This window comes from Grampus griseus (assembly GCF_964374135.1).
Source record: "Grampus griseus genome assembly, chromosome: 4".
Classification (NCBI taxonomy): Eukaryota; Metazoa; Chordata; class Mammalia; order Artiodactyla; family Delphinidae; genus Grampus; species Grampus griseus.
The window spans coordinates 74,527,821-74,669,700 of NC_138997.1; the positions used below are offsets into that span (position 1 = coordinate 74,527,821).

General features: G+C 37.3%; 2 protein-coding genes across 6 annotated transcripts in view; one reads left to right on the top strand and one right to left on the bottom strand.

The window, feature by feature from the left end:
* The window catches only part of GABRB1 (gamma-aminobutyric acid type A receptor subunit beta1), a gene marked incomplete at its 3' end in the record, with an annotated part of 381,708 nt that extends 378,781 nt beyond the window's left edge, over window positions 1-2,927 (bottom strand). The window contains exons 1-3 of the mRNA XM_082652923.1: window positions 2,787-2,927; window positions 2,532-2,623; window positions 2,020-2,087 (exon numbers count right to left, since the gene is read on the bottom strand). Coding sequence (XP_082509049.1) covers window positions 2,020-2,087; window positions 2,532-2,623; window positions 2,787-2,866 — 240 coding nt within the window. The 5' untranslated portion in view covers window positions 2,867-2,927. The remainder of the gene's footprint in view (window positions 1-2,019; window positions 2,088-2,531; window positions 2,624-2,786) is intronic.
* Window positions 2,928-37,445: 34,518 nt separating this feature from the next.
* Window positions 37,446-101,388, top strand: GABRA4 (gamma-aminobutyric acid type A receptor subunit alpha4; the record flags this gene model as incomplete). 5 transcript variants are annotated; one of them, XM_082653675.1, is made up of 9 exons in its annotated part: window positions 37,446-37,474; window positions 37,965-38,083; window positions 52,677-52,744; window positions 53,708-53,928; window positions 54,101-54,183; window positions 56,840-56,983; window positions 58,643-58,795; window positions 66,205-66,464; window positions 100,855-101,388. In XM_082653675.1, 9 exons carry the CDS (start codon window positions 37,446-37,448, stop codon window positions 101,386-101,388), a joined length of 1,611 nt encoding a protein of 536 aa, XP_082509801.1. The 5 variants fall into 5 exon arrangements, with proteins under 5 accessions (XP_082509801.1, XP_082509802.1, XP_082509800.1 ...); XM_082653674.1 differs by having other exon boundaries at window positions 37,457-37,542; XM_082653676.1 differs by lacking the exon at window positions 58,643-58,795.
* Window positions 101,389-141,880: the final 40,492 nt, after the last annotated feature.

A 141,880-nucleotide genomic window follows, 5' to 3' on the forward strand; every position in this document is an offset into this window, starting at 1 on the left:
ATAGGTTATATTATTCCATCATCAAGAGCTATTTCCAGTGGTACAGCAACTAAATTAATAATTTTTTTTTCTGAGCTTCTGTATGAATTCAGTTGAACAACTGATTATACAGAGCTTTTTTGTTACGGTGGTTGTTTTAGTTAAACAGCAACTTCCCTATTCGATTCAGTTTTGGTTTTGTCTTTGGTTTTAAACTGAAAAGTTGTTTGTAAATATAGTCAACAGAATTATACATTTTAAAAATTCTGAAAAGCGTAGTACTCTAAAAGCAGACCACTGGCAAAGGCACTGTTTGCCTTTTGAGTCTTCTGAATCTTCTCCTATTTTATAAATTATCTGTGTGGGTACTTACAAGGTGCCAAAATAAATGACTGAAAAGGAAATTATTATCATCATTTATCTACATGATACAAACAACTTAAACTAATTCATTGCCTAATTTATCCAGTCGCAATGGCGTGGATTGGGTATGATTTGTATATGTGCCCATGTTATTACATTCCCCAGTGTTTGTCAATAGTTCATCTTGGGTGCTTTGTGGTAGTGACATGTATGTGACAGAATATTATAAATGAGTCTATTAAAAATCTTTTCCAAGTCAGAGAATATTCATTGTGCATTGATATTTCAAAATTGTTTTTCTAATACAGCCATCAGAGATATTAATTTAAAATAATATTTAAAATAAGCTATTTAAAGCAGGGGAAAGTGCAACTTTAAAATACAGAAATGTAATAGTCACACTTTTTATTCTAATCCCACTCAATATATTTTAAATATACGTATTTTTCCCTGACATACCTTAAAAAAAAAAGAAAGAAAAATTCTTAAGCCTTAGCGTGTTAAAATAAAATGACTCACTAATAATGAAATGAAATGACAATTCAATAGCCTTTACAAATATAGAGTGATAAAACCCCCAGAGGCTTTAGTCTTTAAATTATTCAGCATGTCTAAATTTCTGCTGCCACAATATTTTTTTTCGCAAGTGGAATAAAAATGGCATTTTGCTCAGGTAGATCTAGCTGTTCCCTGGGTGGTTGGTTCTAGAAAAGCGACAGGCTTTTCCCCCTGCCTTACAAGAAGCAACAGTTGGAAACTCTAACTAGAAAACTGCTACCCCACAGTGGTTGGAAAGCGCCAACAGAGATAGTGACAGCTATGATTTCAATCCATTTTGCAACAGCTTCAGAAAGGCAGGAGGAAAAATGAAATAAAAGAATGTTAACTCTTAGCAATGAAAAGATTGCGCTATGCTCCCTATGTTGCTATCGCTCTCTCCTCCCCCCTCCCTTTTCTAGTCTCTTTGATCATCAGGCTTTTTCGGCATGCTTGGGTTTATAAGGCAAAGCAAAGCAATAACTCCATCCATTCGGTTTGAACTTAAACTCGCAAGATGCAGCAAGACAAATTCATCAACCCTCACGTGGGAACAATACAAGCCTCTCCCCAGAATCTGGCTTGAGCACTTTGACACCGTTGTCTCAGCCTGTTGCTCCTGCCACTCGGTGTGCTAGAGCCTGGAAAGAGGGAGGGAACACTATGAAACCTCATCTGTGTGCTTGGGTGCTTTGTGGCGGGCCGTGGGTGGGTCCGCTTCACCGGCTGCCGGGACCGTGCCTGCGGAGTAGGCGGCCGCGGACCACCGTGCGGGGACCCTCTCGTGCAGGCCGCCCGGCCACCGGCAGGTGGTGCCCTACGCCTCTCAACACCGAAGGAAACCCAGCGAAAGTACCGCTGACTCCGCCCCACCGGCTCTGCCGGCGCCACAGTCACCGTCCTTCCCCAAATAGTGCGGAGCACGTTTCCTCCGGAACACCGCAGTAGCCCGTGTGTGTGTGTGTCGAAAATACAAACCAGGGCCAGCAGGGTGTGTGTGTGCCAGAGTGGGGAGCGGGCGCGGAGCGGGATCCATGGGCCGGGGCGAGGTGACCGCCAACGAAACGCAGAGGGCACGGGGACCGGTCCGTTTCGCATCTGCGTAAGCCCGGCTGCCGGGCCAGTAGCGAGGCCACTCACCATGTTCACTTCGGAGACCATGTCTATGCTGGCGACATCGATCCTCATCCCGACGTCCACGGGGGGCCCTACCGGGGAGGTGGGACACATTACGGGCATAATCTCAGAGTGGCCACAGGCTGGGGAGGGTCGGGGGGCTTCCCTGCGCTATCTACATTCTGAATGGGCTCCGCTACCCCCAGCCCTCCACCCCCTTGCCGGGGACAGCCTGGGAAAACAGGTGTGGGCACACGAATGATGCAGTGACTATGCAGAGGGTGTGTCGGGCCGGGGGAAGGTCGGCTCTGCCTGGGGTTCATCCACCTGCGACTGGGGCTCCGGCGTGGTGTGTGTGTGTGTGTGTGTGTGTGTGTGTGTGTGTGTGGCCAGAGCGTAGGGCGTAAGGTACGCTTACCAAAATGACATGTTTCTTCTTCTTCTTTTTTTTTTTTTTTTTTTTTTTGACATTTGTCTTTGACAAGAAAGGAGAACTAGATATGGGTTACAGGTTGAAAAAAAAGATGAAACATTACCTCCAAAGTCCGGCCGCAAGCGAATGTCATAACCTTTGAGCAATCTATCCACTGTCTCTTTCACGTATGACATGTTGCTGGGCTCATTGGCGCTGAAGGGAAGAAGTAGGGACCGGATTCAGAATGAGCACAAACTGCGAGCAGACATAAAAATAGACAGGCACACCTACCCCCCAAATAACGAGCTACATGATCCAGCAAGCATGTAAAAAGAAAAACACCAAGAAAAAAAGACATTCAACAACAGCAGCTCACCTGTGTGCACAACAGACCATGGCAATCATCACAGGGAAAGAGAGAAGCCCCAAACTCTCTCGGTTTTGTACTGTCCACATTACTAACTCTGATTAAAGAATTGTCTTTTCTGCGAAGATTCAAGGAATGCAACTTAGTCGGCGGCCGGGCAGTAATTCCCGAATGGACCTGCGCATGCGCAGAGGGTGCTCACTACCAAAAGACACCTTGTGCCTTGCAAACAATATTCCTAGTGGAACAGGCAACAGATTTCAATCCCTTTAAAGTTCCTGTTTGTGGTGCTCCGCGTCCTCCGTGTAGTAAAAGATACCCTGCTGTTTCCTTGCTCGTGCTTGTGTATACGGATCTTTCTTTGTGCACTGGAGGTTTCTACGTTCATTTCCTTTCTGCCTTCCACCTAATTTTTTTACTCAGTTTCCAGGGATATGGCTTAGGCTGCCTGTGATTGGCATATTTCGTTGACAGTCACGGTGGTCTTAGAACCGGGAGTCTAGAGGCGAGGCGGTTCTCTCTGGTTGCCTGTGTGTGTGTGTGTGTGTGTGTGTGTGTGTGTGTGTGAGAGAGAGAGAGAGAGAGAGAGAGAGAGAGAGAGAGAGAGAGAGAGAGAGAGATGGGTGAGGGGCAAAGTGAGTGGAGAGGGAGAGCCACAGAAGAAGGAAACTCAGGATGTATTTGAAGAGTCCAGGAATCAGGTCCGCTTGAGAGGAGTCTTAGCACGTCTGGCTTACTGCCGTCCTTCTCTATGGGAGGAGGAAGAGAAGAGGGTCGACTTTTGTGCTCGCTCCCCCGCTCTCCCACTTTTCTTCCCTCCGCCTTTCTTGTCTCACCAAGCGAGAGAGGTGGGGTGAAAGCAAGCCAGAGGCAGCATCTCGGGCAGGCAATCCTTTTCCTAGAGCCATTCGCCTCAAGTCCCACTTTTCTTCTAGGTTCTAGTGAGGAAAACCTCTTTTTTTAATTGCCAGCGTGTTAGCATGTATTAATAACCCAAAACAGGACCCTGAAACACCCAAGCCTCTGTTTGCTATTAGATTGGGGTTCTGTAGGAGAAAGAGTTGTTTGAATTAAATTAAATTCAGTCAATGCAATTCGATAGAAGCCATTGAGCACATGTGAGGTGGGAGGCCCTTTGCCAGGGGGTTGTTCATCTCTTTAATAGTATATATTAACTCTTGTCTATGTTCTGGGTATTTTGGGACTCAGAGATGACTTAAAAAGGGTTCCTGACCTAGAGAAATTCACAGACTGATAGGGGGGATGGACATAAACATAAGTAAATTCAATATTTCTCTATATAGTTTATATAGTGGCAGGTTGTTACTTCTACCGGAGAGAGGCAGATATGGTTTCTGGAGGAGAAAGGTTTTTGCCAGAGCAGGGAGGGAGGGGAACTCCAGAAGGAGGGAACAGCATGTGCCAAATGACTTGAAAGAGACTGACAAACTATGAGACTTCAAAGCCTATGGTCTGCTTAGATAGCTGAACCCTGAAATACTTGAGCAGAATATAAAAGGAGGGAGGTAGTGACGGAGGGTGGTGAGTGTGCAAAGGGAAGCTGAGGCCAGACTACAAGGAAAGTTACATACTCCACTATGCAAATTTAAGCTTCTGGGAATCACTGACAGTTTTAAGTAGGGTCAGGGTCAGATTTAGGTTTTAAAATGCTCTGATAGAATAATCATGATAAAAAGGATTAACATTCATCAGCTGTGGACTATTTGCTGGTTATCATGCACATTACATAGATGATCTCATTTAAACCTTGTAGCAATCCAAATATGGTAGATATTATTATGATTATTTATTATTATTATTTTATAGATGATGATACTGAGAACAAATCAAGGTAATGTAATTCATTTAATACCAAACAGCTAATAAATGGTGGAATCAACATTTCAACCCAGAATCTATCAACCTATCTGCTCTATGCTATTAAGCATAGACCCCAAGAGGAGGAACCAGAGAGAGTGAAAAGAACAAGGAAGAAGAAGGGATATCACAATACCCTAAGCAAAAGGAACTAAAGTCAGATAATGTATAGCATAGAGAGGAGGTGATAGACTAGTGCAAGATTTCAGAAATGTAATGGAGACATAAAATAGTTGGAAATATCAGGACTTGGAGACTTTTGAAAGGTCCCTAAAGAATTGTACATATGTTTACACATGTGTAGACCTTGACATTCTACATATACATCAATTTCATTTTCTCATTTGAGCCTCATGACAACCTTAAACACTATGGCCATTTCTTCTGGGACCGATGTTAATCATGTTTCTTAATTTTTTTTTATGTTTTCTAGGTGGTCATAAACCCCAATAATTCATTTTTAATAACTACCAGGACTTTATTTAGCAGTGTTTGCCAAAGGGTCAAGATTTTATTCTAGAATTAAGGAAGACTATTGGTGACTTTGCATACTTGAATTCTAATGTTTAGCATGCCCCAGTTGGGATCAGTTTCACTGAATTTCGCATTTAAATTATGCCTTCCACTTATATAGAAGGATACTACAAGAAGTCATAAAATACTCATGATCACATCTGTTATTGGGATACTATTGAGGATGGAGCCCACTGTACCACTCAGTATCATATGTGTGAAGACCTCTGGGAGAAAATTTTTCCCAGACCCTAGTACTCTGAAAAGTGTTTTGTTTCCTGAATCCTAAAATTCACTCACTTCCCTGTTTGCTTTGGTCACTGGGAATCTTAGAATTATTGGTACAATTCAGCTTTAATCATTATGTAAGATCTTAATGACCTGCATATTGATATATTATATTTCTCCCTGATGCCTTAGAATTCTAAATTTAATTTTCCTTTGTCACTAATTGAAAAACAGATATGTTGCACAAATATATATAGTGTGTAAGCTGCCTTGAATAATTTTCAGGACCAAATGGGAAAGAATAAATTCAAAATAATACCGAGAAATAACTAAAAAAATTTTTTAAATTTTAAACATCACAGATCCAGAAATAGTGCAGGATTTGCTATGGCTTGAAAAAGCCAACACTTATTTCCTCTTATGAAGTTCCACTTATGAAGTTGCTTGTTTTATCCCCAAACCAATCCTCTTAAATAAGACCTTCACCCCTTCAAGAATCAATTCAATTTCCTTTTTTTTTTTTCTGTGAAAGCTGCTCCTGAGAGCCATTGGTCATCCTATTATCCTCTCCTGCTAACTCTTACTGAAACAAAAAATTATCATCCAGCTAGGATGGAAGTGTCTCAAGATCAAGAAACGTTACAAATGTTACGAATATTCTTAGTGAATATGCTTACTGATAAGAATTTAGAGTAAGCAGCTTGGAATTGCTACTTTGAATTGGGATCAAACTTGAAAATGCTGGTTTCACTTAGTCTCGCTTGTTTATTTATTCTCGTAAATACTGAGTCCAGACAAATTATGTACAGGCTAAAGCTGGTTTTGATAAGCTGTATCAGAAATACTGTGTAGCTTTAATGTAGATGGCACACTTTAAGGGGAGGATTAATAGAAATTTTGTTAAAAATTATATAATAAACATTTTTATTTATTGTTTAAGAATATAACTAAAGTTTACCTTCATTCAGTCTTGCTTCAATCAAATTTATTGAGCATCTATTTTGTGCTCAACAAGTATGAGACTCTGCAGTCATAATTAATCTATTATTACCTGTCCTACAGTTGGCTTAAAATCTTATGTGAATGGATATATCAGGCTGGATATATGTGGAATGAAGGTGATAGTAATTGTTTAGAAATACTACAAAGCAGCTTCCTTCCCATGAGTGAGGATGAAATAAATGCCCACCCTAGCTATCTTCCATTCCCCAGAAATTGACTTCGGTATACAAAAATTAAGTATGTAATAAAATTAATGTTTCAAATTAGTGGATAAATGATAGTCTTTCCAATAAATATTAGCAAAATTATATCTTTGGAAAATAATAAATAGAAGAACTTTCTAACACTTTTGAGTTAAAGACTTAAAGGTACAAAATTAAACCATAGTCTTCCCTGGGTGGCGCAGTGGTTGAGAGTCCGCCTGCCGATGCAGGGGACGCGGGTTCATGCCCCGGTCCGGGAAGATCCCACATGCCGCGGAGCGGCTGGGCCCGTGAGCCATGGCCGCTGGGCCTGCGCGTCCGGAGCCTGTGCTCCGCGACGGGAGAGGCCACAGCAGTGAGAGGCCCGCGTACAGCACAAAAAAAAAAAAAAAATTAAACCATAAAAATAAAAGATAGGTACCTATAATCTAATCATTCAGCATTTAATAAATGATTATTGAACATCTTTTCTCTTGGATGTATGCTTACAAAAGGAGAAAAATTAAGAGAAAATGTTGATAGAGGTGAATATATAATTTTAAAGTTATTTTTAAAACATATACTTGAAAAGTAAAGTAATTAATCATAATACTTGAGGTACTTCCATTAAAGTAGGAATAATTAACACTATAATAGAGGTATGATATTGCAATGAGACAATAAACTTTTTTAAAAAAATAGAAAAGGAAAAAGTTAAACTTTCCCTATTTCCACATGGTGAGTTTGTCTAGAGAGAAAATCCGATAAAGTCTCCAAATGTATAAGAATATAGTAAGAGAGTTAAACTAACCTTCTGACATCAAAATCAAATAACGTTTAAATACACGTTAGTAGTATTTTCATACACAGCAGTTACCAAAAAAAAAAAAAAACCCATAATAGGAAAACGTATTCTATTACAGTAATAAAAAAAATTCTAATGTATCTAGGAATAACTGAAAAAAGTGTAAGAACTTTATAGAGAATCTGTATAACATTATTGAAGGACATAAAATAAGACTTAGATAAGTGAAAAATGTGTGGCTGGGAAGATTCAATATGATAAAGCCATCCAAAAAAAAAAAAGACAATAAAATCTGCAAGAAAAAAAGAGGGAGTATATGGGGGCACTTGTCTTTGAGATATCAAGACTTATTGAGCTATTGAAATTGAAAGAGTTTGTGTTTAGTTTGGGATTCATGTAGAGATAGTAAAAAACAAAATAGCACAACCAAATAAAGAGCATAAAAATATTCCTCTATTTTAGGAAAACTGGGAAAGAATGAGCTATTCAATAAATGCTATGGTGACAATTTATTGTCTATAAAAGGGAAAAAAGTAGGTTTTTACCTAATTTCATGCATGAAAATGTATTACAGGTGGATACATAATTCAAACATAAATCAAAACTTCAAAACTTTAGGAAACCTGTATAGGAAATATATTTATGATTTTGGTGTAGAGAAAGATTTAAAGATAAACGAAAGTATAAACTATGAAGGGAAAAGTTAATAGCGATAATCACATAAAAATGTAACCTTTAAATCAAAGACCCTATTAATATAGTGAAAAGTCAAGTCACACACTGAAAGAAGGTGTTTTCAGCAAATTTAACTGCCTAAAGATTAGTATGAAGAATTTATCAAAAAGGAAAAATCTCCCACAAGTAAATAAAAGAGAAAGAAAATAAAGACAAATAGCCACTCTAAATGAGGAATTGCAAATTGAAACAATGATATGCCATTTCAAAAGTATCAGATATGAACAATTTAAGAATGTCAAATATTGGTTAAAGATGCTCATATACTTTCAGGAGGCATATAAATGGATCTGAATACTTTGTAAAGCAATCTGTGCATATCTGATAAAGTCAAAGACACACATGCCATTTGACCCAGAATTTCTACCACTAGGAACACACCATAAAGATATGCTCGTGCAGTCTAAGAATGCTGATCGCAGCGTTGCTTTTAATAGTGTAAAACTGGCAACGACCTAAATATTTATTTATCGGTTGGGAATAAATAAATAAGCTATAGTTAACATAATGGAATGCAACACTCAAAATATATAAATATCTATATGCTTTTACACAGATAAATCTCAATATAAAACATTATGCAAAAACAAAACAATAAAAAGAGCTAGTATGGAATGAAATGAGTGTGATAACATTAAGTAAAGTTTAAAATATTTAAGTGCAAAAATCAGCATATATATTATTTTATGTGTATAGATATAGATTTGAGATAGGTAGATAATAGATAGATAGAAAAATAGACAGAGTTCTATTGTAAAAATAGACAACAATGATAGGAAGGGTACTAGGTTTTAGGATATAAAACATACTTCAACTGAATCTATAATACTTTATCCAAGAAAAAAAACATGATATGTTTTGATTAATTGGTGTTATTATTCTACTCTCTCTACATTTCTAGGTATTTGAAATATTTTATAAAAGCTAATTAAAACTAATAAATGACAAACTTGGAAGATATATTTATAATTTATATTTTTTAAAATATTGATACACATCAATAAGAGAAATAAATAAACCTAATAAGTAAATGTGCAAATGATTGTAACAGGCATCTCACAAAAGAAAGTTTCCAAAAGTTATATTAAAAATTTTCAACCTCAGTAGTAATCAAATTAATACAATATTTTAAAAAATATGAAGTACCAGTTTTATTCACTAGTTTGTTATTTTAAAAGGATTTAACCTCAAGCATCATGAATGCTGTAGAGAAATATAATTTCATACACTTTGGAGGCAGGATAAATTACCACAATCTATCTTAAGGATAGTTTGTAATACTAACAGTCATACAATATGCAATTTTCTGAATCTGTGGAATTTGTATTCTGTTTAATTGATCAGGGTTTCTGATTTAACCTAATATTATATATATATATATATATATATATATAGTATCTTATATGAATGATATATGATATATGTATCATATATAATATATAAACTTAGTTATATATATATCACATTCAATTATATATAATAATTAATAATATATGTATACACTGTGAAATGCTTACCACAACCAAATTAACATATCCATCACCTCACATAGTTACTTTTGTGTGTATGTGTGTAAATTCCTCTAAATGAGGAATTGCAAATTAAAACAATGATATGCCATTTCAAACGTATCAGATATGAACAATTTAAGAATGTCAACTATTGGTTAGAGATGCTCATACACTTTCAGGAGGCATGTAAATGGATCTGAATACTTTGTAAAGCACTGAAGATCACTTAAGAACACTTAAGATCTACTCTCTTAGCAGATTTCAAATATACAATACAATAATTATTAACTATAATCACCATGATATACGTTAGATTCCCAGATCTTGCTCATCTTACAACTGGTGAAAGGGTACAAACTTTCATTCACTATATATTTTTATTACAATCACTATTAGTAAGGTTTGAATTTTGGTAAGGTAGCCACACTATTTTTGAAATACATATCCTTTGTTATGCTTTCACACTTTATTTTGTAGATTAAGTACTGTATTAATTTATTAAGAGTATAAAACCTGTGTAACTTTGTTATTACAGTAACTCTACTAATTAACTTTAGTATTTTTATCTGTGCTAATGGAAATAGTTTCATTTCATTTTTTTTGCATATGTATTTATTCTCTAAAAGTTTATTATTTTCTTATAAAAAGGTCTTCTGTTTCAGGCTATATTAATAGCCAGTTATTTAACAGACCTTTAGCTGATAATATGAAAAATGTCTTTTTTTTTACTTTGTATTTTTCACCCTTCTTATTCATACATATATCATAATGTGGACTTCTGAGATTAAAATTGATATCATGTAATACAGCCAGGTACATTTTTATCTCTTTTTCATTTTACTTTTAATCATCATGCTATAACAATTTTAAAATTATTTTATCGAAAATAAATTCATATTTTATTCTTTTCTTATATTTATACTTCTTTTTAATTTCTTCTCAAATTACTATTTTCAATATTTCTACTATTTCCAATATTTCTTCTATTTCCAATATTTTGAGTGACTACAAGGGTATTCTCTTCTTGTTTTAAACAGAATTCCTCCCAAATAAATATTAGATTTCTTGTTTAAAAATATACAGTCTGGGGCTTCCCTGGTGGCGCAGTGGTTGAGAGTCCGCCTGCCGATGGAGTGGACGCGGGTTCGTGCCCCGGTCCGGGAAGATCCCACATGCCGCGGAGCGGCTGGGCCCGTGAGTCATGGCTGCTGAGCCTGCGCGTCCGGAGCCTGTGCTCCGCAACGGGAGAGGCCACAGCAGTGAGAGGCCCGCGTACCGCAAAAAAAGAAAGAAAGAAAGAAAAAATATACAATCTTACTAATAAAGTTGTTCCAAGTTATTGCTTTTATTAAAAATACTAATTTTATATGTTTTAGTAAGAAGAGTTAACATTTCTATAGGCTTATTACTTACCAATCCTATTTTAAACACTTGACATTTTTAGTGTTTATAATACCTTATAAGGTAGTGATACTATAATTAGTTCTGTTTTACAGATGAAGTCACTGAGACACAGAAAGTTCATTAATACATCCAAGATCAAACAATGAAATGTTAAAGACAGAATTCAAATTTATGTAGTCTAAAGACAATCTATACTCTTTACCAGTACACTATTAATTATAAAAAAAATTACCACTATAAAATACTTTTTTAACCTCTATTGATATAATTACATGATTTTTGCAAATTCTCATATGTAATTAAGTGCATTTAGGGTTTATCCTACGACATGAGTGATTTACATTTTTAGAACAAGCCAGAATTAGAGATATTTTTTTCTTTAAGCACAACAGACCTATGCTCCCCAAGTGGAATGTTGTAAAGAGTCACTCTAAAAACTGGAAGTGCTTGGCATGTTGTGACATCTGGCTGACCAATGTGGACCTCTGGGTAGAAGAAAATCAAACAGAATGACTATTCAGGTTGCTACCAAGGAGATACTGCTTTAGACAGTCATTTAAAATGTTGCCATTCATAACTCTGTTAATATGTAGAGATTCTGTTGTTATTTTTTTAGTAGGAACTATTTATACTTTTCATCTTACTTATTTCATAGACTAAATTTTTAGTACCTGGAATTAACTGAAGGACAAAAGCCAGGCTATTACCCAGGTGAACAGTTTTCTATCTAAACATATAGCCTTAGGGCTCATTCATTTACTCAAAAATATTTTTAGAATTATAAAACAAGGGCTTCCCTGGTGGCGCAGTGGTTAAGAATCCGCCTGCCAATGCAGGGGACATGGGTTCGATTCCTGGTCCAGGAAGATCCCACATGCTGCAGATCAACTAAGCCCGTGCACCACAACTACTGAACCTGCGCTCTAGAGCCCGCGAGCCACAACTACTGAGCCTGTACGCCACAGCTACTGAAGCCCCCATGCCTACAGCCGGTGATCTGCAACAAGAGAAGCCACCACAATGAGAAGCTTGCGCACCGCAATGAAGAGCAACCCCTGCTCGCTGCAACTAGAGAAAGCCCATGGGCAGCAACGAAGACCCAACATAGCCAAAAATAAATAAAATTTAAAAAAATTATAAAACAATAAAAGATAAAAACTAACAAGGTAAACAAGACTTCCCATGTGAATTACTATAAATGAGAAAAGAGCATTCCATACTACCCTGTAGTGTTAGAGAATTGAAACTTTCTGCTAGACCTTGAATTCACTGAGTTAAGCGCATGGGAGAAGTTGGGGCAGGTGGAAAACACAAGCAAAGGCTTCAGGTTACACAGTTTATGGCAATAAAGGAACTGGTGGTATTTCGGGGAGAACTGAACATTGTGGTGAGATGAGTGGAGTAACGGGAGGAAGAATGAAGGGAGGAAGGGGAGGAAGAACAGGAATGAGACCAGAAAAGGAAAGGAGATATGGTTGGGAAATAAAACTGTATTTTTCTGCCCCATATTAAATACACTCACCATTACTAAATGGAGATCAAAACATTACTAACATATTTTTATTTTGTTGTTATCAAAATTCTTCCAATTATTTTAAGAGGAATTTGAAGGAAAATTGGGAAAACCTAGACATTTGGACTGATCTTAGAATGATACAGAGACAGTGTAATTTGTTAATTAAAGAATTAATCATTTTCTGAGTGAAGAAGCCAAATTTACAAAACCACTCTCCCTCTTGGAGATAAAATCTAAATCATCCAACATTTTAAGCAACAAAATGTTTTCTTCAGTCAAAAGTCACTTGTACTCTCTGCTAAAGCTGAATAAATATGGGGTGGAGTATCTGGAAGTTGCAGGGCTCCTTCACTTCCTATAATCAGAAATGTATTAACCATAGACATGGAATGGTTCTAATGTGGGTTTAAGAAATGAAATACTATTTAATATGGACCCTCACATATAACTGTGGCTAGATAATCAAAGGTCAGCCAATCTTTAAGGAAAGCAACGTCATGAAGTAAAAGGAATAAATTCCACAAGCAGAAAACTAAATCCTAATGGAAAGTAAAACTACTTTAAAGCAAATATAATAGCTTGAAAAAGATTTAAGTATAGACAGAATACCCAATAAAATGAATAAACTGTTAGGCAAAAACAAAGGTCCATAATAACAACAAAAATAAAAAACTGGGGCTCTAGGCATTTGAAATGTAATTGCAAATTTTAAAAGAAAATTTGATAGACGAATGACACAACTGAAGATTTTATTAGTGAGTCAGATAATAGAATCAAGTAATTATCAAGATTGCATTGCAAAAAGACAAAGAGTCACTGAAAAGAGATTCAGAAGTTACATAAGGAAAGAACAGAGGAAAAGAAGAACAAATAGTAAAAGAAATAACAATGTCCCAGAAGTGACAAAAGTTACTAGTTTTATAATTGAACAAGCTCATTAAATGTTAAACAGCATTAATCAGTATATTCTTGTATATTTTCAGAGCATCTTGGATAAATTCAAGATTGTCTTAAGAAAAACCATATTATTTTCATGGAAAAGAAAATAATTTGTCATTCTTATCAGCATATTTAGTACCAGAAATTCTTTATTTAACAAGAGAAAAACAAAGTTTATTAACCTGTACATCTGAAATTATTATCAACAAATTTAGTACCAGAAATCAATGAAGCAATGTTTTTAAAATTCTGAGTGAAAATGATTTTCAAGTGCTAATTCTGTACTCTCACAAACTAGCATTCAGTTGTGTTGACAATATAAAGCCATTTTTAGACATAAAAGGACTGAGAAAAGTTTGCCCCCTACAGATCCTTTTGGCAAGCATTACCTAAGGAATACTACAGCAAAACAAAACATCAATACAAAAAAGAGGAAATTAAGACAAAATTAAGTGATATGCAAATAAACCAATAAACTAAGTTATTCCTTAATTTTTCAGTTAAATGCAGTGAAATTGAAAGCAATTGTTAAGCAATTATTCTGAAGCTATAGGCAAAAAGTACAGAAATTAAACATTTATGAGTTAGAGGAGGTGCCATGACGTTGACTGGTTGTGATGAAATAAGAAGGAACAGATATTTTGAATAAGCCATACTTCTTTTAAAAATTATGAATTGGGCTTCCCGTGTGGTGCAGTGGTTGGGAGTCCGCCTGCCGGTGCAGGGGACACGGGTTTGTGCCCCGGTTGGGGGGCATCCCGCATACAGCGGAGCGGCTGGGCCCGTGAGTCATGGCCGCTGGGCCTGCGCGTCCGGAGCCTGTGCTGCACGGCGGGAGAGGCCGCGGCAGTGGGACGCCCGCGAACCGCAAAAAAAAAAAAAAAAAAATTATGAATTAAAAGAAGCTACAATTTATTTAATGCTTACTACATGTCTATCACTGCTGTAAGTCTTTTATTAAGTCATTTATACCTAACATCTTTAAACTCTGGCGACATTGTCTTCATTTCAGATTTCTTTAAAGGAAGAACAGATGCGAAAAGCAACTTGCTGTTGGTCACACAGCTTAGGTATGACAGAGCCAGGGTTCAAGCTCACAAAGTCAAAATCTAAAGCCAGTATTATCAACTACTATGCTACAGTGCTTCTGATGGAGAAAAGGTGGAGCATAGACAGTGAAATATCCAAAAGTTGGTGAACAGATATTGAAGAATTTCCCCAGAAGACAAGCAGTAACTAAGGTAGTAGTTGAGTAATAATGAGGGTAGGACACCTGAGATAAGACCGCATATGATTGAAGATCTACGCACCTGCAGAGAAGCTAAAAATACAACCATACTGTGGGCTGCCATGAATGCCTTCCACTTCCAAGTTCATCATGATATCTGCTATCACTAGTGGTTTCAGCATTTCCTGTATGCCCACATGACCCAGTATTGTGGCTGGGATTTCTGTGTTCAACACTATGATATCCATTCTTACAATAAAGCCACTCAATCAAAGCTCTATGAGGAAAAGAAGCTTTTTCTTTAATTCACCAATGCATATCCCTTAACTAGAATTTTGTCTGACACAAAATATGTATACAATAAATATTTGCTGAATGACTGGATAAATAAATTCAACAATATTTATCTAATGTCTAATATGATCCAAGTACTATCCTAAATACTGAGTATACAGCTCTGAACAAAACAGATAAAAATACACCCTTGCCATCATGGAGTTTATATTCTGGTGAGGGAAATGGACCATAAGCAAATATGTAAAGTACACTGTATATTTAGACAGTTACAGGAGAAAAAAATTGTAAACCAGGGAATGAAAACCTGAGAAGGGATGTGTTTGCTGAAATGTTAGAAATGGTCGGCAGGCAGACTGCATTGAAAAGATGACATTTGAGTAAAGAGCTACAGATAGAGACAGAGTGAGCCATGTAGATCTAGTGAGGACAATCCTTTCCAACAGAGAACAGAAAGTGTAAAGATCCTGAAGTGGAAGCGTGTCTGGTGTGTTTCAGGAGGCCAGTGTTGCTAGAGCACAGTGAGAGGCAGGAAAAGCAACCGGAGGTGGGTTAGTTACAGGATATATTCTGAGTAAGATGGAAAGCCTGTGGAAGAATATGATGTGGGGAATAACACAGTCCGACTTGCTTTTTAACAAAATCACTCTAGCTACTCTGGAATACAGGCTTCTGGAGAGTAGGGGGGGAAGGAGTTATATCACTAATCCAGGTGAAAAAATTATGATAGGGGTGGTGGTGATGAGAAGTGGTTATATTCTAGATACATTTTGAAGCTAGAGTTAACAGAACTTGCTGACTGGATATGGTGTGTGAGGGAAAGAGAGGAATTAAGGATGACTCCAAAGTCTCTGAGCTGAGCGGATAGAAGAGTTCTCATTGTCCGAGACAGGGACTGTGTTGAAGGACAGTTTGGGAATGGGGGTTTGTGTCCTAAGTCAGTTTGGGACAGGCTAACTTTCATCTATTTGGATGACTTCATGTCAAGGAAGAAGTCTTGGCTGGATGTGTAAAGTTGAAAGCCATCAACATGTAGACAATATTTGTTACGGACTTAATTGTGTGCTCCCCCAACATTTTTATGTTGTGGCCCTACCCTCAATGGGACTGTATTTGGAGATAGGCCCAGTACTTTAAAGAGTAAATCAACGTTAAATGAGTTTATAAAAGTGGGGCCCTAACCTAATAGGACTGGTGTCCTTATAAGAAGAGGAGGAGACACCAGGAGTTCACACACAAAGGCCAGGTGAGGACACAGCAAGGAGTCAGCCATCTGCAAGCCAAGGAGAGGGGCTTCAGGAGAAACTAAACTTGCAAACACCTTGATCTGGAACTTCCAGGTCCATAACCATGAAAAAATAAATTTCTGTTGTTTAAGTCACCCAGTCTGTGATATTTTGTTACGGCAATCTTAGCAAACTAAGATGACATTTAATGCCGTGGATTGCATAATTTCACCAACATTGTGAAAATGTTGAAGAAAAGGAAGAAATTCAAGGTCCCCTGGGGCTTTTCAATCTTTTGAGTTTGAGGTAGATGGAAAGGAACTAGAAAAAGAAACTAAGAAGCAACAGCAGGTAGGAAGAAAACCAGAAGAATTTGGTGTCTTGAGAGCCAAGATAGGAAAGTATGTCAAGGAAAAAGAAATGATTAACAGTATCAGTTACTGCTAACCAACATGAGGCCACAACCAATCTTTCATTAGTCAGATGAGAAATGCATTTTTTTCCCCAAAATTAGTGAATTTTGAGGTCTGTTTCAAATTAGTTTGATTCAATCTAATTAATATTTTAAAGCTAAACCAATATCAGAATGGAAAGTCTTAAAATTTTCTTTTCAGAGAAAATAAATTTTCCTTTTTAAAAGTTAGTGATGTATATAAATTTTATAAATTGACAGTAAAGAGCCAAAAGATGAAGAAAATTCATATTCTAAAATTGTAAATATCCAGTATTAGCACATTATCTTGTTGTGGCATTTGTTTCATTGCTAAAAACTAGAAACAATAAAAATTCAATAATTGGGCTTCCCTGGTGGCACAGTGGTTGAGAGTCCGCCTGCCGATGCAGGGAACACGGGTTCGTGCCCCGGTCTGGGAGGATCCCACATACCGCGGAGCGGCTGGGCCCGTTAGCTGTGGCCGCTGGGCCTGCGCATCCGGAGCCTGTGCTCCGCAACGAGAGAGGCCACAACAGTGAGAGGCCCGCGTACGGCAAAAAAAAAAAAAAAAAAGAAAAAATTCAATAATTGATTACATGAAAAGTGGTTCTTTGTTAAAGAGGAAAAGGCAACTTATATTTATAACAGGAAAAATAAAGGTATGGGTAAAAAATAGGGAAAGTGGTAAGAGATTCCATTTTGAAGAAGTCAATAATTAAAATCTGAACTTAACAACAAATTAATTATTTCAGTTCTGAGAGAGAATAAGTAGTTATTCCAACCTTATTTTAACCTCTCATTAGCAATCTATGATGAATATACACAGGGCCCTAAAGCAGTGTTAATATAGCAGCGTGCAAACGTTTGATTTAGAGTTTAGTCAGGTGCTATGCATGAAATAATCACAAAGGTATTAAGTCATCAAGAAGTTAAGTATCTTGCCAATATTCCACAGAGTTAATAGCCAAAGAGAAGTCAGTGTGTATGTGTGTGCACGTGTGTGTGTCTGTGTAAGGAATACATTATTAGATTTTAAAGTTTTTTATTTTTGCTATTTATAGATACTCTTTCCTATTTTATTTATTCATATTCCTTTTTGCTTCCAGTTGTTTCTTATTTATTTCTTTGTATTTAGCCCTTATGTGGTTTCCTACAGTGGTTTTCAAAGTACAATTCTCCTAAAAGGCTATCTCATATTTCCTCAATATTTCCCTGAATTAATACTGTATGCAGTATTCACTTAAGAAAATGTTCATTTTTTATTTTCCCAAGAGTTTGAGTAAATGCATGAATAATGCAACCATCAGCAAAGCATCATACTTATGAAAGTATTATGGAAGGTGTGCATAATATTAAGTAGTTGCCAGAGTCATGAAACTTTTCTCTGACAGTTATGTCATATTTAGAGCATGATGTCAAACACTCCTTTAGACTCGTTGGATGCTAACACCAGCAGGGAGTTTAACAATCCGACCCAAAACTCTGTTTTTAAGATGAGAAATAGTAAGATATATAGCAACTATATGATATGCAGAAGGCATCTAGTAACTTACAGACCTAGAATTCCATTCCAGGTCATTTAACTCCAATCATCACTCTTTCCAAACATCTCATTATCCTTTCTTCAGTTAAAAAATAGTACTAATTTTGGTGCTACTCAAACTGCTTTTAAAACAGTCTATGCTGTTTACTAAGAATTAAATTTTCTAATAATAGCAAGTTGGATATTTTAGCACCTAGTTTAAAAACTGATTCTACTCTCACATCATATCGACCAAGGAACATCATTTTGTTCATTAAATTGTCTGCATAATAGAAATTTTGTCACCTAGGGGATGGTAAAGAACATTTCTGGATTTGATTTTCCTTTTTTTAAGAAAATTGTTAAGCAATTTTATAATTCACTATGTGTCATTATGTCATTTTAACAATCAATTCAAATGATCATGGTTTTCCAAAAATTGCTATTAAGTCATTATTAAAAGAGCTTGAACATTTGTAATGATGTAGAAAAAATAATAGAGATAATAGGCTTGGCTTTTCACTCAATACCCAATAATATGAATTTTTATAGGGCAAAATATGAAGCATTTTAAAAGAATCTTGGCTTTTTCAGCCTGGTTCATATTTTATGGAAGGCAACATGCTACATTCGGGGACATAGGGAATCACGACCCTATCTTTTGCCTATATTATTTATATTGTTTTTTCCTTCATTGAACTCCTCCTCCATTACCATGTACTTGATATTTAATTAATGATGAACAGTTCCCATTTTCTGTATAAACAGCAGCAAGACTTTTACATGCTGGATTCTATCACTGCAGTGCTTTTCTGCCCATCTCATCCTGGAGAATAGCAAGATGTAATTCTCCCTAGTACTCCTCCAGCTGCTGTAGTATTTGGTTAAAACCTCTATTTGAATATTTTTGCCATAGCTCTATAGTTAGCTGGATATATTTTTTCCCTGCTAGGTTGTGTCCTCTAGGAAAAATATTGTGATAGTATATAGCAAGAAATCCTGGTATTGATACATTGTAGGAGATCAAAAATATGTCAAATAAATGAAGAATGGAATGAATAAAAAAGATAAGAAAGGGCCATAAGAATGAATAGAAAAATCTTAATGAATTGTCTTGTTAATCAGAGAGAGTAAACATATTGCAAAACTAACCGATGCCTATTCCTGGCTTGTATAGTACACTGATAAACAGCAGACAAATCTCCACAAATTAAAGCAGACAATTAATGGCAGCACTTTCTAACTAATGCTCTGAAACCGTTTGTTGTTGTTTTTCGTAACTCAGGAGTGACTGTGACATGTCCCAAGCAATACAATGTCAAGAAGAATGTTATGGGTTACTTTTTGGCCAAGATGATTAAATATCTAGTGTGCTTTCCTTTCTTTTCCTCTTCCTCCCGCTTCAAAGAGGCTAGAAAAACAGAAGTCTAAGATAGAGGAGCCACAGGATGGAAGAGGCTCAGATCCCTGAGTCAGTACCTGGAGGAAATCTACTCAGAATTTAAATGAGTAAACAACATTGGACCTTACATGAGGGAGGAGTAAACTTTTAGCTTATTATGCTGTGTATTGTTTGTTATAGAAGCTAGGGTTAATTACCATGACAATGTATAAAAATGAGTAATCTCAAAAACATAATGTTAGTATAAAAAGCGAATTGCAGGGGCTTCCCTGGTGGCGCAGTGGTTGAGAGTCCGCCTGCCGATGCAGGGGACACGGGTTTGTGCTCCGGTCTGGGAAGATCCCACATGCCGCGGAGCGGCTGGGCCCGTGAGCCATGGCCGCTGGGCCTGTGCGTCCGAAGCCTGTGCTCTGCCACAGGAGAGGCCGCAACAGTGAGAGGTCCGCATACCGCAAAAAAAAAAAAAAAAAAGCAAATTGCATACTATATATATAAAAATATTAAAAGCATGATACATAATGTTATTTTGTATACATATGCAATAGTAATACACAAGTATGCATGGAAAGAGAACTACATTTAAGATGGAAGAACAGTTGTAGTGGCGTACTGAGGAAGTTTCAACTGTTTCTGTAATGTTTTGATTTTATCAAACAAGATCTGAATCAATTTTGACAAAATGTTAGAATTTAATAGAGCTGAATGCGAAGCGGTGGATGTTTGTTATATGATTTTTTGATGATTTTTTCCCTGTATTTTGAAATATCCAAAAATCAACTTTTAATGATTGGGAGGAGTTCAGAGAGAAGTCTATAAATCATGAAGAGTTGGGGAGAAAATTTGTACATATTCATCAAGCATATAAGATGTAAACACAAATCATAAAACTTGAAAAACAGGATGTCTTTTCTCTTAATGGAGAAATATATTTTACTTAGAAAGTATAAACGTATGAGCTGTCCCAGAGTTGGAACAGTTTAAAGATACAAAGTGAAGCAGGGATTAGTCCAATTCAGAAATCCCAGCACAAGTTGGAACATACTCACCACAGAGAAGAGGTATGCATGCCCCAAACAGATCTCCCTGGGAACAGCCTGGCCCTGGCGTCTGGGACATCTCTGCTTTCCAGTCAAGCATGATCATTTGGCCCCATCTACGACCTACTCTCACCATTCCTGCACCTAGTTTTTAGCCCCAGGCAAGCTGCACACAATGCAGATGTCCTTGGCTCAGCCCCACATCCGTCTTGCTGCCAGTTTTCTTAGTATTTGCTGCCCAGGCAGTTCACAGCTGGGCTGAGTGCCTAATGCAGCCCCCTCAGTCCAGGGCAGGACCACAGTTGCAGGCTTGGTGTGTGTCTGCACAAACAAGCAAGAAAAGAGGACCTCGATCACATCTCTGGGTTTATTCCTGCAGCAGCAATGGATAAAGCTGTGTTGGTTCACAAACTGGCCCCCCTACAAGGAGGGCAAGGAGAGGCTCAAGAAAAAGGCAGAGTGCTCCAGATTGGTAGGTGGCAGTGCTAATAAGCAAGGGAACTTACATGCGAGGCTCGTCTTGGGTGCTGCAAGATGAGTAGATCTCTGCACATGACCCCCAGAATCTTAAAACTTTATACAGAGGTCTTAACAGGGTTCAGTCACGTATTCCATCCAAATGGTCTCAACAACCCCTTACTCTCTCAAGCCTATGTCACTGAAACAGCTCCCAGTGTGCCCACAGAGGGCAGAATGTACATTTCAAGGACACGGAAGGGGGGAGAAGCCCGGGTCAACTAGCAGTCCTGTCCTCTCCATGACCTCCTCCAACAAACTGGAAAGTCTTTGAAGTTTGCCCAAGCCTCCTGCATCTTCTTTTGGAAGCTTTCCCCACTCTTATATTTCCTTTCATTTTTTTAAGTGCCTCAGCCACCTTTGAACTCCATTCACCACTGAAACTGCAAATTGTCTAAAGCCCTCATTTTCACTTTGACTAAAACTTATTCACACCAATATGTTAACTCCCTAATGTTTTAACACTTTTAAACTTTTGACCTCTAGCTGTAGAAAGACTTTCTCTCCATCAGTGGCAATGAGTTAAAAAAAAAGGTGTCAGTTTCAAAAATTGAATATGTTAGTTATTAATATAAAAATTGAATATGTTAGTTATTAATTAGCTGACACTTTGTTAGTGCTCACTGTTCCAGGCACTCTTTGAAATGTTTTAACGTGTATTAACACATAGTTAATCCTTGTTAGCAATTCTATAAAATGGCACTGTCGTTATCCTTATCTTGCAAATGATGAGTACAGAAGCCCAGAGTAGTGAAGCAACGTTCCCAAGGTCAAACAGTTAAGCAATGGGGGAGCCAGGATTAGAAAAGATCAGATATTAATATTCCAGCTTTGGGCAAGAAGAAACAGGAACTTTGCTACATAAAAATATAACATGGTGATGCATGATAATTTCACCACAATAAATGGTGTGAGGGAAATAAGTCAATATTTCAATTGATTAGTTAACTTATACTAACAAAATACTTTCTTCATTGCTTATCATATTTCCTTCATTAGTATGCAAAACAATGATTGCTGTGTAATCATTAAAGGAACACTGGAGCAGGAGACAGGGAATTGATCTAGATAATTTTAGAAGTTCTTTCTGCTCTAATAGTCTGTGAAAGGGTCCTGTTAGTTTTTTGGCTATGTTTTATTATAGTTTGTTGCTCTGATAACATAATCAGCTGATCACATCATACACATTTAAAAAAAAAGAAAGCCTTTGCCCCTAATGTCTACTGTTCAGTGTCTTAGTTTTGAGCCCTATTATTCAGCTGATTGTGAGCTGACTCATGAGTCTAGATACCTGTTGAACAGTCATTCCACTTCAGACAGGGACTCCAGTGCTGATTCAGCTCTGGAAATGTTAGTGTGTATTCAGATGAGAGGCATCTGGGGTCCAGTGGAAAGGGCTAAGAATAGCCCACTTGGCAGCAGTGAGGTGGCAAAGCTTAGAAGACACTGGGAAGTGGAAATAGGCTTGGGACAGAGATGGAAAGAAAAACCCAGATAGCAGGAGGAGGACATGAACATCAGGAAGTGTAAACAACAAATTGGTCTCAGTGAAGACTAATAACAAGCATCGTAGTGAAACCTAACATCAAGAAGAGTGTGTTCACACAAACGATCAGGGCACGTCCTTGTGAGGCTGAAAGAGAAGCAGCATCAAATGTCCAAGTTGACATGCTGAGAGTTGTACCGGGGAAATCTATAAATAGGGGAACTCCAGCCCAGGAATCTGGAAATTATGCATGGGAGGATTCTACTCCCTGGACAAGGAGAATAAGAACAGGACTCAAGTTCAAGTCTACGCTACTAGTGAGAGATTGAGGCTCAGAGAATAAGGCAGAACTTGGGAGTAAGTTCAGAATCATATAAACTGCGTGGTAAGTTGAAGCCTGGTCCCAGAGTGTTCTGATGGAGTTCCTTACACGAACCTTGCCTCAGATATTCTTTCAAAGGAGAGATTTTCAACCTCATCAGTACTTTCAGACCTAAGCACTCCTTTTTCTTCTAGTTCCTCATGTGAGAGCCCAGCAAGAGTTTATTTTTGTTGCAGCCATTATGTCAGAGGAAGGAATGTGAACCTGATGCTTGCAAGGTTTATGGAAGAGAAATGCCAATGCACTTCCTGCTACATTGCCTTACTACTTATGAAAGGGAGGTTGAGACAGAGTGTACCACTCATTGAGAAAGCTTCCTTGAGTATGCACCAAATCTCAGACTAAAAATTTGGAACCGAACAGCCACATTTATCCAGAGGTAAGCAGAAGCCTGGTTAAAGTGTCAGCAGTAGCAGCCACATAATTCTTGGTTTATCTGCAAGGGCTTGGGTAGCCCATCCAAATGTCTTGTTTTGAGAGCTACTAGGCAAATTATTTTTTAAAAAAGCTTTTAAAGGACACACATCTATTTTTTTAAAAATATACTGAATTTGGATGAAACCTACAGTATCTTAACAGCTTCGGTTTTACTTTCTTTCTGGTCCATCCTGGAGACCACTCATCCTCTCTTATATCAACCTGTCTCTGTCAACACATGATGTTTTTAATTCACTTGTTCTTATCCAGAAGAGCAACCCTGAAACCCTCTAACTTAAATCACCTCAACTAATTAACTTCCATTTCTACAGTCAAATTACAGAGCACAATTAGTGACAAGCCATAATTATGTGGATTGGTATGCTTACTGACATGGCCTCTGACATAATCTGGACCATCGGGGCCACTCATTTTATATGTCTCTTGTTAATCTTAGTAGATGGTGTTGATTAATAGTGTTGAGTACATTAGCTTTAGGTGTTATTCCTTAAAATTATATAAATAAACCGTAGAGTAAGTACATTATATTAATGGTATTTTTTAAAGTCTAGCTATAAGGAAAAATATTTTATTTTTTCCCAAATGATAGTCCATATCAGAAGTTTAAAAGTTTCCATTCTTTTTGTTCTAACATAAGCTTTCCATTCTTTTTGTTCTAACATAAGCTTTCTTAACATAAGCACCTCTTTGTACAATCTCATCTACTCACATGGCTTTATTTACCACTTAAAATCTCCAACGTATATTTTAGGTTCAGAACACTGTTCTGAACTTAAGTGATGATTGGATCCCCTTGGATGTCTTGTAGTTGTTATCTCCAGTTTCCTGCCCTCCCACCTCCCGTGTTCTGTATTAAGCAGCACACCCCAGCATTAACCAAGACAAGAATCTGGGAGTCATTTCTTGTCACCAACAAATGCTAACAGTGCCTATCCTGCCACCTAATATTTCTCTAATCTTTCCACTTATTTCCAGCCTCAATTCCCATTCCACTGTTCTAGTTCAGAAAACAAGCCTCATCTATAATATTGCAAGCACCCCCTAATTGGCCTCCTTGCCTCTAGAGCTTCCTTGCTCCACACCATTCTTCACCCAGGCTAACTCTCCTCACCTCCCATCACCATAGTCACAACCAGAATGACCTTTTCAAAATGCAAATTTGATTATATCAATCCTGAGATAAATTCCTTTAATGCTTTCCCAGTGCTGTTAGGATATGAATACCTTAGGACAGCTTAAGTCTTCCCATGACCTGGATCCTGCCCATCTCTCTGGCTTCTTGTTCCATCTCCCTCAATTTTTCTCCTTTCTCTAGAAGGAGTTTCTTGTTATCTATTCGTTATTAACTTCTAGCGTAACTTCACAACGGTCAAAGAGTACAGTTGGTATGATTTCAGTCCCTTGACATTTGTTTTGATTTGCTTTAAACCCCAGCATGTGGTCACTTGGGGCAATGTCCCATGTCATTTGAAAAGAATACATACTTTGCAGTTGTTAGGTGGAGCAGTTTATAAGGTCCAGTTTGTTAACTGTGCTGTTAAAATCATCTAGATGTTTACTACGTATGTTGTCTGTTTGTGCCATTATTTTTCAAGAGAAGTATGTTAAAAACTCCCACTATAATTGGATCTTAGTTTTGTCAATCCTATAGTGTTTTTTAAGGCTATAAATTGAAGTGCAAACAAATTCAGAATTATTATATCATTCTGGTGTATATACGTCTTTTTCAATATGAAGCATCCACCTTTTTCTCTAATGATCCTTGGAGATTGTTTCCTTTATCTGATACTATGACATGTGAAAATATGGGGGTATACTTTACCTAAAAATTATTTGTGTTCTTTTTAAAAAAATTTTTTTTAATTAATTAATTTTATTTATTTATTTTTGGCTGTGTTGGGTCTTCATTGCCGTGCACAGGCCTTCTCTAGCTGCGGTGAGCAGGGGCTACTCTTCATTGTGGTGCACGGGCTTCTCATTGCACTGTCTCCTCTTGTTGCAGAGCACAGGCTATAGGCATGCGGACTTCAGTAGTTGTGGCGTGTGGGCTCAGTAGTTGTGGCTCGCGGGCTCTAGAGCGCAGGCTCAGTAGTTGTGGCACACGGGCTTAGTTGCTCCACGGCATGTGGGATCTTCCTGGACCAGGGCTCAAACCCACGTCCCCTGCACTGGCAGGTGGATTCTTAACCGCTGCGCCACCAGGGGAGCCCTGTGTTCTTACTTTTAAAGTTAGTCTTTTTTAAGTGACATACACTTAAGCTTTATTTTTGCTATTCAGTCTGGCAACCTTTGTCTTTTAATTGCAATATTTACTTTTAAATTTAATGTAAATATTGGAATATTGGGTTTAAATCCATCATCTTACTACCTTTTCTATTTGTCCCACCTATTCTATGTTTCTGCTTGGATTCACATATTGCAATATTTTGTGTTACAAGCAAAGTCAAATATGTTGAAAACAGCATGTTAATTATAGAACCTTATGCAAAACACAGATATAATACTTTTCAATGCTTAGCCTTTACAATGCCTTATTTTAGAAGCAGTTTGCCTACAGGACACATTCTTTATCATAATTAAAGTCATTGTAATCAAAACCAAGTGAAGCAATTTGATTTTGGAGTGATTTTGTATTCACGATGTAAGACAAAGTATAGAGGTGGTAGATGTACCAGACCCATAAAAGTACAGAGTTCTATCTTTATGATTATTACAAGGTAATTTTTATACATTTTTACTGCAACCTTTGTGGGGTTATACACTCTGGAATAATGAAATAAATTATACTATGTTAAATATCTTTTCCAAGAGCCAGACTCTTTCAGTATAATATAATGAGGGGGCTGTTTGTGAGGGTTAGCAAGCCTTATGAAATTTCTGGAAGCCAATCCTAACCCAAAATCAAAATGTATTGTCATTATTTGATATGGAAGGGAATAGCAATAACACACCTTTTATTATAATTTTGTTGTAAACAACTCAGTTGAAAGGATTCCATTTCAAAGAAAAATAGTTTGATTGTAGCAAGCAAGGAGAAAACAAAAAGAAATCATTGCTTCTTCATTAGATGACTTGAAAAAACGTATCAACATTTCCCCAAATCAGATACTTAAAAGTTTCAAATAAATTTTTTAAAAAAGAGCAAGAAGAAAGGAAAGAAGAGAATCTTTATACTCTTATAAAGGGCTAAAATGCTGAGAGTTGGCTGTAAATAAGTTGAGTAGAGGGCAAATTAAATGAAGACATTGCTTAACTGAGCTCCATATGCTGCAGCTCGCCTACCTTAAGATTTAGGTAAGGAGATTTGATAGGCATCTCAGAGTCATTGGTTCCTAATTTTAGAGAATTTGCAGAGGGAGAAGCAATGTTCTCTGTGACAGAAAAAAAAAAAAGGCATTTTTAGTCCTTGTATCTTCAGAAAGCCTTTTAAAAAGCTGACTGTAAGTTAAGATAGATCACTGATAGTCTCTACTTTATGAGTACTGAATGTTTGCACTGCTTCACTGCTTTCACTTGAATTCCTCTTTCTTTTAGTATCAAAGGGTTCCTTTCCAGAGACTGTGCTCAAATCACATTGGCTATGTTTTCAGCATTCACCAGATTCAAAATTTTACTGGATAGTTATTCTTCACCAAGAACCACTTTTTTTTTTTTCTTTTAATCAGTTGGGGAGAGTTTCTGGCTGTGGGACATTAACCTCTGGAACCAAGAAGCCAGGTGGTGTTTGGCCTCAGCCCAGGACTGCCCTTGGCTTGGACTAGCCAAGGGACTGGCTCTACCTGCTTCCTGGCCTCTCAGCATCCAATATTTATATTTATGCCTTAGCAGAAATTACAAATAACTACATGCCAGACTCCGTGGGAAATGCAAAATTATGGAAACTATAAATGTTAAGCCTGAAAATGCCAAAACCTTTTTTTCCCTGAAGTATAATTTCTAAAGCTGAAAAAAACTGGATGATATGGCATCAAATACATATTCACAGAAGAAAACTAGTTCTGGATTTTAAGCAGCATATCTTATTAAACACACATTCCAGGGCTTCCCTGGTGGCGCAGTGGTTGGGAGTCCGCCTGCCAATGCAGGGGACGCGGGTTCGTGCCCCGGTCCGGGAAGATCCCACATGCCGCGGAGCGGCTGCGCCCGTGAGCCATGGCTGCTGAGCCTGCGCGTCCGGAGCCTGTGCTCCGCAACGGGAGAGGCCACAACAGTGAGAGGCAAAAAAAAAAAACAAAAACAAACACATTCCAAGAGACTGTGTCATCTATTTTTATAGTGGTATCACATGGTTTTGATTAAAAAACAAGGTATGCTTGGAGCATCTCAAAAACCTCCTACTCAGCCCTAAATTATATACCCCTAAATAGTCAAAGATGCCAGAAATTATGAGCTCATTGTGCTCATAATCTTGACATGCATACCTTACTATTTTCTTAGGGTAAATTCCCAGAACTGTTGGCACAAAATCAAGCACTTTAAAAAATTTAAATATACAGTTGACCCTTGAACAACGGGATTGGGTGGAGAGGTTTAGGGGCATGGACTCCCCCCACGCAGTGGAAAATTTATTTATCACTTTATAGTCAGCCCTCGTATATGACAGTTCCATAACTGCAGGTTCAACCAAAGGCGGATCTTGTAGTACTACAGAACGTATTTACTGAAAAAAACCCTGCATATAAGTGGATCTGTTCAGTTCACACTATGTTGTTCAAGGTTCAACTGAATTATCATATTGTCCTATAACATAATTAATGTTTTCCTAAATTGCCTATAAGTATGTGTAGTCTAGGTCATGGGCCAAGTACAGAATTCAGATCCCTAAAGGGGCATTTAATTTTTAAAGTCCAGTTCTCTAGAACTAAGAATTCTCCTAACAGAAGTCAGGGATTAAACCAGTAGAATAAAAAACTCACTGATGAGTGTCAGATGATAGGGGTTCAAATACTTATTCTAGTAGTTATTAGTTGTAGAAACTTGGGAAAGTCAAATATTCTCTCTGAGCCTCAGTCTCATACTTAAAATTTTGTGGCACAACTAGGTGATTTTCTGGTTCTAGTTTGGCTTTGTGATTCCGTGATGAAAGTGGGAAATTTAAAATGTCAACGTGGGCATTTACAGTCTCCAAAATCTCCCTCTGTCCTTGTTGCAACTGTCTGGTAAGCCTGAAATGTGAGAGGTTTCCATTGGTTTAAATTTGCTAAAGAACAATGAACTTCTTGGACTCATTCCTTACATAAATACATATTAAATGCTCAGAACTTGGGTCTTACAATGATAAGTAGGGTACCATCCCCTCTCTTGAGAAACTCAAGCAGTCATGAATAAACACCATTATGCAAATGATTAGCAGATGAGCAACAGTCTGTAGGGATGGATAAGTGAATCTTCAGCTAGGATGGCACAGGTAGACTTCGCAAGTTAGGTGGCATTTAAGTTAAAATTTTAAAGATATATAAGTATTTACCAGGCAGATAAAATGGAAAAGGGTATTTCTTTGGCAAATGGCATGTGAAGATACATGGATGACCAAAATATTTAGTAAATCTGGAAAAATAATTCCATCTAATTTATCACTAAAAGAAAAAAAATTGCATTGTCTTTTTCTGTTGCAAAACAAATATGTGATTTGGAGATCTTATGCTACTCATAAATCATATTTGTCAAACGTTCAACTTTTGTCCATTGTAGATTGTTTCCAATAAATAACTTTTTATGGTATATTTTTTTTATTGTAAGGAAAGTTCCAAATCCTTCTTTGGCCTTTATCCTCGTGGATTTTTAATACTTATCAATAACACTGAGGTTCTCCCTATTCTTAAGTACTATATTCAGTTCCTCTTTCTTTCTTTTAAAATTATGGTTAATGCCACTCCATGCAGTAGCCACCAGATGGTAATGAAGAGCAGTGTAGCTTCGTAGTCTTCTGAGGACCAAATATATTACCACTGTGTCATGTTATGTGTTCCTGTGCTTGTTTGGAAAATTTAGTTCCAAATGCTGTGTTGGTTTGATGGTCAGCCAGTATATACCTGTGATACTTCGATTATTTACTTTGTGTGAACCTGATTTGTGTGTTAGATTCCGTATTGAGGATTTAAAAAAATACTGAAAAAGACATACAACTACCTGACATTATGTTTTTCTTCAAAAGTTTTTGTTATTTAAACAATTTGAAAAGGCAAAATATTTGTGTCTATAATGATTAGTGAAAATAAATACATCTTTAGGCTAATTTAATTTTTCTTCTGGTTAGGAATATATTTGAAGTAGGAGTCTCTTCATATCACAAGTAAAAAAATGATAAAAATAATGCGAATAGATACAATAAAATTGCATAAAATACACAATGTATTCCACACCTTTACTACCTGGGCTTATTTAATTGCCAAATATTTTCACTACATACTGTTTTTCTTAAAGTTTGCAAAGCAAATAGAGATATTTCTTCAAAGGCTTAAGCCCTTTTCTCCTTAAAGAAAGTTAAAAAGCGTTTTATTTGAATAATTGTACTGTACATATCTTTTTTTGCTAGTGTTATATATTCTCCGAAATTTCTATAATGAACATATATTATTTGGCTGATTAAAAAATCAAAACACAACATTGTAAATCAACTATACTCCAATAAAAATTTTTTAAAAATCAAAAAGACAAAATTAAAATATAGTGATCCATTTAGAACCTCAATTATGGCTCATGTATGTTTAACATTTATACATGCTCACATATCATAAGTGAGTCCTTACCTGTGTCACAAAAAGCTGCCTATCCTAAGAACAACAATGGCAATAAGTTATTACAAGATAACATTCAGGATTCTATAATAATTTCATACCACTTATTTGGGGAAGGATTTAATTGCATTTGAAAGGTAAGAAAATAATTGCTTGTTGAATGGACACAGCATTAATTTTTTCTCATACCCAAAAGATTCAATAAACATTTAGTCTTATATCCCCATACCACTTGTGTCAGATTAGGACTCTGCAGATAAACAGAACCAATAGGGATTGAGAGAGAGAGAGAGAGAGAGAGAGAGAAAGAGATTTTAAGAAATTGGCTCACACAATAATGGAGGCTGGCAAATTCAAAATCTATAGAATAGGTTGGCAAGCTGGCAACCCAGGGAAGAGTTACAGGTTAAATCTGAAGTTCTGCTGGTAGAATTCCCTCTTCCTCTGGGTAGGTCAGTCTTTTTCCTTAAGGCCTTCAACTGATTGGATGAGGCCCACCCACATTAGGGAACGTAATCTTTACTTAAAGACTTCTGATTTAAATGTTAACTTCATCTAACAAGTACTTTAACAGAAACATATAGAATAATTTTTGACCACATATCTAGATACCATAGCCAAGCCAGTTAACACATAAAATTAACATTCACACCACTCCTACAAAATGCTATTCAATTTTTCTATGAAATATTTCAGGCACAGAGAAAAGTATATGTGATAACTAGCCTTCAAAGATAGCCACCCAATGAACCATGCCTCCCATGTGTATCCTCTTTTTATGGATGTGGTTTGGTCCTATAATTTGATTTGACCAATAGAATGCAATAGTGGTGACACTCTAACTTCTAAGGCTTGGTCTTAAGAAGTTTTGCAGCTAAGTCTGACTATCCTGAGACCAACCTGTTGTGAGGAAATCCAAGCTAACTAAGTAAGGAGGCAAAAGACAGAGATTGAGAGAGATCTAGTCAACCCTCCAACTGTTCCAGATATCCTAGCTGTTGTGTCAGTCACGTGAAGCATTAAGCTATCTTCATAGACAGCTTGGTCAAACCTTCAGAGAACCACAGTCCCAGTTGCCATCTAACTGCAACAGGGTGAGGCACCTCCACGGAGAACCACCAGATGAGCCTGGTCAAACCATGAACACTGAGAGATCATCATAAATTGTTGTTTCAAGACAGCGAGTTTTGTAATGGTTTATTATACAGCAATAGATGGTCAGAACAATACCAAAAAGTAATATAATGAAGACTCAAGTCCTTACAACCAGATTTATCAATATTTAACATTTTGCCGAATTTGCCCCATTAGATAAATAATTGAAGTAGCCAATGTTCCTCTTCCTATTCTATTCCTTTCTTCAGATAGTCATTATCTCTAATTTGGTGTTTATTTTTTCATGCAGGTTTATCACTACGTGTATACCCATAAATAATGTAAAACATTATTTTTCATGTTTTAAATGTATAAATGATAATTTATTGAAGGTATTATTCTGCCACTTGTTTATTTTGCTTACATTATATTCTTGGCATATATCTATATTGATATATACCTGATTTCCTTAATTTTAATTGCTTTATAGTGCTTCATTTACACCACAGTATAATGTATCCATTTCTCTGTTAAAGGATATTTAATCTGTGGCTATTTCCCCACTATTACAAACAATATACTATTGTGTAGGTCCCTTGTTGTGAATATGTATGAGAGCTTCTATGGGCTATAAAAGAGGCATGGGATGGCCTCATCATAGGTTATGATCATGTTCAACTTATGTACACGTATTGTCAAACAGCTTTCCAAATTGGTTGTAATCCCGTATTACTCTTGAAACAAGACAATGCAGACAGAGAAAGACAGATACTGTATGATCTCATTTATATGTAGAATTTAAAAATTGAACTCATAGAAACAGAGTAGATTGGTGGTTGTCAGGGGCTGGGGGTGAGGGAAATGGGGAGGTGTTGATCAAAGGGATTTCAAACTTTCCATTAAAAGAAGAATAATTTTTAAGGATCTAAAGTATAGCATGAAGACTATAATTAACAGTACCATACTGTACACATGAAATTTGCTGAGAGTAGTTCTTAAATGCTCTCACCACACACACACACACACACACACACACACACACACACACACACGCAAGGTAACTCTGTGAGGTGACGGATGTGTTAACTAACATTATTGTGGTAATCATTTTACAATATACACATATATCAAAATAAAACAACGAAAATAAATTTTATCAAGTGGTTCTTCAAGGAAATGGAATAAAATCTTGACCCTTCCATTTTCTGGTCATGTAACCACGAGAAAATTATTTAACATTTTTAAGTCTCAGTTTCCTTATCTATAAAATGAGCGAAATAATACCTAACTGTAAACATATTTTTCTGAAGATTTAAATGAGATTAACTATTAATAAAGGATAATTGCTATTATTATAATAAAGATTATTATTATCATCATTATTACTATTGACATAAAAATCACATATGTCTCTGTGGCTTAATGAATTAAAAAAATCATTACGTGCACATTACTTTCATTTTGTTTACTATATATAGTTGAAGGCAGATCACCACTGTTATGTGCTGAATTGTGTTCCCGCCAAATTCATACATTGAAGTCTTAGTCCCAATGCCTCAGAATGTGACTCTACTTGGAAATAGACATTTTAAAAAGGTAATTCAGTTAGAATGAGGTCTTTAGGGTGGACCTGAAAGGTAATTCAGTTAAAATGAGGTCTTTAGGGTGGACCTTGTAAGGTCTGGTGTCCTTACAAGAAGAGGAAATTTGGACTCAGATGCACATGCATACAGAGAAAAGTCCATGTGACACAGTGAGAAGACGACCACCAATAAGCTGCAGAGAGAGGCCTCAGAAGAAAAAACCAAGCTGACATCTAGATCTCAGACTTCTAGCCTCCAGAATTGAGAGAAAGTTAACTTCTGTTAATTTAGTTAAAAAAAAAAAAGAAAAGAAAAATAATTAAGACAATATACTTATCATACGATAGGCACTTGGCAGCAAGTGTAACGATGTGTTTAATTTTGAGCCCTATTGGTTATGCATAAATTGACCTTGCTAATCATTACTATTAGATGCTGAAAAAAAAACTATCACTCAGTATTTTTTTTCAGAAACTTTGAAAATACACACATGTACATGAATGCAATAAAGGGAATCTTCCTTCTAATACTTAGTACTTTGTATAAAGTTTATAGAATATTCACACAAAAAACAATCTTGGCTTTTTGGAGTCTGGTATAAAATAGTACCTCTGTAATTACTCTGAGAACTTGCTCCAGAATTCAAGGTCTAACAAATAAAAGAATGCTTCATGCATCATTAGTTATTTGCAAATAAGCCTAAAAGTATTTATTAAATTCATTACTTGGATTCCAAGCCCTTAAAATATATTCTTTCTACTTATTATAAACTATTGGACTTTCAAATGATGCAAAAGCTGATATTGGAGAGCTAGTATTTCGTATTATAGTTTAAATTAATGTGGGATCTTGGAGACTCTTAAGTGTGGATCTACTTTCTTCAATGTCCAACTTGGTCATGGACAATCACAAAAATATTCAATTAATAATTTATAATATTTACTATAATAGCTGACTTTCCAATTTCATGTATAGAAATTATTTGGATAAGATACACATATTGCTTAAATATTATTTTCTTTCAAGTAATCACATTGGAACAACTAAATCTGCATTAACTATATGGCCAAGAAAAATAAACACTTATTCTGAAAGTAGTAATCAATTATGAAATACTTATTCAAATAGATTCTGTTAAGGTACCCCAGCTTATGTCATTTTTAGTGTAGTAACCATTAAAACAATAGACACAGTATTGGGATGTCTTAATAATAGAGATAAAAATCTACAACTAGACAATAATAACAGATTAGCAAACAGGTAAATTTTCGTAGAAGTGTTGTTTTAATACAAATGAGGAAAGGCATGATTAGAGAGCATCAAATCAATTCTTCTCACCTATCCTAAATATATAGGACAGACAAATGCATTAATGCAAAGATAATCAATAGCTTCTATAGTCTCAGAATTGAACTATTTCAACTAGATGTATATCCACAAGCCTTCAGAATTTAAAGCAGTAATTCACATCATTACCCTCTTCCAATAGTTAAAATTGGTTCAATCTTTTACCAAAAATAATTATAGAAAGAGAAACAGGTTGAACTCTTACAAATTATTCATTTTATTACCACCCCAAATTTTTGTGTACCAATCTAGTTGCCATTTAATAAATTGATAAAAGTCAGGCTGAGTACTTTCAAAGGAGACTCAAGATCTACATAATACTCTATAGAAACTGGCAATGGATAACTTTATCAAATGGGATAGAGATGTTTGTCACATATTAGTTACAAATGTTTGTTTGCCTGTTCTATTATATATGTCATCTTTTACATTAAAACATTAGTCCATACTATGGGTGTTCATAGCCTCTGAGAATCTGATAACAGTTTTGAAGAGTCACACAGAAAAAATGCACATGCTTACATGAATACAAAGTTTTGTATTAATTTTCAGGACATTTCATAGGCATTGTGGACGAAGTGTCCATCCTAAGACTTTAGCAGTAAGGTGATCTGTATTACTTGCATCCCACCATATCAAATGTAGACCTTCATGATACATTTATAATATGTTGCTGACTTAACATAATAATGTTTGGGGGTACTGCACTTGAATATAGCAATCAAAGACTTATGTCAATTTTAAAGAAGGAAGTTATAGGTACAATTTTAATACCTTCATACTTCTACACAGCTATATACAGGAAAAGTTCACTCACAATCTAGGCCATAATGGATAGGAGTTTATATGGAAAATAACAGAATATTTAATGATATTTGTAGGTGAAAGTAAATTGTAATTTTTTTGAATACTGGATTTATTTTAAAACTCATAGAGACAAGACATATATATATGTGTGTATATATATATATTTTAAAGATTTTAGACAGTAAAACCCAACATACAACTTTAATAATACAAAGGTAGCATAAATGAAAGGCTATGTTATAAAATAAAATGAGATATAAATGTCTCTACTGTTATCTTCAGCTGATCTTAAGTACTATATACCAGTTAAAAAATATATAATTGGAAATAGCTATATAAAAGGAGGAACCTTCTTTTTATCCCTTTGAAGGTTTTAGTTTCACATACTTAAAATTGGAATTTTAAAGATAATTTGTTTTTAACTATGTGGAACTTTTTTTCCTAAGGCCATTGTTTTCTATTCTATATATATATATATTTAAGTGGAATTGTAAGGAAAAGTAGAAAATAGTGAATTAGGTTTTAGAAAGTATAGGAAAGCACTAAGATTGGAGAAATAATATAGTACGATATAATAATACTATAATGTATTAGCAGCTTTTATGTGGATAATCTGAGGAGACAAATGCTTTCACGGCATATTTGGGGAATACACTAGTATTTCCATTTTTCCTCCAAGAGAGTGAGCTTGAATTTCATCTAAATTAATTAAGATGGATCTGGAAACAAGCAATTCATTAATTCGTTTAATTGTTCATTCAATAAATATTTATTGTCCTTGTACTAGGTGCCATGCACTGTAATAAGAGAAGAAATAAACTCAGATAAACAAAAATCACCCAGCCCAGGCCCTCAAGGAGATTAGTCTTTAAGAGAAGAATGATACAGATAGAATTAGGATGAAGTATAATAAATGCCATGAAGGAAGCAATATACAATATCATGAGAGTACATACCTCTGGGTATTATGCACTTTTGGCAATCAGAAAAGGCTTCCTCTTTGCAAGAAAAACTTTAACCAGGAGATTGAAACAAACAAACAAAAATAAACAAACAAAACCCCCATACTCCCTTCGTTTGATTGTTTCCATATCAAATCAGTCCACCAGTCATCAAACTTTGAACAAACGGTCCAAGTCCTAAACAGAACATAATTATTGGTAGTGACTGGTTCCAGGGACCTAACTTTACAGAAATTACTTAGGTCATTGATCCATCATATAAACATTTCCATATGCATCACTATTAAGGTGAAAGACACCTTTTCCCCTTGGAACCAATAATTAACATTTCTGAAAGTTCTATTGGAAGTGCTTATCTGTGTTCAATAAAACACTAAAGTTATGGTGCTTAGTGTTCCTTTGCAAGTCATTAGTGAACTGTGAGGCTTCCCTTCTATTTTAATCTCTCTCTCTCTCCGTCTCCCCAGCCATCCTTTCCCCCTCCCTGAAGCATTCTGGAAGTCGAGTCAGCTCTGTTGTGAAAGAAAAAGAGCGTCAGCTGTCTCAAGAAGTGAAAGTAATTTTGACCAGATGTCCCTTTTCTCCACCTCTTTTCTGCCCTCCAGAAAAAGGATGGAGCAACAAAAAAGAGGGCCTGTGCGTGCCAGGCCGCTACGGGTATCATAAAGGAATTTGGTATCTTTGCAGCACCAGCTTGGCAAAGGAGCTGACTACAGAATGAGGCTCAAGTCCACTTCCTAACAGTTTGGCGAGAGTCTGCCCAGTGAGTTGCAACCCCTTTTACCAGGAAGAATCTTCTTTCCTTGGCGACCCCCAACACCTGAAGGGGAGAGTCCCAGAGGTTGTGTCCGTCCAGATTTGATCCCCTCTCCCTATCCTGGTCTCCCACTCCCCAGGCCCTGCCATGTCGCCCTTTCTCCACCTCCAGCCTTGAAAATGGGTACAAACAGGTCCTCAAACAACCTAAAGAGAGAGGCGCTTCAGGGGTTCAATCCACATCCCAGCGGGAGGGAGAAGTGGAGGCTAAGCTTTGCTGTGGGCGGGGACACACCCGTGGTGGGGCGTTGCGAGCGCGAGGAGGGGCGGAAGCCCCTGGTTCTGCTCCCCGGGGTTAAAGGTCGGAAAGTACTTGGCTCAGCCGTTCCGTGCCCGCGCCCCAGGGTTAACCCCGGCAGGTTCGGGGTGCGGGCACGAAAGGGTGTGAAGGAGATACACAGCTCTCCATACACTGGAGAGCTCGGCAAGGAAAGGAGGGGGCGAGGCAAGGCAGGAACCGCCTCCCCGGCCCGCGTGCACACACGCGCCCACCGCGGCTGGGGCTGGCTGAGCGCAGGCGAGTGTGAGCGCGGGCGAGTGTGAGCGCGAGTGTGCGCACAACCGCGGAGAGCCTCTGCCCTCGCCTCGCACCCTGCTCAGGGCATCTGGAGAGCCTGGAAACCTGAACAGGCTTAAAGTATGGCATGTTGCAAAGATGGTTTCTGCCAAGAAGGTACCCGCGATCGCGACGTCCTTCGGGGCCAGTTTCGCCCTCCTGCACTTCCTGTGCCTGGCGGCTTGGTGAGTTCCCCGAGGTACTGAGGGCCTGGGGAAGGTGGAGAAGGAGCCAGCTCTGGGTCCCCTCTGGCTGCCAGCCTCCCCCACCCCCCCCCACCCCCCGCAAGGGCGAATTAGACCCTCTGGTCTCCGCTGTAAGGTCAGCGGCCCGGAGCCGGGCTTTGCTCTGACCACGTAGACGCCGAGAGCAGAAGGGGCGCGGGGTGCAAGAAGAGTGTGGATATTGGGGTCCGTGTGCGCGGGGTGCGCCTTTCCTGACCATTTCTTTCTGTCCCCCATCCCTCCGCCCTGCCTCCTTTAGTTTGGGGCAAGAGACTCTTTTCCTAGAAGATAAATCTGTTTCCACCTGTTCGCTGATCAATTCTTAAAATAACCCCATCCGCCCCTGTTTTTTTTTGTGTGTGTGTGTGTGTGTGCGTTTGCAGTTTAAACGAATCCCCAGGACAGAACCAAAAGGAGGAGAAATTATGCCCGGAAAATTTTACCCGCATCCTGGACAGTTTACTCGATGGTTATGACAACAGGCTGCGTCCTGGATTTGGGGGTATGAACGATTTCAAACGCGCACGTGTGTCCTGTGTGTCTCTCTCTGCGTCTGTCTGTCTGTCTGTGAGAATATCATGAGGTATGCGTCGCGTGCAAAAATGAAAAATCTCTCAATCTCTCTCAATCTCTCCCTCCCTCCCTCTTTCCCTTTCCCTCTCCCTCCCAATGTCTCTTTTCTCTCTCTCTCCCCTCTTTTGATGAGTCCTCTGACCAGAAACCCGCCCCCACCCGTACTTTCCCATCTCCCTGCCCCCTCAGAAGCTTGGCCTCTCCGGAACACCAATTACCTTCCGGGACCTGACTGCCGGGTGGGCGAGGTTGAAGGGGAAGTGTCCAAAATGGGAACTCGAGGCTCAGCTGCCCTGGTGCGCTGTGCCCCGAGAATGTACGCCCCCCTAACCTGGTCACTGCTCAGAGCAGGTTGCACTTGACACAGCTGATACGAAGTTCCCTGTCCTCCCACGTGGAATCAGTCCCTCTGCCAAAACCTCGACCCTGTTCTGCCTAGGACAGCAATCAGGGGCACAAGATGCCTGCTCTCCTAGAGAACCCAGTCCTTTCCTATTCTTTTCTACCTTGGGATGAAAGTTTACTTTATTTGCAGAGGTGGCATTTACTACCCTCCTAAGACTTTGGAGTCGGGTATTTCTGCTTTATTTCTTCCTTCAGTAAATGTGTATAAAGGGTCTAATAGAGGCACATCCATTAACAGCACTGTTGTTCTTTTCCATATTCATAGTCCCTTTGCTTATGTAATGAGAATATGTGGCAAGCATTGTGCTAGGCACCAGGTTCACAGAAATCTCAAGATATTATTCTTAACCTCAAACACGTCTCAGTCAAGTTCAGAGAGAGAACATGTGTCTTCACCCAAAGTCTTGGCCCATGGCTTCTGACCACCAAGTTCCTGTTCTTTCCAGTACTCTGAGCTAGTTACCCTCTTGGGAAATGAGTTGAATAAGACATAGGCTCTATCTTAAAGGATATAGATACTTTACTGTTTAACCCTCACAGCAGCCCCAAGAGAAAGCTATTACTATTCCTATTTTACAGAGGAAGAAATTGAGGCGTGGAAAGATAAGCGACTGGTCCAAGTTCACAGTTAATAAGTGGCGTGGGCAGGATGTGAACCCAGATCAGGTTGTGTATTTAAAAGACAAACCCATGAAGACTGGGATGCTATCAGATATTCTGTGATGAGTATCATAATATTAGAAGCACTGAAGCATTTCATTTAAGCTTCCTATGGAGGGTGTTTAAGAGATAAGAAGATGGGGAGTGTAGAAGGTAAAAGGAAGCAGCATGTTCCTGGGAAAGAGGACAGAATTAGACATTATTTCCAAGTTGTTTGGTCCCAGCCTAGAAGGAATTGTTGGAAATAAAAGAGAAGTGGATAGATTAGAGCTGGATGAGTCTTTAGAGTCTGTCTAGTCTTGTTCTCCTCGTTTAACAAAGGAGAACACTGAAGATTCAAACGAGAAAGTGATTTATACAGGAAACATAGCATATTAATGATAGGCTGGAATCCGGTCTTCTGGAATCAGGAGCCATTTTTTTCCTGGATTTTATTGAGAAGGTTACAGGCAGCCATTGAAGGTTTTAATTCAAGTTTTGCATGTTGACAGTGATAAAGATGGATGAGAAGGATGAAAGATTCTCTTGGTTCTTTTCACGTTGCCTCTCCAGGGGTAGGCTGCTCAGCACCGCATTTGGCTTCATGCAAATCTGAAAAGAGGCTTCCTTACAGAAGTGAATCATTTGTCAATGCACGATCTTTCATAAGTGACTAGGAAATTATCACTTTAGATTAAAAATAATTTTGTAGAGAAGGTTTCAGATGATGTGATGCCATTTAAGGCTATATTATATCAATAAAAGACGATTTATCTGCCCATAAAGTTTAAGCTTGACATTTCAAGTAAAGAAAAAAATGATGGAAGTATGCAATCACATGTAGTTTAAATATTCATTAGTGGATTGATGTCCCTGAACCTAAATTAAAGTGAAAAGTTATTGAAATCATATGGCTTTATTATTTAATGTTGAAAATTAAAATCATATCTATGCCGTTGGTTATAATGCAAGTTATAATTCAAAAAGAAGAAGGGATCCATTGGAGTTGCATCTTTTTTACCAACTACCCTCTCCCATGATAATATATAGACAATAAAATGAATGAAATCAACCTATATAAGACATTGCTGGATTTTGGTTAGCTGCAGTACTGCTAAAATGTTTCAAGGGCAATATTAGTCATCTTATTTGTCTCTGCCAAGTGATCTTCATTGCCCACCTGGAGATCCTTTTATAGCTTTATGGGAAGGGGTTGAATTCACGTTACTTTAAGTGTTAGCAGTTGATTAATTATTAATAGCTTACCATGTAGCACAATTTTGGGGGTTGTTGCTCATAAATATTTGTGGTAAATGTAATTCATTTTTTAGAAGTGGGTCATTCTCTGTAAATACGTAGTATGCCAAATGTGACAGAGGAATAGTAATTCTCACCTGCAGAAAATGTGTAATCTGTTTACAAGATGTTATAAATGAGCACCACTGAAAATAATAAGAAAAATCATTGGTAGCAGAGACTCTTGGATGCCACAGGTATGATCCCTTCTTTGACATTTTATACTTTGTGGAAAGTTTGGCATTTTATAAATGAAATGAAAACAATTCAGATTTTGACCAGTGTGCTATAAATACAGATTTATTCCCTGGTTCCTTTAATCCTACTTCTGCTCTCTGTAAAGCATTTACTTTATATCTGTTTATACAACTTAGCAGTGTTCCATATAAAATAAAGCTAAAAGCAAAGATCTGAATTGAAATTGGAAGGTTTGTGATTGCTCAGTAGGCCAGGCAAGGGTTGAAATAGATTTGGAAATGAAATTATGTATTTTTAACTCAGCAGCACAGATTGCAATGGGGAAGTAAAAGGAACTGAAATGGTTCTTGCTTTTCATCCCTCCAAGATCTCCTTTCCCTTGTCTCCCACATTCTCCATTAGAGAAGGAAAGGGGAAAGGTGAGAAGGGAAGGAAGGAGGCAGAGTGAGAGAAACTAGATTGGGACATCTGAAGGGGTAGAGTTCTTCCAGCCGTTGACAAATCAGTCTGCTACCATCCAGAAGTAGCTTGCACCTGCTTAGAAGCAGCACACAGTAAACCATTCCACAAAGGAGCTAGAAAATCATCCCCTTGGCTCGTATCCACTTTCAACACTGTTACACACCGTCTTAAAAATGCATAGCTAAGGTACTAACCACCAGAAAATAGCTTAGGAAGCCAGCCCTTACCCACTTCCATTTATTGAAGGATTATACAACCTTTGGTGCCTGTCAGTCTTCTGAGGCAAATGATCTGGAATAATAAATGCTTCCAGATACATATAAACAGAGATGATTGCCTTAGATCATCTTCTACAATCTCTCTGAAATGGCAGTGGGGCACTAGGGTCAGTTTTGCAAGGTTGTTCTCCAACACAGTAGGACTTCAGATGAGTAGGGTTTTCTACAATTTTGAAAACATTTTCACATACAGTGTCTAATAAGATTATCACAACAAGGCAAAAAGATAAGCAGGGCAGGCATCATCCTTCTGTCAGAGAGGAGGCTGAGAAAAGTTGCAATGAATTACCCAATAACCCTGTAATTGACAAGTAATTGACAAGCAATTGACAAGGCCAGAACTCACTTCTCACTCTTTAAACCCTTAGGCAGCTGGTCTTCTGCTACAATCACAGGCAGCTGGTCTTCTGCTACAACCACTTGTAAGAGTTTTTTGCACCCTTCTGTTGAAAAAGAGTCAAATTTTCATTAACAGACCGTCTTGTTACTAAGTAGGTCATTAAAATAAGCAAAACTACATTTCCCCCAGAGGAGTGAAATGAGAACTTTTATTTTAAAGCTCTAATAACATTTTAAAATGGAAAAGCAAACACTGGGGGAGTGTATACACTTAGGTAAATTTGGAAGAATTTTCCCACAGAAATAAAAACTTCTTTGCAGTGTTTTCAGATGATCTATATCTCAACCTAAAAATTAAGTTGATGTGCCATGTGCTAGCTTTATTAATTGAACGTTGACAGAGAATATATTTTTTAAAGTATATAGATGAAATGAACACTTGAAATGCCCAGGGCAACAACTTCATTCTCTTCTGACTTGTCACATTCATTCATTCATTCATTCATTTGTTGAACTAATAGATAGTGAGAGACTGTTATGTGCCACGAACAATGTTAAGTTGTGAAGATATAATTCTGAATCAGATACAGGCTAAGCAGTGTAGAGAGATAAAAATAACAAGGACACAAACAATAAAGTAAATAAAGACAATGCTATGGAACAATCCAATAGTATGCTAGAATAAATCGGGTGAGAGATCTATTTCAGATACAGTGGACAGGGAAGTCTTTTAAGCTAAGACCTAAAGGTGACAGACATGGAAAGAGTAAGCAAAAGTTGTTCTCAGGCAGCAAAAAAGCAAGTGCCAAGATCCTAGGGTAGATAATAAATTAGTGAGATTTAGACAGTGAAGGGTGTCCAGTGTGCCTGGAATCGAAAAGCAAGAGGAAGAATCTCACGGGACTAGCTTGGAGTTGTTAGCAGAGGCCAGATCATACAAAACCTTTGGTAAAGGAGTTTCCTTTTATGAACCTGGACATCACTGGAGATTTTTAGGTGGAGGGAATGACATGGTATGACTTAGATTGTAACATGATCCCTCTGGCTGCCACATAAGAAAAAGAAAGGCTTAGATATAAAAGTTGGAACAATATTAGAAGCAAGGAGACCAATGAAAAAACTTTTTTCCTTGGTTCTTTCCATTAAGTTAATGGTAGCTTGGAATAAGACGGTAGATGTAGCAAAGATGAATATAAACGGATAAAAGTGAGATATATTTTGAAGGTATAATTCAGCAAAGAATTGGTGATAGATTCCATATAGGTGGTAAAGGAAAGAGAGAAATCAAAAATGACTCGTGGATTTTTTTAAGAAAATGGACAGAGAATAGTGTCATTTGAATTGGAGAGGATTGGAGGAGGAACAGTAATGGGAGGGAGGGTGAAATCAAGACATCCCTGGATATGTTAATCTTAGGATACATGTGTGGCATCCTAGTGATTGTACTTGTCTGGATATCAGAGGAGAGTTTTGTCTGGGATCATCAGTATGTAATGCTGTGAGAATAGATGTCTAGAGAAGAGTATAGAGAGAGCAGAGAAAAGAGCCCACAGCCAAGCCTCAAGGAACATTGACAACTGAAATAAGGGCAGAAAACGTAGAGTTGTCAAAGGAGAATGAAAAGGAGTAGGCTGTGACATATGTGGGCACTAGGAGAGTGTGAGTTACAGTCAAGAGAATGGAATATCTTAGGAAGGAGGTATGAGACACCTCTCAAGTTCTTCTAAGATATTAAGTAAGATAAGAACTGGCCACACGGAGATATTTCATTTTATTCACTTTCATCAAAAATTCATTGATCATATAATATACACCAGGCACTGTTCTAGGATGGCACTGGGGATTCACTGGTGGACAAAGGAGACGCTGTTTTCTGCCCTCCTGAGCTGATACTCTAGTGAAAGAGACAGAAAAGGAGAACAGAAATAAGCCAAATATAGAGTATGTCAGATGTTGATAACTCCTATCGAGTAATACAAAGCTGGGGAGGAGGTTGCAATTTTAACTAGAGTAGTTAGGAGGGAGAGACTTGAATGAAGTGATATTTGGTTTTTTTTAAATTTATTTATTTATTTTTGGCTGCTTTGGGTTTTCGTTGGGGCGTGCAGGGTTTCTCTAGTTGCAGGGGCTAGTAGCAGGGGCTACTCTGTTGTGGTGCGTGGGCTTCTCATTGCAGTGGCTTCTCTTGTTGTGGAGCACAGGCTCTAGGTGCGTGGGCTTCAGTAGTTGTGGCACGCGGGCTTAGTGGTTGTGGTTTGTGGGCTCTAGAGTGCAGGCTCAGCAGTTGTGGCGCACGGGCCTAGTTGCTCTGTGGCATGTGGGCTCTTCCTGGACCAGGGCTCAAACCTGTGTACCCTTCATTGGCAGGCGGATTCTTAACCAGGGAAGTCCCTGAAGTGATATTTGAACTATGATTCAAAGTAGGTAAGAGCATAAGCTGCATTTGGGTGGGGTCTTCTGGTTAGAAGTAACTCTATGTGCAGACATGGTAAGCATGGAATTGTCACTGCAGTGAAGGTAACAGGGCTGAGGAGTAAGAAGGGGTCAGTGTGATAGAAGGATGAGGTAGTATAAAGCTTTGCAGGCTGGTGAGAACTTTGCTTTTACTCTGAATCATATCAGAAGTGAATGGAGGGATTCCATTAGGGGCGAGACCTGAACTGGTTAATTTTCAAAGGCTCACCCTTGGTTGCTGGATTGGGAACAGTGAGTCAGGGTCAAGGGCAACTGCAGAAAGGATTTTAGGATCAACCAGGCAAAAGATGATGGACATTTTGACCAAGTTGGTGGCAGAGAAGTTTGTAAAATTGTAAGAAATGGTTGGCTTCTGGCTATTTTTCAAAGTTCTAGTCTACTGGTGACAGCTAGAATATGGGATGTGAGAAAAAGGGAGGTGTCAGGTGTCACTCCAGAATTTGGGACTTGAACATCTAGAAAAATGGAGCTGCCAAGACTGTGGCAGAAGCAGCTTAGGGATGTGGCTGAGCAATTTGTATGTGAATATGTTACGTTTGAGCTGCTCATTAGATGTAAAGTGAAGATAGGCTTGAAATTCAGGGATACTGGGTATGTCAATAATGTATGGTATTTCAAGCCATAAAACTAAAGAGATCACCAAGGAATTAATGGTGATAGGGAAAAGGTACAAATACTGAGCTCCGAAGTCCCCAGTGTTAAGAGGTGGGGAAAGAGGTGGAGGAATCTCTGTCCCAGGAAGACTGAAAAGTAGTGACCTTTGAGGTAGGAGGAAAACCTCAAAGAGAATGTACATACCAGATGTTAAATAAAGAAAGAAAACAGTATTTCAGTGTGGAGCACTGACTGGTCGATTATGTCTAATGCTTCTGGCAGACAAAGAAAGATAAGAACATAAAATGGACCACCAGATTTAGCAATATCTACATTTTCAGTGAGTTTGACAAGGGTAGCTTTGGTGGCATGATGAAGATGAAAGTCTGATTGTGTGGGTTCCAGAAAGAATGGGAGCAGTTTCTTTCTAGACATTCGTACAGTGGAGCAGAGAAATGGGCTGGTAAATGGAAGGAGAAAGTAGCATCAAGAGAGCTTTTTTAAAAATGAGAGAAATAAGAATTTTTTAAAAGTTTGTGGGAAAAGTGCTGTAGATAGGGAAAAACTGGTGATATTGACAAAAGGAATTTTAGTGGATCCTGAGCGTGAAAGCTAGATTATAATAGATGATGGAGTGAATAGAAAGGGGAGAATTCCAGGCACTAGGCATAGGTATTTTTCTCCCCCAGAAGTTTAAATACGAAAGAGAAGAGAAAGAGGGAAGGTTGCCTTTTTTAAAGCTGTTTTTGTACCACTGGAAATAGACAAGTAGAGAATAATATTAGGGTGGAGGGAGGGGATAACTGAAAGAAAGATGCCTGTGTGACAAGAAGAGACTGTAGAATCCAGAACACAAATTTACTTTCTTATGCTCTTAGTTTAAGAAAAAAAAGATGTACTGGTGCTAATATATATTTACAGGTTCTTTAGGGCAAGAATATGCAAAATGCATTTGTTGTTTCCTAAAATAAGCACTAAAAATCTAGATATAGGTTATCCATAACTTAGTGAACATTTAGATGATATTTCACTGGGATGTTAGCTTTCTTTTAGATGAAAAAAATACATCAACTTGCATTTCGTATATCATTAAACAAATGGCTGCTTTATTGTCTAGGCCTTTTTTATGTATTTATTTTTAAAAAGCTTCTGCACAGAACTGGATTCTGAATTAATAATCCATGGTTCATGACACACTCCCATGATTGGTTCCCATATCTGTGGACCTTCTTTTTATCTATCCATCTATTCATTTATTTACTCTAATAAAATAGAACCCACTTAAATAATTAAACCTTGACAACTTATTCTGCTATATGGTCTCCCTCATCCTATTTGCCTGTCTTCCCCACTCAAAGTAACCACCATTCTGAGTCCTTTTTAAATTATTGCATAGCATGGGACTTCCCTGGAGGTCCAGTGGTTAAGACTTCGCCGTCCAATGCAGGGGGTGCGGGTTCGATCCCTGGTTGGGGAGCTAAGATCCCACATGCCTCATGGCCAAAAAACCAAAACATAAAACAGAAGCAATATTGTAACAAATTCAATGAAGACTTTAAAAATGGTCCACATCAAAAAAAAACTTAAAAAAAAATAAATTATTGCATAGCTTTATTTGAATATCATTTTAGCTCAACTTTACTCTTTAATAAATTGAAATTTTAAAAATGTAATTGTTTTGAACATGCTATTTACAATCTTTGGATGCTTTTCTCACTTAATTGTGTATTCCTAAGACTCCTTCTTATTGTTGTGTATTGCTATAGATCATTCATTTTGACTGCTGTGTGATACACTCATTGCACAGGAACCAGCTGATTCATCTGCTCTGTTGGCAATAGGCATTTTGCTTGTTTCCAGGATTGTGTTGCTGTGAATATTCTGGCCCAAATTTCCTGCTGTAAATGTGCAAGAGTTTCTTTTGCATATATATCCAAGAATGGATTTTTCTGGATCTTAGTGTAAGTGGGAGTTCAACTTGATGAGATAATGCCAAACTGTTTTCTGTGGTAGTTTTACAAATTCAAACTCCCATTTACAGTGAATATGAGATTCAGGATCCACAAACCCTTGAACACTTTGGAAAAGAATATCATACATATATATATATGTGTGTGTATATATAATATATGTGTATATATATACACACATATATATATGTATATATAAATATATATGTATATATATATACTTGAAATGGTATTTTAATGTGAAATGATTTGTATTTTTCGGATTTCTAATGTGGTTGAACATCTTTTCAAATCTTTGTTGCCTACAAGAATTTTCCTTCTGTGAATTGCATTTTCATCTTTTGCTCACATTTTATTGTCGTTTTTAGTACTTTATTTATTCATTTATTTGATGCCTTTAATATTTAAAAAGTAGAGCTGGATTGATAGGATCATACCATAAAGGAAGCACTAATCTTTAAGGTCATCTAAATAAAGCTCTATAGTTATTTGCTTTCTCAACAATATCAATAGACATCTGTTCCTTGTTTAATATGCAGGAACGCTAGTTTTTCTATATTTTGTAAGTGACAAAGAGCATTAGAGCCTTATTTAAATATTTCACTAAGATTCCTTGCTGTTGTTGTACCTTTTAAGTACTTTAAGTCTCTTGATTTGGGAAGACACATTAATAGTGTTTTGTAAGATGTAGCTGGATGCATGGATTTAGGTGGCTGAAAACCCAGAAATCTTTCCTCAAGCACGTGGCTGGGGAGGCAATGTGGTGAGCAGGGAATGAGTCGTTTCAGCATCTGCAGAACTGTTTAAGTCTCTTTCCTGGGTGTGATAGCAAATTGGATCCTATTACTGGAGAAGAAATTAAAAAGTGATATTTTTGTCCAGGTCTCTACAGCTGAAGTAAACAGTGGGAAATTTTCTGAAATGTTAATTGCCTTCCCACTTTTCAAGCAAATAATAAAGTTATTAGATTCATTAATAAGATGGGAGTATTCCTCTGAATTTGATCCTGGTGGTGTAGGCTCCTTCTTTCAAAGACTGTTGAAGATCACTTTGCCTTAGGAACTGTCCACTATATTTGGGGGATTAAAAACTATTTCCCTATTAGCAAAGTAGTAAGGCTTTAAAATAAAAGATGTCTTTTATGTTACACAAATGCATAGAAAATTATGAGAAGTCCTTCCAAGCTGAAAATTATCTGGTTTCTATGTAATTATGCTCTTAGGAGGGTTGATTTGAACATCCTAAACAGCAGTGTTAGAGGAAGCGTCTCTAAGAATTATTCTTAATTGCATAGCGACCGTGATTCATTGAAAACTGATTTATTGGAAACCTATTACATGTAAGGCCTGGGATTTGTTCAGGGAAAGGATATAAATATAAATAAAACACGAATTCTACTTTAATCAGGAAATATTTTTAGCTTAACTGATGTAACAAATGAATTCCAGTACTTTTTCCTTTGGGGAGATTTTAAAATCACTGCTGGAATGATATTAGGAACACAATCAAATACATAGTTTTCACTACCTAGTATGTGTAAAGCACTATACTCGTTTGGGATTTCCAAGAGGATTAAGATTGGTCTTTGCTGTTAAGGAGAGAAAGACTCAAGCAGGCCATAATAATAAGAGCAATGCATAGGAAGAGCTGCAGTAGTAACGTAGTTCAGAAACTACTCATGAAACAAAATGGGAGAGGTAGGTATGGCATGGTATGTACTAGATAGAAAATTATATGTAAGTCATTAATGGTTGATTTATTATTTAATGATATAATTAGCATCGTTAAATCTAGAACATACTTTGTAGATCAATCCAGGGGCTTATAATTCTGGCTCTGGAATATAATATTTAACCTCTGTGAGCTCAGTTTCCATGTCCATAAAATTCTCATGAAATATCATCCCTGGAGGGTGTTGTGAGGATTGAATGAAATAGCATATAGGAAGAGCCTAGTATCCTGCTTGGCACATAGTAGGCCTTAAATAAATAGTAATAGTATCTCTGCTTATTGTTCTTTGGGAAGAACCCCATTTCTTGAGAGCAGGGCCACACATACATGCCCCTTGATCTGTCCACTCTCCATCCCGACTGCCACATCCTTAGTCCAGGACACCGTCATCTCTCACCTGGCCTGGTACAGCAGCCTCTTAGAAAAGCCTTCTTCTACTCTTGCCTCCCTATAATTCGCTGTCCATACAACTGCCAGAGTGATTCAGATCATATATTTAGATCATATATTTTCCTTACATCACACCTTTGATGGTCTCCCAATGATTACGGGATACAAGTCAAACTTCTTACCACAGCCTATAAACAGAGGCAGAGCTGGACTGCATATCAGAGGGAGAACACTTGGGGAAAGAACACAGGACAGATGATTAACCTCTGGGTTCATTTGCTTCAGCTGCCGTAACAAAGCACCACAGACTGGGTGGATTAAATAACAGCAAGTTTATTTTTTCACAATTCCGGAGGCTAGAAGTCCAAGATCAAGATGTCAGCAGGGTTGGTTTCTTCTAAGCCCTCTCTTCTCGGTTTGTAGATGGCCATCTTCCCTCTGTGTCTTCACATGGTTTTTCTTCTGTATGTTTCTGTGTCCTAATCTCCTCTTCATATAAGGGCACCAGTCTTATTACATTAGGGCCCATCCTAGTGACCTCATTTTAAGTTTATTCCCCTTGTAAGGACCCTATCTGAAAATATGATCTCATTCTGATGTACTAGGTGCTACTTCAACATATGAGTTTAGGAGGAACAAAATTCAGCCCTTAACAACCTCTCTCATGAAGATTTATACAAGTTTAAAACAGTGACAATAACATATATGATAAATATGTTGCTTAAAACATACCACTTTCAGAATATGGCCAGAGAAGTAGGTCCGAGCCTTTCGCCTTGAAGTTCTCACCTGAAATGCATTCTCTCAGCTCTTCCAAAGTCTCGTGGTCATCATCCAGATCTCAGTTTAAAAGTCACTGCTTGGAAGATTGGCTAAATAATCTAGAGTGGCTTTCCCAGACTCTCACTCTGTTACTGGCCTCTTTTGTTTCTCTTATGAATGACAGCATTCTTCCATTTACTTCATTTCTTTATTATTTATACTTTCACTCCCCCAGTAGCATGTTAACTCCCTGAGGCAAGGAACTTGAGAGTCTGGTTTACCATTGTATCACCAGGGCCTAGCATGGAACCTGGCATACAGCAGGTGGTCACTCAATAAATGTTGACTGAATGGGTGTCCGAATGAAATTTCTCTACCAATTATACGTTTTTAGGATCTCATTCAATCTCAGAGACCTTTGTGATCTTATAAAGCAAATACTAAATAATGTCACAAATACCAAGCAGTTTTCAAGAATCATTGAAAAAGTAGTATGTTATGTAAGAATTTGAAAAGATTCATTATTATCATGGAATCATTATAACCTTAAGGATTAGCATAAACCCACACACCTTAAAATAAATGTATAAGGAAAAATATGATTGGCCTAAATCCTCCCTCTCCTACCCTTCCCCCACTTCACTAGAACACCTATGGTATTAATATTTTACAGGACATGGTTTGGTAAATAAATACTGTTCTAGAAAACAGATAAATGCTTTCTGTGAACTGAAGTGAACAGCATCACCTAGGAACTTGTTAGAAATGCGAATTGTCAGGCCCCACCTTAGACCTCATCTAACAGCAAGTCTGGGGTGGAGTCCAGCAATCTGTACTTTAACAAACCTACCAGGTGATTCTGATCCAGTTAAAGTTTAAGAACCAGTATCCTAAATTGATCTTCAAAGTAACTGGATTTCTCAAGATTCTCATCAAACAGTCCTGTTGTCAGGACCTACTCAACCTTATTTGTTCTGAGTAACTTCTCTCTCCTTGTCCTGACTTGCACTGAAGTAGTGTTTTTAACACTTTAGCAGTTGTCCTTAAGAAACAAGCAGAGTGATTTTTCCCACTTTTGAATCTTTTTGAATGAAATCTCCATCTACTAGGGTTCAACACACATTACTTGCTTCCTGGATTACCTAGCTCTTCCTGAAACACTTTGGCTTTACTATCATATTTTTGTTGTTGTTTTCAATTTCTCATTCAAATAAAAATTCACTTAACTTCTCACACTTATTCTCTCTGTTTTCCAAAGGTGTTATTTTTTAAAAATGAAAACTCATGGCAGATCAGCCTGATCTCTACTTTTTCTCTCACTATACTTCCAAAGGATATATTTTTCGTAGGATACTTATTCAAAAAACGAATTTTCTTTCTCCTTCAAACTATTTTTCTTTCTGTGGTTCAATCTTCACCATATAGAGGGAGAGATATTCTCATTTGTTTTATGAGGGTAACTTTAGACCTAGGGCATTAAGCTATCCCAATTGTTCTTTGTCTTTTTTGGCGTTAAGTCCGATTGCCCAACCATTATTCAAGGGAAATAGTCCATCTTGATAGCAGATGTTATTCTTTCCAGTATGGAATAGGTAGCCCCTGGACATACAGTGTTGTAAACCATCATTTAAGAAATCAGGGCTTCCCTGGTGGTGCAGTGCTTGAGAGTCTGCCTGCCGATGCAGGGGACACGGGTTCGTGCCCTGGTCCGGGAAGATCCCACGTGCCGCGGAGCGGCTGGGCCCGTGAGCCATGGCCGCTGAGCCTGCATGTCCGAAGCCTGTGCTCCGCAACGAGAGAGGCCACAACAGTGAGAGGCCCGCGTACTGCAAAAAAAAAAAAAAAAAAAATGATGTTCAAGATTGCAACAATTTTAAATTTTTACTAGTAATTAAAATTGATATGTATAATAACAATTGCTATCATTATTGAGCACATTATGTTCTGGAGACTGGCACAGGTGATTTACATGTATTATTTCAGTTAATAGTCATTAAAACCTTTACCTCTGATGATATGTGACTTGACCAAGATCATACAATTAGAAAGTGTTAGAGCCAAAATTGAACTCCAGAATTTCTGATTTTAAGCATCGTGCTAAACCCAGATTGCAGCAACTTTCCTTTGTCTAAAATCTGTGTCAGCCCATTGTCATGATGCTCCCACGTTTCCCTTCTGCCAGACACACCCATATACCTGTTCCTGAACCAGTTTTATTTAGACGTAGGAAAGAATCTCAGTAGTGGCCATTATTGGAAGAAAAGAGAAACTAATACCTGTTAAGTACTTTCATGAGAGAGTAACTGTGTTCAGGGTCTCATAGGAGCAGTTTCATTTGATCTCCGTCAACAGTCTTGCCTGATAGCTATGGTTGCTGCTGTTGAGGAGTTAAGTAACTTGCCCCAAATCACACAACAAGTAGGTGGTAGAGCATAAATAGGTCTAACTTTTAGGAGAGCTTGACTTTGGTCCTAATTACCAGTGGATGGTTTACCTATCAAAGGTGACAGGACTCATGTTCGTGTTTAAGTTTTTACCAATATCCTTAACTTGCCAAAGATGCATTCCTTACAGCCATTATGGTTTTTCTCCTCCTCAATCTTGTGGTTAAGTTCCCTCTTTTTAACAGCTCACTTCTTTACTAAAGGCCAATCAGATGATGGACTAAAAAAAAAATCACAAAGGCTAAAAGCTTTTGTTCCCTGCACTGCCTGTTGTAGCAGTGCCCAGGGGTGATGTATCTTGAAGAAATAAGGTTCCTGGTAAGTAATTGGGGTTTCTTTTTGACCGTAAGTAAACATTGCTTTCTGGTTTTGTTGTTCTTTTGTCTTCGTTTTTTGTAGAGCTGCATTGTCTCATTGAAAATTTAAGATGCTCATGAAAACATGATATATAACCTGTCTTTACTTTTTAATTATCAAACCCACCTTGCCTATAAGATTGGTAATTATTTTTTCACACTTATTTACTTCATACTTACTAGGTCCTGTTACAGAAGTGAAAACTGACATATATGTCACTAGTTTTGGACCTGTTTCTGATGTTGAAATGGTAGGTATTTGGGAAATTAAATGTACCTTTTGAGGTTGAAAAAAACATGCAGAAAAGAGGGCAATTAGCATTTATTTTGTAATCGATCACACAGAGCTAGAAAGTCAAAGAACAGCCTAAAAAGTTTACAAAAGTAAGACGTGGAACTTGCATTTCAGCTCTAACATTTGAGTATTTTTTGGTTTGGAATTACTCTCAACACAGAAAAGAACGTTCTATTACTAGTCCTCATAGTACAACCTGTATGTAATATTTTTTTCCCTTAGAAAATTATTGAAGAGGAGAAAATTAGAGAGTGTAATTAGTTTTGGTATGAAACTATATTGTAATCCTAACTGCATTTAGAATTCCTTGTTGGCCCAATTGCTCACTACCCCTCCCCCCACTTCCATCTCTCAGGCATAAAGAGCTTAGACTATCAAGCACTGGTCAAGATAAATTTGTCCATTCAGTTCTGTTCTCTAATATTAAAGATTTTCAGTTTCTAGGTCAAAGAAACTACTTTACTTTTCTCCTTGACTCTAGGCAAATGTTAATAAATTCTGTGGTCATAAAATTTCTCTTACATATTTTACTTTGCCTTAAAGAGATCCCTACAATTTTATGATGAATTATGCAGTGATATTTGTTACACATTAATTTTGCCACTTGATTTACAACAAAGTACAACCGTAATTACCTGGTGCTGGTGGTTTTATTAAATTATAGTAATTATTCTTGAATGATTAATATGTATGATTATCTAACAAATGTAGAAGATTAAGGTATAAAGATGGACATAACATGCTTTAATTGCTGACACTCTTTTTTGCTCCACTGATTTTTAAAAAAAATGTTGCTCCTATTTGTTTTTATTTGGGGTAGTCTTTTTGGAGTGGGAAAGAGGCTAGAATTTAATACATTTTTCTGCATATTTATGTGTAGTCATCTGTGATTGAATATGTCACAAACTAATTTCCCTAGGAATACACAATGGATGTGTTCTTCAGACAGACATGGATTGACAAAAGACTAAAATATGATGGCCCCATTGAAATTCTGAGATTGAACAATATGATGGTAACAAAAGTATGGACTCCTGATACTTTCTTCAGGAATGGAAAGAAATCTGTCTCACATAATATGACAGCTCCAAATAAGCTTTTTAGAATTATGAGAAATGGCACTATTTTATACACAATGAGGTAGTCATTTTTCTTTTTTGCTTTTTATCGTTTTAACTCTCTTTTTTCCTTTCTTCCCTTCCTTCCTTCCTGTCTTTCTTTTTTTCCTTCCTTCCTGCTTTCTCATTGAGGGATCTTTAAATTACTTTTAAAGAAAGTGTTGATTTTGTTTAATTGCCTTTTTCCATCATAGACTCACCATAAGTGCAGAGTGTCCCATGAGATTGGTGGATTTCCCCATGGATGGTCATGCATGCCCTTTGAAATTTGGGAGTTGTAAGTTACAATAAAAATGTTGTTAGAATTTATGATTATCTCACGCAAGCTGATATTTTTATATGTGCATGATTTTCCATAGTCCAACAGTTAAATCACTGTCCCTGACAACAACTGTCCAAGGTTTGACTTACAGGAGACTGCTTATTATCTAATATATTTAAATAAAGAAGTAAAAACAACCCCTTTTCCCCCAAAAAGCAAAAACATATTTCTACTTACCTAGCCTACCTAGATAGCCTAGGTAGATTGACTCATAATTAATAGGTTGGTGATCCGTGGTGAAATTTAGGGGCCTCTGAACTCCGTGTGATGGTGGTGTAACATAGAAAGTATAAATGATCTTTTTGTTTTTGTAATTTAATAGTTTCTGTTACAAGCAGAATCCTTTATGGCAGACTTGAAAAAAGCAGAAGAAGGTTCGGGGCTTCCTGACATGACATAGGTTAGAATAGCATAAGCAGCACTGTTAGTATAGAAGCGGTCGAAGCATGACCAAAACAGAGTAGGAGGTGTGGTCTGATATGTAGACAGAGCAAGACAGTATAGTGCCTTACAGACCACATTAAGGAGTGTGGATATTATTCTAAGTGCTTTAGAACACCTTTGGAAGGATTTACTAAGGGGTGTGGCACTCTTTGATTGACATTTCACAATTTCATTTCAGCTTTTCTACCTAGAAAGGATTGTAGAGTTGCTAGAGAGAAGCAGAGAAGAGTTGGAGGCTGTATGTGTTAATATTGATACAAAGATGGTGGTGGCTTAGACTAGGATGGTACCAGAGGAGATGTGAGACAGATGGATTTGGGATATTTTGTGGACATGAAGGCAAGAGGATAAAATGAATGGGTAGGACAGAATATGGAATTCCTTTCCCCCAAGCTGCCTTCTCAGAGATGGCAGCAAAATGTGATCGTCTCTTCTAACGTCTGCCTCAAATTTTTGACTCAATCAGAATCTACCAAAAATAGATGCTGACTTTTACTATTGCTTCACATTCTTAGTCTCACTGATTGTGAAACTGTTGCCTGCTGTTATCATTGCTCATTGCTTAACTTAATGAGACTCGGCAGTCACCATTCTTTTTATACCCCCAGTAATCACAATATTCCGTTGGCCTAACTTGAATCTAGAGAGGGTCCTTTGCTCCCTGACCAGTGATTTAATGAGAGAAGATAAAAACAGAAAAAAATACGTGGACAGAAAGGTCGATCTTACTGGGGCCAGAATTTAAAACTATTTGTGCTATAATTTAAATTTCACCCAAGATAGCTCTAATCTAGGGAAAGTCCTTTCCCACCCACCCACCCGCCCCCCGCCCCCAGATCTCATGGAACACTCTTCAGAGTGACTTAAACATAGTTGGTCCTCCATCAGGGTTTGTATAAAATAAAGAAATTATTCCTTGGAAGCTGATGATTTGGGGTTGAGAACTGAAAAGAGAGGCCCATCATACTTATCAAATAAAGATACTTAATTACTTTGGAAGGAGAAAAATAACATTTAACTATGTTTACAATTCATAGGCATGAGAAAAAACAGGGGGAAAAATGGTTATAAGATAGCCAAGAGTAGGATACCTGATTTAAAATATCATGCAGGATCATAGCATTCTGGGACTTTAACTGTATGATTAGGCATAAATATACTTCAGAAGATAAACCTTGACACACAGTTGTGTAGTGCTAAATGACAACACAAGCCTTATAGTTTGTTTAGCAAAGTCGCTTATAAAGATAGTCTCCCTAGGTATCAATTCCTTTTGTAGAATTAAACACTTTCACTGAGGACCTACTGTGCTCTAGGGCTTTTAGGAAGGTTTGCAGAGGGTAGCATACAATTCATCTTTGTTCTTCTGAACTCATTTGTGTGTGAGCCAAGCTATCTGTTCTGGGTAGACTGGTAAGCAAGCAGCTGGTCTCCATTTGTACTGAACACCAAATAATAGAAAATGGGCTTGAATTGCCGCTGGGAGGGATTTGTTGAAGATAGAAGGGAAAATGTTCTGATTGTGAGAGTTTAAAGGTAGTGCAACTGGTTGTGTAAGTACATTCCCTGGAGAGCTTTATAAACAGCATAGCCAGTTGTTACCACAGAGTGGTTCCCAAAAAGCATGGGTATTGCCCAGAGGCAGAGTCTGGAATAGGTGACCCCTGGAGAGCTCTCCCAACAGTAGGATTTGCTCTTTTTGTTTTTGTTGTTGTATTATTATACGCAGCATCTGGTACATTTCTAATTGACAGAGCTGCATTAGGATGGAAGAAGTCGATATTGGTCAAATACTGGCAGTGAGTTAGAAAGGGAGCAGCAGTTGGACAGTACTTTTGGGGGGTTTATTATTTCTGCTTTTCAACTGTTTATCCTATTAGTATGGAAACATACCAAGTGCACTGATGCATACATAGCATTTTAGTTGCCTTAGTTGTAGTCTCCCCTCCAAACCTTTGGCATAAAAATAAGAAATATGCCCAGTTGCAAGGCTGTTTATTTAATCTCTACAGTCTTCTCAATCTTAAACGTGTTTGAATAAATCATAATGATTCTTTTTTTCATTTATTACATCTTTCCTGAACATGTGTAATATTCTTAATCGTTGACCATCAATGCTGATGGAAAAGGAGCTCTGAATCTAACCACATTCTGTGCTCTCATCCAGATGCCTATCCGAAGAGTGAGATGATTTATACGTGGACAAAAGGTCCTGAGAAATCAGTAGAAGTTCCAAAGGAATCTTCCAGCTTAGTTCAGTATGACTTGATTGGGCAAACTGTATCAAGTGAAACTATCAAATCCATCACGGGTGAGATATTTAACAATTTGAGTCAATATGCTACCTAGCATTGGCAATGGAGTTTTGTCCTAGCTTCTTCATTGAAATATCTCGTGTTTTCAGGGGACAACTAAAAGTTTCCAGAAATAGAGTTGATGCATAAATCACAGTTCAGACTTTATTTGTATTTAAATCTTGTTTTAGTTTAAAATAAATTCTGAGTTGGTGACATGTGAGAAGTGAGCTGGTTTTCTTATTCAGAAATAAAAGCCAATAATCAAATATATCAAAACTGTTTTCAACAGAATTCTGAGGCGGAAATCTGACCATTGATTTTTTTTTTTTTTTTTTTTGCGGTACGCGGGCCTCTCACTGTTGTGGCCTCTCCCATTGCGGAGCACAGGCTCCGGACGCGCAGGCTCGGCGGCCATGGCTCACGGGCCTAGCCGCTCCGCGGCATGTGGGATCTTCCCAGACCGGGGCACGAACCCGCGTCCCCTGCATCGGCAGGCGGACTCTCAACCACTGCGCCACCAGGGAAGCCCTGACCATTGATTTTTGAGCACTGGATTTCCCTGTTTTTGGTGATTTCCCCAAATCTTTTTTTTAAAAATCTCGCCCAATTTTTGTGGTGCTATGCTACCCTCTTTTCAAAAGTAAAAGCAAAATATAAAGCTTAATTATAAAATATATTAAGGGTGTATATTAAAGCTGTCACATGAGTAGATGGATGATTATTATTGATGATTCTTGGTCTGTACTTGCTTTGGGGATGTGAATGGTAAGAAACATAGGATTTAGTTTTTGTTATATTCAATGGGGAAAAGCTAATTATTGCTTGTTCTAAAACTATTCCTTACATACACATATCACCAGGAAAAACTATTTTTTTTAAGACATTTCTTTTCCAGCCTGTAAGTGAGATTAAAAATACATTTTGGGAGGATTTGAGGCTTCTGAATCTTGGGCTTCACAGTCTGAGAATAAAGCTACTGCTTCCTAAGTAACTTTCTCAATACGTTACTTTCAGATGTAACATTAAAAATATTATCAAGAGCTACCAGAAATCTTATGGTATATTTACTTATTAGCTTTTTTAGGTTTTTGTCTAAATGCCAATAAAACATGCCTGAACTCAGGGATGTTACGTATGGCTGTATGTTATATGTGTTTCTTTGTATTTTTCTTCACATATGCCACATTTAGAAATAAAGCCCTTTCCTAAAACTAAGACAGTAAGGTAACCTTTCCCTAAGCATATATGTGTATATAATGTATGCCTTTGTATTCCAATTCTTTCTAAAATTAAGCTTTATATTTTCATGTGTATTTCATTTTTTTCTAGTGATTTTCCATAAAGGTTAGGTCTAAATTCTGCTCTAGAAAATGCTGAAAATGAAGGCTAATCGCTTTAAAATAGAAAGCACTGCAAGAATTTTTATAAAGTTATAGCCCAACTTATTAAATTGCTTAATTACTACATGCAACAGAAATATTTTTCTGTGTAATGACGTGCAGTATCATTCCCGCCCTAGTTGGGAGCTACATATTTCTCAGTGCTTGTGTTGTTACACAATCCGATACTTTCTTTGCCTAGAATACTGTTTGTTAGTCTGAAATATGATGATAAAGCCATTGAATAATTGCCCGCAGAGCCTATAACGTATTTTCCTCATGTTTCATTCGCAGGTGAATATATCGTTATGACGGTTTACTTTCACCTCAGACGGAAGATGGGTTATTTTATGATTCAGACGTACATTCCATGTATTATGACAGTAATTCTTTCTCAAGTTTCATTCTGGATAAATAAGGAATCAGTTCCAGCTAGGACTGTATTCGGTAATTATAATCATTTCTTGGGTATTTTTGTCCACCTTACATTTTGATCATGGGAATAACCTTTAGATATCATCTCTAACAAAATATTAAACAGTAATATATCTGGCTGTGCTAAGTAAAGAATCACATAAGGTTTCTTTTTTTTTTTTTTTTTTTTTTGCGGTACTTGGGCCTCTCACTGCTGTGGCCTCTCCTGCTGCGGAGCACAGGCTCCAGACGTGCAGGCTCCAGACACTCAGGCTCAGCGGCCATGGCTCACGGGCCCAGCCGCTCCACGGCATGTGGGATCCTCCCGGAACGGGGCATGAACCCTTGTCCCCTGCATTGGCAGGCGGACTCCCAACCACTGCGCCACCAGGGAAGCCCCTAAGGTTTCATTTTTATCAGCCAATACAAAGTAATAAAGCTTCAGAGGATATGGGCAGTCCATCCCTTCCTTTGGGGCTCCACCAGATTTCCTTTATTGAGAACTGGCAGGTGAAGACCAAGTGTGAATCTGAATATAATTTCACTTTGGGTGATGTTCTTGGGTTCCTAGCTTAATGCTGTGTAATTGAATTAAAAACCATATCTATGTGTTGAAATGAAATGCATTGGGAGCTTAAAATAAAACAAAAGTCATGGATGAATGAATATGAAAACCTTAGAATAATTTGCCTTTTAATGAAGAGGAACAAAAGGCAAATGGTTTAAATGCATGGAATTGGAAGTATTATATGCTTAGTTTATTAGCTTATTGTTATATTCTACCTACATCTTTTTTTTCAGAATACTACACATTTTATTCGCTTTGTTTTTACAGTGGCTTCCTATATATCATATTCTTTTTTTCTTTTTTTGCGGTACGCGGGCCTCTCACGGTTGTGGCCTCTCCCGTTGCGGAGCACAGGCTCTGGACGCACAGGCTCAGCGGCCATGGCTCACGGGCCCTGCCGCTCCGCGGCATGTGGGATCTTCCCAGACCGGGGCACGAACCCGTGTCCCCTGCATCAGCAGGCGGACTCTCAACCACTGCGCCACCAGGGAAGCCCATATTCTTAACCATATGAGGTCCAGAACACCTGAGTTTTCAATTTTTGTAGCTGAAAATAAGCCTTTTGCATATCAGGCTTGCTTTTAAATATTAAAATTAGTTATAATGATATTTATTTAATTTAACATATCTCTCTATTCTTTTTCTATTGATTGTGAGTGGCAAAAGCATTCAGTTATGGGATGAAAATGATCAGAATTGCTCTGGAATGGAGGTATAATCCTCACAAGAGATGCCAATTTCCCTTTGCTTTTTCTACTTGGTAGAAAGCCAAATAGAAGCCATGGTATAATATCCCTCATCACACAAGAGCTGAAGGGATGCTGGTGAGAAGGAACTGGAGAGAATGGGAACTTCTCATCCCACCCCTGATCCATTTAGAGAACTTCTGATATAAGGGCATCTTAGTGTTCTCAGTGGACCTGAATGTGGGGTGTTTGCCATGGACACCCTCCCCCACCCCTTTAGGTTCACTCAAGAAGGTTTTGGAATCCTACCAGGGATACTCTTAGAGGAGGGTCAGTGCTGAGGGTAGGGTGTGACCTCACGAAGGCAGTGAACAGGTGTTATGGCACTACCTACTTCGTAGAGTTGCGAGGGTTCATTGCAAGTGTTGAGTAAATTTTAGCTATTAAAAATAGGTGTGAAAATGAAAGAGAAAAAAACACATCTAAGCTTTGGACTCCAATAGGTCAGGTTTTAAAACCCACATCTGCCACTTATTTTCTCCATCCATAAAACTGTGGTAACACATCTCTCCTTCACAGACTAGTAAAGATTTAGAATTACGTGCAGTGCTCATTACAGGGTATGTGGAGCACTTACATATTAGTTACTCTTTACCATATGCTCTATTGCGTAGGGGAGATTTATTTTGTTATGACCTGGTTTCCTTGATTATTAACAGTTTTTAAAAGAAAATATGCATTATTATGTAATGCCAGACACTCTGCTAAATTCTTTTTTTTTAAATGAAATACAGTTTATTTGCAGTGTTAGGTTCAGGTGTACAGCAAAGTGACTCAGTCATATATATATATATATATATATATATATATACACACACACACACACACACACATATATGTATATTTTTTTTCATATTCTTTTCCCTCCGAGGTTATTACAAAATATTGAGTATTGTTCCCTGTGCTATAAGTAGGACCTTGTTGTTTATTTTATATATAGTAGCGTGTATATATTAATCCCAAACTCCTAATTTATTCCTCCCCCCACTTTCCTCTTTGGTAACCATAAGTTTCTTTTCTATATCTGTGAGTCTGTTTCTGTTTTGTAAATAAGTTCATTTGTGCCATTGCTTACATTCCACATGTAACTGATATCCAATGATATTTTTCTTTCTCTGTCTGGCTTACTTCACTTAGTATGATAATCTCTAGGTCCATCCGTGTTGCCGACAAGGGATTAATCTGCTAAATGCTTGATGTCCATTCTCTCATTGAGTGCAGTGAGAGAATGATTAACCTTGGGTCTACACATCATGTCCAGAGGCAGCCTGACTGGGCAGGAGGTATCTGCTGAGGCTGAGAACCAGATCAAAGTCCCTTAACTTTTCCTCGTACAAAAAATATTAATATTTCAGGAACTGTCATCATTGAAAATAAAAATAAAATTACTTTTACACATATACCATCTTTTTTCTATGTTCCTAAATAATTTCTAGAACAGATAATATTGACCCATTAATGATGCCTTTGATTAAGAGGTAATCAAAATTGCAGACTCTGGAGCGAGACAAAAGTTGTAACCCCAAAGTCTACCACTTATTAGCTGTGAACCTTCAGTGAGTTATTTCTGCCTGTTTCCTCATGTGTTACAACAGGATACATTGTTGCTACTACATAGGGTTGCTAGGAGGATTCAATTAATTAATTTGTTTTTGGTTTTTTTTGTTTATTTTGGGATTTTTGCTTTTTTAAAAATTTTTATTTATTTTTGGCTGTGTTGGGTCTTTGTTGCTGCGCACGGGCTTTCTCTAGTTGTGGTGAGCTGGGGTTACTCTTTGTTGTGGTGCTCACGCTTCTCAATGTGTTGGCTTCTCTTGTGGAGCACGAGCTCTAGGCGCCCGGGCTTCAGTAGTTGCGGTGCGTGGGCTCAGTAGTTGTGGCGTGTGGGCTCTAATGCATGCGGACTTCAGTAGCTGTGGCTCGCAGGCTCTAGAGCACAGGCTCAGTAGTTGTGGCACACGGGCTTAGTTGCTCCGTGGCATGTGGGATCTTCCCGGACCAGGGATTGAATCCGTGTCCCCTGCATTGGCAGGTGGATTCTTAACCACTGTGCCACCAGGGAAGCCCTCAATGAGTAAATTTGGATAAAGCCCTTGGAACAATGCCTACCACACAGTAAATACTATTTTTAGTGTCATTGATTACTATGACAGCTCACGCTGCCATCTCCCTCATTTGAGAATCACTACTTGATACTATAATGTGAATGTTCTCCATATTTTCTAGTTATTGTGATTGGTTGATAAGCTTTGAATGCTTTCTTGGTTCATTATAAACTCATAGCCATTGTTTTGTCCCATTTGTCCGCAAATAATAGAAATTTCCAGTGGTATGGGGAGAGATAGCATTGATTATATATTATATTGCCCACCCAGCATTTCCTATCCAGATAAGATACTGTAAGGAAATTAAGTAGCATGTGGTAAGGATACCGGTAACACTAATAATAATGATGATAAGATTTGCCGTGTACTGATAGGGGTCATCTTACTTAATCTTCACGATAACTCAGCAAGGTAGGCATTATTAATTTCATATGGCTAAGGATATAGACTCAAAGAGATTAAGAAACTTGTATAAAGTCATATATTTAAGCGATAGACGCAAGACAATTTCTGCCTAACTTTGAGAACTCTCCCATTTCTACTCTGCCTTTCTTTCTTTACAGGGGGTCTGGGGACATGGGGGCTTGTGGAGAATTCCAGAGCAGCTGAGTGAAATTGTATGGCTGTGTGCTGAGGATACTTTGTGGGTAGCTTTTTCCATTGGTTTCTTTCTGATTGTGCTCATGTACCAAGATACTGGTTTTGATTGACCAGGGAAATTATGCCCAATAATTAAGTCTTCTAAGACCTAAGGTGTGTCAGAATGGTAATTATTAAATTGTTTATTGATGCTTTCGATGGTATTTTTTAAGGAAGTTAAGTTTTAAGTATTTGCGGGCACGTAAGCACTCTTTCATTTGAGATTCAGGTAAAAAAATTAATTCTGGTCTAGTATTTATCTTTCCAAATTCTCATTTTCCTCTTCACTCAAGGAGAGAATTTTCTGGATCAGGGGTGTCTTTCAAGATCATGCAAAAACAAAACCAAAAAAAATCAGTGTAAATATGAGAGGTAGAGTGTGCTGAATTCTCTGGCAAGGGCTTCTATCTCTAAAGTTGTGTGCCTCTAAGTTTTCTAATTATTCCAGTATAGTAAAACATGAAATCTGAGTAAATGCCAGCTGGCATATGTACATCATTACTAGTTCATTTTCTAGGAGTGGCTAGCCAAAAATTCACTCTTGTGTACAGTCTTAGCCTACTCGTACATGTCCTCTTCCAGCTTCTGGGCCAACCAATATGGTGCATGTTCAGCACTCTAAAAACAGGAACTGGCATCAATACTTGAACGTGTCAAAAAAATTCCATGGTTATTAAGGTGCTTTCACGGTAGATGTGGTAACGGATGTACTATCTTCCTCGATGCAGAGGAAGCATGGCTTCTTATCTGAAAAGTTGGCATCTGTTTGCTATTGTGTTGGTGTTTATTTAACCAAATGTTCCACCTAAAAACAGGTGTAATAAGCCCATTCCTGTTGTGCTAATGCTTTCTTAAATTTGAACTCCAGGCAGAGAAACTTTTTAATGTCTAAAGGGATGGCAACTTCAAACACTCAGCCAATTGTTTATGCCAGTTACTTTCCTAATTTTGCCAACAGTCATAGAATAGGAGTCATAATATCTGAAGGGTCTTTCTACAAACTTTAGAATCAAGTTTACCCTAGACAATGAAAGAGAGATGGAAAGCGGCCACATATCCAATGTTTTTGCGTAGATGTCCATACGTTATTTAACATATTCCTAAACCTGGTGATCCACCCTCCTTAACATTCAGAAAGTAATTTTTGGATTCGTGGCTCAATAATTGAACTAATACTCTGCTTACTTGGCATTAATAATGGAATTTCTTCTCATACTGCAGGAGAAGACGAAGACCACTACTTCTGGTCCTCAGGAGAAATCGTTCTATTACCAAAAAAATGTTCACAGCAACATGGAGACTCTTAAGTTGCTTATATTTGAGTTTCAGTTTCCTTTTGGACTATCACAGTATGGTCACTGTGAAATTTTCTGATTTCTGAGCAGTATTCTTATTTACACTGCACTGTTCATTTTTTATTTTCAAGTGCTCTCAGCACAATTTCTATGCCGTTAGAGGAAACATGCTTATTAATAAAGTTGTAGAACATTTTTGAATTCTTAATAGGCCATTAAACTTAAGTTGTTATGAATAAGAAGAAAAACCTTGGTATATCTTTAAGTTTTGTAGCTAAAATTTTTCAGAATTAATTTAGGGTTTATTCACATATCTCACAATGAGCATGAGAATGGTGCCATTTTCCTGAGATTTAAGGTAGAGATCCTAAAAGTCCTGAGGTCTCTTTTCGAAACAAAGTCTACTAAATTCACAAGATTGCATTTTCATAGGCATTTAGGTATTTATATATTTGACTGAAAAACCACATTTTAAAATCTGTCTTTGACTAATGAAATGCTAAAAATAGCATGAAACTTTTTTTTAAAGGAATACAACCAAATTCTCAACTTTCTTCCTCTGTATAGTTTATGGAATGTTTTTGAAAGATCCATAGCTCAGAAGCTACACAGTTGCTCTAGTTTTTCCTGTTCTAAACATTGACAATTCAGAAGGGACTAGAAAGAAAATAGATTGATGAAGAGCTGAAAAATGTATTTTTATTTACAGTGCATTTATCATGTGCTCGGCACTACGTGAAATAAGGTAAATCCTGAAGCAGTGTTAGACATTCTGCCCTTAAGAAGTCTATGCTCAATCAAGTAGTGGAAACAAAGCTCACTCAGATGGAACAATTAGGGAACAATACAAGGCAGAACATAATTAAGTGCTGAGTTGAGAGGACAGTATTATTTCTCCCTACATCAAAATATTATTATTCTTTTATTATTGCATGGGACTCACTATTTTTTCAGTTTAACATGTGTTATTTGGCTTTCAGCTGTGGATTGGCATGGACTGGATATAGTTTATGCCTTCATCATTGTTATTGTTGTCATCCTCACCATCCCCAAACACCTGGGTGTGTCAATTCAAGAGATTTCCTAGGCATTACATAGAATGAGTTTAAATGGATATGGTAAATCTCCATGTACATTTCCAAGCTTAACTACGTAACATGGATTAGATACAGAGGCAAAGATTCAGAAAGGGACAATTGTGCACATATTAGCATCCCTATGTAATGCATTTCTCTACAGTTTCAGTGGCAAGTGGAATTCTTCCATTGAGAATGGGGACTGACTTTTTTTCCCAGGCTGAGGAGAAGCCTTTTCTGGAGATGATATGCTTCAGAAGCCTATTGATGCATGAGAAGTACCTCTATTCTTGTTGCCAATATTTTCCTGCCAACCACAAACTGATGGGCAGTAGATGCCCAATATTTTTAAAGCCAAATTATTCTAGAAGTCTATTTCTCAGGAGTATACCTATGTTGTTTTATATAAATTAAGCTATTTTACAACTAGTAAATTTATTATTTTAATTCAATAAGTAATATTCAGGTAAAGACTATAAAGACATATAACTTGTGCTTTTTCTGATAGAGATTCTCAACAGCAGTGGGCCATGCCTACCCCAGGAATTCTGATGCTTCAATTTTCATTGCTACCATCTTCCCACTCCTGGTTGAGAGTCAGTGCTTCAATGAGTCACACTTTCCGTTAGGTGTGTGTTGAGTTTCTCAGGTACATTGGCCCAGGTACTAACATGAACCCAGTATATGTTAGGTGCCTTACATACTTTTAATCTTCATTGTAAACCCAATAAGTGGGTATCAAATGAAACCAGTGAGTTTTCCTAACTTAATCCAACTCACACTGAGCCAGTGATTAGAAGAGCCAGGATTTGAACCATCTCTGTCTCTCACTCCAAAGCCTGTGCTAATTTCACTGAACCACTATGACTGGAATCTTACATCAAAGATGGTTTGGTTTGAGTTATTGTAAACTTTGTTACCTTCACCCCACCAGATTTCCAGGTCTTTTTGTTTGTTTTTATGCATTGAAGTAACCATAAAGTATTTTGTCTCTTTGCTCTTTTGCTTTGAAGGAATAACCACAGTGCTCACCATGACCACACTGAGCATCAGTGCACGGCATTCTTTGCCCAAAGTGTCCTATGCGACTGCCATGGATTGGTTCATAGCTGTCTGCTTTGCTTTTGTGTTTTCGGCCCTTATTGAGTTTGCTGCTGTCAACTACTTTACCAATGTTCAAATGGCAAAAGCCAAAAGGAAGACATCAAAAGCCCCCCAGGAAATTCCAGCCGCTCCAGTGCTGAGAGAAAAGCATCCTGAAGCACCTCTGCAGGTATTTGACTTAATATCCTTTAAGATTTCAGCATCTTGGTCAAATTCCATTGCCGGGGAAAAGCTAAGAAGTTGAGGATCCCAATGACAATCTGTAAGTCATTTAAAAATCCAGAAAAATATTAAAGGATAATCATGCATTTATACTTTAAAATTGTGATTAGTGGCTTAAAAGTTAAACAGCTCTGCGGAGTGGCTGGGCCCGTGAGCCATGGCCACTGGGCCTGCGCGTCCGGAGCCTGTGCTCTGCAACGGGAGGGGCCGCAACAGTGAGAGGCCCGCGTACCGAAAAAATTAAACAGCTCTGGATGAGCTTGAGGTACACAGCTAGTTGTTTGAAAGTTCTTTTCAGGATTAAAAAGTTTTTATAGAGAGGGGTAAAATCTTATGTATGTGCTTAAAAGAAACCTGTGGATACCCTCAAGTGGGTTGGAAAGGCATCTCGGTAGAGTTCATTGAACAAAGTACAGCAGCAGTTCTTAACATAGCTCCACATGAGAATGCTCCCATGGGGCTGTGCCCTTGTATGGAAGAAGAAAACAAAACCAATAAATAAAAAGACCCGGGCTTCCCTGGTGGCACAGTGGTTGAGAGTCCGCCTGCCGAGGCGGGGGACACGGGTTCGTGCCCCGGCCCGGGAAGATCCCACATGCCGCGGAGCGGCTGGGCCTGTGAGCCATGGCCGCTGAGCCTGCGCGTCCGGAGCCTGTGCTCTACAACGGGAGAGGCCGCAACAGTGAGAGGCATGCGTACCGCAAAAAAAAAAAAAAGACCCATAGTTGTAGGTTATGCACATCCAAGACTGAGAATTCTTGTCCTAAAGAGACATATCTAAAAGGATATGAAAGCCTAATAAGAGCTACTGTAATTTACATTGGACACATAAGTGATTCTGTGATTAAAAAAATTAAAGTGACTTTTTCCTCATGGAGGCCAGTTGCACAAAACTAGCAAGATCCTCATGAAAATGAGAAAGCTAACAGCCATCCCCTCCTCCCTCTCCTCCTCTTCCTCTGATACTCTGCTCTCTCTCTCTCTCTTTTTCTCACTCTACTTGGCTTCCTCCTTGAATCAACAAAATGTCAGTGGTCACATGCACAACCTTATTGCGGTTACCAGAAATGGTAGTCTAAAACTCCTTTTGTCTACATGTGCCCAAATCAAAATATATATAAATCATCAACTTTATTCTCTATAGGTGATAACTCATTCCCTTAATTATTCATACACGCATTCATTCTTTTTCTTCACTCATTTAACAAACATACATTTAGTACCAACTATGAGCCAGACACTGTTTCTGGTCTGAAAAGCAAGGGTATACAAAGCCCCCTGACAAATATCTTACTCTGTATAACTTATCTTTCAGTGTGTAGGGAGACAGACAATTTAAAAACATATATAGTAAAACGCTTAGGTGTGTTAGATGGTGATAGTGCTGTGACAGTGCTGAAGCACCAAAGTGGGAAGGAGGTGCTGGAGCCTTGTGACAGGGGTGGGATTCAGTTCAGAGACCAGGCAGGCAGGGAAATCCTGCCATAGAAGATGACAGTAGAACAATTAGGTTAGGGATTTAACCTGGCAAGGATTAACTGTTAAGGCTCCTACAGTTTATAGCTCTCCTCCCACAGGGCTCTGGACACTGGTTCTCTAAGAATGGCATGTGAGCAGATGGGAAGATTATTGTCCTTCCATTAAGTAAGTTTGGATAGCTTACATTTTCCTCTAAAGGAATCAGTTTCAACAAGATTTTCAAAATTATTACAATGAATTTTGTATGGTATTTTCAGTCAAAAAAAACCCCCTGATTATCTACAGTTTTATTCCCTTTCCAATTCCCCATCGGTAATTTTATGCCCTTTCTGCCTTTTACTGTTGTTTCATTTGCTTTGCTTTGTTGTGTTGAGGGCTTGGTAGAATAATTCTATTTACTCTCCCTTTAAAAAAATTATCTTGTATTTACTTGTTTACTTTACTTTTTTTTCTAATTACTGACAAGATTTATTTTAATTTCGTCTTTCTGCAAGTTAATGTTGTTACTCGTTTTTAGCTTCTTGAGTTTAGTTCTTATTCATTTATTTTCACTGTTTCTTATTTAATAATAAAATTTCCTTTATTGCAATGAGATTTGCTTTGCATATAGATTTAGCCAATTCATAACTTTTGATACGTTATATTATTGTAATTATTTGCTAAGTATTCTGCAGTTATGCTGCTATTTTTCTCTACAAGCTCAGAATTATTTGGAAGATAATGTTAAAGTTTCCAAATGGGATTTTGTTTATTTGTCTCCATTGTATTTTTCGTTGTATCACTTTATGTTCAGAAACGTTACTTGTACAGATTTGAATGTTGTTGATATTTTCATTGTGCCCTGAGTTATGCTAAAAGCTTATAAATGTTTGATGGAAATTTAAAGGAGTTGACTGTTAGTTATTAAATTAATTTTACCTAAAACATTTTTATTTCACCCTCTTAATAAGTCACTTCTTGATCTTTCAAATACCAAGAAAGTTATGAAAAATTCTCCCACAAATATTATGAGATTGTGTTAGTGCGTTTTGCATTTTAACTATTTTTGGTTTATGTGTTTTGATGCTTCGATATTCAACATGTAAAGATTTATAACAGCTCTATTTTGATATCACTCTATTAATTTAATCATAAAATAACCTTTTTGGGGAGGTTCCATATAATGCCCCTTGAATTCTATTTGATCTGATTTTATTATTATTTTTTTATTCTTTCTTAATATTAACTTTTGTAGTATATTTTTATTGCTAAATTTTCCTATTTTTTTTCTCGTGTACTTTGGAAGCTATATATCATACTATTATATAACCAGTGGTTATCTTTAAGCTTTAAAATGACATATTGTAACTTATGATTTTCTAATAGTGTTGCAATTATAACATATACTGACTCTTCCATGTAGCTGTTAACTCCCCCCAACCCCAGGATTGCTCAAGTCTAAAGAGTCTGCATTTGGAAATACTTTATATATAAATTTTTTTTCTGTTTATAATGAGTTGACGTAGTTCCCTTTTCATTTTTGCAAGGTGATGAGGCTCCTTGCACTAGTGTTATAATAGTATAAATACTTGAAAGTACCCCTTAATCAGCGAAAGACCATTCTGCAGAATTTCCAAAGGTGGGACGAGAACTAATAGTTCCTTGAAACATATCTCTTGACTATTACAGCATCACTGGTGAGTGGTAGGTTGAGTACATCCAGTTGGCTAAGTCCACTCTTGGCAGCATGGGCCACATGCTGGGTGCAAATGGCATAATCAAGATTAAGAAGATGAAATTTGTTTGTGAAGGGCATAGAGTCATAGTATTTAAGGGTTGAGAAGTTTATAATAAATCTCATCAAAATATTCATCATATGTTTCATGTCCTATATGGTATGTAACCATATATGTATCATAACTTAGATTGCCACAGCAGCTTCCTGAAGAATATCTATGTTCTAAGGACAGTGATTAATGGGTTGGCCCACACATCCTCCAGAGTCCATATTGCTGCCAGAGCACAGCTGGCTTTGGAGCGTCAGTTGTCATTGAATAGTTCAACTTTGAAGGTTGAGAACACATTAAAATTGAGGAAGGGAGAGAGAAAGAGAGGAAAAAAATATATATATAGATAAATAGGGAGAAGGAAATCAAGATGGGGAAAAAGTGTGTTAAGAGCAAAATTTTAAAACATGTTACTGGAAGGAAATATTCTAGTAATCTTATGAAGTTTGGAGTTTCAGTAGAGATTCTGATCAAACAGCTGAAATGTGCTTATTCTAATGTGTTCCAACTTGTATGGCTATTTGCTGATTTGAATGATGCTGCTTTGTTTAAACTGTGTTTAAACTCCTCATTTGAAATTGCCTTCAGTCTGCACAATACTTGATAATTCAATAGTCCTTTGGGTTAGCTCGCTAGTGGTTTGATTCATTGTCACCATATGTGACCTATGGACTGTTAATGGCCTGGCAGAGGTTCATGGTGACCATTTTTATTTCTTGGGAATTGGAAAGCTTATGGTTTATGGAATATTCATGAAGCAAGGAGAAATAGGCCAACTGGAAGACTCTAAGAGCAGCTATGGGCAGCTTGGGTATGTCTTTAGGCATCTCAGGAGGCAAAGCAGCTGTTTTGCTTCTGCTCAACATCACCATAATTCTGCCTTTGACTCTGTCCTTCCAATATTGAAGTTGAGCTCTATTCCCGTGGTTCTATCCTTCCAAACCCTTACTACTTCTTAGAGTACCTACTCGCTCACTGACTCAGGTGATTTGGATTAATAGGATGATTTGGAAAATAAATAACTATAAAATAAAACGTGGAGATTTCTTAATAAAATCATACTTAAAACTTACTTGAAAATATATTCTGTAGCCCTTGTTCAGTCAGAAAGTGTACATTAATGTATGTATGTTGTACGTTGTGAAAAAATCCAATGATATAATGACTAAAATTACTTGGACTTTTAAATTGTGTCAGGTACTATGTGATATGCTTTACATGTGCTACTTAATTTCAAACTCACAATAACTATTTTATAGATGAAGAAACTGAGTCTTTTCTTTAATATCTTTATTGGAGTATAATTGCTTTACAATGGTGTGTTTCTGCTTTATAACAAAGTGAATCAGCTATACATATACATATATCTCCTCCCTCTTGCGTCTCCCTCCCACCCTTCCTATCCCACCCCTCTAAGTCTTGAAGTTGTTGAGTGATGTAATCAAGGTAACACAACTAGAAATGGTAGACCAAATAGAATAGAGAAGAGCAGTGAAGCACGTTTAATGAAGAAGCTAATTAGTTCGCGTTTAGACACGTGGAAATTTCCAGAGTGGGACATTTTCTTCTATCCCATGATAACGATGACTTACTTTTTTCGAACTACAAGTGCGTATTTCTCCACTGTGCACCTTTCCTTTCCCATCTACCTAATTTCTTTGTCTATTTCCATTTTACTGAACTATTCTTCATAGACTTCTCAATATTATAGCGTTCATAGATTCTTACAAGGGTATTTGTAAAATTAAAGAGCTGTTTGCTCTGCTTAGAGTCTTTAAGAAAAAGATGATACAAAAAAGAATATATAAATAATTCAAGATACACCTTGGATTCAATAATTCAACTGTACTCATGAGAATATCCTTCTTTACTATCCATTCTTCAAAGTCAAACTCTAGCCCTATTTCCCAGATGAGGATCATTTTGATAGAACTTAAGGATGCCAAGGATATGGTGTTAAGTATCCACATCTACAAAATAATAATAGAATCTGCCAGAAAGACTGATAATGAAGATTTAATTACATCCTGCATGTAAAGTACATGGTACAGTGCTTAGTACGCAGTAAATAATAGCTGTGATTATTATTTTATCAAAGTACAGTTGATTTACTATATTATATTAGTTTCATTTGTACAAACATAGTGATTGAATATTTTTATAGATTATACTCCATTTAAAGTTATTATAATATAATGGCTATATTCCCTGTTTTGTACAATATATCCTTGTAGCTTACTTACTTTATACATAGTAGTTTGTATCTCTTAATCCCCTACCCTCATCTTGCCCCTCCCTGCTTCCCTCTCCCTACTGGTAGCCACTAGTTTGTTCTCTATACCTGTGAGTCTGTTTCTATTTTGTTCTATTCATTCATTTGTTTTTATTTTTAATATTTATTTTCCTTATTTTTTTTGGCTGCATTGGGTCTTAGTTGTGGCATATGGGATCTTTGTTGAGGCATGCAGGATCTTTTCATTAAGGCGCACGGTCTGCTCGGGTTTCTCTCTAGCTGTGGCGCACATGCTCCAGGGCGCGTGGGTTCTGTAGTTTGCGGCATGCCGGCTCTCTTATTGAGGCGTGTGAGCTCAATAGTTCTGGCGCACACGGGCTTAGTTGCCCCGTAGCATGTGGGATCTTAGTTCCCTGACCAGTGATCAAATCTGCGTCCCCTGCATTGGAAGGTGGATTCTTTACCACTGGACCACCAGGGAAGTCCCTCATTCATTTTTTTTATATTTTAGATTCCACATATAAGTGATAACAAAGTTTTGTCTTTCTCTGTATGACTTACTTCACTAAGCATAATACCCTCCAGATCCATCCGTGTTGATGCAAATGGCAACATTCTTTCTATGGGTAAGTAGTATTTCATTGTATATGTATGCCACATCTTTTTAATCCATTCATCTATTGATGGACACATAGGTTGCTTCCCTATTGTGGCAACTGTAAATGGAGCTGCTATGAATGTTGGGGTGCGTGTATCTTTTCAAATTAGTGTTTTTGTTTTCTTTGGAAGTATACTCAGGAGCGGAATTGCTGGATCATATGGTAATTCTATTTTTAGTTTTTTGAGGAACCTCCATACTGGCTGCACCAATTTATATTCCCACCAACAGTGTACAGGGTTCCCTTTTCTCCACACCCTCTTCAGCATTTGTTATTTGTGGTCTTTTTTTTTTTTTTTTGCGGTATGCAGGCCTCTCACTGTTGTGGCCTCTCCCGTTGCGGAGCACAGGCTCCAGATGTGCAGGCCCAGCGGCCATGGCTCACAGGCACAGCCGCTCCGCTGCATGTGGGATCCTCCCGGACTGGGGCACGAACCCGTGTCCCCCGCATTGGCAGGCGGACTCTCAACCACTGCGCCACCAGGGAAGCCCTTTGTGGTCTTTTTGATGATAGCCATCTGACAAGTGTGAGGTGATATCTCATTGTGGTTTTGATTTGCATTTCCCTGATGATTACTGTAGCTGTGATTATTATTATCCTTTGTTTCCTTAAGCATCTTCAACATTTAAAGTCTGTATCACATAATTTACCACTTATAATATCCTGAAGTATTTTGCATAAATTGTTTCATATGTGATTGCTCTATTTACCTACCTAGATGGTGAGCTTCTTAATAAAACTGGTTATGGCTTCATTCTGTCTTCCCATACAGCCCATAGCACAGTGTTTAATAGTCACAGTTGTTTATTATAATGAGCCGACTATAGGAATCGAACAATAGGAAATGTGGGGCCTCTAAAAACCAGTATATTTATCAACAATTTCCAAAAACGTTTGTATTTTATGTAAAATTCTTCTGTAAATGTGAACATTAGGTGGATGTTAAGTAGTGAGCTAGAGCTGGGTCACTGTGAGGATTGTGAACAGCAGCTACTCATTCTGAGACACACTTGTCAGCGGTTGGACTTTGCTAGTGGACAACAACAGGGAACTGAGGACGACACTTTGAAAAACAAAAGAAAGCAAAACAAAAAGCCTCTGTAAATCTACAAGTGCAGCTATGCATTATGAGAAAAGCATAGTTTGTTGTCCTTGGGTCATTTTAGTCACCTCACTTACACAGGTATCAGTGCCTTTGACACCAGTGTTAAATACAGTGATATCCCAGTAAATGGTAATACACAAGCTTCATTCCATTCTAACAGGCTCTACAAACTAGGTCAGTTTCAGATTTTCATTTCAATCATTCTCAAAACTCCTCTTAGAAATGCTGTGCTTTAAATAGTTTAAGCTAACATGCAAAAAACTTTCATTTTTCCATTTATCCTTATTTCTCTCATTTCTTAACTTAGTTTAAAATCTCTTTCCTTGGCAGTTTGAATAAGGACATGATGAAGTATTGTCAGTTCACTTGACATTTCGGTGTGCTGGTGACAGAAGTTTAATGACGTTCTTTGAACCATATAAATTGTACCTCCCGGAAGCCATACCTTTTTCAGTACAGAATGTTCTGTAGTTAGTAATGCTCTTTAGGCAATGAGTAATTGTTTAATTGCACAATTATTTAACTGGGTGATTTAAGTGTCAAGAATATCAGAATTATGTTTCATTTCCAACCATATTTTTCATATGGTAGTCTTGTTATGTGTCACATGCTGATTCGTCAGAAATCGTCATTTTGCTAAGGCAAGAGAGCAAATCTCAGGTAGTTAATTTAACAAGTGTTTACTGAGCAACTACTATGTACTAGTCACCACGCAAGGCACTGAGGATTCAAAGAAGACAAAACCTGGGCACTTAGTCTAGTGAAGGAGACAGGTTATTAATCTTGCAAGTGACTATATGTAGTATATAGAAGTATGGTCTGAATCTTGGTTTTAGAATACTTCAGGCATGCTTATAGCAGTATAATCTTACTCTCAAATATTCACTGCTACCTTAGACCTATGAGCTGAAATACAGATCTGTATATCCAATTACATACTGGGAACCTATTTTATTTATGGCTACTTTTATGGAATACCTATCAAGTGACAGTAGGCTGGGAATACTCTGAGGGTAGTGGGGAAGTTGACATTCAACAATTAACTTCAAATAGTTAAATAATGATAAATGTGAAAAATGCTATGAAGGAGAGGTAGAGAGGGTCATGATAAATTATATCAGAGAGTTAATTTGAGACTTCAAATTAGCCTTTGAAATGCAAAAAGTGACAAGGTAAGGGATGTCATTCAAAATGACAAAGGGAGGAGAAACGATCAATTTTAGTAGCTTATTGAAGCAATATTGTGCATATCTTGGTAATTGTTGGTAATAACATCACACGGGAAGAAAAATGCCAACATTAGCATCATAATTGAATGGCTATTTTCTCCTCCAGAAGGGGGAATGCCGTAATTTCAGTGCTGCATCAGGAAGGCTTGATACATTGCTAGTGTTCAAGGAAGTAGTAAGGCATCTTGTAAACCTAGTATAACACAGTTTAAGAGTGTGTGGGTGTGTGGGTGTGTGATATAGATATAGATTAATAGTAAACGTGTCCATTTATTTTCATGTATTCTGTGTTTACAAATATGACAAAGGAAGAAGCTGTGAAGCGTATTTACATAGTACATAGATTGGGGGAGGTAGCTTGTCACCATCATTGTCATCACCATCATTGTTATTTATTTATTGTCTTCTACGTGCCATATATATATATATATATATATATATATATATATATATATATATATGGTGCTAGTTGCTTTACATGTGTTATCTCTAATCTCCACAATACACCCTGAGATGAGTTGTTGTGTTGTTATACACATAGTTTTATGGTTGAGAACACTGAGCCTTGGTGAAGTGTTTTGGACACTTTCAGATGCACTGTGCTGTCTCTCACCTAGAGAAAACAGGCAGGCATCGAGGGATTTTGTCTCTACTCTCAGTTTTCCAGTGTAGCTTTGATCACACAACCCAATATTTGAGTTTGAATTTCTCTATTAGATGACAAAGTTAAGCAAGATTATATCCAAATTCCCTTCTAATTTAAAAACCTGTTACTACAAGCTCATCCACTATCTATAACTAATGCCATCTTGCTTTATACTCTTTAACATATGCTTACTTTCATAAGAATGGATTCTAGTGAGGATGGTTCTTTTGGGGTTCACTGAGACAGGTCAAATTAAATATTCAGATTATTTTATGCTCACTTACACAGCAAAAATCCATACTGTTCCAACAGCAATAAGAGCATCAACTGATCCTGTGTTTAGTATGCACCAGAGAGTATTTTAAATATTTTACATATATTCACTTATATAATTGGCATAACAATCCTATCCCATTTTCATCCTGTTTTATAGATGACTAATTGAGGCACAGAGTGGCCTAAGTGATTTGTCCAATCACACACCTCCTAAGTAACTGAACCAAGATTTAAACCCAGATGGTCTGGCTCCAAAGTCTAGGTTTACAGCCCCTAGAAATTGCCACCCCTCCATTGTAACCTCATCCCACACTGCTGAGCCTCTGCTGTGCCTACCCTCACACACTCACTCCCCAGCCCATTCATCATTTTTCTGGAGGTTGTCTTAATGTTCACATTGTTGAAAGTGTAAGCCGTACTATAAAACTCTACCCCATTCATAAACAAGCCCTATCCCTTAGCTGGTGGTTCAGCTTACATAGAAGCCAAAATCTCAAAAAATTAGCCACACTCTCCAAATTTCTAGTTTTGCATAAAATATATGTGGATTTTCTCAAGGCTAAAAATCACCACTTGATTGAGGTCATTTTGACTATAGACCAATCCATAGTTTTCCCAATTTCTTGCCATTTTAAACATCTAAAAATGTTAAAAAGAATTTCTCTTAGTTTTGTCTTGAAATAACCGATCTGACATGCATTAATTTATTCAATCAACAATATTTATTTACAACATATGTTCAAAAGAATTCTGTTGTCAAGGTGGTGAGAAAAATTTTAAAGAATTTCAAAAGATAGTTTTTGCCCTAAATGAATTTATACTGTGTCAGGTGACAGTATATTGATGTAAATAATCAGAGGAATAGGTATTCTGTAGGGACCAAGAGATGTAAAAAATGTGCTGAACTTTGGGAGGAAATGGTAGGAGAACTCAGTCTGGCAGTGAGGTGTATTTTACTGATGGTCAGCAGACAAAGGAGAGTAGCAAGGAAATAAGCCAACTCATTACTATAAATATCATTAGTTTGGTTTGTGATTTTTATGGGCTAGCTTGAGGATCACTCTAGAATTGCTATACAATTAATAAACTCTTACCGCATTGTTGGAATTTTTATTACTTCTCCATTTACTCTGTTCCTTCTCCAGCACACCTGGCACAAATTTGCTAAGAATCTAGCAGTTGCTCAAGAAACACCTGCTGATTGGTTTCATTCTTCCTATAACTGAGATAGATGCTCAATTGTCAGGGATAGCAATATATGAAGGAACTGTACGTTTCCCAGGTGACATTTTTGTTATGAAAACTTTTTCTTAATGGTGTTTCGAATTATTATTAATTTGGTGATCTTTTTCTGTGTTAGCAATGTGAGTGGGCCAGCACTTCTTTTTAGAGGGGAAAAAAATTCAGTCAGCTTCAAAAATATACAGACACTTGAAACAAATTCCCTCAATGTTTAGCTATATTTTCCAGCAAGTTCTCTTCCCTAAGCTACTGAGTAAGATTATTCATTCCTTCTGGTTTATTTGGCTAAGCTGCCAATTTCCCTTTTGCTATTTTGAGGGGCTAATTTTCCCACAACATAATATACATCGCTAAATCTCCAGCTTTTCTCTCAGCCTCAGATAATTTAGAAGTTTCAAGATGCATCAGTTCGGGTATTACTTATTTCATTTCATTTAAATAAAATCAGAGGATATTATGCATAAAAATGTCTTTGGCAGAAGGAGATTATTATGTATTTTGGTCAATTTAAGGAGAGGGCATTTTCTACTCAGATTGTATGGCATGGTGTGTTTTTCTTAATATTTTCTAGTATCTCACCTTCCAGGAGTTTCTTACCCTGCTTAACTTTGAATAATACATCATATTCTTTCACAACGTCTCTTTTGCGGCTTTTATTTGTGAGCCTGAATTTTCACATTCCTCTTGCTTAGCTATACTGTAGGATTCTATTCTTTCTCCTTCATTAGCTCTTTCTTGAACTTTGACTTTAATTTTTAAAATCTACTGTCTTCATATAGACAACTAGCACGGGCATTTCTTTAGTCTCTCCAGCGTCATGACTCCCTAATGATGTAGTCCAGTGAATTTAGCTTCTCTCTCAAACTCTCTCTCTTTTGGGAGTAGTTTGGCTAAAGCAGACTTTTTTACTTAACTTTTTGTTTGGCTAATTGAAAACAATTGTAGGTTCCATAGTCAGAGAAAAGTCTGTCTTTAGGGAATTCAAAGAGGACAATGGGGGTGTGAAGATGAGGTTGGGGGTTAGTTTCCTTGTGAATGCTTTCTATTTTTTGCTTCCCTTAAAAGTTTTTACTAAGTCCAATCAGTTTAATGTAGATATCGAGGAGTCACTTGAAAGTAAAAAATTGTACCATGAAAATTTTAGATAAAGGGAGGGAGGTAAGAAGGACGCCCGCCATTTAGCACATCTGCACTTTTTCTTTGGCCAGGTTGTTGGCATTTGAGGATTAACATTTCCAACATTTCTTGGCAAAAGGTGGTGAGAACTCTGTATTCAAAGAGCAGAAAGTCAACTCTTCATATACAAAATGAGTATATTATTGTCTCCAGCTTATCCAACTGTGAACACTTGTGTATATCTGGGATTATTAGTCTGTTGAACAGATTTTTATTTTAAAAGAAAGCAATTTGAAGGATACAAACTATAAGACCAATGCTTAACACAGAGCCTGGCACCCAATAAATGCCCTTCCAATATTTGTTGACTGAGTCAATGAATAAAAGAATGAATGCAATGTGGTCTCTGTGAAATGTTACTACTACTAATAATGACCGGAAAGAGAAGTCCTAGATGACAACAGTAACAGAGAAAACTCCCATAAACCCATTCCAGCACTGCGTTTTTATTTTTGAGGCCCACACAGAGCTTTGGGATTACTGAAGGAAATCTAGATAACTCTTTTATTACCCTGAACCTACGTGATTTCTTTGGAACTCTTCCCTAGGAAGGAACTGCTTATCTCTGCCTTTTCATTGTCTGTGCATTTGACTCTTAGTTTTGTTGTTTGGGTTATCTCTGTGTCTTAATATAGATGAGCTACTAGATGGGAGATGAGAGTCATGCTCAACTCTGCTGTTGAGGCTATATCTAGAAAACAAGAAAACGTTCTCTGGTTGCATGTGGAAAAAGGATCTAATCGATAGTCTTCTGAGAACTGGTTTGAATGGAGAAGCTCTGGGAAGGGCATCCTGCTTGGAAGGTGAAAAAAAAGAAGCCTCTGTGGAGCTTGAAAGGTGCTTCCCTGGAAAGTGAGAGAGCTGGATAACCATTTAGTAACTTGCTAGTTAGACTCTCAGAGCAGATCCTTAACTGAAGAAATGTTGACAGCAGCCATGAGTGGACAGCTGGGCACTTGACCTTCCCTGGCTACCTCTTCCATGAAGCAATGAGCCTGTGATTTGTTTTGAGAAAAGCCAGGTTTTATTTGGTTGAACCATGTAAAAACACCATTTTTGCTGGTTAAAAACAATTTTTAGAAAGTCAAAACTGGTCTTTTGAAATGAAGATGAGGCCAAGATCTGACTTTTAATTTCCTTTATCAGCTGCCTCTTTTTGACAGCAAAACAGGTAATTAGTAAGAAATTGTGCTAGTGATTATAGTGATTAGCATTTTAAAATTTATTAGTTAGTTTATTTGTTTTCAAGACAAAGATTGATTTTGGAGCTGAGAATGTCAAAACTTTGGAGCTGTACTCCTGGTGCCTGGTGGGGGCACGTCCTCTGTGGGCATCTTAATGCTCTCAGTAGGATTGTTTTGTTGGTTTGTTTATTTAATTTTGACTTGAAGCCAGAGGAGCTTCAACAGGCACTTTCTCCTGTGCTGAGCTCATTCTTGCTGCTTCTGCAAGCAAGAAACCCGCTTTGCTAAAGCCTTAGCTGATCCTGAAAAATGTTAACATGCTTTCTGCTTAATGTTTGCCATCGGGCTGATCTAAAAATGGCACCAAGGAGGTTACCTATTATCCACAGAACAAGAATACATTTCAGGACAGAAATAGATTATGGTCAATGGAGGCTTGATCTGCTGACAGAAAGTTATATTAGTATCCCTAAGCAATTCATAAAAAGAGGAGATTTTATGTGGTGAATCCTGTTTTTTTTTTTTATTAAAAAAAACCTCTCTCCTTTAGTAGCTTTCAATATTTAAGCTCTTTTTCTCTTATTTTTCCAGTGTTTATTTGTTGAATTGCATTCATCTTTCAAAACTCCATAAATCACTCATTTTTGCACATTTGCAACGGGTTTGTAGCCGTAGCCAAATTTATTTTATCAAACTCATTACTGCATATACTTTAAAGACATGTATGGAAGCATCAAATGAGGTAGAATTTGGGATGATTTAAAAATAATTTTTTAAATGGAACATGCAGTTATTTTCTATGTGATCTTCAAGTTCCTAGCAAATTGGAAATTTTTGTTATTTTTTTCAATTAATGTCTGATGGATAGGTTGACGCTCTCTTTGCCTGTAAATACACAAGTTTCTGCCTGTTGACCTACCAGTAAACATTTGTTCTGGACAAAATATCCTGGCTTGACCAATGGAGTGTATGGTTACCCTAATGATGGAGCAGAAGTCTTCCTCTAGCACTGAAAATTTGCTAAAGTATTTCAGTTAAATGTTTTCCAGATAACAATCTGAATGTATATGACTGTAATATGCATGCTAAAATGGAGTCAAAGGTTAAAATTACAATCCATAGGGAATTTCAGAACCTCCTGAGGCAATCTAATTATTTGCTACAATTAACTTCCTTGTTACTATCTAGTCATTCTGTAGCCATTAAGTGGAACTAGCCACTCACAGTATTAGAAATTAGAGCATCTAAGTTATGTAAAATCTTAGTGTCTAACTTCCAAGACTCATAGACTTGAAGAAAACAGAGAAGTAAAAAGGATCTCAAATCTTCATTGTTTGTGCAAAGTAGGGGCGCATTGTTCTATAATGTAAAACAATTAGATATTGTTGTTTTATTCTCAGAGATTTTATTATTGGAGTGTCTTCCTCATTTTGGAAAAAAAAAGATACAGAAAGATGTAAAATTTGGGGCAGAAATATGTAGGGTGAAATCAGAAGTATCAAAGTTAGAAGAGAAATACTGAATAAGATATCTCTTCTGTGTTACTTGCTGGGCTCTGTTTTGTGTATTACCTAAGCACTTCAATTTTTAGGGTTTTTTTTCTGTGAAGCACTAATCGAGGAAATCCTAAAGTTTCAGCATATATGTTGGCCTGAATGAGAATACATGCTGGACTTGTACTGGGAAGAGAGGGTACAAATCCAATTGTCACCTTCTGGATAGAACACTGCTGTTATTTGGGATTCTGGGATTCTGCTGGATCGACCTGATTTTGCACTGAGTAGTAGAACCTGACTCGTTATAGAGCTGTTCATCTCAGCAATAGCTACATTAAATATGAACATTGTATATGTTTATTCCAGGCCAATCTGCCAGCACAGTAGAGCTAGCACAATCATACACTCTCAGCAAGGCAAGCAGTGAGACAGAATTTGTTGTTGTTTTCTCACTAGCTCGCCATAATGTGCTTCCCCAGTTTGAATGCTTTCTGCAGTCTGATTATCGTGTTTACTCCGTGGTGTTCTTTCTTCATGTCATTAATATCCTATTTTCTGGCTGAGGTTCTCTTTATTTATGATAATAGTTTGATAGGTTTCCAAAGGATAAACAAGTGTGATTCTTTTAATGGTTCAAGTACAATTTGGAAGTGGAGTGGCAGTCTTATGGCTGTTTCAGATCAGCCAGCTGTGTTCATGGCCTAGGCCCCAGCTAGGTTCACTACTAGAACAATTTTAAAGGGTGCTGAGATGATAAAGACATTAGCCAGAAGCCTCCTGATATACTGATGGTAGATGATAGATTAAGATAACAAGAACATATGTCTAAGTGGACTGTGTTACCCCTTGTAACAATTCATTCGGTGCTACCATTTCCATAGATGCACTCCCCGTGCTGAGCAGATATACCTGTAATTCAGGTCGGAAAATCCCAGTTATCCAGGTACCAAAAAGAACCAAAAAGCTAAATTAGGTAAAAGCACTTTTTGGTATACTGTATTGTGCCAACCTATATGAATATGCCACAATATATTTAGTTTCAGTGCAAAGCTAGTTTTTATGATACCCGAATGCTTCGAAAGCTGACAATGCATGAGTAAAAAGGGACTCTCTGTTAAGGACAAAAATTTAATCAGAAACTCATTCCAAAGTTTAATTTCAGTGTTCAGTTTTGGGGTTTTTTTTCAGTAATTCAACAAGCTGACATTAAAAGTTGCTCCAGTCCTCTTTTTAGACTGATCATTTTAACTGTTCCCTCCCTAATTACTCCACCAAGCAGAGAGAAAGAGCCTGTGAAGCCTGGCTCCCAGGCTTTTTAAGAAATTAATGAATATTGCAAAAATTGTGTTGTGCCAGAAATCATTTTTCAAGACGGCTGCAATGAGAAACCCCACCCCCACCCCACCCCGCCACAGGCTATCCATCCCACATGCATTTCTTACAATGTATGGCGGACTCTTTGTTCCCTCACCCTAGAACCTGGGTGGACCTATGACCACAGTAGAAGTAGTGCTTTATGACTGTGAGGCTGGCGACTCAGGACTGCTGTCTTGGATCCAGTCACCATGCTATAACGAAGCCCAGGCCACATACAGAGACCACAGGTAGGATATTCCGGCTGACAGTCCCAGCATCAATGGCCAGGCATATGAGGGAGGTGACTCCAGTACCAGCTGCTTTGACTGAAACCACATGAGAGACACGGAATGGATGAGAACTGCCTAGCTGAGTCCAGCCAACCTCCAAACCCACGAAAGATGGTGTTAAAATGATTGCCGTTGTTTAAGGCCATGATCACTTGGGGTGATTTGTTATGCATCACTAGATGGCTGGAAAACACATCTTTTAAGTCAGACATACTCAAGTCAAATACTGACTCTTCCTGCTGCTAATGAGATGATGTCAGCCAAGATCTCAAATTTCTCTAATTCTCTTTGTTCATCTTACAGATGTTTAATCTGGTATACTGCAGGTGCTCAATCAACATGAGTTTCCCCAATCTCCTCCCTCCCTCCCTCCCTGCTTCCTTCCTTCCTTCCTTCCATCTTTTCCTTTTTTGCTTGCTTACTCCTTTCCTCCCCTTCCTTCCCATGTAAATTCAATGGAGTGCAGCTGCTTTTGTGGTAGGCCATTTTAAACCGGAATATGTTAGTACCAGGTGTGGATTTAATTGGACCTTTACTTAGAATGCAAGCAGACAGAACTCAGGAGGCTTTTTTTTTTTTTTTGGTGAAAACTGCCGAATCACTTGTTCCAAAATCGCCATAAAATATGCTCAGACCTTCCACAGACAGTGTGTGTGGTGTGATCAAGTGCCTTGGGGGAGTGGGGTAAATACATTTTTAAAAAAGGAAATGTTTCCATCAGTTCACAGTGAACATTATCTGAATTCAGTTCAGGCGAAGAATATCTTAAAGAGCTAGATAAAGGGAATGAAGGCATGAGCAACATGTTATTTGTAGGAATGACATACATTATCTCCTTGGCAACTGCAGGGTGGCATGCAATTTGGCAATCTATGTTGTGTCATCTTGGATGCCTGGAAGTCACTGTTTCCTATGGAAACAAAGGAAAGAACAACATGAGAAAAAGAGTTCTGATTTTAGTATGCTGAGAAAGTATTTTAAAACCGAGGGGCCAGCAGCCTTTCACAACAGAACCAGAACTCAAAATGGCATTAAATTTTCATTTATTAATTCCACAGTGCTTTAGAATATGGATGAGATCCAGATTTGCTTTGGCCCTGCTGAGCTTTTTATTCATGCTTTGTGGTCAAATGATGACTCCAGACATTTTGTGTGGAACTTTCAATGCCCTGGGGTGTAGTAGGTCTTTCAGAAACATTAGGATGTCAGCTTACGCACGTTCATTTGTTTACTCATTCAACAAATATTTGTCTAGTGTCTAATTTGTGCCAGGCATTGTGCTGGGTTATTGAGGCTACATAGACCCTTTGCCTTATGTCTTATCATCATCTTGTCACATCCGTGGGATATTGTGGTAGTTCTTTATTTGAAGTGAATCAATAATTTAGAAAACATTCATTTAGCCCCGGCCTGGAGAGCCTATTATATTGGAGCCAAGGGATAGCAGAAATGAACCACATGGCTGCGTGATATTTGATGGGGCACAGAAGAGTTCTCATCATGGCTTTTCTTTGGTCAGTGATTTTGGTGAATTTTCCTAGGTACAGTCAGCTTGTTTTCATCACCAGCTTCCAAGTGAATGGCTCCAAAACATTTATGATAACGACTCATGCTCAATATAATTTCATTTGGTAGGTAATTTGATGAAAATGAATGTCTTAAATGAAGGAAATTCAGACTGCAATATAGCTGGCTAGAGTCTAAAAGTTTCCACCTTGATGAAATTCAAAGAAGTATCGACATTATCGGATGCTACAAAGGCAGCCCACATGGTTGCAGTGGGACCGCTTGATCACAGTAGGAGAATGAAACAGCTGGTGAGGTGAGATTAAAGCATGACCTCGGTGTTGCCAGTGTTACCAATGGGCTCCTGGGAATTCTTCCACAGTAGTGCTGGAGATAAGGACTTGAGATTCACTGTGGAATAGAAGCCTGGATTCAAGAGTCAGTTCTTTCCAAGGATGATCTTGCCTTTCATTAATCTGTTTAGTGTCTCCAATGCATGGCCTTTCTTGCTTATTCTACATCCACTCCCAGCCTCATCACAGCAGAAGCTGAGACATTTATCCACGTTTCTGAGACCTGCAAAAGAATGACTGTGAAATAGACAGTTAATGTCCACCAAAGAGCCTCACAAAAAAGCCTTCTAGACTGACTATTCTAAATAGTGATTTCAGGTGTTCTAGCTCTGAGGAGTCGAAGCCATATGGCTGATTTTATCATTTCAGTATTAAAATTAACGATCAGATTTCATTTCCTGGATTTTTCCTCCCTAGGGTCTTATTTTACTATGTCCTCTCTAAGAGCAATATTTTAGCTTAGAATTTTCTTGGGTTTGTGGATATATTCATGGAAGATTTAAATAGCATTGCAGCTGTACAGAAAAGCTGTTCTAGTGTGTGCTTTGAAAATCAGCTTTTCAATAACTGATAGCTTTAGAACTGTGATTGAGAGGAAAAATCCAGTCCTTGTTAAACAAGCTATTTCAGCCACTGGCTCCGTGTTTCAAGCAGTTTGAAGGAAGAGTGGCTTACAACCTCATCACTTTGCTCCCAGAGAGGCAGGTTGGTGCCCATGGGCCTCATGCATTTCCTGTGTGGCAGCAGAGGGCACGAAGAAGGTGGGGCTAGATCCGGGAGGTGACTCTCTTTTGCTCCGTAACGATCACTCAGCCATACTTTTAAACAGGCAAATGCATGAAATGGGAGAGGAAAGACATTTAATTCTGGTTATCAGTTAATATTCCAGGATTGACTCATTAAACAGTCCATTAACTACTGTAGTGGCCCAGGAAGTATAATCTGGATAGAATAAATGACTGTCATCTGGTTTTCAAGTGGATTTAAATGGGCTGCTTTTAGCTATATAGCTTTGCCAACTACTTATCTCTAGGGACACATTGTGTGAGACTCATTTTTGCTGTTTTGAGTGTATAGGAGTGAATGATTTTGTTGTTGATTTATTTCAATACAGTTTACTCATCACTTATTTAAATATTATTTAGTCATTGGGCTTATTTTGATTGTATGCTTCTTAGTTTGTGGTACTGTGCTGGTCAGTGGGGAGAGGAAACTGGTAAGGCAGTGTTGCAGCCCTAAAGAAACTCACAGTTGGGAGGGGCACTCACGCAGCGTGCTGGATGCTAGGCTAGGAAGAAGCATAGGATACTGTGTGAAGATGTCACAGTCCAGATTAGCGTCTCTGTGGTGGGAGATTCTGATGAGGGTGGAGGGGCTGTCAGGTTAAACTTCTCAGAGGAAGCGATGGCTAAGGACTATCTCAGAAAACGCAAAAGGGAGGCAAAGGTGATAGAGGAAAGGGAGTGAGTGAGAAGAGGATGTGACAAGACCCTGAAGCAAGACAATACAGCTCATCCTTGTAGAGCTAAATGAAGACATCCTGGCTAGAACCCAGGTATTTTAATTGAGTTTCCCCCAAAGCAGACTTTGTTGCAAGGATTTGTGTGCAAGCAATTTATATTTGAACTGATCCCAAGATCACTGTGAGGAAGGTGAGATGGCAAGGAAGACAATCCAATAAAGTGTTACTAATGAGCAGATTTACCACTGTGTGCTCATCGCGCCAGAGGCTCTCTCGGAATACGTGTGGAACCCACCTCAGAATCGTCCCGTTGGGTGGCAGAGAAGTTGAGGTACTTATTTATCAACTCTTATCTCTTGTTGATTATGTTTATTCAGGAGATGTTAACTTTCTTCTACTTCTGGTCAAACCCTCTCTCCCATTCCAGTCAAGCTCCTGTAGACAGAGCTCCCCTTAGGGGAGAAAAAGCTGGTAAGACACAGCCTGTCTGGAGTGATGTCTGTCTGGGTAAACCAAATGAATACAGACCAGGCACTCATAGCATACGCTACACTAGGGTACCCAGAGTGGTTAAGAGGAGGGTTTGGGAGTAAAGGGGAGATGTAGCTGGACTGGAAGGCAGGATCCAAGTCATGTAGAATGTTACGTCATGTAGGTGTGTGTATGTTTAGAAAAACAATAGCATGCCAGCTGAAAGACTTTAAACAAGGAAGTGGCATTATTGATGTTACATTGTATAAATATTATTTTACACATAATAGAAGAGAGAGTAGAGAGAGGGAATGTTCATAAGGATATGAGGTCTGAGAACTTTAATAGCCTCTGAGTAGCTAAGTGAGATTATGTTGAATGCCTTTCCATGGCTTTGAAGAAAAATAGGAAGATTGGAAAAATACTGAGGAACCTGGATGGAAAAGAATAAGGCAGAAGGAGGCAAGAATCATTGAAGTTTTGTGGCTTGCAAAGCTAACTGGAGCATGTGCTAGCCTCTAAGATCTAGCATGTTTGTTTGGATAAATGTACTGGGTTCATTGGATATGAATAAATTTGTACGTAGATTTGACTTTGGTCAAAAGGGTTCCTTAAGGTTAAGAATTTGGGGCTTTCCCTCCACCTTTTTTTAAAATTAATCTATTTATTTATTTATTTTTGGCTGCGTTGGGTCTTTGTTGCTGCACGCGGGCTTTCTCTAGCTGTGGCGAGCAGGGGCTACTCTGCCTTGCGGTGTGCAGGCTTCTCATTGCGGTGGCTTCTCTTGTTGCGGAGCATGGGCTCTAGGCGCACGGGGTTAAGTGGTGGTGGCTCACGGGCTTAGTTGCTCTGCAGCATGTGGGATCGTCCCGGACCAGGGATCAAACCCGTGTCCCCTCCAATGGCAGGTGGATTCTTAAGCACTGCGCCACCAGGGAAGCCTTCCCCTACTTTTGTATCACCAGAGCCAAGAACAGTGCCTGACATACAAATAGGCACTCAATAAATATTTGTTGACTAATCGAATGAATGAATGAATGAATGAATTAAGTTTGTTATGCCCCTAGTACATGTCCTGCTGGAGAGATGGGTCTTCAGGTTGGAGAAAAATTTGGGAAGCAGACATTGATTTTATGATATTGATATAAAGATGGTAATCTAAGCCACTGGACAGGTTTATTTATTTACCTGAAGACTGAAAAAACTGAGATGTCTGAGAGTTGAACCCTGTGGAAAGGTGACAACTTAGGATTAGGTAGAGGAAGAGCATTCCATACTGGAGACTGAGAAGGGTAAGGGGAACATACCTAGATTATGGAATTTATAGGACCAATTTAAAGAAGGAAGAAGTGATAAGCAGTGTTAGATGCTGCCAGGACAGTATATAAGACGCAGATTTTAAAAAGCGTCTACTGGATTAATCCACAAAGAGTTCCAAGGGAAAGATGGGAAGGGAAATAAAATAACAATGGGTTGAAAAGTAAACGACAGATGAAGAAGTGGAAACATTAAGTGTAGACAATTTTTCCGTAAACTGGCAGTGATAGAAAGAGTGGTAGCTGGAAGGGGTCAAAGGTTAAGGAGTTGTGGGACTTGATATTTTCATTTCCTTCTTTGTAATATGAGAAAAGTTTTGGTATGTTATATGTTGAGAAAGTGCAAATATTTTTTAAATTGCTAATATGATTAAGTAGAACAATATCCACAGGATTATTGATTTTATGCTCTCTTCAAATATCTACCAGCCTAGAAGGAAACCTCTTAAATGGGAATCCTCAATTATCTCTTCCTACAGTTGGCAGATTTGGGCAAGTTGGGTTTTAGCTAGTTCTTAGCATTGCTGCAAGGAGTGGAGCTAATTATTTTCACCTAGGAATAGAAAGTAAGATGAATTTTGAAGAGAGCACAAAATGTAAGGTTCCCACACATTCCCAGCATTTTCTGAGGTGGATAGTTACAGTATTAATTTAACGCTTAGTTCTGTTGAAAAAATACAATGAATAGCTGAGTATAGAAATAATGGAAACTTCTATTCTAATATTTTATTTCACAGGGACTATCTACATTTTTGTCTTAGACTATGGATAACAATATCAAAATAATATTGAACAAGTATCGATCACTTACTGTGCTTCAGGTAGGGTGTTAAGCACTTTATGAATACTAATTCATCAATAACTCAGTAGTTATCATTATTATCCTCATTTTACCCAGGAGAAATACGTAGCACAGAGAGGCTAAATAACTTCCCCAAGACCACACAGCTAGGATTTAGCAGAGGCCAAGGCTTGAATCTACCTGATTTTAGAACCTATGGTTCTGACATTGGTTTTTAACTATCAGTATACTGCCAATAAGGATGAAAATGGAGACAGATATTTGGTAGCTTTTGGTTTTAGGATTCATTTTATTGGTGTCTACAGAGGGCACATTTCTCTTCCTGCCTACCAGATACTTGTGTCTTAGTTTCTGGCCTGCTTGGCTGAAGTGGTTACATTGGTGATATACATTAATGTGCTGATGAGCCATTTGCCATAAATTGCAACTCAGCTACTGGTTTAATTCCTGCTAAATTTGCAATCTGCCTTTACTGAAGTGCAAAATTTCCTTTCTTGTTATAAAGTGGTAGAACATGCAAAAGAGTCTAATACCTTATTTTCTAGCTCAAGTAAAATTATCTAGGCTCAGAGAGAGTTTTAAAATTTTCACTTTGGAGGAACAGCTGTTTCAGCATGAGAGCCTTATTAAATGTCGAATGGTTTTGCTAATGCCTCGTTGGAAACTACAGCTGACAGCATGACACTTACTCCTCAGGACAAGTCAAATGATTTCCTGGAGAAAATCAAAATGGCTTCAGCTGTTTAGGGGGTTGTCTGTTTGACAACTGGTGTGGTAGAATATCAATTTCTTCTGCTGACTTAATATGTTGTTTTACTACGGATGGAGATTTGTAATGAATTGTGTTAACAGGATAATTCAACATAGGCTTTATGACCAATTGACTGTGCTTCCACTTGTAAAGACTAGGGAACGGGATTGATTTTTAAAATATAAGAGCATGCACAAAAGGTGCTTAATGAGTACTTTTCTGCTACATACACGTGTACACACATTAACTTTATACATAATTGGGCGCATGCATTGCTGAACTTCATTAACTTCAATTATTTGTAGATACTTACATGTTTGAAGAATCATTTTCAAGTCAGAAACTAGAGCTAGTGCTTATGTTGATATCTTCCCTGGGTTACAATTAAAGTTGAAATTGCAGTTTCCTATGCATGGTGGGGGAGTGTTTTAGTTTTTCCATATATTTGAGTAGTAATTTTGTAAACATCTTTTGAAAATTCTATATTCAAAATTAAGGGGAAGTCTGCGGAAGGAAGTTGGGGCACAGCTTCCCTCTTGTAGAAAAACTTCATAAAAATGTGTTTATCGTATAGAAGATGAATTTTTTTTTTTTTTTGCGGTACGCGGGCCTCTCACTGTTGTGGCCTCTCCCGTTGCGGAGCACAGGCTCCGGACGCGCGGGCTCAGTGGCCATGGCTCACGGGCCCAGCCGCTCTGCGGCATGTGGGATCTTCCCGGACTCGGGGCACGAACCCGTGTCCCCTGCATCGGCAGGCGGACTCTCAACCAATGCGCCAGGGAAGCCCAAGATGCATATTTTGAGTGGTGATGCTGGTTCATTTTTCAAACAACCTGAAGAGAAGTTTTCTCCAATTAAAAAAGAAACTTTGCACAGCTAGATTGCATTTGTGGTTAAGATAAAATTTTCTGTAAAATAAATCATCTAAATGTGGACCTATTTATAAATATTTATTTAGGCCTGAATGTAGAAGTTATATGGGATACAAAGTTATATCCATAAGCACATTATGATAACTAAGCACCAAAGAAATTGAACGAATATCAAGAAAAACAGGCGCAAGAACAGTTCATAAAAACTCTACAATTTTTACAGATACTGGAAAGGAAGGATTAATCAGAGGAAGATTTTTCATGGGATAACATGGATCAAACAGTAGTACAGTATTTACCTTATAATAGAAACTAAATAAATGTAACTAAAATCCAAATCTGAAAAACCAAGCTGTTCATAAATGTCACTTAATCTGGTTTGGGTTGTGTGGACATTTTTCAGGTAAATTCTTTTTTGCTTTCTTTGAATCCCATTAGTGTAGCTTTTTAGCATAGCAAATTAACATATTTGCTGTCGTAAGGAGCTTCCTGAGTGGCTAAAATTGTTAGTTTGGGATGCAAATCATGACTCGAACCCATTTTAACTGTCTGACCTTAGGAGAAGTACCCAACTTTCTTAGGCTTCAGTGTCCTCATTGGAAAAATGAGAATATTAATACTATTTCCTGGGTGGTTGTAGATGGTGTGTGAGGTTATTTGTGAAAACCATGTAGTGTAGTGCTTGGTCCATAGTGAGTGCTCAATGCATTGTAGAGATATCGATAAAGATTAAAGATTTCTGTCTGGCAAGTGCTAATATCAGATGTTAATTATTTAGAGTAGCCCCTGCATGGGAAGCATTGCCTTAACAGTCTATTTCAAAAAAATGTAAAAGAAAAGGAAGATTTTAGAACATCCTCAAGGTATCTCAAATTTTAATTGACAAGGAAAGTTATTGGTCTTCTTTATCCTTGTACCACTGAGGGAAATCTTTGAAAATTGTTCCCCTACCACGAGGCACTTTGTTCCCTTTCCCCACAGTCCCTCTTCCCCCTTACTTATCCCTGAAGTTCAGCTGTGTCACTTTCACAAAGAGGCTCTCCCAGCAATCAGGCTATGCCATGTACTCCCTAATTTAAAAAAAGTTTCCTTGATAGCATTTATCGCTTGTTATAACTTTTTAATAATTCCTGGAAGAAATTGCAAGGCCTATACTTTTTCACCTCTGTATTCCCAGTTTCAACAAAGTAATTTGAAAAATTGGACACTCAATACATATTGTTGAATGAATGAATGAATTGGGTAAATCATTACCTTTCATAAGTCCTTCATTGCTTTTGAGCTTAAACGTGGATCTTCTGTTACTCACTTCCAGCAAGAGATGAAGCATGGGACTTGAGCCTTTTTTCCTAAAAATAAATCTATTAAAGCTATCATGAATGTTTAGATCCAGTAGGTAAACATTATCTAATATTTCAAAGACATTCAGCCCCCTTTAGGTAAGATGCGTAGTTCATCAGAGACTTCCTTACACAGCACAGCTATGATTTTACAAAATGACTTGGATGATAATTCTTGAGCTTTGGAATTTTCCCCCCAAGCAGAAGTATAACGAAGATCTGGCCTTGATAAATTATTCCTTTTTAGACATTGCCCCTGTTGCCTTTGCTGATGCAGATAAAATTATGACTCAGACTCCTTGCTACGCCAGCCTCCTATAGGGTTGGCAGGGATCTGAATTTTTCTGGTTGGCTATTTATTATAGCACAGTTTCTTTATGATCAAGTCATATCAAGTCTATATTAAGAAAAAAAACATTGTCCAAATGTTTTCTAAGTTCAACTATAATTTTCTGAATATTTTAAGGCTGAAACAAATCATTTCCAAAGGATGATTGCTTTAAAAAATGAATTTATTTGGACACCCAAGTTAGGAATTCAGAAACGTAGTAAGGTTTCTTTTGCAATATTTTATCAGATATCTACTTATATTACCCCTACTTTTAAGGATTTAAAAAATATTCTTAATATAAAATGTGGACAGAAGTTATAAATTGTTATTAATGACATTTTTCCAATATTTAAACAAACGCATGCTCTGAAATCCACAACACATGTACACACACTGTGACATAAAAGTCATAATCTGCAAGGGAGGCAAAAATATTTAGGGAAAAAATATTGGGTAGTTAAAGAAGGATCTGGAGCTAAGTCCAAATTAGAAGGTTAAATGAAAATCCCAGTTAACTGAAGTCCTCTGATTTGGGTGAAGAAAAGCTGAAAGGAACTCAAGAGGTATCCTGGGAGAACTTATATGCAGGCAACTTGGACAGTTTAGAAAGATGATGTAGATGCCCCCTGGTGGATATATGGAAGTGTTTTCATTTACCAAGGACAAGTAAAAATATTACAAAGAAATCAATGCTTAATTCCTGTCAAAAGCATCTCAGTTTCTCTACGTGTCTAGTATCTTAACTCTGCCTAGGATTTGGGGTTATAAAATCCTCCAGTAAAGGATACTGGAGAAGAGAGAACAGACTAGAAACAAAGAAAATATCTGAGAAGAGAAAGCTGCAAGTTTGTTTAGGTTTTATTTTTTTCCTATGAGAGGGTTAACATTCACTATTTAAAAATCTTAAGATAATTGTCTCTTAAGTTTAAATTTATTAAAGTTAGATGATTGTCTTAGTCTCCTCAGGCTGCCGTAGTCAAATTACATAGATTGGATGGCTTAAATAACAGAAATGTATTTTCTCATAATTCTAAGGGCTAGAAAATCCAAGATCAGGGTTCTGGCAAGTTTGGTTTCTGGTGAGAGCTCTCTTTCTGGCTTGCAGACTGCTGCCTTCTTGCTGTGTCCTCATATGACACAGAGAAAAAACTCTCCGGCGTCTCTTCCTCTGTTATAAGGACACTAGTTCTATCTAATCAGAGCTCCGTTCTTATGACCTCATTTAATCATACTTCCTTAAAAATGTTATCTCCAGTATAGTACCCTCCCTCAAAAGGGGACACAATTCAGTCCATAGCAATAATGAAAACCTCTTAATGTTTTTTTAACCTTCTTTGACATTTGCTGCCTTGTACTATCCCCAGTCTGGTGTCCTTCATTGTCCCATTTCCTACTTCCAATTTAAATGCGGAAGAAAGTCCTTTTGGCTGCTGTAATTGAACTAAGAGATAAAGTAAAAAGAGTGCCAGACCAATAATGCCAGACCAATATATCCACAGATACAATTCTTTTTAACATTCCATTACATTTAGAAAGTGGGCCAGCCAAACTGAGTTGCTGAAGTTCTAATTGTGAACCAGTGTTCTGTGTATGTCTTTTCATAGCATCTTGAGGTGTGAACATCATCCTGTAGGTTGGATTACAACAGTTCCTCCGGTCTTTGCTGTTTCCCTGATGCCAGTTTCTAGACTTCACTGACAGGTGGAAAGTTCCGGAAAGAGATCAGTGATGTGTTACGTTAATACAATGAGATGCCTTTTTTAGACAACCCACATCTCTTCTGGACATTGAAATACCTGTGGCTGTAGGTTATTTCCTCCGTGTAGCTTTGACATATGGTTGTGGCAGCTGGGTAGTTAAAAGCATGTGAGCTGGGTGCCGGGTGCAGAAGAACCGCTCACTAAAAATTAACCATTGTTGTTGCTGTTGCTTTTTTCCTAGATGAGCTTTTTATGTTTGTCTCACGCCACCAGTTATAGGATTTACTCTAGTGTTAATCCTTACCTTTACAATGTCTAAAATGTATTTTAATTTTGTTAATTGAATTTTATATTTCCTTGTGTTTATTCTTATTTTAGCCAGCAACGTTCTTTTCATGGCTGACTTCACCACAGACTGTCCTTTGCTTCAGTGGTCCTCTACCTTTCTGAGTATTCAAAACGGTGGCCTTATTTTTATAGAAAGATAGAAAAAATATTCTAAAATCTTGTCTATAATGATTTGTTCATGAGTGACATACTTTTTTATTTTGGAGGAAGGATCTTGTTATCTGCCTTCTGGTTATTTCTATATAATGTTCTTTTGATGCGTATTATGTACTAAGCACCTTACAGGAGTTATCTTATTTATTCCTTATGAGGAGCTACTGTTATTACTCCTGTTTTAACAAGGACTTTGAGGTTTCAAGAGGTCAACCAACGTGTCAGATATCCCACAGCTAGTAAATGGCAAATTCAGTATTCGAGTCCAAGTCTGTCTGATTTGACGGTCCACAATCCTAACTATTTAGCCAATGTTTCCCAACTTCTGATTCCTGATGACTGACAATAGCATAACTAATAATTAAGACTTCCTCCAAAAAGGCCCTGAGGCTGATCCCAGGTTATTCTTATAAACACTTGGTGTGACTGTAATGCTACTTGAGAGAGAGAAGATTCATCCAGCTCAGTGTTTGCATTTGGAGAAAGTGAGTGGAGTGTGCTTTGCCCTCTACCCTCTCCAGTGTTAATGTTGGTAGCGTTTGGTGAACATAGCTCCCGGAGCATTTCCAGGTAGCATTCTGGTCAAGTCCAAGTCTGCTTGATCAAGCTGAGAACTTCTGCTCTGACTGGTGAAGTCTCCGACAAAAAAATTTCCTCTCCTAGAGCCATGTATTTATACAAAGCCTTGGCAAATAAAAAGAAGCCCTAGGAATCACTATGAAGCAAAACTAACTACAGAATCGCATATCTACAAGAAACCCTACTATTTTAAACTTTCAACTTCTAAATATGTGAAGACAAAATGAATGCATTCTGTAAGACATTGTTCTCTGGTAATTCCAAATTGAAGACATAAATTTCTTATCCCAGTGCCAGATATTGAAAGTAATATTTCTATAGCTTATGGAAATCCAAATGTTGAATTAAAAGCTAACATTGGGAGGAAATGAAATACAGTAGAGAACTCGGCGTTTTCATTTCTACACTTTGTTGTTCAGTGTGTAACAATTGATGAAATATTTAGCATGTTTATTTGTAGGGGATGTTTTTCATTTCTATGTGGTAGCATCTTTTAAAAACACTACTGATGGTCCTCTGTAAATCATTACCTTGGGGTTTAGTTCCAGCTGCTCTACCATAGTTGTTTATTTCCTTATTAAATAAGATGTGTGGCTAACCCCTGAAGCCCTGTCAGAACAGCCTTGAATAAATGCCTTTGCATTATTGGATTTTTTTTTTGGTATGTAAATCATTGATATTCTAGAAGATAAACCTGTTCATTATTAGCCTTGTTTGTTTTTAATTTAGAAGGGTGAAATTACATTTTATTAAACTTCATTAGCTTCTCAAGCAAGCAATATGAACATAGCTTGCGTTCTGCAAACCTCGTCATAGTCACTTTATCTCACTGCTGCTAGAGTAATTAGTTGAGTTGAGTTTTCTCTTTGCAGTTGATAAGACTTCTTTAGAAATCGTGTCAGATCACAGTCATGACTGACGAATTACTTGGATTTGCTCCTGTTTGCCTGTTGCTGCTTTAATTTGTTGTTAATGTTTGAATCTATCACCTCGCATCTCTATCCCACCAGTTTCCCTTGCATCTGACTAATGTGACTAATGACAAAATGATTTCAAACTAAATCATCTTTTAAAATTCAAATTAAGCTTAGGTGCTTTTCTTGTTTGGAACCACTGTGTGTCTGCTGAATACTGATGGAGCCACTGTACACTCTGTGAAACATAACATCACTCTGACTGTCGCATTGGTTGTTCCAAAACTTGAAGGCTGTGTGAATATTATTCCCAGTGAGTCCCGTGCCAGGTAGCTCAGCAGATTTTTCAATCCTTTCATTGTTTGTCATCATGGAAAATAACAACTACTTTTTACATAGTAGACCTTGAGACATCAGTGTAAAATAACTTGATATCATTGGGCTGCCTGGCAGAGAACAAAGATTTAAGCCTCAAATCAGTCTAATTCTCTTTTCCACATATAGGTTATGATATTTAGAGTGTTGAGACTTCTTAGGCATTCTTAGTCATCCTTGGGATTGAGTCAGGATAACTTATATAATTTAGGTACTACCTGCGATATTCTAGAAATATGCCCATAAACAAAGAAATAGTAATCTGAAGGTCAGATAGAAAGTTTCTGACACTTTCTCTTTAATTTGAAAAAAGAATCTTGACTCTGTATTATATCCATTTCAGTGAAATTTATTAAAAAAATGAAGTAGGTGCCTGCTGTGTGCATTAGCCTGCGATGATTAATAAGATAGTTTTACACTCTAGAAGTTCACTAATACTTTAAAACTGGGAATAAAAAGATTTGACCTTTGTTTTCAGATGTTAATCCTAGTGGCACACTTCATACTGCTCCCTCCATTTTCATAAAGTCTGGTGCTTCGTGGATTCTTTTTTCTGGCCACCTTAGACTGATCCTCTCTCTTTGACTTGGGATCACTGTTTTCTCCAGACGTATTCTTCAAGTCTATGCGTACATTTCTTTGATACTTGTAACTTGCGTAGCAGTGGATGTTGTCAGAATATAATTCTCAAACCATCAAAAACGTGAGTCATGTAAATATGGAATGAACCTGTATCAAAGTTTTATCTAACTCATTAATTAAGGAGTAATTAAATAGTAAAACGGTTCAAAATCTTTTTTGAGAAATGCCTATAAGTAGCCATTAAATTTTTTTCAAAAAAGGATACTAGAATGCGATTACCAGATTCGATACAGAAGTAGTTAATATCCTTCAGGGCATCAAAACCATAACCTTTGGGGCTCTTTTCTACTGAACAGGGATCTATAAGTTAATATGCAACTTCACAGTGTTTGGGGTCAAATCCAATATTAAACAGCAAACTCAAACTCAAGTATCTTCCCCTAGAGACTTAATAATCCTTGGGTGGACTTTTTAAACGATACTCCATACTGACATTGCAGGGACACGCTGTACTCCTTTCTGATTTCCAAGTCTTGCATAATTTTTTAACATATACTTGACTATTACAAATACTTGACTGACTCAACTATATAGGTGTAGTTTATCAAGTTCCTTAATGCCTCGTCCACACTTGTGCATCCAAAGGCTGTGCAACATGGCAGAGCGCTCAGTAGGTCACTCACTCTATGACTTTCATCTACCATAACACTTCTGCTGTTATTCTCCTCTACCGTAAAATGAGAAACTGGAATAATGTGATCGCTAGAATCTCTCCTAGCTTTACAGTATGGTTATTCTTTAAGAATGGAATTATAAAGGGCAGAATATCTTGGTCCTTTAAAATAACATGGAATACACAATAGGGTCCCCTAATGGTCTTTGATGAATTCTGGGCAGACTAGCTCTCTAATTATCCTGGAATGTCTGAGAAACTTCCCCTGACAAGAGGTGTGGCAATAGCTCCTGTTAGGCCCTTGATTTAATTGGTCTGTATACGTTGTCTAGTGCCACACTAATGCTGCATAACAAAACAACTACAAAAAAAAATTTGTTTTCAAGTCTGAGTCAACTGGGAAGTTCTGTTGATCTTGATTAGGCTTGGCTCAGCAGTTCATCATTTCTGAGCTGGGACAAACACAGGTGTCTAGTGGTCAGCTATCTATTGGGCGATGTAGGATAGCCTCACTAGGATGACTGGCTCTGCTCCAAAGGATCTCTCCAGCAGGCTAGCCCAAGCTTGTTCTTGTGGTGTTGGTGGCAGTGTTTTGAGAAAGAGTGGAAGCAAGCAAGGACTCGTAAAGCTAAGACTCAGAAATAACTCACCCCCACTTCCACCACATCCAGTTGGCCAAAGAAAGTCATAGGAAGTCTGTGGGGAAATAGAGTCCATTTCTTGATGGGAGGAGAAGGGGAAATTCATTTTACAAGGGGCATTAATATGGAGAGGGAGGACAGATTGGTGCCATGTTTGTATTCAATCAGCCATATTAGAACATCATTCACAGTTGGGATTTCAGGATGTTCCAGGAGGATTCTGATCTGGAGGGAAGGAAGACAGGGTCCTATAAGTGTTCTTGTGCTTCCTTCTGGGGTGCAGTTAAGTCACTTAGAGTTAGTTTCATCTGTTAAGGTCTTACTTTTAAAATTCAGTAGGCAGGATTAGAGCAGTCTTAGGGGGTAATTATTCCACATTACTGAGGCAGGGCCCTTCTGAGGACTTTACCAAATGCTACATGAATGTTGAGATTTTCCATTATGTCTGGTGGGAAAATGCACTATTCCTGGCTTGGTATGTGCTAGGTACCGTTTCTTCTAATCCTTTCAGGTGGTTCTTTTTGCCTTGGGTAGTTACACTCAAAAATGGATCTGTGCTTAGCAAAATTCTCAGTGGGGACTCTTCAGATTTTTTGGACTTTTCTTTTTGGCATCACCTTCTCTGGTACCTTTTCCTGTGAACTCTAGCCACCTTGATTTCCTCACCTTCTCAGCTTCATCTCCTCAATTTAGGTAGTCTGTCAGATTGTTCCTGGATTCTCCTTTCCCGCTCTATAGCATGCAAACTCAAGTTCTTTTCTTCTCTCTCAATGATTGTGTCCTATGTTGTCTAATGTCCAGTGTCTTCAGAAACAGTTGTTTTACAAATGTTTTTAGTTTTTTTGTTATTTCATGCAGGAGAGTAAATTCAGTCCCTGTTACTCCATTTTGGCCAGAAGTAGAAATCTCCACTTCTTAGAATTTAGTCTGAGGGAAAATATGAGTTTCTAAAGATTATGGGCAACCCAACTTTTGGTGGAAGAGGGCAATATGCAAATATCAGACTATATTTGAAAATATGTATTTCTCTCCTGCTTATCCAGTTGGTCCTTTATTACTCCCTTCCCTTCTCTTCTTGGTATATTTAGCATTTTGCCACAGTTTGACCCATCATTCTGTTTTACTTTTTGTATATTTTTGATTGTGTCGTGTGTGGGTGTGCATTTTATCTTCCTAGTGATATTGTAAACTCTTTAAATGTTGTGGATATTATCCTTCTTTATATTTGTCACCATGTGTATAACATTTTAGAATTAATTCTAATTAATTGATTATCCCTTTCTGTAAAGAGGGACTCAAAATCTGAGGATTAATTAGGTGGTGTTTACAATGTGCTTTGTAGAGGAAAAGTACAGGGTAAATAACGGTACCTTGAACTTTTAGGTGGATGTCAATTTTGGTTTCACTTGTCTCCACCTAAATTGGCTGCCGTATTTTAGACTACAATTGCTCATGAGTTCAGCTGCAAACTGTTTAGATGAATACTTCAGGCTGACATGAAGAATACGTTCTAAACCTCTCAGAACCTGCTTTGGCTCTGCATGTTGTGAGGCTTTTTCTTCTTTCTCTACTCAGGGAACTTGAAGCCATAGTTTACGAGTATATAAGATATGGATTGAACACTTTCAACCTGCTTGATAAGTGTAGTATTGAAAAGAGATTCTACTTGTAGAATAAACACTTCTCTGCAAGGGAGTTTACAGTTAATTGTATATAATATTATCCATAAAATTCCTTGCAGACTGGCTCCTTTTAATCACCCACTTGTGAGCTGTTCTTCCTCTCTCTCTCCTCTACTTCTCCATCTCCTCACCCACCATTTATTTCATAAAATGGTGGGGGAAGAGGGTAGAAAAAGCAATTACAGTATATCCTTAATATAACTCAGAATAAACACAATTAAGGCGGAAAAATGGTTGCAAAAAATCATAGTGTCTTCTAAAGACAGACATGATTATTTGGGGAATCATTTGAGCAATTACTTTCCTTTATTAGTATGGACAGTCTATACGGTTGGCTATATGGTTATTTGTCATGCCTGTCAAAATATAAGAATTAATTTTAGTACTGACCATCTGTATTCAAATGCAGTCTTGTTCTACAGATAAAATAATTTTATGGAAAATAGTGAATTCCATTTTGATTTAAATACTCTTTATTGGTAAATAGTTTGAACTCAGATATTTATGCAATGATATGGTGATGCTGTTTATATGTATGATACAACATTTTATTTAAAAATGATTTTCCTTTTTTTCGGCTGCGCCACGTGGCATGTGGGATCTTAGTTCCTGACCAGGGATTGAACCCATGCCCCCTGCATTGGAAGCATGGGGTCTTAACCACTGGACCGCCAGGGAAGTCCCCAAAATGATTTTCCTTTGTATTTGCATTACTAATTGTGGTGAAAAACTAAAATGCATGAGGATTTCTAGACTTTATATAATAATGTCTATGGAAGATTATGAAAATAATTCCCAGGGATTTGGAAATTAAAGCTTTTGGAGCTTCTGTCGTTTTTAAAGGAATGTTATACACATGTGGATGGTTATTATTGTTTTTATTCTGTGCCCAAAGTAGATATAGTTCTTCCTGTTTATAAAGCAAACATGTACAAAACTCACTGAAATGTATACAGCATATCAGAGAATATTATTTACAATAAAACTCAACAAAGAAGTTGTACAGCTATCATCATGAATTCTTAAAGTCAAATCAAGTATAACTCTAGCTTATAGTCCTAAAAGCCTAACCTTTCTATAGATTTAAATTCTAATAGTTTATAAGAATGGATAATATTTTGAAATAGCAGATGTTTGATTCAGAGTTTCACATATATATATATATATATATATATGTCCTTTTTTAGTTAGGTATTTTTAAGCTTTTACATCAAGTTGAGTGACTATAGCATATTAATAAAGGTTTATTTTATGAAAACAGCTAATTTGTAACTCTTTGACCCATTTAAATTTTGTATAACTCTACATAAAATTACATAGCCAATATAATTTTTAATATACCTTTTCAGAACTCAAATGCCAATCTGAACATGAGAAAAAGAGCCAATGCCTTGGTTCACTCTGAATCTGATGTTGGCAACAGAACTGAGGTGGGAAACCATTCGAGCAAGTCTTCCACGGTTGTTCAAGGATCTTCTGAAGCCACACCACAGTCTTACTTAGCTTCCAGTCCAAACCCATTCAGCCATGCAAATGCAGCTGAAACTATATCCGCCGCAAGAGCAATTCCACCTGCTTCTCCTTCTCCAGCTAGTAGAACTGGGTACGTGCCCCGAAAAGTTCCAGTTGGATCTGCTTCTACCCAGCATGTGTTTGGATCAAGACTGGAGCGAATTAAGACCACAGTTAATAGCATAGGGGCTTCTGGGAAGTTGTCAGCCACTACTGCTCCCTCGGCTCCACCACCTTCTGGATCTGGCACAAGTAAAATAGACAAATATGCCCGCATTCTCTTTCCAGTAACATTTGGGGCTTTTAATATGGTCTATTGGGTTGTTTACTTATCTAAGGACACTATGGAGAAATCAGAAAGTCTAATGTAATTTTGTTGCTATAATAATTTCCTAAAAGATGATGAACTTCATGCAGAATGTCTTTTTAAATGTTTTTAAAGATAAACAGTTGTTCTTCACTAAAATAAAAATTCCATGTAAGTTTTCCATTTAAAAAATTCAAGCCAGTCATTGGGAGAGTTAATTAATTCCTCAGTGAAGGGAAAGTGAGCCATCTTTCATTTCAGAAAGATGATTTAAATAGAATCAATTCAACATTCAAATTAGACAGGATACAGACCATCCTGGAAAGTTGGGACAAGAAAAATAGGGCTATTAGAGATCCATGGTGCATATTTATGCATTGAAATTTGAAAACAGACTATGACATTTTCTAATACACACTATGAATATCAACCAGCCACCCTAAATTTCCCAGTGGCACTGCCCTTAATCAGAATTATCGGATATGATATGCGGTGACCTTTGGAGATCCTCTTAGTATCTTCAAGAAAAGGACTTTCCCTGTTAAATGAAACATTTTTAAAAGGAAAATGGAACACAACAAATACTGACCAATAGAGTGAAACCTCTGCTGCAACAAAGACAGAGACCAGGGAAAATGTGTTCCCTGCATGTTGGCCAAACAGGACTTAACAGTTGACTTGAAAATTTGTGCTTTGAGCCAAAGTTTAACTTATTGTATGAATTCCTTTTGATAATAGTTCATTCAGTTATGTATTCTTTCAACATAGAGTTATTCAGAGCCTACCACATTCCAGGCACTATGCTAGACACTGTCTCTCTAGATAAGCTTATTCACCTTTACCTGCAATGTTACTCAAATAGTAGAACAGTCAATGCATGCTAATGAACCATCAACTAGCAGCAGACACTGCATTCTTTAATGGAGGAAATTTATTTAGAGTCTGATGACATATTCAAAATATTTGTTTCTCCTATATTGATAGAGGATAACAAGTGTATTCTTCATAGAGCCACTTTTGAGATTAGTACACATTAGCACAACTTCAGCAATTGACTTCAGAGTATAACGAAAATGTGGTGCAGATTGTTCTCTAAGTGAAAAGCACTGTGTACCTCAAAGTAGAAATCTGGGCACTGTAAGACCTTATAGATTACCTGTCTCAAATTCGATCAGAATCACAGAATATAATTTGATCAGAATCACAGAATCATCAGAATTAGGAATCCAGTACAAGGCTTTTTAGATGCTTTTCCCAACATAGATCTATATCAACTGGTGAAATGCTAAGCTTCTAGGGAGTTTTTGTGTCCATAGTTCTGTATTTCTGGGCAGTTCTGTGTTTATTTTGGAGGGGGGAGTTTTTGTATAGTTTCATAATGAAGGTGAGTATTTTAAAAGAACAGCAAAGGCCTGGAGTAAAGAAAAAAAATTATAGCCAGGGCGTAGAATACTGCTGACTCTGTTATGCAATTTATCAGGATTTTCATGAGCTGATTTTTCTTTTTCATTAGGTAGGCTTAACAACTTAATTGAATTTCTTGCAGCAGTCCTAGGCCACTAAATCTGGGTCTAGTTTTTTACTGTGTTACTTCCAAGATTTTTCTTCTGTACTTCTCTCTTCCTGATCTGGGGTAGGTGAATGAATGTGTTCTGGGTGTTTGGGGAACATTTTGGTAGAAATGGCCACCTTGCAAACAGGATCTCTTATTTTTTAGAAAAGAAATGATATTAATTAATTGGCATTAGTTTTTTAGTTGTTGCATTGCCTTGGAATGGTTGTATATGAGACCTGTAAAATGTGCAGACGCCAAATATTAATTGTGGGTCATATCTGAGAATTCCTTCTTGGCTATGTCTCTAGGTATTTCTTAGAATCATCAATAATTTTAAGGCTGAAGAATACTTCAGAAATCATCCAATCCAAACCCCTCATTTACAAATTGATGCCAGTAATATGAAGCCTAGTAAAATTTGTATATATGTATATATTTAATAAAAAGTACTTATACAAAAAAGCTGATAATAAATTATTTCATGAATGTGAGTAGATTTCTAGCCTTGAGGACAATGTTTGAAATTGTGGTTGGAAGCTATGACTGGTCTTTATTCCAAAAAAATGACCTTATTTCTTTGGTAAGGAATATACTCCTTGCTTGTCTGTTAGCCTATTCTTAAGAAATCGTTCATTGGCTTCCTTTTTTAAAAAGAAATTCTTCTTTAAATTTTTACAGATTTTTAAAGGGATAAAAATAAATGATTTTAGATTTGTAGATCAGTGATACAGGTGGATTCACAGTTTTTTCCTTACCTTTGTATTAGAAAAAGATTTTAAAATAAATCAGGTGGCCAAACAAAGAGAAAGGACAAAACTTAACCAGGGATTCTTAATTGGAAGAATAAATTGACCAGTATGTTTACTCATTCGTATGAAAAGAAATTATTTCAATTGCACACAGCGTTAGTAATAAAAACGCATAGTTTGCTTTCCTTAACTCAATTCCATCAAATGAATTCAAAACTAAATTTTTTATTTTGAGCACCATTTCTATCTTTTCAATAACTCAGAGCTGTGTTAAATGGAACACTTTTGTGAAGAAACAGTCACTTTTCACTATGAGAAAATGTCACAAGAGTCATTATTAGAGCCTAAATCCTGGCAATTTGTGAAGAAGAATGGCTGAGAATGATACCTTTGTATGTCTCTATCTTTTTTTTTTTTTTTTTTTTTTTGCGGTATGCGGTCCTCTCACTGTTGTGGCCTCTCCCGTTGAGGAGCACAGGCTCCGGACGCGCAGGCTCAGCGGCCATGGCTCACGGGCCCGGCCGCTTCGCGGCATGTGGGATCTTCCCAGACCAGGACACGAACCCATGTCCCCTGCATCACCAGGCGGACTCTCAAACACTGCGCCACCAGGGAAGCCCATGTATGTCTCTATCTTTTAAAGATGAAATTCAGAATTGTTTTCTTTAGTACCAGGATCTATATTCTAGCTTTCAATTCCAAGTTGGCCACTAACTGCTACATAATAACTTCTAGTTTCCTCCAGGCATGACTAGGGATGATAATATATTTACATGATTAATCCACAGTTGAAAATGACTTGCATTTGTGTATATACAGAGCATTTGAATAATGTGTACTTTAAATTGGACCTCACAAATCTTGAATTCAAGTCGGCAGAGAGTAGAGTCACCCTTTTTCACAGATGGACATGAATCATAGAGAAGTTAGTGACAAGGATAAAAGCACCGAGCTGGAATGAACTTTGAAAGGTCATTTTTCAGTCATTTAAAAAAATCAAAATTTATGCAAAAATTGATGAGGAACAAAATACCCAAATTTTAAAAAATATGGGATCAGTATTAATAATTTTTCCATTTGCATCAGGCTCTAATATTACTTGGCATGGCATTAGTATAGATGGTGGAAAAAAAGGATGCATGTAATTTTATGACTGTTGATGTGGAGCAAAAAGAGTGATGGCAGGGAAGGCTCCACAGAGATATTAACTGGATTTTGTAGAATGACTGGGAGTTCTTGCCCCTCTGCCTACTCCCACAAGCAACAAAAGCACATTTGTACCGCCATCTGAAGCTTGAAAAGAGTTACATATTTGGAACTTCAAGGGGAACTCTTACTACAGATAGTTCAAGGTATTGGGAGGGAAGGTGAAAGTGGGAAGTGAGAGTTGCTGATGTTGGAAAGACCTGCTGGGGTGGATTAGAGAGAGTTTTGTGTAAATTACCTAAGAGATTAGACGTGATCCTGGATTAGTGGCAATTTATTAAAAATCTTGCAGGATAATAAGATGAAAATGAACATGCTATGCTTCTGTTTTAGAGAAATCATTTGATTGCTGTATGAGCTATGGAATGGAGGGCCATGAATCTTGAGGTAGTACAAAAATTGGGATGTCTAACTTTTCTTTTCCCTCTCAATTAATCTTTGCCTTCTAATTCTTTTTTTAATCCCAGTGACTTCATTGTCATTTGTAAAAATGCTATGAGATTGTTAAAAATAAAGATAGGTATTGCAGAAAATTAAAAAGAGTCTCAAAATCCCACCATGGAGAAATTGTTAATATTTCATGAGTATCATGCCAGATACTTTTGTATAGATGTTTGTTTTGAAAAGCAGACTGATTGATTAAAAGACAGAATTTTGTAAATTTAGGAGCCAAATATGCCATATATGAATGCTGTTAAATAATTTTAAAGCATTAAATTTACCTTTGTCTAAATTTAAGATAAAAATATAAGGCTAAAACTTAAGAAATTATTGAAATTTTTATAGTGTTTAATCAAAGCAGAAGATTTGATGGACACCATGTCTTTTTATCCCAGATTTCAGTCTTTATTTCAGGAATTATTTTTTTCCTATTATGTGTCTAAATGATTTTTTTCAGAATGTTCTTTTGTTTCCATATCTCCTTATAGTATTCTCTACAATCACTTTTATGTTTTTAAACTTGTTGTCAACTTTTGTCAGCCATAACCCAAGTGAGTTTTCAGTTGTGTTTACTCTGTTTTGTAACCTCTAAAATAATTTTCACCTTCATAATGGGCTTCTTCTTTTCCCTTGCTTTCTTGGTCTGTGCCACTTCATTTTTTCATTTCTTTCTGCTTGTTTTTATAATCTGTTCATTCAAATCTCTCTTCTTTGAGCTTCTCACTCTCTTAATGAGATCATGTCTATAATTTATTTGAGACTACAGAGAAATATTTATAAAAATTTTTCCTCTGTTTCGTGAAAAAATTTTTTTCCCTGGTATGAACTTCATCTGCTTTTCCATTGTGTTTTTGTCCTTTGCCTATGTTCCAGGCTGGTTTCTTTCTATTAATCACTGAATGAAGCCAGCTATTTACTGAACTATAGTGTGGGAAGTGATGGGAGAGTGAATCAGATCAGCCCACAGCAGCTATTTAAATTTCAGGTTTCAAGCCCACCTCCCCAAATCTGTTTTATCTTCTGCCCAGGGACCATGTTATTTCTCTGTTGTTGACATCTGGGTGGTCTATTTGGCTCACGGTGTAGAACTCTCAGTTTTACTTTCTCTGCGTTGTTAGTGCTTTAATGGTTATTGCCACTTCTTCCAACTTTCCCACTGTAATGCCAGTAATCCGTATCATCCAGCAGGCTGTTTCACAGCTATCAAGTAGAGTCCACTGGCAATTTTTTCTTTACCCCCATATTTTACCATTTGGGAATAAATAACTGGAAACCTATGCTTTTCTCTTGCCTTTTCATACTCCATGTCATGGTGGCTTCAGTCTTTGGAGGACATCTCAGGACCCTAACACTCAGTAAGATCTATATCCTATCAGGATATGTATGCCAGTTAATATTCTTTCTCCTGTTAGTGCAAATGTCTCTTCATTTGAAAGCTATTTATTATAGTTTATGGTCAATTACTTGTAATTACAGATATGGTTTTCATTTTTCTTCCCAATTTTTCATTATTATGCTATTTTTGGAGGGATTTCATAGCAGAGGAGTGAATTATAAATGCTTTTATTTCACCCTTCTAAATTGAATTCATCTGTCATTTTTATTTCCATTAGATCAAGGTTGACCAGATTATCTTTTGCTGATATCTTTTACTAACAACGAGAGCTATGTGGTTTTTCCCTTCTGCTTATCAGGTGTCATTGGAATCAGGTATTAAAACTGGATTAAATCTGTGATAATACAATTGATAGAAAGGACTCCCCGTTGGGGAAGGAAAAGAAACTATAATAATAGAAAATAAAGATTTAATATTATTGCAGTTAACCATTGGCTGACATATTCTCAGCCATTTGTATCTGTGAATGGTAGTCTGCATTCCATCTTTGCAGATGTTTGCTGATATACTGGAGCATATTTTTTGTCATTTTACTATTATGTATACTGTTTCCTAGTTCAAACATACAGTAAATCCGGGCTTTCGTTTTTCAAGATACATACAAATTATTGTTGGTTGATGAGGTAAGGCTTTATGATTTTACCAAGTTTCACTGTAAATTGAATCAAAATCCAAAGTTTTCATGCAAAGCCATGCTCTATGTTACAAGACATTGAATGGCCATAGTAAATAAGAGGTTAAATTTTCCTCTGGTTTATCCTTAATGATGAAAAGTTAACAATTTTCTGCTAAAAGTGTTGAAAACTGAAGAGGAAATATAGTATTCTGTTCAGATTTTCAAGTGGAATATTTCACAAACCAAGGAATAAAATCTTATCTGCTTGACCTCTGAATAATTTTAAGTTGTTTGCTTCATTGTACAATTGAAAATATTCCTTATCATGAAAGTAAAGAATAATAATTATACATATTTTATTATATCATAAAACCTAATTTTGTCATCCTTTGAGCTTCATTATTCTTGCTCAATCAGAAAGCAGATAATAAAGTATGATATTTAAACAGTTCAAAATTTGGTAAGAGATACAGGTGTTTTGATTTCATGGGGATACAGTTTTCTTACAAATTACACATTTCTGGGGCTTATAGCAATCACGTTTGCCTCCCTGAAATTGATGATTTTATTCTGTGTAAGAGTATTATAAATTATAATGAGGTAAATTATAATGAGGAGCACATAGTCATTATGATTTTGTTTTGGCAGATTTATTTTGAAAATAGGGATATTATCAAATGTTGGTTTAGTATTTTTAAATAATTCATCAGAAAGTGATTTTTTTAAATTCTATCTCTTTAAGCAAACTTCCCTTCTCAAAGTTAAACTTATTACTGGTGGTAATGAACTTCCTTTGCTTTTTAGAAACAAAATTTATACCTGAGCATAGCATGGGAAATAATTCAGGTTTCAACTTCTGCTGGAGAAGGAGTATTTAAGGTAATAAGGATTAAAATTTCCATAAAATTTGATCACAGATACTTATATTTTAAGGTACATATATTGGAGCTAAACTCTGGAATCACTAAAATACAAACATTGTATCCATCTAATGCAATTTTTCAATTTCAATTTAAAACAATAAACATAAATATCTTTGGAATATTTGGGGAGCTTAAGAACTTCTTTTCTGCATATAAATATCCTTCCTTTAAATTGGTCGCAGTATTGTTTCTGACATAATATTTCACGTTTGAAGCTCTGTTTTTACTTACCTTTAATTCCCTGCATGACCAATAACATCTAGGTTGTAGTTTTGCAAAATTCTCATGGTTGGGAAATTTCTTTGTGGGTGACGTGGATGAAGAAAATTTCTAAGGCCCATGAGATCTAATGTGACACAATAAAAGCCTTTATGTGGTTTTGATTAACTAAAAGGGTATCAATTGTGTGTGTACTATATATATATATATATATATACACAAAATTTCTTTTCTGATGAGTCAAAATGAATAAAGTATAGATATCTATGACTTAATCCTAACTTGTGAAACCAAAGTTCTGAGAAACTGAAGAATGCTAACTTATAAAAATCTGTGAGCTTATGTTTTAAAATATCTAGCTCAGAATATTAGTGTAATTATTTTGATGAGATGAAGCACTTTGAACATTTCTTTAATGAAAATTTTGTGTTTTTTTAAAAATATTTTATAATGTACCATGAAACATTTTTAATGTAACCTTTCTTGTTCTAAAACAATGGTTTTCTGAAGAAAAATTCAGCTTTTTGATTTATATCTTTTAAAAAGAGAACATACCTGAGAGAAAAAAAGTTGACCACAGATTTTCCACAACATACACACGTTTGTGTATGATGCACACCAATAAATTACATAGTGTAAGTAGTTTCCTTTTTTGTTGTTCACTTTTATGATATATTAATTAAGTCCCCTTCATACTTAATTGTATTTGTTCAGTTCAACATGATTCTTGTTATGGACTGAATGTTAGTGTCCCTCCAACATGCATATGTTGAAACCCCACCCCACCATGTGATGGTATTAGGACATGGGGCTTTGAGGAGATAATTAGGATTAGATGAGGTCATAAGGGTGGAGCCCTCAAGAATGTGATTAGTACCCTTATTAGAGTCAGGAGAGCTTGCTTCTTCTCTGTGCTCTCTGATACATGAAGATACACTAAAAAGCTGGCAGTCTGCAACCTGAAAGAACCCAACCATGCTGGCACCCTGATCATGCACTTCCAGCCTACACACTGTGAGAAATACATTTCTGTCCTTTAAGGCACCCAGTCTATGGTATTCTGTTATGGCAGCCTGAACTGACTAAGGTAATTCCCTACTCTTTTTTTAAAAAAATTATTTTATTTTATTTTATTATTTATACAGCAGGTTCTTATCAGTCTTCTATTTTATACATATTAGTGTATATATGTCAATCCCAATCTCCCAATTCATCCCACCACCACCACCACCCCTGCCACTTTCCCCCCGTGGTGTCCATATGTTTGTTTTCTACATCTGTGTCTCTGTTTCTGCCCTGCCAACCGGTTCATCTGTACCATTTTTCTAGCTTCCACATATATGTGTTAATATAGGATATTTGTTCTCTTTCTGACTTACTTCACTCTGTAAGACAGTCTCTAGGTCCATCCACGTCTCACAAATGACCCAATTTCGTTCCTTTTTATGGCTGAGTAATATTCTATTGTATATATGTGGCACATTTTCTTTATCCATTGATCTGTCGATGGGCATTTAGGTTGCATCCATGACCTGGCTATTGTAAATAGTGCTGCATTGAACATTGGAGTGCATGTGTCTTTTTGAATTATGGTTTTCTCTGGGTATATGCCCAGTAGTGTGATTGCTGGGTCATATGGTAATTCTATTTTTAGTTTTTTAAGGAACCTCCATACTGTTCTCCATAGTGGCTGTATCAATTTACATTCACACCAACAGTGCAAGAGGGCTCCCTTTTCTCCACACCCTCTGCAGCATTTGTTGTTTGTAGATTTTCTGATGATGCCCATTCTAACCGGTGTGAGGTGATACCTCATTGTAGTTTTGATTTGCATTTCTCTAATGACTAGTGATGCTGAGCAGCTTTTCATGTGCTTCTTGGCCATCTGTATATCTTCTTTGGTGAAATGTCTGTTTAGGTCTTCTGCCCATTTTTGGATTAGGTTGTTTGTTTTTTAAATATTGAGCTGCATGAGCTGTTTATATATTTTGGAGATTAATTCTTTGTCCATTGATTCGTTTGCAAATATTTTCTACCATTCTGAGGTCTCTCTTTTCGTCTTGTTTGTAGTTTCCTTTGCTTTGCAAAAGCTTTTAAGTTTCATTAGGTCCCATTTGTTTATTTTTGTTTTTATTTCCATTACTCTAGGAGGTGAATCAAAAAAGATCTTGCTGTGATTTATGTCAAAGAGTGTTCTTCCTATGTTTTCCCCTAAGAGTTTTATAGTTTCTGGTCTTACATTTAGGTCTCTAATCGATTTTGAGTTTATTTTTGTGTGTGGTGTTAGGGAGTGTTCTAATTTCATTCTTTTACATGTAGCTGTCCAGTTTTCCCAGCACCACTTAGTGAAGAGGCTGTCTTTTCTCCACTGTATATCCTTGCCTCCTTTGTCATAGATTAGTTAACCCTAGGTGCATGGGTTTATCCCTGGGCTTTCTATCCTGTTCCATTTATCTATATTTCTGTTTTTGTGCCAGTACCATATTGTTGATGACTGCAGGTTTGTAGTAGAGTCTGAAGTCAGGGAGTCTGATTCTTCCAGCTCGATTCTTTCCCCTCAAGACTGCTTTGGCTATTCGGGGTCTTTTGTATCTCCATACAAATTTTAAGATTCTTTTTTCTAGTTCTGTAAAAAAATGCCACTGATAATTTCGTAGGGATTACACTGAATCTGTAGATTGCTTTGGGTAGTATAGTCATTTTCACAGTATTGGTTCTTCCAGTCCAAGAACATGGTATATCTCTCCATCTGTTTGTGTCATCTTTGGTTTCTTTCATCAGTGTCTTATAGTTTTCTGAGTACAGGTATTTTACCTCCTTAGGTAGGTATATTCCTAGGTATTTTATTCTTTTTGTTGCAGTGGTGAATGGGATTGTTCCCTTAATTTCTCCTTCTGGTCTTTCTTTGTTATTGTGTAGGAATGCAAGAGATTTATGTGCATTAATTTTGTATCCTGCAACTTTACCAAATTCATTGATTAGCTCTAGTAGCTTTCTCATGGCATCTTTAGGATTCTCTATGTATAATATCATGTCATCTGCAAACAGTGACAGTTTTACTTCTTTTCCAATTTGTATTCTTTTTATTTCTTTTTCTTCTCTGATTGCCGTGGCTAGAACTTCCAAAAGTATGTTGAATAATAGTGGTGAGAGTGAACATCCTTGTCTTGTTCCTGATCTTAGAGAAAATGCTTTTAGTTTTTCACCGTTGAGAATGATGTTTCCTGTGGGTTTGTCGTATATAGCCTTTACTATGTTGATGTCCGTTCCCTCTATGCTCACTTTCTGGAGAGTTTTTATCATAAATGGGTGAAGAGCTTATTCTGCACCTGTTGAGATGATCATATGGTTTTTATTCTTCAGTTTGTTAATATGGTGTATCACATTGACTGATTTGCATATACTGAAGAATCCTTGCAGCGCTGGGATAAATCCCACTTGATCATAGTCTGTGATGCTTTTAATGTGTTGTTGCATTCTATTTACTAGTATTTTTGTAATTTTCTTTTTTTGTACTACCTTTGTCTGGTTTTTGTATCAGGGTGATGGTGGCCTCATAGAATGAGTTTGGGAGTGTTCCTTCCTCTGCAATTTTTTGGAAGAGTTTGAGAAAGATGGGTGTGAGCTCTTCTCTAAATGTTTGAGAGAAGTCACCTGTGAAGCCATCTGGTCCTGGACTTTTGTTTGTTGGAAGATTTTTAATCACAGTTTCAATTTCATTGCTTGTGATTGGTCTGTTCATATTTTCTGTTTCTTCCTGGTTCAGTCTTGGAAGGTTGTACCTCTCTAAGAATTTGTCCATTTCTTCCAGGTTGTCCATTTTTTTGGCATAGAGTTGCTTGTAGTAGTCTCTTAGGATGCTTTGTATTTCTGTGGTGTCCATTGTAATTTCTCCATTTTCATTTCTAATTGTACTGATTTGAATCCTCCTTCTTCTTAATGAGTCTGGCTAAAGGTTTATCAATTTTGTTTATCTTCTTAAAGAACCAGCTTTTCATTGTATTGATCTTTGCTATTGTTTTCTTTGTTTCTATTTCATCTATTTCTGCTCTGATCTTTATGATTTCTTTCCTTCTACTAACTTTGGGTTTTGTTTGTTCTTCTTTCTCTAGTTCCTTTAGGTGTAAGGTTAGAGTGTTTATCTGAGAGTGTTCTTGTTTCTTGAAGTAGGCTTGTATTTCTCTGAACTTCCCTCTTAGAACTGCTTTTGCTGCATCCCATAGGTTTTGGATCATGGTGTTTTCATTGTAATTTGTCTTTAGGTATTTTTTGATTTCCTCTTTGATTTCTTCAGTGATCCCTTGGTTATTTAGTAACGTATTGTTTACCTTCCATGTGTTTGTATTTTTTACAGTTTTTTTCCTGTAATTGATATCTCATCTCATAGCGTTGTGGTCACAAAAGATGCTTGATACAATTTCAATTTTCTTAAATTTACCGAGCCTTGATTTGTGACCCAAGATGTGGTCTATCCTGGAGAATGTTCCGTGTGCACTTGAGAAGAAAGTGTAATCTGTTGTTTTTGGATGGAATGTCCTATAAATATCAATTAAATGTACCTGATCTATTTGTCATTTAAAGCTTGTGTTTCCTTGTTTATTTTCATTTTGGATGATCTGTCCATTGGTGTAAGTGAGGTGTTAAAGTCCCCCACTATTATTTTGTTACTGTCGATTTCCTCTTTTATAGCTGTTAGCAGTTGCCTTTTGTGTTGCGGTGCTCCTATGTTGGGTGCATATATATTTATAGCTGTTATGTCTTCTTCTTGGATTGATCCCTTGATCATTATGTAGTGTCCTTCCTTGTCTCTTGTAACATTCGTTATTTTAAAGTCTATTTTATCTGATATGAGTATTGCTTCTCCAGCTTTCTTTTGATTTCCATTTTCATGGAATATCTTGTTCCATCCTCTCACTTTCAGTCTGTGTGTATCCCTAGATCTGAAGTTGGTCTCTGGTAGACAGCATGTGTATGGGTCTTGTTTTTGAATTCATTCAGTGAGCCTGTGTCTTTTGGTTGGAGCATTTAATCCATTCACATTTAAGGTAATTACCGATATGTATCTTCCTATTACCATTTTCCTAATTGTTATAGGTTTGTTTTTGTAAGTTCTTCTCTTGTCTTGTGTTTCCCACTTAGAGAAGTTCCTTTAGCATTTGTTGTAGAGCTGGTTTGGTGGTGCTGAGTTTTGTTAGCTTTTCTTGTCTGTAAAGCTTTTCATTTCTCTGTCGAATATGAATGAGATCCTTGCCGGGTAGAGTAATCTTTGTTGTAGGTTTTTCCCTTTCATCACTTTAAGTATAACATGCCACTTCCTTCTGGCTTGTAGAGTTTCTGCTGAGAAATCACCTGTTAACCTTATGGGAGTTCCCTTGTATGTTATTTTTTGTTTTCCCTTGTTGCTTTCAGTAATTTTTCTTTGTCTTTAATTTTTGTCAATTTGATTACTATGTGTCTCGGCATGTTTCTCTTTGGGTTTATCCTGCCTGGGACTCCTTGTGCTTCCTGGACTTGGGTGTCTATTTCCTTTCCCATGTTAGGGAAGTTTTCGGCTATAATCTCTTCAAATATTTTCTCGGGTCCTTTCTCTCTCTTTTCTCCTCCTGGGACCCCTATAATGCAAAAGTTGTTGCGTTTAATGTTGTCCCAGAGGTCTCTTAGGCTGTCTTCATTTCTTTTCGTTCTTTTTTCTTTATTCTGTTCCGCAGCAGTGTGAATTCCACCATTCTGTCTTCCAGGTCACTTATCTGTTCTTCTGCCTCAGTTATTCTGCTATTGATTCCTTCTAATGTATTTTTCATTTCAGTTATTATATTGTTCATCTCTGTTTGTTTGTTCTTAAATTCTTCTAGGTGTTTGTTCTTTAATTCTTCTAGGTCTTTGTTAAACATTTCTTGCATCTTCTCAATCTTTGCCTCCATTCTTTCTCTGAGGTCCTGGATCATCTTCAGTATCATTATTCTGAATTCTTTTTCTGGAAGGCTGCCTATCTCCACTTCACTTAGTTGTTTTTCTGGGGTTTTATCTTGTTCCTTCATCTGGTACAAAGTCCTCTGCCTTTTCATTTTGCCTATCTTTCTGTGAATGTGGTTTCTTTCCACAGGCTGCAGAATTGTATGGCAATTCCCTACTCTTATGCAAATATTTTTATTAAATTTTCAATATTTAAAGTATATAGCCCCTTTATTGTGTAGTGATTTGTGCTTTTTTTTTAAATTTCTGAAAGTCTCACTGATCACCAGATCCTATTTCCAACTGAACTGAATACTAGTTAGAAAGTACCTGCCTTTTATTGTCAGTATTGATAATAGAGAGGTGTAGCTAATGTAGAAGAAAGTTGAAGTCAACATCAAACAAAGCTATTCTCAAACACAAGCATGAATAGAGAGGTAAGAAAAATAAGTTAATGGAACATATAGAGGTATTTTGACTTTTCAAATTGGATTATATCAATTATTTAAATTATCCTAGTTTCATTTGTTTTAAACGTCTATGAATAAGTTCTACATAGCTCATATTTAAACATTAATTTTCTTTCTAATTTGTAGCAGAAGCTCAATGCTGGCCACTTGGTTATGAGAATAAACCCTGGGCTGGTTCAGTAATTGTGAACTTGCTTACAACGTTACCTAATCTGTATGATCATCCTCTGTGCATTTTGAAAATTAATCACTCTCCTGAGGTAAATTATATGAAATTCTTGCTATTATATTCCAGTATGTTTTCTTGATGTCAAATATTCATCCATCATGTGAATTCTTAAATGTTATCCCTGTCATTTTATTCTGGAGGATATAAATAATGTCATTCATTTAACATTGTTTGGATTGTGTTCTCATTTAAAAACTCTTCAGTAACATGCATCAACCTGGTATTCTAGACAAACGAATTCAGGAATCTGTATCATTACCATTAAGATAAATGCTAATCAGTGGTATCTTTTATTAAGTAAGGCCCATATGTCTGCTTGTAGAATATTATTGTCAAGATGTGCCATGTGCATTTATCAGTTGAAAACTAAACAGATTGATACATGTGTACTCTTAACAGAGGGAGATATCTCAGTTGGCATTTATTCCAGCACTCTGATACATTTCCATTTCTTCCTTCAGCCTCCTGCATTTTGCCTCCTCACTCACTAGTGTAAACTTATGGTGACAAAACTCCTTCCCTCATAGTTTATGGTGTTCCTACCAGTGTCATGGAGAGAAAGTAATGAAAAATCCTCTCTTCTCCTGAATGCAAAATGGAAAGGGTAAAGTCATCATTCTATTTTTGTGTATTTTCAAGTGCATAATTTTCTAACCAATCCATCATATAATATATAATACTCCCCCATAAATGAGAACAATACATTCTGACTCATAAGTAAGGCTCAGTCTAATGTTTCTTTTAGCAGAAAAGCAAATGTGAGGGGAAAAGCTATTGCTTTTTATTTAGGAAAAGGAAGCATTGTGAATAGAATAATACCTTCTGGCCACTCTTAAGAATAAACCATAGAATTGAAAATGCCCTGTAGAGACTGTGCTAACTGAATTATTCGAATACATCTTTCAAAGAGCAGATCTAAAATGCTGGCATGCATCATAAAGGTTGGAGCATTTAATCCACTCACATTTAAGGTAGGTTGAGTGATATGTAATCCATTTTTCATTACACAATTACTCCTTGCATTTCTGCTCAAGTGGTGGCCTTCTTTAAGCTCCTTGATCTCGCATCTCCAGCTCCACCCATTCTACATTACTGATGTCAGAATATTTCGGTTCATTTAACACTTACCTTTAAGTCTCTGTTGGTTGGTTCTCCATCACCTTTGGAATAAAATATTAATCCTGACCATTACATTCAGGGCCCAACACAATCCAACTCTGATGTCACCTTCAACCCCTCCTTCCACCTCTTCTACCATCTAGCAACTCAGGACAACATGAAATTCTCTGAACATATGCATGACTGTACATTGGTGTCTTTTCAACCTATATCCTTTGCTGTGATTGCCTTTCTTCTACTCTTGTCTTGTTGACGAACTCCTATAAATCACAGCACTAATATCCCCACTCACTGAGTGCATTTCTGATTCTCATTAGTAGAATTAACTCATGGCATTTCCCCATGTTTCCTACATCTATTTTTGTAGTAACTTTCGTATGAAATTATTTGATAACATTTGTTTTTTATCTGTGAAGTGACTATATATATATATATATATTTGGATAATCATTAAAGGGACTATGCTCCCTGATCACAAGTTCAGTTTTATCTTGTAAGTTTAACAAGATTAAATTAATTTGCCCATTGCCTTATAACAAACTGAGGATCATAGCATAGTACTTGGCTGTTGATAGGTTTAGTTTATTTTATAATTTGAATTTAGTTGACTGCTAAAGAGGACAGTATGCCAACAATAGCTTTCATTTTATTTATATATTTTGATAAAATAATACATAATTATTTAAAAGAAGTAGCATAAACAAATTCCTTCATACAATTCCAATTTAAGATTGTGTACTATGATTAAAACACCCATTTTTTAATGTGGAAAGGTCCCCCCCGCAGTTTTATTGAGATATAATTGACATACAGCACTGTTTAAGTTTAAGGTGTACAGCATAATGATGACTTACATACATCATGAAATCATTATCACAATAATTTTAGTGAACATCCATCATCTCATATAGATATAAAACTGAAGAAATAGAAAAAAAGTATTTTTCCTTATGATGAAAACTCTTAGGATTTACTCTGTTAACAACTTTCATCAATAACATATAGCAGTGTTAATTATATTTATTATGTTCTACATTACATCCTCAGTACTTATTCACCTTATTTATCTTATACCTAGTTTGCACCTTTTGACTGCTTTCATCCAATTCTCCCTCCACCTCGCTCCCCACTCCTGATAACCACAAATTTGCTCTCTTTTTCTATGAGTTTGTTTGTTTTGAAGTATAATTGACCTATAATGTATGTTAGTTGCTGTTATACAACATAGTGATTCGATATTTCTATACATTTCAAAATGGTCACTGTGATAAGTCTGGTTATGTCACCGTACAAAGATATTACAAAGTTATTGACTATATTTCTCATACTGTACATTTCATTCCCATGACTCATTTTGCAGGTGGAAAGTTTGTACCTTTTAATGTTCCTCACTTATTTCTTTTCTCCCCCCATGTCTCTCCCCTCTGACAACCACCTATTTGTTCTCTGTATCTATAACTCTTTCTGTTTTGTTACGTTTGTTTGTTTGTTTTGTCATTCAGAATCCACATATAAATGAAATCATATAGTATTTGTCTTTCTCTGTCTGACTTATTTCACTTAGCATAATACCTTCTAGGTCCATCCATGTTGTCCCCAATGGCAAGATTTTATCCTTTTTTATGATTTATCACTCAGTAATATTCTATTGTGTGTGTGTGTGTGTGTGTGTGTGTGTGTATGTGTATATATCTTCTTAATCCATTTGTTTATTGATGGGCATGTAGATTGCTTCCATGTCTTGGCTATTGTAAATAGTGCTGCAGTGAACGTAGGAGTGTATATATCTTTTCTAATTATTATTTTCATGTCTTTGGATAAATACCCAGGAGTGGAATTGCTGGATCATATGGTCATTCTGTTTTTATTTTTTTGAGGAATCTCCATCCTGTTTTCCATAGCAGCTGTACCAATTTACATTCCATCTAACAGTGCAGGAAGGTTCCCTTTTTTCCATATCTTAGCCAGCACTTATTATCTGTTGTCTTTTTGATAATAGTCATTCTGACAGGTGTGAGGTGGCATCTCAGTGTGGTTTTGATTTGCATGTCCCTGATGATTAGTGATGTTGAGCATCTTTTCATGTGCCTGTTGGCCATCTGTATGTCTTGTTTGGAAAAATGTCTATTCAAATCCTTTGCCCAGTTTTTAATTCAGTTGTTTTTTGATGTTAAGTTGTATGAGTTCTTTGTATATTTTGGAGATTAACCCTTTATTGGATATAGTATTTGCAGATATTTTCTCCCATTCAGTAGGTGGCCTTTTTGTTTTGTTGGTGGTTTCTTTCACTGTGCTAAAACTTTTTAATTTGATGTAGTCCCATTTGTTTCTTTTTGTTTTTGTTTCCCTTGCCTGAGGAGACAAATCCAAAAAACTATTACTAAGACTGATGTCAAAGAGCTTACTGCCTATGTTTTCTTCTAGAAGTTTTATGGTTTCAGGTCTTACAGTTAAGTCTTTAATCCAGTTTAAATTTATTTTTGTGCATGATGTGAGAGAGTAGTCCAGTTTGGACAGCTACATGCAAAAGATCAAAACAACCATTTAAAAATGCTCTTAACTAAAGGTATTATCCTGATTCTATAATTATAATTCTGACATTTAGTTGGTAGCAATTGGACAGAGACTCAGATCTGTGTATTTCAAAGTTGTTGTATATTTTTACTAAATAATAAATATAGCTTTACTGTTCTTGACTGTCTTTTCCCCACTTGCCACTTGGTAAGAGCATATTTATAGAAAACAAAAAGGATAAGCTTCACACTATATCATGGTTAAAAACTTTTTATATCCCCTAAGAACTTTTGTTTGCCATTTAAGTGTTCATTTGTGATTCTTTGACAATAATCATTCTTTGAGTTAAAGTCATGCCTTACGCAGACAATACAAATTGTTTTGCAATAAATTGTCTGATAAGTAACTATAGGTTAGAATCGGTTCCACTGGTTTCAGAAGTAGAACATTGACATTACATTGTCATTCTATGAAAACCTTACTTTAGTGCATTGCTCATAGCGCACACCAAACTCCTTCCTATAGTGAGAGTAGGAAGAGAAAAATGGTATCAAGGAGATAAGAGAGTGAGAAAAATTAGAAACAGTGGTAAGAAGTATTTTGAAAGAAGTTCCACAATAGTTTTTAAAGTTGGCCAGTAGTAGAGTGAAAAGAAATACTTTACAAAGAAGGGATGCCATTCTACCACTTTTAGATCAGTTTTCAAATCTTATACAATTAAAAGTTAACCTTGTGCCACAACAATAAGTTGGAGAAGACAGAATGAGAAGAGTCTTTTTCAATTAATGTAATGTGATACATATTCAAAATTGCTGCTGTTCTTATTTCTGAATTGTTTGTGCAGAAACATAGGTGTTTAGTGGTGTGGACACAATCATAGGTGTTTAGTGCTGTGGATACCATTTTTGTTGCTGATCTAGTGTTGGTTGGTTTTGTGGATATAAATGCAAAAATAAATCCGTCATTTCTCCTACCTGATGGCAAGAAATGACTTTCTTAGAATACAAATTGATCTTTATATTATTATGTAAGAATAATGTAAAGATAGAAAAGAAACTGTGGAAATAAAAACAGAGTAAGGGAAGAAATACTCTGAGGATATGAGGTACATAAAAGCAAAATTAACACTTCTAATTTAAAAAGTGATCTGTTGTATTCCTTGTGTCAACATGCCCTCATCTTTGGGAATTCTAACTGCCCCTGGCTACGAACGCTTCAAGAACAGACTACATGTGATCTAGTATTTTATTTTACTTTCAATGTTTCAGTATTACTCTTAAGACTACATGATATACATATGGATGAGAGCTTATATAGCAGTGATTCTTATTCACTTGTTTTTCTCATTTGAGGGAAGAAGCATGTCTGGTACTATGTAAGTAATGGAAACATATGTATATGATATAGATATATTTTTGTATTAATAGTAATGCTTTTACTTTTAAATTTAATCTTTATAGTGTCTTCATAGTTTATATACATCTTGCCATCTGATATGTTGAAGCTGAAAGTATTTTCAATGAGTTCAATGCATGCTGGCATAAATTATTAGGCAGGCATGCACACACACATACACAAATGCATAATACTGTAAATGAGAAACAACAAACTGAGATATGTAAGGTGACAACATACTACCTAGAGGTAGGTTAACATAGTGCTGGTCTAGGGGCTCTAGGTTCATATATCACTTAGTAGTGTGTGACGTTAGGCATATTATTTAATCTCACTGCTGTTTAGTTTTCTCGTCAGTCAAATAAGGCTAATTACCTCAAGAGTGATTTTGATGTTTAAATGAGTTGATTCATATGAATATGTTTTGAAAAGTACCTGGCTCAGAGTTAAATGCTCAATAAATGATGGGTTTTATTCCCAGTTAACAATTGAGACCTAACGAACTTCCCCAACACATTTGGTGGCTTAAAACCATAATTTGTTATTTTTCTTTGTTGTTCTCTTGGCTCAACTGAGTGGTTCTCACTTGGAGTCTCTCATGGAGTTGCAGTCAAATGGCAGGTGAGGATGGAGTCATAGGAACTTTTTTTTACTCACAGGCCTGATGCATGGACTGAGAGGCCTACAGTCGTGGCTATTTGAGGATTTCTCTCTGTATGTGGCTACCTTGTGCCTTCCCATGGCATGGCAGTCTCATAAGTCACATTTCATACAGGGCAGCTAGCTTTCCCCAGAGCAAGCATTCAGTGATAGGAAGTGGAAGCGGCAAGTCTATTAATGTCCATCTTACAAACTGGCGCAAATATGGCACTTGTGCGATACTCTATAGGTCAAAAGAGGGTCCTCTCAGATTCAACAAGAGGGGACTCAGACCTTACCTCTCAATGGGAGGAGTGTCATACAATTGCAGGCAACTTTAGTCTGTCATGCATATTAACATTATTCAGTGGCCTATTTAATGAACACCAATGTTTCATTACTTCTTGGCAGTCGATAACCTCTGTGGAATTTAGATACATTTGCCCTAGATTCACCACACTGAGATATTTTAAAAAACACAGTATTTGGATAATTATATTTATAATCAGTACAGAATTTCGGCCTATGAAAAAATAACCCCAGCCTTATTCCCCTTTGACCTGTGTTATTTGGTGTGCTGGTGTGTGCACTGCCATTACCTAATAGCCAAAAATCAGTCCAGAGGACAGGACATAGAGGAAGAAACATTTGTCCTTCAATAAAATCCATAGAGGATACATGTCTCTACACTTACAGCACATGGAACAAGTTTGTGAAGAGAATCATACATGTTTCTCTCAGCAGGGTGTAAAAATTAGAGGTCATTCAGGTTCCAGGGAAAAGAATTACCAGGGCAGAGTGGCTTCTTCCTAAACCTTAGCTAAAAATGGCAGTACAATTAAGGAAAGGGACTCCAAGCTTTGGGACTGTGACGTGGAGATATAGCCTTCTACTGCTATTAAACCATTCCCCTTAACCATCCCTTTATTTAGCTAATTGACTCCAGACCTTAGTGAGCAGGCAGTTGAGCCAGTTAAGTGGCAATTTGAAACAAGGAAATTTTTAAATTAGTTTTTGAAGTGCAGTATCACAAATTTAGACAAGCATTTCATATGATCTAGATAAATGGAGATGTCAGTTCTGTCAGATAACCTGCAAAGTATTAGTTATAAAGAAAAAAACAAAAACTTGCCAGGAAGCATAGAATGTCTCAAGAAATTGTGTGTGGATGGTCAAGCTGTAAGGCTGTGTAGCTTGGTATCATAGACTAAACACATCTTACAAGTGCTAATATAGTTAGATAATTATTCTAAACTTGAATCATTTCTTGACCAAGACATTATTTTATGACATTTTCTCCTGAATTCCATTGTTTGTTTCCTTTTTTATCCTATTGAAATCATACAATTGCAGTATGATGGTTGTAGAATCACAGCACAGCAATTAAAAATCAATTTCCAAGTAAATTAATTTATTCACTTGGATTTCTTAAACACCTTGAAGTGTATGCATATATAGAAATGAACACTTCTTAAAATTCCCTTTTATGTCCCATCCATTTCCCCATATTCCACAGTTATTCCCTTATCCCTGCCTCCAAAGCTCTCCATAAATGCCTCCCCAAGACCTATATCATGCACTTCTCATCTGTTTTACCCTTACTGTTTTCCATCTAGCTCTCTAGTTGAATTCTTCCTCATATTCCATTATGAAGCAAAGAACCAATCTGGCAATTGACAAGATTTTCCTTAGAGATTTCCAATCACTCCTTCTCCCCAACATGGATTTCTGAGTGGGATCTAAACTGAGAAGTGGGGAGGGGCGGTTGGTATTCAGAGATAGAGGAGAGAGAGTTATGGGAAAAGAAGAGAGGCAAGCATAGTGTGCCGCTTCTCACTTCTGAGATTCAGCTCTATGACTGAACAAAACAAAATCTGTGTAGTTAGAAATAACTGTCAAGGGAGGGAAGTAAACAAAATATATGTAGTTTGTTTAGAGAAGATCTTCTCAAATGGGCCTCACTTCCACTCCTTATCTGGAGAGTTCTGAAGGTGTCAGGCTCACAGAAGCATGCCACACCAAAGAAGGTATATCCTATTTCTTGGCATCTTGTCAAATATAGTATTTATCCCAGATTTTTAATTTTTGATGAAAAATAGTATTTACATTTGCATTAAAATAAGTCAGGGTGGATTTGTTAGCTCTTGACCTTATTCTTTTGGCTTCTGCCATGATCTCATTTAGAAATGTATGAAACATGTATAATAAACAAAATTCTGATGTTAACACATGGTCAAACCTCACAGACAACCCAACAGCAGATTGGCTCTGGTTCTGATCTTTCCAGACCCAACATAACCAGGATCTTTCTCTTAAGAACATTATGGAAGACATTCACTAATAAAGCAATCTGGTCTGGGACACTAGCAGCTCAGGACAGCTAGGAAAGCTTGGTCGTGGTGAGCAAACTATCTGATGCCGTTCTGCTTACCGTCCGGTTGGGGTACCATCCAGCTGTGGCCTGGTTCATGCACAGGCCTTTGAGAGGCAGGGGGCGTCCCTAAGATACCAAAAGGTGGGCTCAGTGAAACTAGTACTACAGATAAGGGTACCCAAAACATGCCTGCACAGCTGAGGCTAACTTATACTACTCTTGAGCTCAGACATAGTAGGCTGAATTTTCTTATAGTTGTTCTGTCATTTACTGTATACTATAAATACATAAGTATTTTATTGTTCAGTAAAACTTAAATTTGGCAATAAGCCTTTTCATGAGCAATGAGATTGAAAAAAAGGAAAGTTCATGTTTAATGAGATTTTAGATACTAAATTTCTGTTTTTAAGTGAGTTGATAAGTACACAAATAATAATAAGTACACAAAATATGTGACTCTTTATCATCCACCATGAGAACATTAGTGATATCACTATGAAAACCGGAAGACATAGACTTGCAGAAGAATCATCAGCATCTACTTCAAAGGTTAGTGGTTATTTTAAGAAGAGTGTACTGTAAGATAAGAAATTAACACACACATGATTGCAGAGGGTACATCTGCATATAACATTGTGAAATAGACATTTTCCTTTAGAGTAAATGACTATTCATCTAGTTAGTTTTTCTTATTTTTAATCCCCAATTTTCTAGTGCATGTAGTTTGAGACATTGGCTGTTAAATAAGGCCAGTTTTATATTGTTGCTATCAGATGCTTCAAGAAGAAAATAAGTTAAATAACTTCCCATGCTTTTTTTTTTCCCCTTTCAGCTCATGGAAATCACATTACAACTTGAAAATTCATTCCTCAAAAGTAAAATGTCTGCTATTTTTGTGAATGTTATTTTGTATTAAGTTAAAAGGATTATATTTAAAATAAAGTTACTTGCAGTAATATGAATTTAAATTTGGCAGGGCATAAGGTAATAGTAAAAAAAAATTCTTGTTGAGAAATATATGCAATGACTATATTTGCAAAATCGCCTGTGGTGTGTACATAATTCATAAATGCATCCAAACTGCAATTGACTTATAAACTGTAATTGTCAGACTTCACAAATATTGTTATAATGCATACGGACATACCTCGTTTTATTGTGTTTCACGCCATTGCGTTTTGTAGAGGTTTGTGGCAAATTGGAGGTTTGTGGCAACTCTCTTTGGGGCAAGTCTAGTGGAGCCATTTTTCCAAGAGCATCTGATCACTTCATGTCTCTGTGTCACATTTTGGTAATTCTTGGAATATTTCAAAGTTTTCATTTTATTTTACTTGTTATGGTGATCTGGAATTAGTGATCTTCGATGTTACTTCTATGACTTGCTGAAGGCTCAGATGATGGTTAGCATTTTTTAGCAATAAAATATTTTAAAATTAAGGTATATACATTGTTTTTTAAAAATATAATGCTATCATATTTTAACAGACTACAGTATAGTGTAAACATAACTTTTATATGCACTGGGAAACCAAAAATTTTGTGCAACTTGATTTATTTCGATATTTGCTTTATCGCGGTGGTCTGGAACTGAACCCACAATATCTCCGAGGTATGCCTGTATATAGTTGGCCGTCAGTATCTGCGGGTTCCACATCCACAGATTCAACTAAACACAGACTGAAAATATTTGAAAAAAAAATTCCAGAAAGTTCCAAAAAGCAAAACTTAAATTTGCAGTGCACGGGCAACTATTTAAATAGCATTTACACTGTTTTAGATATCATAAGTAATCTAGAGATGATTTAAAGTATATGGGAGAATGTGCATAGGTTAGGCTATATGCATATACGATGGCATTTTATATAAGGAACTAGAGCATCCATGAATTTTGGTATTCTTTGGGGGTGGAAGGGTCCTTGGAACCAATTCCCGTTGATACCAAGGTACTACTGTATATAACAATTTGATGAACCAAACTACAAAACTCTTTGTGATAAAACCAGAATTGAGTACAAAAAAAAAGAAAAAAAAAAGACTCAAACATAACAGCATATGTTTTTTCTCTTTGGTTGCTTCTAAATAGGATTTTATGAATATTTAATTCTTTACAAATACATTTTGTAAATAGATTTCAGTGGTCTACAGAGCTACTCAATTTTTATAAACAAAATTTTGTTGCATTGTTTTAAAATCATTTAGAAATTTTAATTAAACAATTAAAAATTGTGCTAATAAAATTCAGGTTTTGAAGATTTGTAGACTGCAGTTATTGAAAAAAATAACTTCCTTGTGACACAAGAAAGACATTTAAATTTACCTCTACAAAATCAAGGAATAACCTAAACAAGTTCAAGTGGATTTTAAATTTTGTATAATATTGTTGCAGGAAGGGGATCCCCTTCCAGGGCCTGAGAGTGGGCTCTTGTCTAACACTCAGAAATGAATTGTTCGAGGAGACACACATGCTGACAAAGCAAGAGACTTTATTGGGAAGGGTCACCCGGTCGGAGAGCAGGACGGTAAGAGAACCGTCGGCTTCTCTTACCGTAAGGAGGAGGAGGACGACGGCTCTGTCACATGGCTTGCAGTCCCAGGTTATATGGTGATGGTATTAGTTTCCGGTTATCTCTGACTTTCAATCTTTCTGACTCAGGGTACTTCCTGGTGGCACGCGCATCGCTCCGTCAAGATAGATTCCAGCGAGGATTCTGGGAGGTTGGTAGGACATATGGACTGGCATCTCCTCTCTCCTTTTGACCTTTCCCGAATTCTTCTGGTTGGTGATAGCTTGTTAGTTCTGCATTCCTTACCGGGACCTCATGCCGTGATTACTGTGGTGCCTGGCCAGGGCTTGGCGATTTCAGTCAGTGTTTCCCCTAACAATATAAAATTTAATTTTGAAATTCTCTAATTGTTCCTTGGGATATTTTAACCCATGTGAAGAATCTTTTGATGGAGCTCCTATTATAACAGGATAAATTCACGTTCTTAGAGAAATAAAATGAACTTTAAAAGGCTTTCCAGGGGCTTCGCTGGTGGCGCAGTGCTTGGGAGTCCGCCTGCTGATGTGGGGGTCACGGGTTTGTGCCCCGGTCTGGGGGGAATCCCACATGCCGTGGAGCGGCTAGGCCCGTGGGCCATGGCTGCTGGGCCTGCGCGTCGGGAGCCTGTGCTCCGCAACGGGAGAGACCACAACAGGGAGAGGCCCGCGTACCGCAAAAAAAAAAAAAAAAAAAAAAGTATTTCCAATTTGCAGCATCTAAATTTGGCAAAACCTTCAAAAGTATCATAAATAATGGAAAACTTATTTTATGAAGCTTATGTCCTACGAATGTTTGCTGAAGATTGTTACTTTGAGTAGAGGCAGAAAGACAGCACTTGGGAAAATATTTGGACTGAAAAATTTACATATTTTAAGAAAAAATAGGAATGAGATTTTGTTTAGCATAATTTTTGAGTTTTTCTTAATTCAAAGTATTATCATCCACAGTGAAGAGGAAAGATGTCAAAATTTCCTATATATCAACCATAAAATACATATTTGAGAAGACTGTAGGCAGTTTAAAAAATTTAAAAACAATAACACCGTATTAAAAATGTATTCTTCAGAAAAATATTAGTGACTCACTATTACGGGCGATAAAGGCTGAAACACTAAAATACATTAATATGTGCGAATAATTATAATTCTGTTATTTTTAATGTTCATATTATAATGAAGACATTTTAAAGTTTTGCTTAAGGGCTTCCCTGGTGGCGCAGTGGTTGAGTCCGCCTGCTGATGCAGGGGACACAGGTTCGTGCCCCGGCCTGGGAGGATCCCACATGCCGCGGGGCGGCTGGGCCCATGAGCCATGGCCGCTGAGGCTGCGTGTTCGGAGCCTGTGCTCTGCAACGGGAGAGGCCACAGCAGTGAGAGCCTCGCGTACCGGAAAAAAAAAAAAAAAGTTTTGCTTAAATATAGCTGCTTTAATTTTTAGAAATAATTTTATTTTACAAAATGAATTTTGAATTGCCCTCTGTATAAATCCATCAATATAAAATCTCCAAAATTTATAATTTTAATTTTATTGCCCCCTTTCACTTTCAAGGGGCATCGGTTGGAAAACATTATATGGTTACCATAATTAACAACCTGGCATGTTTAGGAGAGGTCAGATACACTACAAGACTTGTAGCTCACGCTCTGGTTACAGGAAAAGTTCCCTCGCGGCCCAGGGGGATTAAGATGTAACAGAAAGAAAGAAATAGTGAGTTTGCCAAAAGATTGCTGTGATATGGAGGGAAAAGATTCCCACCAGCGAGACTATACATTATGTAGAGGAACGGGAACACCTCTGCCAATGCTGTTTCTTTCACTATGGAGGGACATATATGAGAACAACACGCCTAAAGCTTCTCCGTCTTTTTACTTCTTCCCGTGGAGCCGGCAGTCAGCTATTTGATTGGTCAGTTTTGAAAGAAAGTCTGCGTGTATGACCCGCCCCTTCCTTTCGTCTTAGGGAGGAGCGGTCTCTAGAAAGTGCCCACTTTACTCCGCCCCCCGGCCGGCAGTGAAGTTGACAAGTGCGGAATTTGCCTGTGCGCCATCTTGCCGTTGGCTGCTGTCTGTGCCGTAGTTGGTAAGTCTGTCTAATTCTGGAGTTTAGTATGAGCAAACCTGCCGTTATGAGCCAGAGTCTTAAACATCTTCGCTAGCATTTATAAGGAAATAGTTTGCTTTTCCTGCTACGTTATTTCTTTTCTTTTGTTTTTCATTTCTCCCTGGGTAAAAGAGAGACGTTACTCGCACGACCCTCCTCACACCACAACATCTAGAATGTAAAGTGGGCATAGAGAGAAAACAAAAAAAGAGGAATTCTGTGCTGTAGAGTGCTTATGGAGTAAAACTTTGGGCATGCTTATGGCATGGCTGGAGTGGGAGGTGTTAAACTTGGATAGTTTTGGACTAGGCGCTGACCACATATTTTCAGCTGTAGTGGGTTGTTGCAGTTTGTGACGATTTTGTTTACAAGAGAGTGACGGGTTTTATATAAGAAAACACTGATTTCTGTAGAGGCAAGTCTGCAGGCTCTGGGCTGTAAGCAAAGGCAGGAAAACTTTGATAGGCTCAGCAAGCAAAATCTGACCAGTACCGCTGAGATGTCCTTATTAAATGCAGCCTAGCCAAATAGTTGCTGCTGCTTGACCATACATTCTGCATACCTGATTTTTTCTAAGAAGCCTTCTCTGAGACAAGGGTTTAATTATAGAGAGTCTTTTCATGTAGTGGCCGTTTTTAGGTCTCAAAGTGTTTCTGCTATATCCAGCGGTATCTGCAGGACGTGGTTAGTGCCAGGCTTAGGTTGGTAACAGAGAAAGTCTGCTGAAATTCTGATTATCTTTATATATATATATATATTTAAAGATTTATTAATTATTTATTTATTTAGGCTTCGTCGGGTCTTAGTTGAGGCATGCGGGATCTTTCGCTGTGGTGCGCGGCCTCTTTGTGCATGGGCTTCTCTCTGGTTGTGGAGTGTGGATTTTCTCTTTCTCTAGTCATGGCGTGCTGGCTCCAGGGTGCGTAGACTCTGTAGTTGTGGCTCGGGGGCTTAGCTGCCCTGTGGCATGTGGAATCTTAATTCCCTGACCAGGGATCAAACCCAAGTCCCCTGCATTGGAAGGTGGATTCTTTACCACTGGACCACCAGGGAAGTCCCATATATATATATTTTAAATAAATTTATTTATTTATTTTTGGCTGCATTGGGTCTTTGTTGCTGCGTGCGGCTTTCTCTAGTTGCGGTGAGCGGGGGCTACTCTTCATTGCGGTGCACAGACTTCTCATTGCAGTGACTTCTCTTGTTGCAGAGCTTGGGCTGTAGGCGTGCGGGCTTCAGTAGTTGTGGCATGCGGGCTCAGTTGTCGTGGCCCGCAGGCTCTAGAGCGCAGGCTCAGTAGTTGTGGCGCACGGGCTTAGTTGCTCCGTGGCATGTGGGATCTTCCTGGACCAGGGCTCGAACCCATGTCCCCTGCATTGGCAGGTGGATTCTTAACCACTGCGCCACCAGGGAGGCCCCCCATTTTATATTATTTTGAGTCTCCTTCAGAGTCAAGAGAGGGAACGTTGGAGGAATCCTGTGACTTGTTGGTAAGTTTTAAAGTTGCTCCTACCTCTTGATCACAGGTGGCTCTAAATTTGGTAATTTTATACAATCTGACCATGACTTTTCACTGCTGAGATTCAAACTGTGACTCTACCCATAGGAGGTTGATGGACATCAAAATTTAAAAAAAATGGGGACCCTTACTCTACAGAGCATATAATTTCTTCTTAAATTCAGAATGAGAAACAACTAAATAAAATTATTGCAAAAACAGTGGCTAAGAAAGCAAGTCATAAAGGCTTGCTCTTGGGGTGCTCTAGTTCTAATAATGGATTTTGCTTAGGAGTTTGCAGTGTTAGAGTAATTTAAAATTTGTGCTTCAAGTTAATATAGAACAATGGAAGAGTGGAAACAAAAAGGAAAATAGGATGGAGGAAAGTAAAACTTTTTTTAGAAGAAAACCTGAGAAATTAGGGAGTGAATTGACAAAGGTGACATAGGAAATGACACTTTGAAGTTCCAGTAGACATCTATAAGAGAGAAGTGGAGATTCAAGAGGATCTAAATGCTGTACAACAGAGTATTGGAAAAGGGAGAGGTGTTTAGTTGTTACTAGATTGAAATAGGGTCCCCAGGTCCCAAATTAATCAAAAAGAGAAAGAGGCAAGATCTCAAATGGTATGACTCCTTCAAAGAGAGTCAAGGAACAGGAAACCATTGAGAGGTCACAGATAAGAAATGATGTAAAATGCATTAGAACAGAATCGTAAACAGTGAGAAAACTAGGAGGATATGTAGAATACACCAAGTATGATTATGTGATTTTCAGGTAATACAGTTTTTGTAGGTTTGCAGGGAGGTATAGTTTGTGCCTCAAAGGAACATGCCCAAGAATTAGGACTCAAGACAAGGCTCAGCAAGATAAGGCATACTGAAAGGGGCAAGGCAAAAACATGAGTTAAGGTTAAGCTTGAATGGGTTTGATATCAGTCTGTTGGGAGAAAAGTTTTTTTTGTGGAATTATCCATCTCAGGGAAGTGGAGGAAAAGAGATTTGTTTAAACAGTGGATACTTTCAGTAAACTCAGAATTTAGTGATTTCATCATTGATGGTAGAAATGATTTTGGAATTTAAGAAACAGAGGAAAAAATGAGGAAAAAACTGATGTCTAGAAAAGATAAGAAGGAAGGCAAGTATTCATTTCCAGCGAACAGCAATAATCCTTTATATTTTGGAGAGGAGAACAAATTAATAAGCAGGGTAAGCTTATTAGAAACTCAACTTCCTAAACAGATTAAATGGTTAAAAAATTAACTAAAACTTTATGAAAGGTATAGGAGAAGGAGAGAAGAAAATAAAAACTAGAGGCGTATTTCATTGCTGCAGAAAAATATGTAGCAGAAAAAAATGCTATTCAAGGTCTGAACAATTCAGTGGTGAAAGACACTGCCTACAGGAGCATATGGAAGGGGTATTAGTTCTCCCTGGGTCCGTAGGGTCTCGGCTTCAGAAGCATCAATTGCAGTTTCAGTTCAAGAATCTGTTGAGAGTGATTTTCCAGCCAAAACAAATGGGATAAGAAAGAAGCCATCCCTGAGAGGCAGGTTTCACCAGCTTAGCAATTCTATAACAAGAGGCAGTGGAAAGAGTCACTGTGGTATAGGATTGAAAGTATCTGCTTCCTGGAGATAGTAGGGCTTGTTTAGAATCTCCACTTCCAGCAGTACCAGAGAGCCAGAAACTGGGAGTTAAAGGAGGGAACAGAAATGAAGAGGTTTTTAAAACATGTCGCAGAGGGAAAAATTGTACTTCAAATAAAATCTGGTGATCTTGAGTGCAAATTTTAAAACTTTTCTGGAAGGCAGGAATGTTTCAAATGTCATTCTTTCAGAGAGGCAATGGTATGCTAAGTGCATTTTGCTTCCACTTCTCCGTTTTTGCTCTTACTTCTGTTCTATCCTCTGTAAGTTTTACTTATTTAAACAATTCTGTAATACTTAGTAAATGCCCAATACTGTCCTATGTCCTTTGCAAATGTTGACTCATTTATTTTATGTATTTATTTTATGTATCAATCCTGTGCAGTAAGAATTCCTATAATTCCTATTTTATAGATAGGTTCAAAGAGTTTAATTACTTTGTAAGGGGGACAGACCCAGTCTGTCTGGTTTGAGTCAGACTAGTTAGGTAAACTCTTTAGTAGGTCCTATATTATGTATGTCTCCTGTGTCATTTTTTAAATGCAAATGCATGCAAATGTGAATATATATTCTTAATTTTTACTTTTCTCTACAAAGGAAATCAAATTTTATACACTTCTGTACCTTGTTTTTTTCTCTTAATTGCGAATTCTGGAAATATTTCCATATCGATATGTACAGAGCTTCTCATTCTTTTTCATTGTATAAAATATTAATATAGCTGTAGTATTAATATTTTGTTATGTGAATGTATCATAGTTTATTTAAATATTCCCCTGTGGATGGACACTTGGGTGATTTCCACTCTTTTACAATTAAAAATAGTAGTGTGGGACTTCCCTGATGGCGCAGTGGTTGAGAGTCCGCCTGCCGATGCAGGGAACATGGGTTTGTGCCCCGGTCCGGGAAGATCCCACATGCTGCTGAGCGGCTGGGCCTGTGAGCCATGGCCGCTGAGCCTGCGCGTCCGGAGCCTGTGCTCCGCAACGGGAGAGGCCACCACAGTGAGAGGCCCACATACCGCAAAAAAAAAAAAAAAAAAAAAGACAAATGCATATGTAGCATTGTTTATATATTACCAAATTCCATAAGTCTTTTACCATTTTGCATTCTGCTTACAATATGCTTCATCATAGCCTCATTAACAGAGTATTATGAAATGTTGAGATTTTTGCCAATCTGATAGGTGAAATGTGTTACTTCAATGTTGTTTTAATTTGTATTTATTATTTAATAATAAGATACGAATGAGTTAAATATCTTTCCATTTGTTTAAGAGTCACTTGAATTTCTTTTTCTGTGAACTGGCTGTCGTTTGCCCTTTTTCTAGGGAACTTTTAGTGTTTTATTTCTGTTTGAAATCTAGCTGTTCTTTTTATATGAGAGAGATGGACCTTTTGCCTCTGATGTGAGTTTCAAATGTTTCTTCCCATGTCAGTCATTTGTCTTTTGACCCTGCTTATTTTTTTAATATAGTAAAATATATCAACATTTTCTTTTATGGGTTTTGAGTCACATTTAGAAATGTATTTCTCCAAGTTTATAAAGGAATTTGTCTGCTTTAGTACTTTTGTGGTTGCATTGTTTTTCCTTTATATATTTAAATCTTTGATTCTTTTTGAGTTTATCAGTGGTCGTGGAATATGATATAGATTCAACTTTATTTTCTTCCAGATGACTATCCTTTGGGCTCTTTAAAATGTGGCTAGTAAAAACCTGTCTTTGATATGATACAATTTATGAATCCCTGAAGGAACTATACCCATTTCAGATACTGGGAATGCCTCTGACTTAGAGGAAGCAGAAAAAGAAATTCATCAGCATGAGTTTTGGACTTTCTCCTAACAGTCTGATTTTAACATTTTCAAGCTGCAGCTCACAAAGGCATGAGAATTTGACCATAGACGTTAATTCCTTTGAACCTTAAAGTTTTTTGTATTTGAACTTTCAAGGTGATCTAATATTTGGACTTTAATTTCTCCTTGGGAATTTAATAATTTAAAGAGGTTACTTTCAAATTTGGGATATGTCTATAATGTCAGAATTTTATTCTTAGAATTTAAGCCATTTGATATAATTGCAGGACCTCTGATAGAAAATTTGGAGTAAGAAATAGAATTGGGAATAAATTTTCAGCTCTAGATTTAGAATGACTACAGATTTAATTTAGTTAATGTGGTTTTTTGACCTGTTTTGGAGTATTCTGGGCTCAGAAATCTAAACTGCCAACAGTGGTTCCAGAAGGATACCCAGAATCATAGTTGGGGTGGGTGACTCAGTGATGGGAGCAGGAACGTCTTGATAGGCTGCTGATTCCTTTCTCTCGGGGGAAGCCACTCCCCTAGCTGAGCTGAAGCTTAATGATAAAGCTCAGTGGTTTAAGAGAACAGAATGCTAGAGAATATTGGTGTATGGGAGGGATTGTAGAATGCTTCCTCCCTACCTCTGATGTTTCCTTAAGGTCCATTGTCATAACATGTCTGGCCTTTCAACCCAACTTCTTCCTAAGTAGTTCAGGGAGTTATTTGATTGTTGAATTGAGAAGAAGAAACTGGGAGCCCCTTTATCTCCGCTTGTTCTTGGGATTGAACTGTCCTCGGGAAGCTGCTCTGCTCTTCCATTTTACAAGGGTGGGTGAAGGACTGTCTCCATATCGTATTACTGAGACTAAAAGGGAAACAGCAAAATTTTGGATTCAGTGCTAGAAAACATGTTAATGGATAAACCGCACTCTCCACCATCTGCTTTAATCAGACACAAAGGTAATATTTGGATCTCCCAATAAGCCAACTAATTTGTATTTCTTAATTCTTCAAAAATTGAGTAGGAGTGCCAATTATTGACCTTCCTCACCTCCAACTCCATCAAGGTGGGAAGCCCATGATAAGGACAATGGAGTGACTGAACTGAAATTTCAGATGCTATATTGTGTCTCATAACTGAGGTGGGAATCAAGTCAGCAAGGACATCACCATTCAGTACACTCAATACATGCTCAGTAGCAATCTATGTTTAATAGCTGTGTGGAGGGAATATATGCAAGTTATATCTCCACAAGATATCTCCAGAAAAATGAGCAAGGATCATATGCATACCACCCTTGATGCCTTAATTCTATATATACCTTTTCTGACACCAAAGTGTGAAATTACAGGAAAGTCTAAATTTAAAAAGTTTTGTGTTAGGCTAAGTTTTTAGAAGCAGAAATAATGAGACATAGAAATAAAGTAAGTTATATGTTATACACCTGAGTGTTTAGAACTGCCAAGACTGTAAAGTCACATCATGTTGAGTTTTGGGTTTTTAATATTCATCTTTATAAATTTTATTCTGAATGAGCCCTTGGGATACTTTGTATCAGTGACAGATTTTTATTAATAATAAAAGCACCATCCCCACCTCTGCCCTTTGCCTTATACTTCTGGTGACACAATGAGAGCCAAGTCAGTTGTTCCACTCAAGTAGCCAAACTGTCTGTAGGCAAAGAACATATTTTTTTCTCCGCTTATTAAGTGGTAAAGAGGTAGCTGTCTTCCTCCCCTCCTGAAAGAGTCTCCTTGGAAACATGATGGGCCTGATTCATAATTATAATACTTTGGTATGTAAATAAAGTCTCCCCAGAAGCCAGAGAGCCTTGTGTGTCTCAGACTGAGAGATGTCTCTAAGTCCTGGGTCTCATTCCTCCTTGAAATGTAAATACCTAGGAATACTCCCCTCAGTGCTTTCACCCAGTACTTAACAGACCTATGCTAGAATGTAACCCTTTGGCTTTGGAGGAGATAAATTTTATTATCCTTCTGGATCAGAGCATTTAGTGCCATCATTAGGGAAACAAATGGCTACAGATTTAATCCTATGATGTATGAAAATGTTTCTAGGAGAAATGAAAGAAAGGATTCCCTAACTTTATAATGAATTCATTTTCATGTGGCAGGAGGATTGGACTTTTTATAGGAAATCTTTTATTTCCCACACATCCCTTACATGATTTTTCTGTCATTTCTGCTGGATAAAGATGTTAATACTATACTTGGGACATAGCAAATAATTCACAAATGATAGCTATTATAATAATTATTATGCTTATTATTTTAAGATCTCAAAAATGCCTATATCCATGTTGCACAAAGAATCATTAAAATTTAAATTACTTTTTTTTGAATTTTATTTTATTTTTTTATACAGCAGGTTCTTATTAGTTATCCATTTTATACATATTAGTATATATATGTCAATCCCAATCTCCCAGTTCATCACACCACCACCACCAACCTCCCCGCCGCTTTCCCCCCTTGGTGTCCATACATTTCTTCTCTACACCTGTGTCTCAATTTCTGCCCTGCAAACCGGTTCATCTGTACCATTTTTCTAGGTTCCACATATATGCGTTAATATAGGATATTTGTTTTTTTCTTTCTGACTTTCTTCATTCTGTATGACAGTCTCTAGATTCATCCATGTCTCTACAAATGACCCAGTTTTGTTCCTTTTTATGGCTGAGGAATATTCCATTGTGTATATGTACCACATCTTCCTTATCCATTCGTCTGTGGATGGGCATTTAGGTTGCTTCCATGACCTGGCTATTGTAAACAGTGCTGCAGTGAACATTGGGGTGCATATGTCTTTTTGAATTATAATTTTCTCTGGGTGTATGCCCAGTAGTGTGATTGCTGGGTCATATGGTAATTCTATTTTTAGTTTTTTAAGGAACCTCCATACTGTTCTCCATAGTAGATACAGTGCAAGAGGGTTCCCTTTTCTCCACACCCTCTCCAGCATTTGTTGTTTATCGATTTTCTGATGATGCCCATTCTAACCAGTGTGAGGTGATAACCTCATTGTAGTTTTGATTTGCATTTCTCTAATAATTAGTGATGTTGAGCAGCTTTTCATGTGCTTCTTGGCCATCTCTATGTCTTCTTTGGAGAAATGTCTGTTTAGGTCTTCTGCCCATTTTTGGATTGGGTTATTTTTCTTTTTTAATATTGAGCTGCATGAGCTGTTTATATATTTTGGAGATTAATCCTTTGTCCATTGATACGTTTGCAAATATTTTCTCCCATTGTGAGGGCTGTCTGTTCACCTTGTTTGTAGTTTCCTTTGCTTTGCAAAAGCTTTTAAGTTTCATTAGGTCCCATTTGTTTACTTTTGTTTTTATTTCCATTACTCTAGGAGGTGGATCAAAAAGGATGTTGCTGTGATTTATGTCAAAGAGTATTCCTCCTATATTTTCCTCTAAGAGTTTTATAGAGTCCGGTCTTACATTTAGGTCTCTAATCCATTTTGAGTTTATTTTTGTGTACGGTGTTAGGGAGTGCTCTAATTTCATTCTGTTACATGTAGATGTCCAGATTTCCCAGCACCACTTATTGAAGAGACTGTCTTTTCTCCATTGTATATCCTTGCCTCCTTTGTCATAGATTAGTTGACCCTAGGTGCGTGGGTTTATCTCTGGGCTTTCTATCCTGTTCCATTTATCTATATTTCTGTTTTTGTGCCAGTACCATATTGTCTTGATTACTGTAGCTTTGTAGTATAGTCTGAAGTCAGGGAGTCTGATTCCTCCAGCTCCGTTTTTTTCCCTCAAGACTGCTTTGGCTATTCGGGGTCTTTTGTGTCTCCATACAAATTTTAAGATTTTTTTGTTCTAGTTCTGTAAAAAATGCCATTGCTAATTTGGTAGAGATTGCATTGAATCTGTAGATTGCTTTGTATAGTATAGTCATTTTCACAATATTGATTCTTCCAATCCCAGAACGTGGTTTATCTCTCCATCTGTTTGTGTCATCTTGATTTCTTTCATCAGTATCTTATAGTTTTCTGCATACAGGTCTTTTGTCTCCCTAGGTTTTTTATTCTTTTTGTTTCATTGGTAAATGGAAGTGTTTCCTTAATTTCTCTTTCAGATTTTTCATCATAGTGTATAGGAATGCAAGAGATTTCTGTGCATTAATTTTGTATCCTGCAACTTGACCAAATTCATTGATTAGCTCTAGTAGCTTTCTTGTGGCATCTTTAGGGTTCTCTATGTATAGTATCATCTCATCTGTAAACAGTGACAGTTTCACTTCTTCTTTTCCAATTTGTATTCTTTTTATTTCTTTTTCTTCTCTGTTTGCTGTGGCTAGGATTTCCAAAAGTATGTTGAATAATAGTGGTGAGAGTGAACATCCTTGTCTTGTTCCTGATCTTAGAGAAAATGCTTTCAGTTTTTCACCATTGAGAATGATGTTTGCTGTGGGTTTGTCATATATGGCCTTTATTATGTTAAGGTAGATTCCCTCTATGCCCACTTTCTGGAGACTTTTTTTATCATAAATGCGTGTTGAATTTTGTCAAAAGCTTTTTCAGCATCTATTGAGATGATCATGTGGTTTTTATTCTTCAATTTGTTAATATGGTGTATCACTTTGATTAGCATATATTGAAGAAACCTTGCAGCTCTGCGATAAATCCCACTTGATCATAGTATATGATTCTTTTAATGTGTTGTTGCATTCTGTTCGCTAGTAGTTTGTTGAGGATTTTTGCATCTATATTCATCAGTGATATTGGTCTGTAATTTTCTTTTTTTGTAGTATCTTTGTCTGGTTTTGATATCAGTGTAATGGTGGCCTCATAGAATGAAGTTAGGAGTGTTCCTTCCTCTGTAATTTTTTGGAAGAGTTTGAGAAGGATGGGTGTAAGCTCTTCCTAAATGTTTGATAGAATTCACCTGTGAAGCCATCTGGTCCTGGACTTTTGTTAGTTGGAAGATTTTTAATCACAGTTTCAATTTCATTACTTGTGATTGGTCTGTTCATATTTTTTATTTCTTCCTGGTTCAGTCTTGGAAGGTTATACCTCTCTAAGAATTTGTCCATTTCTTCCAGGTTGTCCATTTTATTGGCATAGAGTTGCTTATAGTAGTCTCTTATGATGCTTTGTATTTCTGTGGTGTCCATTGTAATTTCTCCTTTTTCATTTCTAATTTTATTGATTTGAGTCCTCTCCCTCTTTTTCTTGATGAGTCTGGCTAAAGGTTTGTCAATTTTGTTTATCTCCTCAAAGAACCAGTTTTTAGTTTTTTTGATCTTTGCTATTATTTTCTTTGTTTCTATTTCATTTATTTCTGCTCTGATCTTTATGGTTTCTTTCCTTCTACTAACTTTGGGTTTTGCTTTTTCTTCTTTCTCTAGTTCCTTTAGGTGTAAGGTTAGATTGTTTATTTGAGATTTTTCTTGTTTCTTGAGGTAGGCTTGTATTTCTCTGAACTTCCCTCTTAGAACTGCTTTTGCTGCATCCCATAGCTTTTTGATCATGGTGTTTTCATTGTAATTTGTCTCTAGGTATTTTTTGATTTCCTCTTTGATTTCTTCAGTGATCTCTTGGTTATTTAGTAATGTATTGTTTCTCCTCCATGTGTTTGTGTTTTTTATGTTTTTTTCCCTGTAATTTATTTCTAATCTTATAGTGTTGTGGTCGGAAAAGATGCTTGATGTGATCTCAGTTTTCTTAAATTTACTGAGGCTTGATTTCTGACCCAAGATGTGATCTATCCTGGAGAATGTTCTGTGCCCACTCCAGAAGAAATTTTAATCTGCTTTTTTTGGATGGAATGTCCTATAAATATCAATTAAATCTACCTGGTCTACTGTATCATTTAAAGCTTGTGTTTCCGTATTAATTTTCAGTTTGGATGATCTTTTCATTGGTGTAAGTGAGGTGGTGAAGTCCCCCACTATTACTGTGTTACTGTCAATTTCCTCTTTTTTTTTTTTTTTTTGTGGTACGCGGGCCTCTCACTGCTGTGGCCTCTCCCGTTTCAGAGCACAGGCTCTGGATGCGCAGGCTCAGAGGCCATGGCTCATGGGCCCAGCCACCCTGCAGCATGCGGGATCCTCCCGGACCGGGGCACGAACCCGTGTCCCCCGCATCGGCAGGTGGACTCCCAACCACTGCGCCACCAGGGAAGCCCTTAGTTTCCTCTTTTATAGCTGTTAGCAGTTGCCTTATGTATTGTGGTGCTCCTATGTTGGGTGCATATATATTTATAATTGTTATATCTTCTTCTTGGATTGATCCCTTGATCACTGTGTAGTGTCCTTCCTTGTCTCTTGTAACATTATTTTAAAGTTTATTTTATCTGATATGAGTAGTGCTGCTCCAGCTTTCTTTTGATTTCCATTTGCATGGAATATCTTTTTCCATCCCCTCACTTTCAGTCTGAATGTGTCCCTAGGTCTGAAGTTGATCTCTTGTAGATAGCATATATATGTGTCTTGTTTTTGTATCCATTCAGCAAGCCTGTGTCTTTTGGTTGGAGCATTTAATCCATTCACGTGTAAGGTAATTATCAATATGTATGTTCCTATTATGATTTTCTTAATTGTTTTGGGTTTGTTTTTGTACGTCCTTTTCTTCTCTGTGTTTCCCACTTAGAGAAGTTCCTTTAGCATTTGTTGTAGAGTTGGTTTGGTGGTGCTGAATTCTCTTAGCTTTTGCTTGTCTGTAAACCTTTTCATTTCTCCATGGAATCTGAATGAGATCCTTGCCGGGTAGAGTAATCTTGGTTGTAGGTTCTTCCCTTTCATCACTTTAAGTATGTCATGCCACTCCCTTGTGGCTTGCAGAGTTTCTGCTGAGAAATCACCTGTTAACCTTATGGGTGTTCCTTTGTATGTTGTTTGTTGTTTTTCCCTTGCTGCTTTCAATAATTTTTCTTTGTCTTTAATTTTTGTCAATTTGATTACTGTGTGTCTCGGCGTGTCTTCTCCTTGGGTTTATCCTGTGTGGGACTCTCTTGCTTCCTGGACTTGGGTGGCTATTTTCTTTCTCATGTTCGGGAAGTTTTCAACTATAATCTCTTCAAATATTTTCTCTGGTCCTTTCTCTCTCTCTTCTCCTTCTGGGACCCCTATAATGTGAATGTTGGTGTGTTTAATGTTGTCCCAGAGGTCTCTTAGGCTGTCTTCATTTTTTTTCATTCTTTTGTTTATTCTGTACTTCAGCAGTGAATTCCACCATTCTGTCTTCCAGGTCACTTATCCGTTCTTCTGCCTCAGTTATTCTGCTATTGATTCCTTGTAGTGTATTTTTTTTTTTTTTTTTTTTTTTGCGGTACGCGGGCCTCTCACTGTTGCGGCCTCTCCCGTTGTGGAGCACAGGCTCCGGATGCGCAGGCTCAGCACCCATGGCTCATGGGTCCAGCCACTCCGCGGCATGTGGGATCTTCCCGGACCGGCGCATGAACCCGTGTCCCCTGCATTGGCAGGCAGACTCTCAACCACTGCGCCACCAGGGAAGCCCCCTTGTAGTGTATTTTTCAATTCAGCTACTGTATTGTTCATCTCTTTGTTCTTTAATTCTTCTAGGTGTTTGTTAAACATTTCTTGCATCTTCTCTATCTTTGCCTCCATTCTTTTTCTGAGGTCCTGGATTATCTTCACTCTCATTATTCTGAATTCTTTTTCGGGAAGGTCGCCTGTCTCCACTTCATTTAGTTTTTTTCCTGGGGTTTTATCTTGTTCCTTCATCTGGTACATAGCCCTCTGCCTTTTCATCTTGTCTGTCTTTCTGTGAATGTGGTTTTTGCTCCACAGGCTGCAGGATTGTAGTTCTTCTTGCTTCTGCTGTCTGCCCTCTGGTGGATGAGGCTCTCTAAGAGGCTTGTGCAAGTTTCCTGATCGTAAATTACTTTTAAGTTCATTTATTTCACTTTTAAAATGAATTTGTGGTTGAAATTTAGGTGGGATGTCTGTCTTGAGTGTTGAAATTTTCAGAGAGGTATCTACGTTTTTCTCATGGAAGACCACTGTTTGGTTCACAACTACTTTTTCTCCCTCCTTGGTGAAAGAGTACCTCCCACCCCCACAAACATACATATCTGTACACATGTCATGTATATACACATATACACATGTGCGTGTCTTCAAGTGCACTTAGGTTTCTCTCTCTCTACAGCTTTATCACACTGGATTTTATGCCTTCTAAGGCATTGAGACTTATTCCCTACTATTTCCTAAACCCAGTAGTTTGGAGATGATCTCTTATTCACTTGCCTTTCTTAACTCATCTTTTAGATTCTAGTTATAAGGATTCAAATTCATTTTATTTCCTGTTTAATATGGTGACAGTTTTTGAAATAGACAGGGTACAGTAATATCTAGCTAGAAAGACAAAGCTACTTCTGGTGAAGTGGAAAATAGGGTATTGTAAAGCTATAGTAGTTGAAAAAGGAGAAGGATCGGGACTTCCCTGGTCCTCCAGTGGTTAAGGATCCACCTTCCGACGCAGGGGACTTGGGGTCAATCCCTGGTGATGGTACTAAGATCCCACATGCTGTGAGGCAACTAAGCCCACGCGCCACAACTAGAGAAGCCCACATGCCACAACAAAAGATCCTGCGTGCTGCACCTAAGACCCAATCCAGGAAAAAATAAGTAAATATTTTTTTAAAAACCTAACAAATTATTCTTAAAAAAACGTAAAAAGGAGAAGGATCAATATAGGTTGGAGGATTGATAATATTTATTGGAGGAGATGGTATAGGATTTGGACCTTGCTTTTTATAAGAAGTAAAGAAAGAAGACAGCATATCAGGTATGGAAAATAATATGAACTAAAGCCATTTCTTGAACACACAGTAAATTTTACAGCGATAAACAAGAAGTGATGAACAGCCCCCCCTTTTTTTTTCATGATTTTACAGTATAGTAATTTTACAGTACACTGTGATTCATTGATTACTTCTATGTTTAGGGAACAGAAGGAGATATGCTGTCAGCAATGAACCTGTCAGGTTAGACCAAAAAATTTAAGATAGCTGGTATATATAATGTAGGATCAACAAAAATTTTAAACCAGAAAGTGAAAGAATGAGCAGCAGTACTTTAGGAAATTTGGTCGTTGATAAATTGAATGGAGAGAGTCTTGAGTCAGGAACACCAATTAGGGAAATAGTTGAATAATCTAAACAATAAATGATG